Genomic DNA, 144,179 nt, shown 5'->3' with positions numbered 1-144,179 from the left:
AAGAATGTTACTTTCTGTCATATCCGACTTAATCACTTCAGCTTTCTGTTGACCATGTGTCTTCAACTATTAAAAATCATTGAACCTAATTAAGAAAGGCTTTCGAACACCAAGTCTAAAATCTATATAAGATATTTTTTTCTGTTACATTGATGAAATTGCCACATTTGGGGAGGAAATAGGCGCAATATGTCTCACCAAAGAAACACATCTTCATCTTATCTTAAATAGCATATGGTACTCACCAACAGATTGAGGAAATGTGATTTAAATCAAATTATCAGCAGGTGACGTAAAAACTTCTAAGGGTCATTCCCAAGGAGTTTTACTAAAGGTTGTTTCTGATCTAAGTAGCCAAAATTCTGACAGAATTCTTCATTTGTTAGCCCTTTATCCCATCCTAATTTTTAATTTTTTTCTTTAACAGTCCAGTTAATGGATTGTTAAAAACTGATACAAAAATTAACCAGTTGTTTAATTCACAAAGATTCAAACTAATCAGACTGATTTTTTTAACCAATTTTACTGACTCCACTGGAAGTCAGGTCATCATATAGATGGTTGAATCTGTGTTAAATACTGCTCTCTAATTAGTTTTCTGATAGTGATGAATTAGCTGAAACCAGCTGAAATAAGACATGACCTTTACGAGCTGAAAAAGCCTGTGGGTCTAAATAGGATGAAGTAATAATATAATGCCAGGTGCTGCTCACATCAAATAGGTAAGAAAAAATAAAATATCCAGAAAAAGCTATACTCACTTGCCAAAGCCAGACATGAATCTGAGGTCAGAGCTGACCCTACTTTAAATCTGGCACAATAGCAAAAAGAAGCATGGTTATAACGTGTATTAATAGAAGAAAAGCATGCTGGGAACATGAAGCCATTTCCATTAACAATTGCTAAGCAGGATCATACTCAGCTGGTAAGCACCAGGGTACACTCAAGCAAAATGGCTCATTCCAGCTGACTGTTGCACTGGCTGGGCATTTAAATTTTGCCATACATTCATGAGCAAAGTTGGTATAAGGGGATATAATGTTGATGTTGATTGAAGGGAAAGGATGATCACTGTGAAGCTAACTGAAGATATAGACTCTAGTCCTGCCCTTACCCCTAATCAGGAGCAACTTCTCTTGGTCCTCTAGTACAATGCAGAAGGGCTAAGCAGTATTGACTATCCTATCTCTAAAGCTTTCTAAAGAAACATGTCTCTGGATTTCTGAATCAATAGTTTCATATCTAAATAAAATAATGTGTCTGGCATCCGCATAAGAGCGTGCCTTAAAAAGCCTTGTTCCTGGGTAATTATTAAAATTTTGCATTACTGCTCTGTGTGTATGTATGTGTGTTGCATGCCTTCCCATAACTGTAAAAATACAAATGAATAAAATTAAAATGTGTCCTTCTCACTAAGCAAATCAAACCTGATGTGAAAACACAACTTTACTGTTTTATTTTAAAATATTATTTGTATTATGTTAATGAGGGGTGTGTGTGTGTGTGTGTGTGTGTGTGTGTGTTTGGAAGTAGGTAAAGTTGGTTATGCTAATGGAAAAGAGAAAAAGAAACTGCCTAGAGTTAAATTTACAGGCACACAAAAAATCCTCCCTTTGTTTTAGATTCTTTGCAGGGTCATTCTGCATACTCTATTGATGATCCCACACAATTAGAAGGGAGGACATGGAGTACTGATCAAAACACAGGTTAGATATGGTCAAAAACTTTGCCACAAATTTTGCATCATATGTTATTGTTAGAGTAGACTAGTTTAAACTGTGTAGATCTTGTTTTTTTTTAAAGGAGAGGAAAAATGCCTATGCAAGAGGCTCCTTTCCTTGGTACAGCTCACGTCCAAAGTAGCAGTGGCAAGTCTCCTGAGCCTTTCAAAATCCTGATTCAAAGATCTCTTGATTATTTTCCAGGTTAATGTCTCCAAGGCATGCAGATTAAAGCAGATATACCAGACTAATTGCCTTTTTATAAACATATACTTTAGTATACGAATCAGTGAGTGAAGTCAGTATAGAGAAAATTATACAGTATAAATTTGGCAAGCATGCTGACATATTTATCCATTATGTAACATATACATAAATACAAAAATGTGTATGGTGATGCAATGAGGAAAACCAAGTAGAAAGAAACATCAGCTCAGGTTAGTGAAAATGCAAATTTCCTTGAGGTTTTTTTTTTTTCTTTTTAGGATTAGAAGAGGTGACAGCAGGTATGGATAAGATATTTTCTGCTTAAGTACAAAGAAGAACTGAACATGGGGGATTTACTTAGCAAGAAAAGTCACATTATTGAGATTAGGCATCTCTTTCCCAAGATGCTTGTGGGAGATAATGGCTCACACACCTATAATTCAGCGTAGGCACTGGCTTTGTCTGGTAACATAAAAATGAATACAGAGACAGTTAACACCTTCATCTCTATGCCCATAATTATTTTAAGAACAACTATAGAATTTATCTTTTCTTTTACATTACTCTCATTTCTACACTTTTCTTTCAACTAGTAGACTCAGTATGCTAATACCTTCCAATATAGTCAATTATAATACAATTGAAAGATATAAAGTATTAAATATGTTGTATATTCCATGAATGAATAACTTACAATACTACTGTAACTGATAAGTACAATCGAGGCAGGGAAATATGAAAACATATTGTGAATTGGGCAGGAGAATTGCAAAATGCTTTTTCACTTTTATAGTTAAGAAATCTATGTTCTCTTAAAATGAATTTTAAAATAAAGTAGCAAATGATTTTAACATTTATTTTGATCACACTTTATGTATCTATTCATCCAAGGGAGAATGAGAGGAACAGACATTGAACATATTCACATAATCTTTAAATAAACCATGACTTCATCAGCAAAATTAGCATTTCCACTCAAAAGTAACTTATTGTAGTTTCTTCTTTGGCTTAGGATTTTAAAGATTTATGTTATTTTTATGATAAAGGCAGATATATAGAGAGGTGGAGAGACAGAGAGGAAGATCTTCTGTCCACAGATTCACTCCCAAAAAGGCCACAGTGGGGGCACAAGACACAAACTGACGCCCATATGGGATCCCGGCAGATGCAAGGCAAGGACTTCAGCTACTAGGCTACCACGTCGGGCCCTGTGTTAGGATTTTAGCCAGATTTAAAATTCCATATCTGATCTCTCCATGGGCAGGGACCTGTTATAAACATTTTGCCACTGACACCAGTATGTGGCACCTCACACTTGATCCAGTACAACACCTGTTCAAGGTGCTAGAGCACAGCCTGTGTGTCCATGTTGACACATTGAGTAGGTATTTCAAAGCCTGCCCCTTCAGAAAAACTCAATTTTCATTCCATTTACTTCAAAAATTCCACAGATTTCCCTGGCCCAGAAGGTGTTCCTGCTGAGTTCTTCAGATTCCCTGAATTTAAAAATTACTTGCTTTTGAAATCTATCAAATTATACCACACACTATTCAATGTGTTTACATATAATTATCATTCTGATTCTAACAATTACCATAGATTCTCTTTTTAGTGTTTCATTATGGTTATTAGGCTAATTCTACATTGCAGTGAGACACAAGAGTTAAACTACTTGCCTGAGACTACACAAACACCATGCATCAGATCAGAATTGAATTACATGTGTATAGAACGCAGAGATCACTGATGATAGTCTTATATATCCTCTTGATTACTTGTACATTATTTTGCAAAAGTAGATTATATTTTTCTGATTTTGACCACTAGCTTAAAACTGTCCAGATTATCAGAAATAATGTTTCATGCCATCAGTCAAAACTGATAATGTTTGTTTAACAAGACAGTGAGTATGTTGGGTACTAGGCTAGTTCAATCAGCGATGATAAGAAATAACACACGTGGATAAAAACAAATCCTTGAATGAGTGATTGATCATGTACATATCGTTTAGACCAAGACAACCTTTGTTGAAAATGATGTAGTGTGGGTATGAATAACTTCTAAGGACATTGAGAGAATATGATGACATAATTTTCAAATGTTCAAGGGTAAAATTTGTGCACATTTTAAAAAGTATTTAATAAATATGGTTATGTAATGAGGGCAATAGTGAAAATGCACAGCAATTGGAAGAGCATGTGCTTATCTCCATCAGAACAGACAGAACAAGCATTTAGAGTGAACACCAATCATGCATAACCTATCTGGCCCTCCTAGTGCACACTGGCTTGGAATTTGTCCTGGCTACCAATTACAAATTGGCTAAGACCCTAATAATACCTCCAATCCCTCAGCCTGCTTTGACAGCACTCTACTACCATCATCTTCTCCTTGGAATTATCGGATTCTGTAGCTCCACCATCTAGTGCATCAAGATTCATTCATGTATTGCTTATCAATAATCTACTCTGTTAGATGCACTGTATAATCCAATAGACAAAGACAGATGAAACACCAGTATTGCCATGGTTTGCACAATTTTACTGACTCTTCACCAAGGTTATCCCTAGTCTGTTGCAGTTCTATGAAATATTTCACCATGAAAAGATAAAGATAGCATGCCTAAGATCTCTGCACTTGAACTGAGTTCTCTCCAAGAACAGAACCTGGAATAAGGATTAAAGGTATAGTTATCTGTGCTTGACCACTAAGTGTTATAGACTACTTACATCCCCCCAACCCAAAACCTATGTTAAAGTCTAATTCTCAATATCAGGGTAATGAAAGTGGGTACTTTGTAGTGAAAGTAAGTCTTAACCTGTTTGACTCAAGTCACGGATACAAGGAAAAGGGGGCAGCCTGCAATATGCAATACACAAAATGGCCTTCATAGGAATCCAGCTGTGCTGATATCCTAGCTTTAGACTCCCACCTCTAGAACTGTGAAGAAAACATCCATAGAGTTTAAGTTACCGAGTCTCTGGTGTTTTGTTATAATATCCTGAACCAAGACAGTAGGCATCTCTGGTGGCCAGCCAGAGAACCAACAGCAATAATCTTACAATAAATGTCCTTTTCTTTTAGATATAGAAGGAAAACAAACTTCTTAATTGCTTGAAAATACAAAGAATGACTAAATCATGGCAGTTGTCTTGCATGCCTGAGGCATGTCGTCTTGTTGTGAACACCTTCAACCATAAAAAGGTGTAACTTGGTGAAGGTAGACAACCAACACTGCCTGCATTGTTTCATCAGTTATCACACGGGGTTGTTGGCCATGTGTATCAGCCGTTAGTTAAGGGTCAACCATTCCAAAACATGCTAGTGTTACTATTACTTTCTACTAAAATTAAAATTGATGAGGTGCAAGAAGAAACAGATGACACTGAAAATTTCTATTGTAGCCTTTCATTCTTATAAAAATAAATGACTCCATGTAATTACTGCAATAAATGCAACTATCATCAAATAACAAATATTGGAGAGCTGTTATTATTAAGACAGTAGGCTAGTAACTGAAAAAGAAGGGATACAAAAAGAATATACTTGCCTACATTTATATTTTACATTATTTAACATTAGCCCCCATTATAATATATAGTCTGCCCTGAAAGTCCACAGTCTGATTTGATGTGACAAATCACATGCAAGCTGGTATTCCATGAGTACATATGATAATTTATTATGCAACTAGCAATTTTTGCTTTTAAGCAACATAATTTGATTTGATTTAGTTTATAGAGCGATAAAAAAGAATTTGTCACTTGTTTTGTTTTTAACTCTGGCTCCACATAAGATCATCAAAATGAAGTGATGATGAAGCCAATTTCTGTTTTTAAGATCTATTACAACAAAGAAAGTAAAAAACTTGACAGCATATCACTAGTGTTTCTGAAGAAGTAGTCTCATGGGGGATAAATACAAGGTTTTGGGGTTTGAATGCAGTCAGTTTTAAAGCAGCACATGAGCAAGACAGGAGACAATTTTGGCATAATTTAGGATAGCAAGGCTTTACATGTGTGGGTTGTTTGAGGCAAGGGCTTTGAAATGAGTTATGCTATACAAGCTATTTGTCTTGATTTTAATTACTTCACAGTGCTTTCTCCCGAGAACAAGTATACCTTGGAGCAAATCATGGAGCAATATTTGTTCTCAGTAATGCCAAACACAGGCACAGGGAATTGCATTGGCTTGAGTTCCCACCGAATAGTGTAGATGAAGATTGAGTTATGTAGGGAATTCAACGGCATTCACACACGAAGACCATCTTTCATCTCTTGAGTTTCATAGCAGAAGGCTCAGAATCTCCACAAGGCGTCAATAATTGGTTGAGGGTTCAATATATGGCAACACCATGGTCAAGAAAAGCAGAGTCTTGATTTTTACATTCCACAAAAGTAACACAGAAAAGTAAAAAAAAAATAATTTCCCCATGAAAGAGAAATCAAGCAAACAGCAACAAGATGAATTACAATAAGCAAACTCCCCTTAGATTTCGTTTTCCTAATGAGTATTGAATATTGCAGCAATTTATTAATTGAAAATTTTAAATGCATATTAAAGTGCATTCTTATTTTTTCAATCCTTTTATTACCACTGAAGTAAAATCTTGCCAATTTTGTATATATATGACATTCTACCCAATCCTTCCTTTCTAAATTGACTATAGCTACCTGAATCTGCTCCTGCAATGAATTTTTCCCAAAATTCAACAGCATCAGAAATCCCTACATGATTTTTTTCTTCCACAGAGCCTTTTGTATACTTCCAGAGAAATAATATTCTTGAAGCATAGTTGTGAATCTTTTGTTTCCAGTGTTTCATGAGTCAGTCGTTCTCTGTTTCCTATCATAGAAGCGTCACATGATTTGGTCTCATACTCAAGGCCAGTTACAACTGCTACCAGTTGTAACCATATTACGGTTGTAGTACTTACAATAATTACCAGTTGTAATTCTTCCTGGCATTTTCTTTAACCAACCCTGTGGTAATATTCCAATGAAACTCTTCATGATTTCTTAGCTCCAAATTCCTTGAAAATATAATGTATGCCCAATTCAATTTGATAGTCCCCAAATAACAGAGTTCCTTAGGTTGTAATCAATTAAAAATTACTACAATTAAAAATGGCTGTCTTAAGTGTTATCTTGGAAAAGATCATGAGTTAAGTTCAGAATGACAGGAAATCGATTATATGATGGATTAACAATCTCTCTCATAGGCAACTTGCAGAGCACAATGTCAGCATTTGTCCATGGAATTGCCCACCAATTAGTCTATGTTCAGTAAATACATTTTGAATGAAATTTCCCAAGAATTTAGAATGGGAAAATCCCATTGATGGCCTCTCAGTCTCCTTTGGTTTCAGAAATGAGAACACCTTTGTTCACAAAACCTAAGAATGGTTAGTGCAAAATAAAAGCAATTCCATTAATGTGATTTAAATTTCTGTTATAAGAAATGCTTGTTACAAGAAGGTAAGGTGATGAATCAATAACTGAATTTGTTGTCTGGTTGGAAAAAATTCTTACAAAGATATCAAGACAAATATTTTTCTTTCCTATCAGTACAAAAGATGGCTCACCTGAGCAAACAACTCATTTCTCAAACTTGAGTTTATTAAAGTTCACTTCCAGACCCTCTAATGTCTAGTCTGTTGATGGAAAAGTGTTATGTCATTAATACTTTCATGATTAGGTTTAGTCACAAACAGACCTCAAGTCATGTGACCCAAGATCCACATAAGCCCAGAATCCAACTTACTTGAACACTTTCATGACACTTTTTTATGAAAGGAGGTAATTAAGGGGACCTGGTGAGGTATCTTAGCAGCTAATGTCCTCAACTTGAATGCAAGGGAATCCCATGAGGACATTGGTTCATACTGCAGCAGCTCCACTTCCCACCCAGCTCCCTGCTTGTGGCCTGGAAAAGCAGTTGCAAAACGTCCAAGGTCTTGGATCCTGAACTTGTGTGAGACACCTGAAAGTGGCTGTTGAATCCTTCAGCCATTTGGGGAATGAATCAGAGGACCGAAGATCTTCCTCTTTATCTCTCCTCCTCTCTGTGTATCTGACTTTCCAATAAAAATAAAATAAATCTTAAAAAAAGAAAAGAAGTAATTCTGGACTTACTCTAGCAGATAAGCTGGTTTGTTTGAAAACATATTCTGTTTTCTGGGTTTTTTTCTCATTTCTTTCTTCTATTTTTGTATATTTGACACTTGATAGATCAAGAATTATCACAAGGCAAAATAGAAACAAATGCATGAAATTGAGAAAGTTTCTGCAAAAGATGAGATCTTCACAATTTTAATTATTTCCTTCTACAAAGTTTGATTTACTTTGGTTCTTCAGTTATAGGTCTTGAAATTCATTGTTAGATCATTTTATTTTATGCTTTTCCAATTTCTTCATGTAGTACTACTTGCTTAAAAAAAAAAAAGTCTTACTTAGAACATTAGCACAGCTTTTTCCATATCCCATAGGACTTGATACATTGTGTTGTCACCTCCATCCATTTCCAGGAATTATTTTCCCTTTTGATTATTCATTGACCCACTGCTCATTCAGAAATATATTGTTCAATCTCCTTTTGTTTGCACATTTTCTAGAGATTCTCCAGCTTCATTCCATTCTGGTCAGAAAAGAACATAGTATAATTTTTTTTTTTTTAGGTTTGATTTTTTTTAATGCTCTGGCATCAGAACAATTCATTCTGATCTTCTCTAGTCATTTGAATTTTTTTACATTCTTTTTTTTATGATTATTTTTAAGTCATTAATTACATTGTATTATGTGGCACAGTTTCATAGGTACTTGGGTTCTCCCCACCCCTCCCCAAACCCTTCCACCTTGTTGCATAACCACAGTTCAAGTTCAGTTGAGATTCCCCCATTGTAAGCATATACCAAAGGATTAGATAAGAAAGCTATGGTTCATCTACTCCATGGAATACTACTCAGCTATTAAAAAAAACAAAATGCAGTTCTTTGTGACCAAATGGGCCAAACTGGAAACCATAATGCTAAGGGAAATGAACCAATCCCAAAAGGTTAAATACCACATGTTTGCCTTAATTTAAGATGATATGATGTTACGTATAACATGTTATGTTATGTATGTTATATGTTGTGTATAAACTAAAATTGAAGTATAGGTGAGGTGGTCACAGAAGGTGGCTGGGAACTTGCTTTTACTTTTACCATATTGGTTACTCATTACTATGTCAATTAATTCCATAATGATGTAAATTTTTGCTGATGGTATGTTGGAGCTTTTAATTGATCGGGATGATACTCGGCTGGCTCTGTCTTCAGACCAGAGAGGGTATACCTAAGTAGCCGTTGAACTTGACTGGACAATAAGATGCTGAACATAGTATAATTTTAATTTCTCTGGATTTCTTGAGACTTGCTTTATGGCTCATTGTATAATCTATCCTCAAGAAATTTCCATACACTAACATAAAGAATGTATCTTCTGCAACGGTGAGTTGGAAAACTCTACAGATGTCAATTAAGTTCATTTAATCTGTAGCAGATTAACAGTATCGTTTTTCTGTTGATTTTGCTTGGTCTAGAATATCTGTCCATTGAAGAAAAAGGGCTATTGAAGTTTCCCTTATTATTTTTTTTTTTCAATTTTCTTTTGTTTTTATTTTGATAATCTTACATAATTGATTAGGGCACAAAGAGTCAAAGGTTACAGGAAAGTGGGTAAGACCATTGTCTCCACACTAATATATATATATATATATATATATATATATATATATATATATATATATACACATACTTTTTTTTTTCTGTGTCTGGGGTCAGGGAAGAAACAACGGGAGAAGCCCCACCCAGCCTCCCATCCTTCCCAGGTCCCTGATATGAGGCATGCTCCGAGGGTCTTGCTCAAACAGTTTTGATAGTTCAACAGATCTGAACTGCTGCCAATCTCGCCATTCCAAGCACAATCAAATCTATTCAGAGTCCACTGGCTCACATAGTCTCTTCATGGTTGCGGTTCTGAGATCAGCAGCTCAGTTGGAGGGATCTCCAAAGAAACTTCGTCCGAGGTGATCCCAGACCTGATTCTTGTGTATGTTTGCCAGTACAGGGTCCGGTACCATCCGTCGCGCCAATCAACTTATGTACATGCTGGTCGTTGCAATTGTTGGGTCAGTTCTGTTTCCAGCCCTGTCTTCCATGCCCACTATTTTCTACTAGACCACTCCCACCCCTGGATTATGCACTCTCCAGGTGGTTCTAGAGTTTAACTTGACAGATTTAGCCCCTGGTGCCAGCCTCTGCCAGCTGATGCTGCAGCAAAGCCCAACCAACACTCACCCACTCTAATTTAAGCTTGCACCAGTATGAACAGTCAGCCCAGCCTGGCTTTTCCCTGATTTAACTCACATGAGGCCCACAGGTGTTGTAACCCTGCGTGGTCTGAAGTTTCCTTTATTATTATATTGGACTGGATGTCTCTGCAAGACCCATTAACATTAGTTTTAAATAGTCAAGTGCCTGGAACTAGGTGTATGTATGTTTAGACAGGATGTGAAGGATCTCTGCTTGAAAATGACAAGATTTTAAAGAAAGAAATAGAAGAAGACACAAAAATGTGAAAACCTTCATTAATTTGAAAATTAATATTATCAAAATGTCCATGTTACCCAACGCAATGTACAAATTTAATGCAACCCCAACCAAAATGCCAAAGATATTCTTCTCAGATGAAGAAAGCACAATGTCAAAATCATATGGAAATGCAAAGGATCCTGAATAGCTAAAAGCAAACTTAACGGGAAAAAAAAGCTAAAAGAATTATAACACTAGATTTTAAAAATATATTACTGAAAAATAGCAAAGGTAGATTGTAGGCCAATGTAACAGAAACCATGAAAAATTATTCATGTAAATAGAGCCAATCAATTTTTGATAAATGAGCCCATATCAGTCCCTAGAGAAAGGATAGTTTCTTCAGCACATGGTTTGGAAACAATTGCATCTTCATACACAGAAGTATGAAACACACCATATACTTTATTCCCTATTCAAAAATCAAGTCAGAATGGATCAAGGTTTACAGCCTTTGTCTATACTGCTGAAAAACACTATGGCTTTCTTAGTTACTACTTATAGGATTCTTTATTTGGGGGAGGGTTAAGCTAATGATTATGAACTAAAAAATGTCACTGTGGAAATTAAAAGAAAAATGAGGAAGTAAGACTGAAGGTCAGAGCATGTGTGTGAGGGAGGAAGGGGTGGGAACTATCATTAGGCTCCTAAAACCTTGTCGATGAAATACATGCAATTTGTTCACCTTACACAAACTTAAAAATTAATTTAAAAAACAAAATATGGGCTCGGCAGCGTGGCCTAGTGGCTAAGGTCCTCGCCTTGATCCCATATGGCCGCTGGTTCTAATCCCGGCAGCTCCACTTCCTCTCTATCTCTCCTCCTCTCAGTATATCTGACTTTGTAATGAAAATAAAATAAATCTTAAAAAAAAAAAAGACCCTAAATGTTCCTTAAAAAAAAATATATATATATATGATTTCTACCAATACTGACTTACTAGTAACATGCAAAACATAAATTTCAGCATTGCGTGACATTCATAACGATCTGTGAGGAAAATATAATATATGTGTAAAGTATTAATTGGATCTCTGTTAACTATTGTATGGTTGCAGTTAAAAATAACTTTTCTTTTACCATAAGAAGCTTTGGATTTTCATAATAAGTTAAGATAAGTTAATTCTCTCTCCATCCATCTTCCAGTTAGGCACACACTAAAGTAAAAGTGAAGAATAAAGATAGGGAATAAAGTGAGAGGGGGTTGTAGGTGACATCAAATAAACACCTTCTTTTTGAGAATTTGTCTAAGGCCAACACTCTGGGACCTGTTTGAACTTGGTTCTTAAAAGCAACTGTTGTGGGCCCGGCGGCGTGGCCTAGCAGCTAAAGTCCTTGCCTTGAAAGCCCCGGGACACCATATGGGCGCCGGTTCTAATCCCGGCAGATCCACTTCCCATCCAGCTCCCTGCTTGTGGCCTGGGAAAGCAGTCGAGGACGGCCCAATGCATTGGGACCCTGCACCCGCGTGGGAGACCTGGAAGAGGTTCCTGGAGGAGGTTCCAGGTTCCCGGCTTTGGATTGGCGCGCACCGGCCCGTTGCGGCTCACTTGGGGAGTGAAACATCGGATGGAAGATCTTCCTCTCTGTCTCTCCTCCTCTGTGTATATCTGGCTGTAATAAAATGAATAAATCTTTAAAAAAAAAAAGCAGCTGTTGTACTTTTTCCTCACTCTTTTTATGGTCCTGAAAGACGTCCCTGCACTCCCTCCCCATTACGGATTAACTTAGCGTATTGAGGGTATAGTAGGTTTTACAGTTTATCCATGTAGATCTTAAGTATTCTGACATTAATTGTTGGTTTATAGATTATATCACATTATCTTATTGCATTGGATACAGGTTGTTAGAGATTGCACTAATATTACAATATACAGGTACTACCTGCCAAGTTGTCATCTTGTCATCTCAGGTTAAGGCAAACATGTGGTATTTAACCTTTTGGGATTGGTTCATTTCTCTTACCATGATGGATTCCAGTTTGGCCCATTTGGTCACAAAGAACTGCATTTTGTTTTTTTAATAGCTGAGTAGTATTCCATAGAGTAGATGAACCATAGCTTTCTTATCCAGTCTTCTATTGATGGGCATTTTGGTTGCTTCCAGGTTTTTGCAATTGTAGATTGTGCTGCTATGAACATAGGTGTGCATGTTGGTTTCTTGTGTAGGAAAGTACAATATAGCCTATCAAGATCAAATCTGGTAATTCATAGACAACAGACTCAAAGCGGCACTAAACAATAGTAAAACTACTATACCAATGCATGAGGGGGGAATTGGGTGCAATCCTGACAAACTCTTAACAGGAGGTCATGTGCGTGGAGCAGGGGGGCACTCCAGAGTGGAGCAGGTGGTAAAGAGGAAGCTTGGATCCCAACCATGAAGACTCCCAGACCTTCACCACAAACTATTAATATGAGCAACAAGGACTATATCCCAACTGCCAAGGAGGCCACAGGGAATTGGATGCCCTCGGAGGCCGAGTACTCTGAGGTCACCCACCCCCAATCGGAGCTTCCGCAGGGGATAGAAGAAGTCCAAACACTACCGTGCAGAAACCAACGTCATCGGTAGGACAACCAGAAGCCCTGAGCGGTCCGCAGAAACAGAAGAACAATAGATATCCTTCAGGACCAGGGAGGAGAGCTTTCTCTGGTCCGAGCCTGGCTCCACCTCTGGACCCCCACTCTCCCTCGCAATGACCATCGGGATCACTCCGAAAACCCCTCATAGCAAACAAACAATCATACAAACTGAAAAAAAAAACTAAAATAAATAGGCAAACAACAGAAAGTAGAGCTTGGAATCTGACAGGAAAGAGCTGGCATGGATTGGCTCATGCCTCGCTGGGTGGGACACAAAGATTAGTCACTCCTCACCATGGTGTTGAGGATTTTCCTGCAGACCGCCCCCCCAAAAAATGTTCTGCATCTTAATTGTCGACAAATGTCTTGTTAGAGTTACAAGCCAGTCTAGATTATCCTAAAATCTGCCAAGAACAGCAAAATTATACTTCAGCACAACAAATGGCTAAATACTAAAATGAAATAGACACAAGACAGCTGAATGGTACCTTATAGCCATTTTAAGGTATATAGCAGCCAGTCCTGTATATAAACTAAAATTGAAATGTCAATGAGCTAATCATAGGTTGTGGTTAAGAACTTGCTTTTTTTTTTTTTTTAACATACTGGTTACTCAAAACCATGTCAATTCCATAATATTGAAAACTGCTGTTGATGTTATATTGGGACTCTTAATTGACTGTGATGATATTCTGCCAGCTCTAACAACAGACCAGAAATGGTCTCCCCAAGAAACTGTTCAACCCATCTGGACAATAAGTAGCTGGACTCTATACTTGGTATATGTTTGCAAGGAAAGAATCTTGATTGAATTTGAACTGTAATACTGCATCAAGGTGGAGGAATCCACCAGGGGGGAGGGGCGTGGGGAGGGGTGGGGGGATTCCCAGAGCCTATGAAACTGTCACATAATGCAAAATAATTAATAAAAAAGCAGCTGTTTCAGAAAAATTATTAGAAATAGTGAAAGAGTTCCAGGAACATTGTCATCTTTGACACACATTTTTTTTTTTTTTTTGCAAAAGCCAATGCCTTATGGAAGTTGCCCCAAGAAATCTCCCTAAAAAAGTAAAAAGAGACAAGAAAATATTTACACATCAAAGATAGTACCTTTCTTCTAAAGCAGCAAAATTTTAAACTCCCTTGGATGAGATTTTTATTGTGAAGCTTATTGATCACAGACTTATCTAAAAGCATATCCTATTTTATTTATTCAGCAGGAATTGTACCCATCAACATGCAGCACAACCTTTTTTTGCACCATTGTTGGATTTGGTGATTGGTGTGGGAAAAAAAACCAACTTTCTACCATTCACATATATAAACTATATAAGTTGCTAATGCTTCAAAATTCTCTAGGCTATGTGAATAACGGAGATTTCTGTATTATCCCTGATAAAGTTGAGTATACAGAAAGCAGTTCTAATCCTCTTTGTATACTCTGCCTCTGCCTATTGAAAAAGTGCAGGCAGTTGCTATTCAGCATGGAACAGAGCATCAAGCTTCCTTTTGAAAGCCAGAAGAGACTACATAGTCACATATTTTTAATCTATTTAAAATATAAAAATAACTTAGGGTGCGCACATGGAACAGTATTTAAGATACTTGTTTGGAAGTTTGCATTCCATATTACAGTACGGGGTGCCTGCCCCACCTCTACTCCCTGTTCCAGTTCTCTGCTAATGCATAGCCTGAGAAGCAACATATCATGGCTCAAGTGGTTGGTTCCAAATATTTTACAAAAAAAAAAAAAAATAGGACTGAGTTATCAGTCTCTGGTCCAAGCCCTAACTCTATCCCAGCTATTGTATGCATGTGGAGAATGAATCTACCATTCATTCTCTCTTTCTGTCTCTCTCTCTCTCTCTGATAAACACTGTACAAGAACTCTTTTTTATGATTTATTTTCTTTTACTGGAAAGGCGGATAAACAGAGAGGAGGAGAGACAGAGAGGAAGATCTTCCATCCGATGGTTCACTCCCCAAGTGAGCACATCAGCTGGAGCTGAGCCGATCCGAAGCCAGGAGCTAGGAGCTCTTCAGGGTCTCCCACGCGGGTGCAGGGTCCCAAGGCTTTGGACCATCCTCGACTGCTTTTCCAGGCCACAAGCAGGGAGCTGGATGGGAAGTGGAGCTGCCAGGATTAGAACCTGTGCCCATATGGGATCCCGGGGCATTCAAGGCGAGGACTTTAACCACTACACTATTGCGCCGGGTCCAAAAGAACTGGTTTTTAAAATAATGATAATAAAATAACTAAACTGACATAGATAAATTATTAATTGTTTAGCATAATTAGTTTGTTTTAAAGATAAATTCAGGCCAAATACAATTTCCATTTAGTTGCAATGTTGCTGTCCAAAGTGTCAGCATTTAGTAAAATCTTGATCACTAATTAAAAAAACCCAACCTTTTTTACACAATAAAGGACCTTGACAAATATAGTCCAAGCCAATTTTTTAATTGTACCTTAAGTGTTCTGTCATCCATAGCTAATGCATTTGCTTCAGTTCTCTGACTTGGATTAAATTATCCAGATGCATTTTTTTATAATTACAATCAGAATGTACATACATATGAAATGGAAAATGTAAGCAATTATTTAGAGTGTTCGTAACTAGAAGCAAATTTAACTAAAAACATACAAGAAACTAAAGCTAAAAAAAGTATTTTTAGGTGAGATATCTGTATCATCCCATTTCTCCACTTCACTTTTGCAAACAGTATCTTTTCACCATCAATTTCTTCTATATCTGATCCACTCCCCAAATGGTCACAAAGGGCCAATCTAATGTCAGAAGCCAAGAACCTCCCTCCGTCCCCAACCAGGGCCTCCCATTTGAGCACAGGGCTCCAAACATTTGCTCCATCTTCTACTGCAGGGAGCTGGATAGGAAATAGAGCATCAGGAATACAACCAGTGCCCGTATGGTACACAGTGTCTGTACGGAACACAGGTGCCACAGCCTAGCTTTCGATGTCATGGTGCTGGCCCTCCCATGAATTTCTTGAAGTTTTGGATTTGTAGAGCTGGTGGTAGATAATCTTGAAATCATAAGAAGGCACTATTATTTATAAATATAACAAGATTATCTGTGTCTTTAGAGGCCTAATCTCAGAGGTGTTTAGGTTTATGTGAAAGCATAACAAATATCCCTTAAATTACTTGTTGCAAGTATTCACAGAAAAAAAAAATATTGTATGGAGCTACTTTCTCTTCCCTATGCAGATGAATGGCACTCAAACTAAATCTTTTTGTCCCACCCATCAAATAACCTGTGTCTTATTCTTACACATGCCTGGGTTAACTCCTCTGCAATCTGCTTGATTCCTGATTTCTTATTATTTTTGTTTCAATCCAATGTTTGCAATACATTTCCCCTAGGACTTATTAGGAATAAAGTTTTGGGTTATATCTAAAACCTACTGAATTAATAATACCTTCCAAGTTTTTTTGTGTGTGTGAAGATGTAAACATTTGAGAACCTACAAGTAAGATCTCAGTTAGCTATATAATCTGTCTGCCCTCTGATTAAAAGGCAGTCAGATAAATTGGAATTCAGCAAGGGTATCCTTCTGTAATTTTAGAAGAGACATGACCTTATCATTCCTCATTCTCAGTTAGGTCTTATGAGTGTAGGAACATCTTCAGTGACTTTGGCCAACACAGGCAACGTCTAACATGAAATGCATAGCTGTCTCACAATGACAAGATTTTTAAACACAAGAGAGGGTAAGAACAGAGATGGCTTGTTAATTACACCAAATACACACCACAGAGGCAATAACACAGCTATCTTTGTGTGAATAATGTCTCATTTATGTGTGCATCCCTTATAGGGGAAATAAACCAATCATAGCAAATTCAATTCTTTCATGTGATTGAGGAATTCTCACTGTGCCTTTCATGGGCTCTGTGTAGGTGTCAGTGAAAAGCAGTTTGGGATTCTCCATGTGTGATGGGTCTGAAATTCTCCCTAGCATCATCTTCTGGTATCTTTAATATCATTTTGATGCTCAGAAGACTACTGGCTTTTTTATTTTATGAACATGGCAGATTGATCATTGATTTGTAAAAATAATTTCACAAAGAGGAATTGACTGTCCAAGTTCAATGATTATAGGAAACCAAACAATTCTTACTTTTTAAAAACCTACTTTCTGGCAATATTTTCTTCTTATTTTGTTAAAGGAAAAGTCATTCCATTTAAAAACCAGTTAAGCAGAGTCTATTCAGATCATATTGTGGGCAAGGTAGTGACCACTACAATGAGGTTTTGCAGTGAGAGTAAACAAAGTAGTATTAATGCCAAACACAAAACAGTAATGTTTATGGTCAACAAGTAGCGTAAAGGGAAGTGAATGGAAAATGACTAAGAGAGAACATCAGACTAAGAGGGAAGTTTTGTCTAGATCAACTCAAGCAAAATTCTTGCTGATGGCAGGTCAGGACCACTGGCTATTACCTAAGAGACAGTGGAAGCTTGATTGAACACAAGGGTGACCATCTCTCTAGGAAATTTAAACTAATTTCAAATCTCACTACAATTACTGTGACTATGGCTTCAATCCTTCTTGTCACACTTTCTAAATAATATTTTTCTGAGTTTTAACAAAATATATATTTATTAACTTGAAAAATAGAGTTACAGAGAAAGTAAGAATGAGAGTGTGTGTGTGTGTGTGTGTGTGTGTGAGAGAGAGAGAGAGAGAGAGAAAGAGAGAGAGAGAGCTCTTGTATTCGTTAGTTCACTCTCCTGATAGCCACAATGGCTGGCGCTGGGCCAAACTGAAGCCAAGAGTTTCATCCAGTTCTCTCATGTGTGGGGCATGAGTCCAAACATTTGGCCTATCTTTGCTGCTTTTCCCATGCCATTATTAGGGAGTTGACTCAGAAATGGAGCAGCCAGGACACAAACTGGCACCAGTAAAGCTACTATGCCATAGTGTTGCACCCCTAAAACATACATCTGCAGATAACAGAAGCTGCTCATAAACTTTTTCTGGCTCCCACATTGCCTACCCAGTGACACACAGATTCCTAAATGAGCCATGGAATAGTTGTTTGGTACAGAATCCTGCCCTCCTGCTCAGTTTCATGCTCCCTTTTGTATTCTCTCAGCATGAATTTCTGAAATAATTGACTTTGTAAAATCTCTCACACCCATTTTCTTCATCTGGAATACCCTAAACAATTTTAACTTCAGGTATTACTCATTTATTAAGTCTCAATTCAAGCATTGAATCCATAAATACATTGTTAGCATGTTAGAAAAATTATCTTTTTATACTTATATTGTACTTCATCATTCTATAATAACATATATGTTAGGTAATTACCAACACACAAGACTATAATCTCCCTAGAAGAAAATCTATTTCTGTTTTTCAATTTCAACTTTCTGGCAAAGAAAGCTCTATGTCTTTTACTAATAAACTTAGTAATATTAAGCATTGAAGAATTTATAAAATTTTCATACAGAATTTGTAGATTAAAGAATGGAGATTGAACTATTAAACATCCATCTGCCCCTCTGCATTCAACAAGTATATACCTATGTCTAGTGGAAACTAGAGTCTATGCAGCAAACGACTTACAAAATCCTTCAATGGGTCTCAAGTGGACTTCATATTGCTGTGTTTCTCAGAAGCATTAAAATGCTACCTGTCTATGAAATTAATTTTATTAGTAATAATCTGAGGTTCAAGAACAATTCTAACCCTTCCAGGGAATGAATCTCTGTTATTTCCAAGCTACGAGAACTCTCAATGAGTTCTTCTAATCTACAGATCACTGTGGAGTAAAGATGGAGCAAAGCAAAACCTGTGGCGTGTTATGCTAGAGTGTTCTAGTTCAAGACTTTCAGCGTTCTTAGGATCTATCCACTTCCAAACATGTGTAATGAAGTGAAGAGAAAAGATGTTTGATAATATTGGAAGAAAATGACAGTAGGAATTCTTCAGAAATCAAAGAGGGTTTTGCTATGCCAAATGCTGGGGAAACAAGGATTACTGGATAGTTAACAAGCTTAGTTTGATTGAACATGCTCTTTACTGGCCTCTGTAGGACAATGCCTTATAAATGTGTATGGGTTGAATCAATAATCTTTATTTTATAAGATAATTAAGAAATTTCAAGATTTAAATATATAAATATATATTTATATAATAAATACTATAATCTATTAGTTATGAAAGAAGGTTTAAGCTTCTTTTGAAATGCTCTTGTTAAGCATTCAGTTATTCTATTTTATGTGGGATTAAAAATTCCAGAAAAGCACACGTCTCAGAAACTTCCTTTTAATTGAGTGGGATGGCTGGCATTTCGGCAGTATAATTTTTACATTCTATGTTAGTTGTCTGACATAGTCTAGATGAAGTTTAACATTAAATAATGTTAAGCATGAGAATTTGGGAGATAATTTGCATTTATATATCATATGGTTTGTTACTCAATTAGAACTGAAGGGCTGAAATTTTCTTTTTTTCATATTTGATTGTTATTCATTCCAAAAGCATTTGTTCCGTTCCATTGCGACAAGCAGCTTACCTTCTACCTTTGTAAAATTACTGTTAATCATTCTCTAATGTCTGCATGATCCTATTTAAATGTTTCCCCTGTGGTTTTACAATTCCTTCTGTTCTGTGATCCAGCTGGAGGAATGCTGTGTAAACAAGCAAATGTAGAGAAACAAATGGGTCTTATCCTGGGAATAAGCATTATAAACCTCTTCAGCAACATGAGAATCAAGTAAATCCATAGGTGAGAAATCCAGGCCATTGGTCTTGAAATTTTCAGAAGTGATGCTACAAGCTCAATATAAGATAGGAAATGCTTTCATATCTGTGATTCATTCCCATGTTCTGCACCAAGCCTTGAGTTTTACTAAAAGACCAACTTGTTAAAATTTCACTATGGTGAAAGAGTGAGTGGAAACATGGAAGACACATAATTAGAAGAGGAGAGATGCACTATTCACTGAGAAGCAGATCCTCTCTGCTGACCCGTCTGGTCTGATCTCAGACAATGTCACAAGAAGTATTGTCCCCCAAAATTTGCAGGAAATACAGAAATACTTTATTATTTAGTTGGATGTATCTTAAATATCTGAATCTTCCATGCTATGTAAGTTGAATATATAGTTATTTAATTAGAGTTTATCATTATCACATGTGGCTATTTCATGCTTTATACCTAATATGCATATATCATATCAGATTGAGTATTTTAGATAAGTGTGACTGTGTCTCATTCATTTTTGTGAATTAATGCCACAACTTTTCTGTTTAATAAGCTAAATCATGATCAAATACACAGTGACCCAGTATGGATTCCAAGTTGGTATTAACCAAAAATACATTGGGAAAGAAGCAGAACAAGATTACTAGTTACAGGTGAATTTCATTTGATCCTTTTCTTTCTACTGCTTTCTGAGGTATTAAACAGGAAGGTGAAAAGCTAATAAAAATAAGAAGTGGAGTGGACACCAAAGTACTATTACTAAATACTAAAATATAACAGGTCTCTATCAGTTAGGATAGAAGAATCTTTTCCATCTCAATGAAGATTACCCTATGCTAGAACCCTAATTTCTCCTTTTTAGCTCTATCTTCCTATGGATCTTAATGATGTCACTCTGAGATTAAGTTTATATGTGGGTGCATAGCAAGAGAGATTATCACCCCATCACCTTTTCATTGTCTTCTGGGAAGGATGCTGTCACAGAAGGAAGTTAAATATCAAATATACCATGCTGTGTCCCTGTCAGCTTATCAGACTATCATCACAGGAAAAATTAATTCAAATATAAAATACACGCAATTGTTAATTTTTGCCTTTCCCATGTATTAAATACAGAAATACAGGAATTAGCATAGACTCAAAATCCCTTCATTTCCAATGTCTTCCTTAATTTGGATGATCTTTCTTAACCTACAGCACCACTTATATAAGCTCATGTTCTTATCTCTACTCTTCTATGATTTACACTTCATTATAAAAATCTAATGTCTTGGCTGTCAAAAAGAAACTGAGTGCAACAAGCTGGGAAGGAGTACTCTGACATCCCAGACAGCATCAGCCTGCGGGTGGAACACCCCAAGCAGATAATTAGAATTATAAATGCCACCTACCTTCATTCATAAATAGCAGAAATAATGATGGCCCAGCATGATGACTTGCAAATCATAGTAAAAAAAGTTGCCAAAGTAGAACTTAATTTAACAAGTTGATTTATGTTTGAAAATATCAAAATTCACCAGGAGTCATTTCCCTCCTGTACTGTAAATTAATACCACATTTATCATCTTGGAAAAAAAAAAGAAAGGAGTATTAATGACTTTCAGATAAAATGAAGTCGTTCAATTCTCCCCAGAAGGAGGTTCTACTGATTTTCTTAAAATTCTATTCATAATAATGCTAAGTTATTTTTGCTATTTGAATTTCAATGTGGTTTTTTGGGTCATTGTGAAAAGACGTATGGCATAAACACCCAGTTTTTAAGCAAATTATAAATTAAAGTCCATTAAATCATTTACACACATCTGTATTGTGTGAAAAGAACTAAAAATTAGATTTAAGATCTTCATAAACCATTTTTGCTGCATTAACTATTCATTAGTGAATCCATATTTTCTTCAAAGAATCATTAGATTCTTCTTTTACTCAGTGCCCTCCAATTCCCCTCCCTTCACCATAGCATCTAACACACTGCCTTCATATATTTATATGTCATACCTTTGTGTGTGTGTCTGAGTGTGAGAAGCTGTGAGGTTTCCATCTCCAGAGATCTTCAACAGTGAATAAAATCCCTGTTTTTTCTCAGATGTCATCTTCACCTCAGGAGCTTGTATCACATGACCGCTTACAGCATCATTTGATCTTTAACTCAGTGATCAGTGAGCCAGCTTGAGTTCACCGTGTAATCTTCAGTATGTAGCACTGTTGTCCAAGAATACTAAATGGTGCCCTTAGGCCCTGAAAAAATTAGTGTACAACCTTCAGAGTTCAAATAATCACCAAGGAGTGACTTACATGTGAGAAATAGATTCCATTCATATTTAGTTAATCCACATAGAGTAATAATAAAATGGATTTTTTTATTCTGTCTTCTACAGACAGAAAGAATAACTGTTAGGTATGCTACTTGTAGAAGATCTTTAATACTTTTGAAAACAGTGATAGCACTTCTCTCATTACTAAACTAAATAAACTCTACTTCTTAATCTGCATATATAAAAGCTGCTTTCTTCCTTTAGTCAGTTTCATTGTTCTGTCTCTATAGTTTGTTCATTCTTTTTCAATTTGGTGATCAGTGATATTAATCTAATGAAGCACTAAAATAGAGTTAAGAAATGCCTCTTTGCAACTATATCTTTAGATGGTGGCTTAATTTCATGAAAAGATTGGCACCAACTTCATTAATGGCAAATCCAGGTTTTGCAATGACTCATTGTAATCATGAATAAACATTTTAGATATTTAAAACAGCACCTAAAATTTCTCTGATATATAAACAGATTTTATCAACTAAAATCTATTTAAAGATAAGGTGGTATCGCTTCTCGGCCTTTTGGCTAAGATCAAGTGTAAAGATAAGGTGTTAACAAGTGTTTCACTTAACCACAAGAAAGTAGAGAGGTTCAAGGGCCAACACTGAGTGACTTAGTAGGTCAGAGGATAGAAAATTTGCATGCAGGTCTACCCAGTTCATAGACCAACTGCTGGTGCCCAATCCTATTGCTGAATCTCAATCCAGTACCTGATCTATGCATAGAAGAATGCTTAGTATAATACAGAACATGAAAGAAAATAAACTGCAAGCTCTCTTCCTTCATTTATTTGTTCTTTGCATGGTTGTAACTATTTGGTTGTTTTCACTATCACATTTTAATTAAATGTAACCAATGGAGATTCCTGGAAATAGCTACTAATACATTTAAAACTAATCAAAACCAGTGCTTTAAATGGAAGAAAAAGCTCTGCAATACACTTTCTTATTTAGTTGCCTGAAGTTTATTTTGTTGCAAAAGAATATTTTGAAATCCACACATTGATTATTTTTCTAAATACAAACTTCCAATAGCAGTTTGGAGATCTATTGCAAAAAAATAATCAAAACCTGTGTTTCTTTTTTGCTTTTCCATTTGTGCAAATATGACCTCACTGAACTTCAAAGTTGGTAAAAACTGAAGAAAGGTATTCAGTCAACAAACACAACCACAGATGACCCTGTTCCTCTCCATCTTTCACATTTCTCTGTACCTGCAACAGGACCATCAGTAAAAGAAACACATTATTGCTGATGTTGATACATCTACACTTTGATGTACCATCATTTGATGAAAGATGTAGGACTGGCATTTGCCCTACCCATTAAACCACTGGTTAAAATATCTGATTTATGTATCATTGTCAGGAAACTGTGCATGACTTAAGCTCTCTCTCTCTCTCATTACTTTCAAGATTTATCAGAACTTTACAGAGTGGGTAAAAGTATAATCCAACTACATACTATCTAATAAATCAATTCAAAAAACGTAAGCATGTTGAAACAATACATATTGTGCAAATCAAACTTTTTACTTTAATTTTATTTTTACTATTTTTTTTCAAAAAGTACAGAGGGAATTCTTTATACCTAGTTGCAACTAGAAAACCATTCAGATGGACACATTATCTGCAATCACTGGCAAGAGACAGCCTGGAAGAGAAGCCAACGCTAGCCAAATTCAGAAAGGTAGATGCTTTGCATGTAAAAGACAGCTTTCATTCTTTACGGAAATAGCCATAATTTTTTGAAAGATGGTTTTCCTCTTCAGATCTATGGTTGGCTTATGGTTCTACTCTTTTCAACATCTGTCAGCCTTTATCAATAATTGCCTGCCTAAGAATTTGGGCAATTAGCATTTGAAATGCTATAAAATTGTCCACACTGTGAAATTTACCTTCCAAGTTACAATATGACAGCTAAGTTGATAAGTGAAAGCCAAATAAAAATAGCCCTCAGTGAGATGCTGTCCCATTATGGTAATAAAATCCCTGGGACAAGTGACTGCCCCTTGGAGGATTTAAAGCCCTACCCAGAGGGCCACATTGGACAGCATATAGTGTACAGAGTGCCCAAAGGCCCCAAGCAAAACAGGGTATTGCATTATCTCTTTATTTGTCTTTTCCCTTCCTGCGATAAACCATGATAGAAAATAAAGGGTTCTTTTCTTTTTTTTTTTTTTTTTTTTGCTAATATTTACTTATTTGAAAGGCAGGTTTTCAAAGAGAACGAAAGGTAGAAAGAAGGCCTTCCATCCTTCAGTACACTCCCCAAATGGCTGCAACAGCTGAAGCTGATACAATTTGAAGCCAGGAGCCTCTTCTGGGATTCCTATGCAGGTGTAGGGTACCAAGAAATTGAGCCATCATCCACCGCTTTCTCAGGCCATAAGCAGAGAGCTGCATGGTAAGTGGAGCATCCAGGATACAAACTAGCATTCATCTGGGATGCTGGCTCCTCACGATGGAGGATTATCCCATTGAGCCACAGCACTGGCCCAATTCTTTTTTCAAAAAAACATAAATAGAAACAAATTAGATTTTCTAGCTTTGAACCAATTTTAGGACATCCTGCAGGATCTGGAACCAATCTGAGCTATCCTAATAGGAAAAATACAATGATTGGCCCACAGCTTAACTTGCAACCCTTTGTATAAAAACTGCCTCCAGAGCAACACAAGATCCTCCCACACCAGGAGGCAATGGTCAGCGTGAACTCACACATACCTTACTAGGTAGGACACAAAGATTAGTTACTCCTCACTAAGGTATTGAAGATTTCTCTGCACACCCCTCCTAAAACTGTTCTACACCTCAACTGTTGACATATGCTTTGTTAGAGTTATAAGGCAGTTTAGACTATTCTAAAATCCGCCAAGTTCAGAAAAATTATGCTTCAACACTATAAACTGCTAGATACTACAATGAAAATAGACATGAGACAGCTGAATAGTACCCTATAGCCATTTTAAGGGGTACAGCAGCCGGTTGTATACAAACTAAAATTGAAATGTCAATGAAGTAGTCACAGGATGTGGTTAAGAACTTGCATTTTTTTTTTAACATACTGGTTACTCAATACCATGTCAAATGATTCCATAATGTTGTAAATTGTTGTTGATGTTATATTGTGGCTTTTAATTGATTGGGATGATATTCTGCCAGCTCTGCCTTCAGACCAGAGATGGTCTCCCCAAGAAACTGTTGAATTTATCTGGACAATAAGATGCTGGACTCTATGCTTGGTATATACTTGCAACGAAAGAATCTTGACTGAATTTGAACTGTAATACTGCAAGAAGGTGGAGGAATCCACCATGGGGGAGGGTACAGAGAGTGGTTGAAGGAATCCCAGAGCCTATGAAATTGTGTCACATAATGCAATGTAATTAATAAAAAAAAAATCCTCCCACAGCTCAACAAGAGCCAGAAGAGCTCTCAACTTACCATTGCAATGGAAACAAGATACAACATATAAGCTTCCAATAGCTCTTCTTACTAGAAATACGGACTTAGATGTTTAATTTCCATGCAATCAGATTTTTTTTATCTCTAGTCAAATTGAACAAAGGAACATGAAGCAAGGAATAAGTAAATTTCCTTATATTTCTAACATCAGATTGTACTACAGCCTCGAGAGTGAGTGGGGACAAGTGGAGGAACATAGACTTAGATCATCTTTCCTAATCCTCCTAAGCGTCTCCCTCTTCAGTGTAATTCTGCTCAATAACCACTTCTTATGCATTTGGCATGATCAATATTCCACAACACCAGTCAATCAGGGGAAATCACAAACCAGTTGTCAGTCACACAAAGGTGACAACAATGATAGGCCCTCACTCATTAACTTATTTTTTGTCTTGTTTCTCAATGATTTTTCTTTCTTTCTTTTTTGCTTTCACATTCTTTCTTTTTCCAGATTCATCATCTTTACGAAAGACAAAGAGAAATGCAAGCAATGAATGATTTCCACTTGTCACTTCTCTACCACCTCCACTCACTGATGTAAGGTACCAGTGATCTCTTGGGGTAGCCAGCACACAGCAGTCACTTGCTCTGCAGAAACCAACAGCACAAAGAGGATTTTTCTCAAGGTTACTCCATGCACAAAGCAAACACCAGCATCTCAAGTCTTTAGTCGAGGCATTTCTAACATTGTAGTTACCTGTCACCAAAGATAATGCACTACTAGTGATTTCCATCGACTTCTCTATGAAAACATGATCGAATGAGCCTCTTCCCTGGGTTATTTCCATAGCTATAGTATTTATTATATTAATGTTCATCACTTGGATGTCATTTAATGAATGTCAGCAGGGAGGGTAAGGAAGAGAGTGAATGTTCACTGAAGGAAGCTGTCCCATTAATTCAAACGGATGGAGAAGGCAAGCATGCGCATTCCCATGGCCATATGGGGGCTGTTTCAGGGCACTGAAGCACTTCATTTTGTTTTAAAGAAATAAACTTCGATAAAAATTCATCTTTTTTTTACTTTGTTAGGAACTGAAATCATAAAGCATGCAAGCCTTCAGAACAAAATGCTTTCTTATTCTTCACTCCCCACGGTATCTGAGGGGTATAATGCCCTTAAAATGGCCCACTTCTTGAACTCTTTGCAATTTCAAATATTTCCTATCTCTTTTAATACCTCATTGCTTTTGCATCAATTATAGCCTGACCTAAAGCTGCACTGGAAGTAGAAGTGATATATAGTAGGATCCATTTAAATGAATTTCTGATGAAAGAATAAAACTGTTAAAAGAATAAATTTACTGCACACAAATTTATACAAATCCTGTATGTAGTGTGAAATCCCCTGAAATGAAAAACTGATGAAAGATTAAAATGTTAAATGAATTAAAATCCACCATACCAATGAAATATAATGATGATTTGACCTACTAAATGAATGGCCTAAATGAAGATATAAATTTGAAGTGCTCCAGTGTATGTCAGTTTTAAATGTGAGGTGAGCTAGTGTAACACAAAAAGATGGCTCTAGCTATTAAACGAACACATTCCTTGTGGAACCTACATTACACAGAAACATCTGTGTTGATTCTTTGTGTAATGAAAAAGGCAGAAGGCTTATCTCCCACACAAGGTAGCATATACATTAACTTCTCCCTTTTCTCTAATCCTTTCTCTCTTAATCTCTGAAGATCACATGAGTGCATCTGTTTGCATCTAGAACCTAAGTCATTGCAAAGAACTGGGCCCATCACATGGCAACAAAGCAGGAGCCCTTATCAAAAAACTGCCTGCATCTTGTTCTTGTAGAATATACAAAAGCTAATATTAAGATATAAATTTTCAGTAAGACATGAAAAGTTAGCCAAGCTATTCCTACTAAGAATTACGACTCTAGCAATTTAATTCTCCATCTAGTATTAAAAAAAAAAAACAAAAACTAAATTATAAAGTTCCTAAAAGTTGAAAAACATTTAAGAGCTAAGATCTTGCCAAGAAGAATTATAGAGTCCAACTCAATTTACAGCACAGGTGAAATATACCTGGCTGGCAACAGCTTAAACCTTGGCTACTTAAATATCATACTAATTAGGCACAGGAAAATTGCACGGAAAAACAAAAATGCAACTGCCCCATATCAAGCTTCATTCCGCAGTTCTCTAAGCTGTGTTCAGCTTATGGTATTATTATCATTTGCATCTGCAAGTTGAGATCAGAAAAGGCCATCACCCCCACTGGCACCTTTGGCAGTGCCCAAACGTCTGGGCACATGGCCAAATGCATGTGACCAGTAATTCAAATGGATGTACTACTCACCATCAAATGATATATATCTGTTGTAAGGGACAAGAGAGGATTGGTTTCTATGTCTACTAGATTTATCCAATCCTGAACATATTTCTTGGGAGGAAGAAAAAGTTTTTTCTGAGTAACTCCTCCAATGTTATTAATCCTAGGTATGCATGGGTAGGGAACTATGCCATGTTCCAGTAGTAACTGACCCAATGTAGTCTGTGGTGGTAGCTGGCATACAGTTTAAGTTCTTGAAGCTCCCAAATTATTTGGTGCAAATAGCTTTGCTTTTTGTTGAATAATGTTGTAATTCTCAGGGATACCAGTTACCACATCAGAATCCCTGCATAAAGACCTAAAACCGGGGGTTCTTTGTTATCTTTGCAATGCTTTGTCAACCCACAGCATTCAGTTACCCTTGACGAAGTTAGATGTAGACAAGACTTGGAGATTCAGCAGCCCCTGGGGTTGCCATATGTCATCTACCCTCAAATTTATTTATTTCTTCTGGAATATTTATTAAACACCTCATTGAGGTGTTGGGTGCTAGGAATGGAGTTCCTATCCTTAGGAGCCATACCATCCAGGAAAGATGCTGTTACTGAATCATTATTTATCATGCAACAACTATCGCCAGGGCCTGGAAGAGGCACAGAGGAAGAGTAGTAAGCCATATGCAGTTTAGTCCACACTTAGGTTAAAGGCAAAGAGGCAATTACAATTGAATCTGAGAAGTGTTCTGAGAAAGGTATACAGAGAATGAGAAGGAAAAGCATATCATTTATATTGAAACTTGAAGCATGAGTAAAAGTTTAAGAGGGTGCAAATACAAGTTAAGTGGCACCTTCAAACATCTTATGGAGCCATACATGCTAATGTGGATTTAAACATAAAGATCGTTATTCACAGAAAGCAATATAAATATGTGAAATATTTAGCTTTGCCTTGGGTTGCATGGTCAATAATTATCCATTGTGTTTATTCTTCTGATTTTTCTCGGTTTATAGCTACGAAATGGATCAGATGTAACCATGTTAAATGAAATCCTTATTGGCATTACTATCATCCCTAGTTTCATCTTAGGACTTAAAGACTTCTAACACAGAGAAAGAAAAAATGGCGATTTAACATCACCAAGCTACTATGGGGCAAATTGCTGAGAATAGAAAATACATATTTCTAACTTTTAAATTGAAACTGGAGCTAATCATGAACCACATTTTTTGTGAATTTGATTGAAAATGAGGTTTTATTTTCATTCAATTTAAGCTACAGCCTGAATAATAATTAGAATTAGAGAGCATGGTTAAAATAAAAATAATGAAATTATATCTGTGAAATAGACACGAAAATCAAAAAAGTTCAAAAAGTACTTTTGAATATTCAAAGACTTTCTTTTCTGCAAATTGCTCTTTTTCAATGTATTTTATAATATTTATTTATTTATTGCTATTTTATTTGAAAAACAAAACAAAACAAAACAAAAAAAGAGACAGTAGGGTGATATCTCAGTTGGATCTCTGACATCTATATAATAGACCTGGATTGAGTTTATCCTGGCCTTGCCCCAATTATTGTAGACGACTGAGGAGTCAACTACTAGCAACTGTCTTATCATTCTACCTCTCTGTCTCTGTGTGTTTACCATTCAAACCAAATGAAAGTAAATAAGACTTTGAACTTTTTAATTTTAATATCTATTTCACATATATAATTTCATTTTTTATTTTAACCATGCTCTCTAATTATAATTATTATTCAGACTGTAGATAAAAATTGAATGAAAATAAAATCTCATTTTCAATTAATTTCACCAAAAAGTGGTTCATCATTAGTTCCAGTTTCAAATTAAAAGTTAGAAATATGTATCTTCTATTCTCAGCCACATCAGTGGCTCAGATGGAATAGTGGACAACATACCCAAGTGTACATGAAAAATATGGTAGTACATTGGAGCCTGCACAGGACACCTGGTACCACAACAGAGGACAGAACAAATTTGATCAACTAGCCCAACCAGGTGTTGGCAGTGAAAATCTGAGCAAGTGAAGATGCTAAGGTGGACTGTGTCAGCCAGTGGATTCTGAAGACATTTCAATATGCTTTGAATGGTAAGATCAGAAGAAATTCATAACATTTGAGCCACTGAAATCACTTGAGCAGAGTCCTCAGAGCATGCCCCACATTTGGGACCTGGGATGGTTGGAGGGGTGGATGTGGCTACTCCCTTTGTCTCTTCCCTTCCCCCAGATACAGGAAGGAAAAAAGGAAAAAGAAAAAACAAAAAGTAAGAATTGCCTGATCAGAAATCTGAGTAGTCTTAAGTTACTGAGCTTGTGGTAATTTTCCAGAGCAGCATAGAAAACAATGAATTTCAATCACCTCTACTTTAAGATCCAGATTGTCTCAAAGGTGTGCAGGTTGCCTGGATCACAACAGATTAGCATCATCCAGGACTTTCGACCTGATTATTTACAGGTGCAGAAAGAGTGTTCATAAAACCTTTCTGAGATTTCTTTTGAGACTCTAGAAACATACAGTATTAAACACTCAATGAGATTTCAACCTTAATTTCTTTTTTAAAAATTTTAAAAGATTTATTTTTATTGGAAAGGCAGATATACAGAGAGGAGGAGAGACAGAGAGGAAGATCTTCTGTCCAAAGGCTGACTCCCCGAGCGGCCGCAATGGCTGAATCTGAGCCAATCTGAAGCGAGGAGCCAAGAGTTTCTTCTGGGTCTCCCATGTGGGCGTAGGATCCCAAAGCTTTGGGCCTTCCTCGTCTGCATTCCCAGGCCACAGGCAAGGGGCTGAATGGGAAGCAGGGCCACCAGGATTAGAACCGGAGTCCATATGGGATCTCAGCGTATTCGAGGCGAGGATTTCAGCCCCTACGCTATCATGCCGGGCCCAAGATTTCAACCTTAATTTCTAAAAGTTTCCAGAAAAAAAATCTTTAATTGAACCTTTGAAAACAACTCATCTTTGCTCCCCTAAGTCCAGAATATTAAGCTCCCTAAAAATATCTACATTATATTTTTATCTGCAAGATATTATTATTTTAATTAACTTACTTATTTGTTTTTATTTGAGGCTAAGAGCCAGACACAGAGATCTTTTACCCATTAATTCACTCCTTAGATGTCCTAACAGTTGCAAGAAGTCTGTATCAAATCCCAGAAACTGGACATCAATCCACATTTTCTACATGGGTGGTAGGACTCAACTACTTGAACCATCCACAGTTGCCTCCCATGATGTTCATTAGTAAGAAGTGGGAAACAGAAGCAGACCTAGCACCAAAATCACTCACTCCCAATGGCATATGGGCCTCCCCAGCAGCATCTAAATAGTTACCCCAAAGGCACATACCAGTATCTTATTAATTTGAGTGAATGTCATTCTTCTAGGATCCCCTCACACTTTTAAAGCTCCAAGATGTGACATCCTACTACCTGTAAGATAAGGCTTAGTAAGCATTAACTCCATATATAAACTCACCCTTAGTTCCATAGTTTAATAATACCTAACTAAACCTGTATTATTTTTAAAAATGACATTTCAGGAAAGACCTTGGTTGAAAAATTGATATATTCAATATTCATTTCAATATTCATTTCATTTTTATTTGATGATTGATATATTCATATTTGTTTCACTTCATTCAAAGTTAGTCTCCTTTTTATCTGAAGTTTCATCTTCCATGGTTCTAGTTATCCATGGTCAGCTGCAGTCTGAAAACATTAAATAGAAAATTCCAGAAAGAATATATAAAATTTAAATTTTGTCCCATTTTGAGCAGTATAATGAAATGTCTCACCATTCTCTTCAATCCTTTGTAAGATGTGATTAATCCATCTGGCCAACTTATAAGTCCACATTGCTTATACTACCTGCTCATTAGTCCCTCGTTCTCCTGGTTAACAGAGTGGAATCACATTCACATCCTTCTATTAATGTATATAGTTATAACTGCTGTTTTATGTGTTATTGTTATTATACTGTTCTTAATTTGTAAAACAGGGTTTATGATAAGCATGCATATATATGGAAAACCATGCAAAGTCTGATAATAATGTGAGGTTTCAGACAACCTATCAAGTTTGTCCAAGGATAAGAAAACAGTGCTATAAATTGAGAACAAGTATTTATTCAAACTTCTTTTGTAACAATATAACCATTAAAATTAAAGGCACTCACTAAAGCTTTCAAGTGCCAGAGTAATGAGAGCAAACTATTTTGAAATATTTAATTTCAATTTATGAAAGCAGAGTTTGCTAAACATTTGTGGGTTATCCTAGCTTCAGAAAAGATTGAACTTTGTTATTTTTAGGAGGCAGAAAAATAAAACAACCTACACAAATTACTGTAATAAAATTTCATCAGTTCATTCAGATCAATTAATACTTATTCTGCTCATCCTTCTGTCACCAGCTTTACGAAGCCATATATTTTTCAACTAAAAATATTTGTGGAAGCCCAAATTCATTCACTGGGGCAGACTGAGAGGAAACTGTTCCTATAAAATCCCACATCATAAGTATTCTAGGATTTATGAAACAGATCCTCTCTGTCACAATTATTCAGCTCAGCCATTTTAACAAACAAACAAAAAGCAGCCACAGGCAATATACAAATAAATGGTCAAGATTCTGTTTCAATAAAACATTATTTACAAAAACAAGCAGTGGTTATTTTGGGGAAGCAGGTCATAGTTTGATGACCCTTGCTGTAAGTAATGTAAGATCAGCTTTGATATGTCAACAGTTTGGAGTGCAGTTATTTTCCTTGAGGCCTGGAAATTCCTCCTTATCGCAGACACAAAGTTTTTACAGTGTCTTACAGTGCAGCCTGATTGCAAGCATTGGAGCAAAACAAACATTATCTAAGGAGGGACGAGAATTCATCTCTACAGCTAATTTATCAGTAGCAACTCCAGATGTGAATATTTAACAATACTTCTGATATGAGCTCACAAGGTTATAAATTATTTCCTTGACATGAGAAACAATAATAAAAACACCCCCCACAAAAAGTCCCTAAGACTAATGCTCAAGCCTATATTTTTTAAAAACTCATGGATGTTTACCTCATATATAATATGGATGAAGCCAGTTTTACAGAAAACAAGATCTTAAAATGTAACACCTAGTGATTATTGGTATATCTAGGCTGCAGCTCCTACTGGTCTGTATGAGGACCAAGCATGAAGTAGGTAGGATCGAGCTGGACTACAACACCCGTTGGTTCTTTGGCAGACAGGGCTGCAAACAGAACTGACCCAGCAATAGCAACGACCAGCATGTGCAAAGCTGATTGGCGTGACGGATGGTGCTGGACCCTGTACTAGCAAACTCACGCAAGAATTAGGTCTGGGATCATCTCAGATGAAGTTTCTTCAGGGATCCCTCCAACTGAACTGCTGATCTCAGAACTCCAACCATGAAGAGACTATGCCAGCCAGTGGATTTTGAATAGGTTACATCGCGATTGGAACGGGGAGATTGGCAGCAATTCAGAACTGCTGAGCTATCAAAACTGCTTGAGCAGGACCCTCGGAGAGCGCCTCTTGTTGGGGATCTGGGATGGGTGAGAGGCTGGGTGGGGCTTTTCCCTTCGTTTCTCCCCTGACCCCTGATACAGGAAAAAATATATATATATTAGTGTGGAAACAATGGTATTGCCCACTTTCAACCTGTAGCCCTTACCCTTTGTACCCCAATCAACTATGTAAGATTATCAAAAAATAAATGGAAACAAACAAAAAATACAAAAAAAAAAAAACACAGCAAATGTCACTTCCAGTAAGTCACGGTTCTAGTACAAACTTTTTTAAAATTACTGGGTCTGGTGCATTGGCTCAATGGCTAAATTCTCACTTTGAAAGAGCCAGGATTCCATATGGGGCACTGGCTCATGTCTAGCTGCTCCACTTCCCGTCTAGCTCACTGTGGCCTGGAAAACAACAGAGGATGGACCAAAGTCTTGGGATTCTGCACCTGAATAGGAGATCTGGAAAAAGATCCTGGCTGCTGGCTTTGGATCCGCTCAGCTCCTGCCATTGTGATCATTTGGGGAATGAACCAGTGGACAGAAGATCTTTCTGTCACTCCTACTCTCAGTAAAACTCTGATCTGTCTTCCCCCCCAAATAAATAAATTTTGAAAAAAAAAGTTGTGTAAGTCTAATGTGTATTTTCAATACAAAATAATTTTTAGAAGGAATGAGCTTATTATAAGTGGGATGTTTTACTTGTCTACTTCTAAGTTACTGAAACCTACTCTTAACTGTTTTATGTGCCCTGGCAGCAAGCAGAGGACTATCAGATCACAGATACAGGACTTTATCACTCCCATGACAGCAGACAGCTGCATAATCACAGTGCGTATCAATGTAAAGTAAACTGAGTTCAGAGAAAATTCACTTTTGTTACTAACAAGAAGACCTAACATTCCATCAGAAGGAAACTTTATTTCATTCTTTTTTAAAAAGATTTTTTTTTATCAGAAAGTCAGATTTACAGAGAGGAGAGACAGATAGAAAGATCTTCCACATCTGCTGTTCCACTCCTGAAGTGGCCAAACCACAACTAGGGAGCTGGAAAGAAAGTGGAGCAGCCAGGACATAAACTGGTACCCATATGGGATCCCAGCGAATGCTAGACAAGGACTTAAGCCACTAGGATAAAAAATAGGGCCCTGTTTCATCCTTAAAAGTAACTTGCTAGTGTTTCTGATGTGATGGTTCAGCGTCTAAATCCTCACCTTGCATACATGAGGATCCCATATGAGCACTTGTTCATGTCCCAGCTTCACCACTTCCTATCCAGCTCCCTTCTTGTGACCTGGGAAAGCAGTACAGGAAGATCTTTCTGTATCTCCTTCACATTAACATTAACGGAAAGCACAACTGCAAAAATTAATGGGCTGGCACATGGCTAAACAAAAGCTCTCTGGTGCACATATCTTTTAACAGATAAACAAAGCTTATGGACATACGCAATGCATCTCTCTCTCACACACAAATATATGTCATATTTCCTATTCTTTAAGTGTATTTGAAATGGAGAAAGAGAGAGAGAGAGATGTTTCATCTACTGGTTCACTCCAAAAATGCCTGAAACATTAAGGGCTGGGTCAGCATGAAACCAGGGCCCAGAACTACAGCGAAGTCTCCCATATTGGTGGCAGGGAATCAAGTCATCTTGAACCATAGACTGCAGCCTTCCATGATGCACTAGCAGGAAGCTGGATTGGAATCTGAGTAATTGGAACTCAGACAGGCATATGGATATGAGCATCTCTAGTGGTAGGTTAAACTTTTGTGCCAGAGCAACCACGTACACTATTCATTGGGGAAATATGGGCGCAAAAGTTAATAGAGTCAAAGAGAGAAAATACAGATGTGAGAATATATAGAAGCCAGCATGGTTGCTCAACAGTTAATTCTCTGCCTGTATCTTCTCAGTTCTGGCTATTGTGCCCATTTGGCAGATTTAATCAGTGAATAGAATGTCTTTCTTTCTGTCTTTCCTTCTCTGTTAACCTGCCTTTCATATAAAAATAAACAAATAAGTTTATTATAAATGTGTATATATATATATATATATATCTCAGCTTAAAGTTATGACTGTTACTTCAATATTCTGTATTACTCAAAAACGTAGTATTCAAAGAGTATCTACACAAATTGTCCTAGTTTGATTAATTTAATTCAATCCAAGACCCAGGAAATTTTCTTCAAGCTGACATGTTATAAAAGGTTGCTGTTAAAATTAAAATGCTATACTAAGTAACTCAGGTTCATAAATTCATTTTTATGACCTTAAATGTTAGGTCTAGTAATATTAGTTTTATTTGATCAATAAAGCTTATAAGTATCTTAAAATAACTAAATAGAACAAATTATATGCTTATATTTTACTTAACATTGATAGAGAAAGGCATAATTATTTTAAATTATCAATCTAGTATTACCTACCAAACATTAACTTTACCACATAAACTTGAATTCTTAAATCACTTTCAAGTTGACTTAAATAAAAATTATTTAAGCTACATGCATTCAAACTATCAAAGTTTGGCTTTATCTTTTTTCTGGGAATTTTTAAAAATATTTTTTCTGAGTATTTATTAGTGAATCAAATCAGAGTCCCTTAGATTTTACACTTTGCAATTTGATAATTTGATGTATTGAATATAGTCTAAAATAGGATGATATTTTATGCTCACAAAGAAGTAAAACCTCAAACTGCTGAAGAACTTCTAGCTTCAGATTTAAGATTTTTAGCCATGGGTCAACTGCAAGCAGAAAAAGACATACATTTCATCAGTCTGCAGATCTAAAGCTGGATACAAAAGTCTTAAACAATTTGATTATACACAAAACAGCAAACAAGAAAAATGACAAACCAGACTCTTCCTGGTCTGCAGCCACATAGACTGTATCTCTAACTCCTATTCAGAGAGATCACTAATATACCATAAATCCAAAATCCAAATTATCAGTGTGCCAACCACAAACCATGAATAAAAACAAAACACAGCATCTTTCCAAATGGAAAAGAACAACAGAAATAGAGACTAGGTAAACTTTTAGTTCTTTTGCCACTTACCATTTACTTCCACCGGGCAAAAGAGTTGCCTGGTCTAAGGTTAAGTCTAGCTATTCAAAGGTTAATTTTAAAAACTGAATATAGGGCCCGGCGGCATGGCCTAGCGGCTAAAATTCCTCGCCTTGAAAGCCCCGGGATCCCATATGGGCGCCGGTTCTAATCCTGGCAGCTCCACTTCCCATCCAGCTCCCTGCTTGTGGCCTGGGAAAGCAGTCGAGGACGGCCCAATGCATTGGGACCCTGCACCCACGTGGGAGACCCAGAAGAGGTTCCTGGTTCCCGGCTTCAGATTGGCGTGTACCAACCCGTTGCGGCTCACCTGGGGAGTGAAACATTGGATGGAAGATCTTCCTGTCTCTCCTCCTCTCTGTATATCCGGCTTTCCAATAATAAAATATTTTAAAAAACTGAATATAATCATAATGCATACAAATATAAGATGAATGTGGATTGGCTCATGCCTCGCTGGGTGGGACACAAAGATTAGTCACTCCTCACCATGGTGTTGGGGATTTCCCTGCACACCCCCCCCAAAAAAACAAACAAAAAATGTTCAGCACCTTAATTGTCGACAAATGTCTTGTTAGAGTTACAAGTCAGTCTAGATTACCCTAAAATCTGCCAAGATCAGCAAAATTATACTTCAACACAACAAATGGCTAAATACTAAAATGAAATAGACACGAGACAGCTGAATGATACCTTATAGCCATTTTAAGGTATATAGCAGTCGGTTCTGTATATAAAACTAAAACTGAAATGTCAACGGGCTAATCATAGGTTGTGGTTAAGAACTTGTTTTTTTTTTTTTTTTTTTTTTTGTAACACACTGGTTACTCACAACCATGTCAATTCCATAATGTTGCAAATTGCGGTTGATGTTATGTCGGGACTCTTGGTTGAATGGAATGATATTCTGCCAGCTCTAACAACAGACCAGAAATGGTCTCCCCAAGAGACTGTTCAACCCATCTGGACAATAAATAGCTGGACTTTATACTTGCTATATGTTTGCAAGGAAAGAATCTTGATTGAATTTGAACTGTAATACTGCATCAAGGTGGAGGAAGCCACCAGGGGGGAGGAGCGTGGGGGGGGGGATTCCCAGAGCCTATGAAACTGTCACATAATGCAAAATAATTAATAATAATAATAAAAAAACAAATTTAAGATGAATAAACAGAAAAGTTCTAATTTAAACCATCGGTGAATGATGGAACTTGTATTATGTGAAAGTAAATGCTTTACAGACTAATGAAAGAATCACAAACGGAAAAAGAAGGATGAGACCAACACGAAAGCAGCACTGGCCTGTGCTTTGAGAGCGAAGATATGGAGAGGCACACGGAGATTGTGTTTCCATAGGGCAGAATTTTTTTGGATGCCTAGAGATCTGAATCATTTGCATTATTTGTTGCCTACAGCAGAAAGTGTTGTAAAATAGTTCTAAGACTACACAAGGTTTGGAGAATCCATGAAATCAGAAGAAAATAAGTCTCGTGTGTTTGGATATAATCTGTTTGGTTCATTTAAAAATATTTATTGATTTTTTTACGTAAAGTTTACAAAAGTAACATTCATTTCTAGCTTTGTATTTTCAATGAAAAAAAAAACAAGTTAGGAACTTTAAGTAAAAACATACTTTCAAAGGAGTAGTCCGAATTAAAATAGAACTATTCGTTTTCTGAAAAAAGAGGCCTGCCTGAGTCTTGAATTCTATTTTTTCAGAAAACGAATAATTTTAATTCAGACTACTTCCTTTTCAGCGAAAATATAAAAGGCCTGTTTAAATAAAATTTATCTTGTATTCCTGTTAAAATACATGCACTTACGATATGTTTTGATCATAAGAAGACACCATTAAATTGTATTAACGAAAGCAACCTAAGAACTAATATATAAAATAAATAATAATAGGAGTTGGGATGAAGTTTTTCTGGCTGCTAACTGCTATAACAATGTCAACATTAGCAAAATAATATTTTTCTTTATTCAAAGAAAGTTGTCAAGCACTGAGCAGTTTCTTGAACGGCTTTTCTTCAAATGATGACAAGGAGATCTGAAAACATTTCATTACATGACTTGGCCCATCTACAGTCTTTTACTTCCAGTAAACAAATGCAGGATTCACGGGAGGCTTTAGGCACTAACCCTGGAGGTTTTTTTTCCAGTACTTGTATTCATACTGGGTTTATTTCCACTCAGAACATGTCAGCAAACTTAGCTACAAGAACCGCAAGAAATATATCAGTCCCATGTGAATCCAAAATGGCAACATGCTACTGAGCATCTTGCCTGTCATTTCCCCATGATCATCTGGATATAATTACTTGGCAGTTAAAAATAGTTTCTCATATACCATGATAATTGAATTGACTTCCTTTTCAAAATCATTTATCTCTATTCATTTATATCCATTGGAAATTGCCCAATTCCAAAGATCCAATGTGAACCATTACAAATAGAGCAGAAGTTTTATCATATTCAGAAAAGGACAAACACATCCAAATAAAGAAGATGAGCTGACGGAGTAACACCATGTCTTTCAATGATCCATACATCATCCACTGTTCATTTTAATATTTTGTATGTCATCAGAACTTTATCTGACAGCTCCATTTGTTCCCTTTTCCTACTTCTTTGGGTAAACAACACACATAAAAGTTTTATTTTAGAGCAGCACATTAATCTTCCCTTGGCACAGGTTGACATGTCCTCGTGCTTATCATTGCACCTCTCTTGCGCCATGACATCATCCCCTCATTTGCTAAGATAAATGTCACACACACACACACACACAACACACACACACACACAATCACACACACAATCACACGGGCCTCTGAATTTCTACCTCTACTTAATTCGCAACAGTTTGTAAATATAAGCAGGAAGAGCTCACTGTCATTATTGAAATTTGCTCACTTTTATGTTTTTGACAAGATTTACACTTAATATTGAGGGGGTTGCAGAGGGAGCTTTCCCAGCGGGTTAAATCACATGGTGTAGGAGAAGCCTGGTGTCTGGGCGTGTACCACACAATGAAGCCTCCTTTGCTCCTTGGAAAGCATGAACGGTTGTCTTCTCGAGCAATAAGCAATATTCTGCAAGTTTGCCTTAAAGAAAACAGATCATGAATATGTTAATTCACTTACAAATAACACATAATCTAGGTCCTATCTAGAAGGTCATGATGAAACACTGCACAGAACAATGTGTGCTTGGAAGCATCATCCAACCACTGTGTCTCACAACAGGCAAGGCACTTCCACTGAGTTCCTCTTCAAACTCCACCTGGAACCCCCACTCCCTTGCAGCAATCCTGAAAATTTCGTCTCTGCTCTAATTCTTAACCTTCCTGTTTTTTATCTTAGCTTGAAACCCCAGTTTGGAAGCTACAGGGGAAAGTAGCTGAGTGTATTACGATACAAGTTCAGTATAAAGAGGCAATGGAACCTGAAAAGAGAAAAAAAAGAGTTAAGTAAATGACAGAACGGAGCTTTGTTCAAAAAGGTACTGTAATTCTGAATTGTGAATCTGAATAAAAGCCATATGATATATTTACAATATTTCACTCACAGGAGATTGTAGGTGTAAAGACTTTAAGAGTCAAAAATTAGAAGGGGGACTACATGTTAACAATCAGTAGAATAAATAACCCATACTATACTGAAACAGTGAAATACTATACAGCAGAGCAATGTAGCAATCCCTAACACTGTGGAGAACTGCTGTGAAAATAAATATTGAGAGACATAGTCAAACAAGCAATTAATAATTTAACATATTAACACTTAGATAAACTTCTAAAGCACGCAGTGCAGTACTGTGTCGACATGCCTAGGTATACATGTGGATTGATGTAGTGGAAGCACATGCCAAGAGATACAAACACCACTGGCTCCCTCTAGAGGCAGGGAGGAAGTGAAACATGATCAGGCACGAGCAGGTTTATATTTCCATATGAATGTAAGTATTTTCAAAATAAAACAACAAATTGATGGCAGTTGCAATTCCTGCTTTTAATAACTGAAACACTTAACTAGGGACTAAAAAAGGAAGATAATAATTACAGCTGCACAAATTCCAAGTAAGTGCTTGTCATTTTAAAAGTATATCTACAAAACACATGAAATCTGTTCCCTTAATATTAATGGGTCTTACTGATAATATTTCTGGAGTCCTTAGGAAAATCTTTTTGTAAAAGAAAGAATGTGTTATTATAAAACAGGCAGTCAGGAGCAAAACAGAGACTCAGAATGTGGTATGTGATCTCTGTCCATGAAATCATCATGAATACCTTCCTGTTAGAACATGATCTCCATAAAAGTAGAATGATCTGCTGTACTCAATGCTGAGTCCCCAATCCCAGGCACGTGATAAGTAATAACCATTTTGAATGACTGGAGAGAAGGAAGAGGGGCATTCCAGGACAAGGGGTAGAGAGAACCACACAGGCATTCTGAGAAAGCAATATAATTTGCCCATTGATTCTTTTTGTTTGCTTGTTTGTTTAAGATTTATTCATTTTATTACAGCCAGATATACACAGAGGAGGAGAGACAGAGAGGAAGATCTTCCGTCCGTCCGATGTTTCACTCTCCAAGTGAGCCGCAACGGGCCGATGCGCACAGATCTGAAGCCGGGAACCTGGAACCTCTTCCGGGTCTCCCACGCGGGTGCAGGGTCCCAAAGCTTTGGGCCGTCCTCAACTGCTTTCCCAGGCCATAAGCAGGGAGCTGGATGGGAAGTGGAGCTGCCAGGATAAGAACCGGCGCCCATATGGGATCCCGGGGCTTTCAAGGCGAGGAATTTTAGCCGCTAGGCCACGCCGCCGGGCCCTGCCCATTGATTCTTAATACAAATAACTGTTTCCTTCAGAAGAAATACACAACTATAAGATGCTCATGGAAAGTGAAATTAACAAGATTCTCACTTTGGCACCCAACATTTTAAAACTATGTATAGTTGTCTTATGATGTATATTTTTAAGAAACTGTCTGAAACACTTATGCATGAATTTCAAGAAACTTTGCACCAAAATTATTTTATTTTTAAAAGACTTTTATTTATGTGCAAGAGTAATAAAGAAAGAGACTAAGAAATGGAGATAATTCATTCACTAGATTACTCCGCAAATGGCCACAACACCTGGGGCCAAAAAAGGCAGAAATGTAACATTTTTATAAAAACAAAAATGAACATGAATAACAATGGATTTATATTAATGCAGTCATTGATGTTACAAATACTTGAGTCAATAAACCTCAAATAAGATATACTTTATTGCTGCAGTTTTGGCTCCTAAAGCACAATATAAACAAAACGAAACATACTCTAAATGGCTCTCTGCATTCCAAAGAGAAAAAGACCACAGAGTAACTGGCTAGCTTCACCTTGCAGAGCAAAATGAAAGCTAGGGGAGCTCAAGAAATTTTAAGACTTTAGGGCCAACCACTGCAAATTCAATGAAAAACCAGTTTAGTGGTGGCAGCTCTCTGTTGATAGACTCTCTTTTCCATCTTTTCCAAGCTATCACTCTGATACAAAAAGCTCATAGAAAACACCTGACACTGGATGTGTTTCAGAAATAAGACATTAGATGCGAAGAAATTGGGCCTGACCATCAAAATGCCGCTCGGGCTACCTGTGTCCCACATCACAGTGCCAGGGTTGAGTCTTGGTTCCCCTTCTGATTCCAGTTTCTGAGTAACACATGGACTGAGAGGGAGCAGACAATGGCTGAAATGGCTGGTATCCCTGCCTCCAACTTAGGAGACCTGGACTGAGTTGTTATGTTCACCATTTTAGCCCGGTCCAGTCCCAGAAAATGCTGCCATTTGGGGAGCTAAAGAGTGGATGGAATATCTGACTCTAGCTAGCTCTTCTGTCTGCCTTTTCAATAAAATAAAAACGAGTAAATGAAAATTTTTTAAGAAACTTGATTTATATAGCATTTAGAACATTGTCCACTGTGTACTAAGATGATGATAAATAGTATCAGTATGCTGAAAGCAAGTCTATTCATAACACAAATACTAGTTATTCAATTTCAAAACTGTTTTTGATTGTACTCATTACAGCTAGCCACTTCATTACCATCTACCCTTTCACCCAGAAACTCAGTGAGCGCCTTTTGCATCAGAATGCAATAAGAACAAATAATCCAAAGTATGCATGATGGCGATTTCTGTCATAAAGATAAACAGGGCTTATGCATTTTGATTGACACCTAGTTCCTCAGTGTGTACTCTTTGGCCTCAGTTTGTAATACCCTCTCTGGCTCCATTCTATTTATATAATTTTCATCAAATGATAGGCCCCGCTCGAGGCAGAGGGTGAAGGAAAAAAAATGGAATATATGAAACTTACAACTCTGGATTGTAACCTCACATTACCAGTAAGGTGGGGGATTTTTTTCCAAGACTACAAAAAGTAATAAATATTCTCACATTAATCAGAACATCCAAGGACATGTGTCCCTGTCTAGATGACCTTGTGACTAAGTTTCTTAACTTGTATGACTACAATAGTAATATGCTTAAATAAAAATATCTTCGGGACTCTGTACAGTCCTAAGTTTTATGACTAAAGGACGGATGATGTACTTTTCAAAAAACCAAAAAGCTGCTTATAAATAGGACAGGGCAGATATTTCTCCCTTCTCAACACAGTTTCTTTTCCAATGTATGCTTTCACTCTCGAATTTCTTAAAGGGGATCCCTCTAGCAAACCTAATGATTCCTCCATTGTTTACCGTATAGAAAGAGTCATTTTTATTTCATGACCTCAAAGAGTATTTGAATAAATATGTAATATAGTGACATGAGTCCTGAGCCTAGAAGACCATGGCACAAGCTCTACTTACCATGTTAATCAGGCAGTGGAACTGTAGAAATGACATAGATGTTTTAGCATGAGATGCAGGCTTTGGTTTCACTCACTGCAGGAGGAAGCATACACACAGGTTAGACTGAGGAGATTTTGCTAAAAACATCATGGGGAGCTAGTCTAGATCTTGCACCCAATAATTTTTTAAAAGAGTTATTTGTTATTTTAAAAGAAAGAATCTTCCATCCTCTGGTTCATTCTCCAAATGACTCCAACATGAGAGCTGTGCCAGGTGGAAGCCAGAGGCCAAGAGCTTCTTCTGGGTTACCCTCCTACGTGAGTAACAGGGGCCCAACCACTTGAACCATCATCCATTACATTGCCTGGGCCATTATGAAGGTGGATCAAAAGTGAAGTAACTGGAAATACTAATAACAAATAGCAATAATAAAACATGCTAATGACATTTGGAGTACAACTTTAACATACAATCAGATCAAAATGATGCCACTGTGTTTGAAGAAAATGGAAAGCCTTAAAAACGTCCTACGGATGTCTGCCAATCCCATGCAAACCTCCAACAGAGTACCAACATTGAGTCTAGAAGTCCTCCACAACCCGTCCTCAAGGTGGACACCAGCATCACCTGGGAATGTTGTGACAATGCAGAATTTTCAGTCCTCTCCTAGGCTTGCTCACCAAGAATCTCACCTGGCAGAATTAGCCTCCCAGGTGGTGAACGTGCAACGTGAACAGAAAGTTGGTCTACAATACAATTTACAAACCAACATGCTACCCTAAACTGTTTCCCTTAATTAAAATATGTGGCCTAACTTTCCCAATGCCTACTCCACAATGTTTTTGAAGCCACAAATGTGAATGCATTTTGTAAAGTATACATTTTATAAACAAAAGTATACTTATTAGTTTCAAGCTCCTGAAAGTTTCAGTTACATTGATGTTTGTGTTCTAGCTAAAAAAAAATTGAATTCACATTAAAAGGAATTATGTATGCTAAAGCTATTTTCATATCCTTTATGCTCCATAGAAAAAGCTTTTGATTATAGAATATTGAATAAATAACTTCACATGAGTTATTTCTCTGATCTCCCCTTATCTAAGTTATTTACTCTGATAGAAGTAGTTGACTGGATACTGTTTTCATTCTCTAACAGATGAGCTGTATTTGATGAGTAAACCAGTGATCTGTCCAGTAATCATATTTAAATACCCATACAAATTAACACAGCTCACATCAAGCATCTCCAGTGATGAAATAAATCCATTTTTAAAGTTTATACACAGTAAATAAAATCACCCACAGAATAGTCAAAATGACAAACGCAGCCGTGGTCATTTAGTCTCCTAGTTAATATGTCTGCATCCAGCATTGTGCTCCTGTCACACACTAGAGAGACCTGAATTGTGATCCGGCTCCTTGGTTTTGTCCCTTACCCAGCCCCAAGCCCCAGCTTTTGCAGGCATTGAGGGAGTTGTGTCATACGAGCAGACACAGCTCTCTTTTTCTCTCTGTGTGTCTCCTATGTGTGCCAAAGAAGCTGGATTTTAAAATATAATTAACTTAAAAGAAATAATATCTCAAATATAAAAATCTGAGAAACATCAACATTAAAGAGTAAATCATGTGAAGGAAGCCCATGGAGGAGACAAAAAGCATGCCAACAGTGGGTAGACAACATAGGTTGGCAGGTAAGCAAACAGAATAGGGCCTCTGGTGAATGCCCATTAAATATTCAAAACAAAATAATTGTGATGCTGTATACATGACTAGGAAACTAGGAAGGCAACTGTAGTAACTTTGAGTAGCAGAGGAGTTTCTGAAAACAACTTGGAATATTTTTGAGCTCAGCTTCATCACTTGATGTACCATTCTCTCAGGGGAGGCATACAGGGGGGGCAGAAGTGTCCAAAATAAACAATGTGTTGTATCATAAAACAAAATAAAAATTTTTAAGTGTAAACAATTTTAAAACCAGTATGCAGAGATCTGAGCAGTCTGTTCCATGTAAGTATGGTTCAACCTGGACTTCCTTCAATAATACATCTTACTTGGAAGACAGTGATAAGACAGTTATTCAAGAGAATAACTGGTTATTGGGAAATGAGAATGTGTGATCATCACAAGTGGGAAACAAAGAAACTACGAGTCCCCAAGTGGCTGCAAGGGCCAGAACTGCGCCAATCCAAAGCCAGGAGCCCACAGCCTCTCCAAGGCTCTCAAGCGGGTGCTGGGTCCCAAGGCTTTGGACAGTCCTCGACTAACTTCCCAGGTTACAAGCAGGGAGCTGGATGGGAAGTGGGACTGCCGGGATTAGAACCGGTGCCCATATGGGTTCCCAGTGAGTGCAAGGTGAGAACGTTAGCTGTGAGGCTACCGCACCGGGCCCGATTTTTTGTTCTTAAGTTACATTACTTTTTAACGGTTTCATTGTGATTTGTAGGCATACTTCTAACAACATCATGAAGTTTAACAAGCAAGAAAAAAAAAAAGATCTCAGCTTAATTGCAAAATCTGTCAACAGCCATAAGGAATTACTGAATGGAAAAATGATCCATGTATGTGTAAGACTGACTTTTGACACATGTCCTGCAAGTTTCTTGAGCATACAATTCCTTAGATAACTTCAGGTACTGATGAGGCAAACTGCAGATAATTTACTAGGCTTAATCATTCTTGGTATGACATTTTTACCTTATACATTGTGCATGAATTATCCTGCATACCTTATCTTTTTCCAAACTTAATTTTGAAAAATCAACAATTTTCCTCTGTAAAATAAATCGAATCCATGGAAAGCACTTGCAGATTGCTTTTCCTCCAACCATGACTCTATTTGTTGGTATCCTCTAGGAATTAGCAGAGAAACTACTTACCTCTTCCATTTTATTATAGAACCCACCTTTCCATTTAATTAAATATGATGCATGCAGCAAGTGTACTCACACTGTAGGGCATACATCAACAAAGACAACGCAACATACAACTCTGAGAGGAATAAATAAAAATATAACTGAGTAACTCTTGAAATAATCTGAGAAGACTGGAAAGATCATGTCTGGAGGGCAAAATGATGGGAAGAGAAACAGAAAATGATGAGATCACAAGGTATGACGATGAAAACGACTGTACTTGAAGTCAGCAGACGAAGGGTCGTGTTCTATGACTTACCTTACAGTCTAATACAAAACAATGTGCCTGGACTCAAATTTCTTGGCTTCTAATTTATCGGGCAGCATCCATATTAAGCTTTCTAAAATATCAATCACATCACATCAATGACCTGACTACAATCCTTAATACAGTTCTTTTACACAACTGAAAAAGATATAGCCCCTCCTTCATGGCCTTCAACATTCCACTTGAACATATCTTCACACTTTCTTCTAGTTCACTGTTCCTGGTTTGCTCTACATCCCTTGAACTTGTGTCTCATGTGCAATTTAAATTAGTTGTTTGCCTGGAATACTCCATGCTAGTTCCTCCTGGGTTTCCTCTTTCCAATTATTTAGGTGTCAATCTTGCTTCCCCGCTCCCCCTAAGACTTGCTGCAGAGGGAGATGGAGACAGAACTTCCACTTTTGGTTCTCTGCCCAAATGGCAAGAGCCAACAGGTGGGCTGATCTGAAGCCAAGAGCCAGGAGTGTCTTCCAGGTCTCCCACATGGGTGCAGGAGCACGGGTCTTGGGGCCATCTTCTGCTGCTTCCCCAGGAGCATTGGCAGTGGAACATCAGGGACTTGAACCAGTGTCCCTATGGGGTTCTGACACTGCAGGCAGCAGTTTTACCCACTATTCCACAGTGCTGGCCCAGGAATGCTTTACTTGATCGCCTTCTGTATAAAATAAAATCCACGCCCCACATTCAATAATATTTATATAAGCTCAGTTTCATTATAAATAACTAAGCTTCATTATTAGTACAACATAGAAAGCATAGCATATAATATGTCGATATATTTTGCATTTTCCTCTTACAAATATCTCTTTTATCTTTATCATCATTGAAATCTAAAACTGTCTCACAATGTAGGCATCATAGGTATTTGAGAGGGAAGGAAAGAAAGAAGAGCATGCAAAGAAATTGAATTAATAAATGTTTTTGATAAAATGTTAAGAGTGGTAAATCATATTAGGAAAAAATCCAGGCATTATTTAAATACCACATCATCTGTAAACATATTTAAATGCCACATAACTGTTATGATTTAAAGGAACTCCAGGGATTACTGCTTTCATTTTCCTTATGTAGCAGTGAAACCTGAAAAAAGCGAGGATTGTTGTGCTTCAGTAGAGGAGAAAGTGTGGATGTCTGCTTTAATTTCCAGGCTTTATTGGGGTACAAATGAGGAATGAAGAAACATCGCAAATGTCAGCATTCACAGTCCCATGTGCTACCCCTCTAAATTACACCCTCCAGCTGGCTCATTGATTTTCAAGTGGGTAAGGGTAACAGTGCCAGATCACACCCAAACGGTATGAAACTGTGTAAGAACACAATAAAACTGTGATAAACAATACATTTTTTTCAGTGGCATATGGCTGATGCAGTCAGGCTAACCTCAGACACAACCTTTGGATTCTTTAAAAATCAGCGAGTAAACAGTGGTATTAGCATGCAAGACACAGGCTGCAAGCAGAAAGCAATTATTCCACAAGGAAAAGGAGGGTCAGATAAAGGAACAAGAAGAAATACATGGTCATTGGGGAAGAAGGAAAAATGGATTAATGAGTGGACATACATGACAATCTACAAAGGACAACAGAAAATGCATGAAAACATTCAACCGCGAGAGATGGCAGCAAGTACATGGATATCAAGGAAAGACATGGTGAATGTCAGGATAAAGAGGAACAAGGAAGAAATGAAAAAAGGAAGTGATAGTAACTGACTTTGTAGCATGGCGGGTAAAGCTGCCGCCTTTGACACTACTACCCCATATGGGTTTCAGTTCAAGTTTTGTTGCTCCACTTTCAGTTCAGATCCCTGCTAATGTCCATGGAAAAGCAGCAGAAGATGGCCAAAGTCTTTGATTTCCTGACATTCTTGTGAGAAAATTGAAGGAAGCTTCTGCCTTCTGGCTTAGACGTGGCTCAGTCTTGGTGATTGTGGCCATCTGGGGAGCAAGCCAATTGGTGAAAGATTCTCTCTCCTCTCTGTTTCTTTCTCTCAGCATCTCCCTCTCTGCAACGCTCTCAAGTAAAAAAAAAAATCTTTTCGAGAAATACAAATGAATGAATGAATGAAATCTTCCTTCCTTTCTTGACTACCTGGGCATAAAATAACTTTTTTTAAAAATAGGATGAAGACAAAAAAAATTGATGGTGCATCTTCAAAAGTGATTGGAAGTAAGCTGCTGAAACCACTGCCTCCATTATCAGTAGATAAAAGTCCCCAATTTACAATGTATCTTCAATACTCACTCATTCCTCACCATTTTCTTCAGGGATAGGGATACTTAAGAACAGTAATCACTGTCCAAATTATCGGCTATAAATCTTTCAAATGAAAAATCCAGGGGCTAGCCTATGCTTTAACCTCTTAGTATCACACTTACATGTGTATCTCAGTATAAATATGATTTCCCATGTATCAGTTGAAATAATATATACTAAGTATTTTCCCAGAATTAGCAGACTCTTGACTCTTCAATTCCAATGACTACTACTCACTTGACTTCATATGAATATATTGCTAATGGATAGGTAGTGGAACAGTTAATTACCTACATATTGAAATATGTGATACCAGCCAGATAGGTGAATGGGAAGTCCAGCAATTATTCCATAAAGGAAATATCCTTTTAACAATGTATGCAAACTGAGCATCTGGTGAGACTTCCAGATTCCTACTAGCATGCTGTTTACCTAATGAGCAGAGAGAACAGTTACATTGAAACAGGTAAGAAAAGTAATTGTACTATATGCATCAACCCCTACTTCAAGTTGACATAACTCAGTGCCAAGAGAGACAGACTCAGTATATTTCTTCTACTTCTGTGAGAAAGTGAAGAGTAGAGTTTGCCTTCAATATTCCAGGATTATGGAGAAATAGATTCTGACTTGCCTAAATTGAGCACTGGGGAAACTATAGTTTGAATGCTTGGGAGTCACAGAAAACAGGATGAAGGTACTTAATGACACAATCAAAAGAAAGTGCTGGAGACAGGACATGATTTCATTCTTTTTACGACTGAGTAGCATTCCATAGAGTGTGGATGCAAATGGAAACCATTATGGTTAGCAAAATAAGCCAGTCAAAAAAAAAAAAAAAAAAGACAAATACATGTTTCCTTGTTCCATCGTAACTAATGCACAGAGTACAAAAGATGTAATCTATTCATGAGATTGAGCCTTTTAAATTTGATTTTCATGTATATTGAGGAAGAGTGGGGTTTTTTTCCTACTTCCTATTCGTTGAATTCTTTACCTAGCAGAGTGTTGCTCCCTCCTCCCTTTTGTAATAATGATGTCCCTCTTCCCTTTTATAGTATAAACAAATGTACATGCTTTATTTGTGCCTGACATTTGGATGTTTTCTCTACATGAAATATTAGGAAGTTGGATATACCAGTCATGTTGAGAAACTTCATGTTACAACACAAGAAGTTAGTATTCGTCAATTAAAAGTATTGTAGTACAAAATGGAGACAAGGAGCAAAGCTTAATTTTACAGTTGATTGGAACTGTGAGAACTTTTCCTATCAAAGATGGAAGTAAAAGACATATTAATAAACTTGCAACAAGGTGATTCTAGCAAAGCTGTATTGAAATAATAAAGAAACTGTAGCTCCTACCCCTGATAGATGAGGTGGAAATCTCAAAAGAGATTGAGGGAGCAGTTTTTTATGGACGATAATATGGGTCCCTCATTTCTTCTACCCACCTCGCTTTTCTAGGAAACTGCAAGTGGGGATTTCTGGATGTGCAGTTCCTCTAAGCAAACCCTTCTACACAACACTGGTCATCATGATTCCTGTCTAATGGAGCAGCAAATTACTCCTTCATTCCAAGGAATAGAATATTGTACAGTCAGCTGCATCACACCCTCAAGTCATTGAATACCTTTTGATAAGCAACAGACAAGAACACCTTAGACAAAGAGAGAATTAGAGGCTTAGTCCTGCTTCCAGGGGTCAATTCTTCATTCCATTAAACGCACAGAAAACCAGCATTACAGCATAGTGTTCTAATTCCTCACCTGCAGCACCAGCATCTCATCTGGATGTCAGTTTGTATTCCAGTTGCTCTGCTTCCAATCCAGTTCCATGTTTACGTACTGGAAAGGCAGCAAATGCTGGCTCAAGTACCTGAGTCATAGCATCTAAGAGGGAGACCCAGAAGAGGCTGCTGGCCCCTGACTACAAATTAGCTCAGTTCCAGCCATTGGCTCACCTCTGTTTGCAATGCTGGCATCTCACATGGGCATCAGTTCGAGTCCTGGATGCTCCACTTTCCATCTTGCTCCCTGAAAATGTGCCTGGGAAGGCACCCAGATAGGAGACTGCAAAGAGGCTCTAGACTCTTGGCTTCAGCCTCGCTCAACCCTCGCTGCTACTGCCACTGGCAGAGTGAGCAAGTGGATGGAAGATCTTTGTCTCTCTCTCTCTTTATGTAATTCTTTCAAATAAAACTGAAAATCACTAACGAAAGAAATTTCATTTTCTTTTACATGCAAAGGCCATAATATCTACCTATCCTCCCTAACATTTCTCCCTGGGCAGTGGGATACAGACATGGATGATAGGCTGAGTACTGTGGCTCTTCAGGACATGCTATCAGGAATTACTTGGTGTCTTTTCTAAATTAGAGGATTCCTGGATGTGGCACAGTTTGGATGCCTTTGGGCAAAAACAAATGTAGCCATCCAGCGTGGTTCAGAACTGTCAGGAGTGGGTGCACAACTGACTTTCAGGAAGAAGCTCGTCTGGATAATCTCCCCAAGCTTTCTCCACATTGAGCTCCACCAGTCTTCTATAATCAGCCATCTCGGATATCCACAATCAATATTATAGTCAAGATAGAAAAGACTGTCATAAAAATATTATCTAAGACCTTAAGTTACTGAAAGGAAACCTATATAGAAGACACTCAACAGAATTGGACAATTTAAACAATGCATTTTAAAAAATGAAACATAAAGAAAAACTGCAATGATGGAAAAGACACTCAAAAATGATAAAAAAACACCAGAATTTAATTTTAAATACATATAATTTTAAATACATATAATTTTAAAATATAAGTCCTTCAGTGATAATAATTACTTTATCACAATTACATTAACATCTCCAATAGAGTAGCTGAAGGGAATTTAGTAAAAAAAACCTCAATGTGTGTTGTATAGAATAGACTCACTGTAGATTTAAAAATACACATGAATTAGGAGTTAAATAACAGATCTCACCATGATGGCTCATTTGGCTAAAACCTCACCTTGCAAGCCCTGGGATCCCATGTGGGCACTGCTTTGAGTCTTAGCTGTTCCACCTCCCATCCTCCTCCCTGTTTATGGCCTGGTATATCAGCACAGGATGGTCCAAAGCCTTGGGACCCTGGACCTACGTGACAGACCCAGAGGAGGCTCCTGGCTTCCAGCTTCGAATCAGCTTGGCTAGGGCTGTTGTGGCCATTTGGGTAGTGAACCAGCAGATGGAAGATCTTCTCTCCATCTTTCCTACTCTCTGTAAATCTGCCTTTGCAATAAAAATGAGCATGTATCTATAAAAAGATTATTTATTTACTTATTTCAAACACAGAATACCAGAAAGAAAATGGAGAGAGAAATTTTCCATCCACTGATTCACTCTCGAAATGGCCATCTGGGCTATGCAAGGCCAAAGCCAGAAGCCAGGTACAAGAATATACTGTCCAAAGGACTTACACCATTTTTTACTGCTTTCCCCAGGCCATTGTCAGGGATCTGGAACACAATGGAGCAATCAGGATTCAGACTGGTGCCCATAAAAACACCAGAGCTATCAGCAGGGGCTTAACCCACTCTGCCCTAGCACTAGCCCCCACATAATCTCTCAAGAGGTTAAGAATAAACAACTCTTTAACAAATTTAAGAAAGTTTAAATTGCATCAAGTATGTATTCCAGTCATAATAGAATGAAACCAGAATTTAATAGCTTACTATAATTTAGTAGGTAGAATATTGCTAAATTTACAGTTTATAAACATACACTCTTAAAAATTCAACAGATTAAAAAAGATTTAAAAAGAAATTTAAAATACTTTGACAAAAATGACAATGAAATTTTGTAGAAGCAATAAAAACAAGTCCTACGAGTGAAGTTTATAGTGATAAATGTCTCCATTAGAAAATAATAAAGAGATCCCGGCACAGTAGCCTGGTGGCTCAAGTCCTCATCTTGCTTGTACCAGGATCCAATGTGGATACCAGTTGATACCTGCAGCTCCACTTCCCATCCAGCTCCCTGCTTGTGGCCTGGGAAAACAGAAGAGGACGGCCCAGAGCCTCGGGATCCTGCACGTGTACAGGAGACCTGAGGGACCACTCCTGGCTGCTAGCTTCGGATTGATTCAGCTCCGGCTGATGAGGACATTAAAGGAATGAAACAGAGGAAAGATCTGTCTCTCCTTCTCTCTGCAAATCTGCCTTTGCAATAAAAATAAACAAGCTATAAAAATAATAATAACAGGGCCCGGCGACGTGGCTTAGCAGCGGCTAAAGTCCTTGTCTTGAATGCACCAGGGATCCCATAGGGGCACCGGTTCTAATCCCGGCAGCTCCACTTCCCATCCAGCTCCCTGCTTGTGGCCTGGGAAAGCAGTCAAGGACAGCCCAAAGATTTGGGACCCTGTACCCGCGTGGGAGACCTGGAGGAGGTTCCTGGTTCCTGGCTTTGGATCGGTGCAGCATTGGCTGTTGGGCTCACTTGGGGAGTGAATCATTGGATGGAAGATCTTCCTCTCTGTCTCTCCTCCTCTCTGTATATCCGTCTTTGTAATAAAAATAAATAAATCTTTAAAAAATAATAAGATATGAGACACCCTGACTTTGAACCTCAGGAACATAGCACAAGAGCAAACCAAGCTCGCACACAGTGGTAATGAGACTACAGTTAAGATTTGAGCAGAAATAAAATTCTGAAAAGAAAAACACAAAATCTCAATGACACAATTTTGGCACACTGGGAAACATACATAAATTAGAAAGTGTTTGGCAGACCAATAAAACAAAAAAGAGAAGTCTCAAATTTAAAACCAGAAATGAACCCAGGTATGTGATAACTGAAGCCATGCAATGCAAAAATATTATTTAAAAATCTTTGAAAAATTGTATGCTAACAAGCTGAATAACTGAGAAGAAATTTCTAGTTCTTAGAAACATAAAGTCTATAATTTGGATGGGGAACAAATAAAAACTGCAACAGTTTAGGAACTAGTCACTAGGCAGAACAAGAGCCAAAACTTACCAAAAAATAAAAGCCCAGAAGTAGATATTTTGATACTTTTATTAATAAATTCTGCCCAAACTAAAATAAGAATACCAATCTTTTTTTATTTCTTCCCCCCAAAAGTGAAGAGGACAGAATACTTTCAGTCATGATATTAGTTTTAGCACAATTCCAAAACCAATCACACACACACACACACACAAGCAAAAACTTGGCTCAGCATTTTGGTGCACTGGATTAAGCTACCATTTGTAAACACAGAATCGCATATCAGAACATTGGATCAAGTCTGCTTCCTAATAGCTTCGCACCAATGTGCCTAGACAAGCAGTACAAGATCTACCAAACACTTGGACCACTGACATACATGGGGAAGATCTATATGGACTCCGAAGCTGTACAGGTTTTAGGCCTGGCTCAACTCTGGTTATTGCCAGCATTTAGGAAAAGAATCAGCAGACTTAAGACCTCTCTCTGTCTTTCTCTCTTTCATTGCTTTTCACTAAACAAAACAAATCTTTTAAAAAGAAATTTACAGATCCGGCGCAGTGGTCTAGCGGCTAAAGACCTCGCCTCACATGCACCAGGATCCCATATGGGCGCCAGTTCTAATTTTGGCAGCCTGCTTCCCATCCAGCTCTCTGCTTCTGGCCTGGGAAAGCAGTCAAGGATGGCCCAAAGCCTTGGGACTGTGCACCTGCGTGGTAGACCTGGAAGAGGCTCCTGGCTCCTGGTTTCACATTGGCTCGACTTTGGTCATTGCAATCACTTGGGGAGTGATTAATCGCATGGAAGATCTTCCCCTCTGTCTCTCCTTCCCTCTTTATATAAATGACTTTGCAATAAAAATAAATAAAATTAAAAAAAGAAATTAAAATAGTAAACTATAGACCAATATTACTAATCAACACAGACACTGGACATTTTTTGAACATGTTAGCAAACTAAAAGCAGTGGTACATTAAAAGACTCATACACCATGAACAAGTTATATTTATCTCTGACATGCAAGGATGGCTCAACACACACACACAAAATCAATCAATTAACAAAATGACACATAAACAGAATAAAGGATAAAAATTACATGATTATTTCAATAGATACAGAAAAGATATCTGGAAAAATGTAACAAAATGTAACACTCTTTCATCATAAAATCATTTAGCAAACAAGAGGAAACTCTATTAACATATTAACGTACACAACAGTGTAAAATTGAAAGTTTTTCCAAGAACAGAACAAAGCAAGGAGCCCCACAGTCATTGATTCTAATTGCCCTATTACTAGAAGTATAAGTGAGAATAATTAGACAAGAAAAGAAATAAAAATAAAATCAGAACAGGAACAGTAAAAAGGGTTACTTTTTGAGGATAATGTGCTCTTACATGCAGAAAACACTAAATATTGCACACCAGAAAATCATAAATCAATTGGGCATAGCTGTAGCACATCAAATCAACATTCAAAAATAATTCAGTAGGGCCCAGCAACATGGCCTAGCGGCTAAAGTCCTCGCCTTGAAAGCCCGGGATCCCATATGGGCACCGGTTCTAATCCTGGCAGCTCCACTTCCCATCCAGCTCCCTGCTTGTGGCCTGGGAAAGCAGTCGAGGACGGCCCAAAGATTTGGGACCCTGCACCCGCGTGGGAGACCCAGAAGAATCTTCTGGCTCCTGGCTTTAGATCGGCCCGCACCAGCCATTGCAACCACTTGGGGAGTGAATCACTGGACGGAAGATCTTCCTCTCTGTCTCTCCTCTCTGTATATCTGACTTTGTAATAAAAATAAATAAATCATTAAAAAAATAATTCAGTATCTAAACTACAAATGGAAAGACACTCCAGTTCATTTACTACAAGAAAAAAATCATGAGAATACCCACACTATGCAACATGTCCTGCACATTCAGTTCAATCCTGTTCAAAATCCCAGTGGTTCTCTTCCATGGGAATAGGAAGTGAAATCATAGAAAACATATAGGGCAACAGGATTTTGTTGCTTACAGGTAAAAGAATCTTAAGAAAAACAAATCTGAAAATCTCATTACAATTTCAAAACTTAAAACATCAGTAATCAAAATAATATGATGCTGGCATAAAGGCAACCAAATAAGCACACAGAAAAACTGAATTAAAATCATGTATATGGGGCCGGGTTTGGTGGCCTAGCAGCTAAAGTCCTTGCCTTGAATGCTCCGGGATCCCATATAAGCACCGGTTCTAATCCAGGCGGCTCCACTTCCCATCCAGCTCCCTGCTTGTGGCCTGGGAAAACAGTCAAGGACGGCCCGGTGGGAGACCTGGAAGAAGTTCCTGGTTCCCAACTTCGGATTGGCGCAGCACAGGCCGTTATGCTCACTTGGGGAGTGAATCATCGGATGGAAGATCTTCCTCTCTGTCTCTCCTCCTTTGTATATCTGACTTTGTAATAAAAATAAATAAATCATTACAAAAATTATGTATATGGATCAATACTGTCAGATTATCTTTGACACTATGCCAGTAATTTGTTAGTCATAAATATTTCTTCTTTTGAGAATCGTCTATTTGGTCTTCACCCATGTTTTTTATTTTATTTTTTAAAAAATTATTTATTTATTTGTTTGGAAAGTCAGATACACAGAGACGAGGAGAGACACACAGGAAGATCTTCCGTCCGATGATTCACTCCCCAAGTGGCCACAATGGCCGAAACTAAGCAAATCCGAAGCCAGGAGCCAGGAGTTTTTTTTGCACCTCCCATGTGGGTGCAGGGTCCCAAGGTTTTAGGCCATCCATGACTGCTTTCCCAGGCCAGAAGCAGGAAGCTGAATGGGAAGCGGAGCCATCAGGATATGAACCTACATCCATGTGGTATCCCAGCATATTTAAAAAGAGGACTTTAGCCTTGGGGATGAATCATTGGATGGAAGATCTTCCTCTCTGTCTCTCCTCCTCTCTGTATATCTGACTTTGCAATAAAAATAAATAAATCTTTTAAAAATATCTTTGCTCATCTCAATTTCATGCCCTTTAATAAAGATAGAAAATTATAAGTGAAAACTCTCAATTTCCATGTGCAACATGAAATTTCAAAGTCATTCTATGCTAACGAGATAAAGGGTAATATGTGCTTAAAGCTAATATTCATGCTTTGTATCCCTGGAGGAACACTGTCTGCCCTTTATGACAGAGCCATCACAGTGTAAATCATAATATAATGATAATCAGAGATATTTTCATAGATAATGCTGCCCATTGCATTGCCCTGCACTGCCATAGCCTAAAGGAGTGCAGCCGAGAAATATACATATATATGGATAGATAGATAGATAGAGCGATCGATCCGTGGTAGATCACCATACTTAAACTGTCAGGTTGATGAAAACTGCAAGTAGCAGTTACATAAGTGAAAGAAGTTCTGGTGTTCTATTGCCCACCAAGGTGACTCTAGCTGAAGCTCATGCACGGTTCAAGGGACCCTCCAAAATCTAACAGGTTCCATAATAATATTAATGATAGTGTTTTCTAATTAAATATTGGTATAAACTATCAGAATATCACTTATCCCCAGTAAAATTCTTCTAATTAAAAAATGGATAATGTATATTATGCAAAAAGTGTGCATGAATTTAAAAACTGTTTTGTACAAAAACAAATATCATTGAATTTTTTCTTTGATGAACTGTATGAAGTACTTTCCTATTATTCTTTAAAAAAAAACCTGAGAAATGATATTGAATGTTTCCGTCATAAAGAAATGCTAAGTATTTTAAGAGACAGTTATGCTCACCCTGATTCTTAAATATGGAGAAATAGTTGTGTACTGTAGTTTGCTATGATTCTTAATACAATTAATAAAAGGAAGAGGCTGTGAAAGTCTTGAAGAATTCATGGTTAGCATAATGGAAATATGTATTCGTTTTTCCCCAGCGAAACAGGAGAAACATGCCATTCTGAACTTCAGAATTTCTTCAGTGAAGAAATATGCAGCATTTCTTGCTAAAGGATAATTAAGAAAAATGTACATGCTATGACCATATACTAAAATGCTAGCCAAAGAGGTTTTTTGTTAATATAGACGTTACCATGATGCTGGATATTCCAATACCTACATATCCAACACCTGCCTACTTTTAAGACCTTTAATTATCCACATAAAATTAATTCATACATTTTCTTTTTAAAAGTTATTAAGGCTTGGTAGTAAAACACATAATTAAGAACAGTTGCTTGATTAGACAATTTTGCCCAAATGACAAGGTTTTCAGTAGATTAAAAATGTTACTGCTGCAAGTATGATGCTAACATAGAATCTTGCAGTTCACAGGAAAATAGTGTCTAACTGCACAATAAGCGGAAGAGGTATTAAGCTTTATTCTGGGGCTACTCTGAACCTTAGTCCTAACATTATCAAATGCTCAATATACACAGCAATTTTCTTTCTATAAATATTCCTTTAGACAATCTCAAATTACTAGACAGCTTTCAACAATACAAGCATTGTCAGTATTATATGATATTCCCATTAATATAAATAATATTAATTAGCCCATTGTGTATTACAAACCTTTGCATTCTTCTTAAATCATTCAGTAAGGCTCATCACCTCGTTTGCAACAGATTGTCAAGCCTCCTCCCTTACAGAGAAAATAGCAGCCATTGTTCACCAATTCCACTTCCTATATCATCTGTTACCCAGCATTCACTCCTTCTCCTCTGTTTAAGGTATGTCCTTGTACATTTTTATCTGTACTCTTGATTTCATCTCCTTCCTTTCTTCCTCTCTTTCTATGTTTCTTTAGTAAATCTTTTTGGTATCAAGATAGTCTAAGACACCAGGTTTAAAATGAAGAACACTACTTTTGTCCTCATTGTCTATTTTATCCTGTATTCTAGAAAGTTTAGCTTACCTTCACCACTTTTTTCTTCCAACACATCCTTTCTCAGCATCTCCTCTCTTGCACCTTACAAATCTGTTTAACTATCCTCATATGTAAAACGCATCTATTTGTTCATTTTGCTAACCTGGAATGCCTGCAGTTTCTGCTCTGATAGCTGTAATTTCTAGAATCAAACTGGCTTGTATCTGCTTTCTCTATTCTTTTCAGTCCCCAGTGAACAAATTGCCTTTTAGTCTTTGAACTTCCATGAAGCACTGTTATCCTCAGGCTTTCAAACAGTCTTCTTTTGTTGAATTCTCAAAAATCCTAGGACAAAATATAGGATGTTCTCTTGACTCTACTTTTTTGGCTACTGTTGATTTTTTACTTGTATCTAAACACCTGAACAACTCAAAAGTTCCTTGTTGCCTTCTTTTCTTATTCTACACATTCTTCTAGAATCATCCCATCCACACTTACAGTTTCAACTACTACTTTGGGATAATGACATCAAAACTATGCAGATTCAGAACCTCCTGAACTCCTTACCCATACGTTCAAGTATCCAAAAGACAATTTCAGCTAAATTCCCACAAACACATGTTAGAACAATAGTGCATAATACCAACATGAAGTATAAAGAAAATTATTACCAACTGTTGCAATAGGAAAGCTTCCAAATCTTAGTAGCTTGATGGAACAGAAGGAATTTTCTTGTTCATGCAAGATCCATTTGGAAATACTGAGAGGTAGTATGGTGTAGGAGTTAAGATAGTTTTGGAGACAAATGCATGATGATTCTGCTTTTTTATTATGTGGCATCCAGTGTCACCCTGAAGGATGACCCACAGCTCTGATGGAAAGTTTTTCATGTTCCTGCTCCAAAAGTGCCATATTTTCATTCAATTCCAAATGATCAGATCTTAGTCACTTTGTTCCACTACATGCAAAGTGATTCAGAATCCATTGCTGAGTAACCATTCCACAATTTATACAGCAATGGGAAGGTAACATGAAGCTTTTGTACACAGCTCATAGTTTATTAGAATAGCTAACGTGAAGCCTTTTCATAGAACTTTGTTTCCAGTCAGCTGATCGAGGATTAAAAATCAAGAAAGTGGAGACTAACTGGTTTCTTCACTTTCTGAAATCACAATGCTGACATATAGGTATATATTTAATGTTTATAGAAACAAAATCAACTGTTGTAGAAAAGATAATGCTTAGAAAGCAGCTTATCTTCTTTCATTTTAATTTTCTCTCATTCAAATATCATATAAGTATCAAGGTGTTCTATATTTCTCTTTCATTTCTTTTCTTTTTTTAAAAAAAAACTTACAAAAATTTACTACAAATAAACATTCACTTTCATGCCTTGAGTTAGGACATTCAATAATTTTCTAACAATGTAGAAAACTATGTAGTATTGACATATATTGTGTCCTACATGTCTGCATGAAAGGATTCCATCTAACCTGACTCATCCTTGACAGAGCTCTGTTTTCTGTCATTGACTCAGTACCACCCTAAAGTCCTACCTCTGTTGCCAAGAGGAGCACAAAGAGGATTCTGGGAACACCCTTCCAAGGTAGTTATGGATTAGATTCTACACTGACAAAAAGTACACAATGTATGGAAAGTAGTCCTTTTCAAAGTGTAGTTCCAAAATTAAGGAGGGCATTATTCCTGAGATAGTTGGAGCAGGTGCTTGGCTGGTCATGAGATTCAAAATGCTCTCTGAGCAAGCTCCTGAGAATCAACTCACAGATGTTCTGTACTCTTGTAGCTTTAACCTTCCAATGAGCAGAAGCTTTTAATTCTCCAAAGTAACATTTCAAACTAGCAATATGAAAGGTGACAGATTTTCTTGAAGAAACTTTGACACATGTACCAGCCATTGTTCTATAATGCTCATCCATACTTGATTGCTCACACAATTGTTCTCCCTTTCTCTCTCTCTCTCTCTCTCTCTCTTTCTCTCTCTCTCTCTCTCTCTCTCTCTCTCTCTCACACACACACACACACACACACACACACACCCCAAAATCCTAGCCATCATCAAAATCTAATCCATTGCTTTGTTGCATGCTGCTTTGCCTCTGTGCCATGCCCTTTCCCTGACATTTCTACGTGGAAAAAAAAAAAACATGTCCTGCTCATCTTTAAGATTCAAATATCACCTTCTATTTGAAGCTTCTCTGATTCCCAGAATTATTGACACACTCTCCTTTGGGAGTCCACAGCAGTTTGCTCCCACCTCTCACAGGATGTTCATAACAGCATTTATATGCCCTCTCCTTGTAGATAGAAATCAGGATTAATTAAACTCTGGCTTCCATTACTTCTGCATTGTAAACATTCGATAATTTGGGTTAGACACATTATCCATTTAAAAACATAATATCATTATTGGAAATAATGGTGCTTATATCGGACTGAGAATTAGGAAAGTAACCTTGTAGGTTAGGAGTTCATCCCAGGAGCGCCTTTTTCCAGAATGGCATGAGCATGAAGGGACAGATAAACAAGGAAAGGAAAGGCACAGGGGTAATGCTATCTCTCCTGTCTTGATTGTCTCATTCTCCTGTCACTGACACATTAAATTATTCCATATACTAGCATCCTGGGTATGACTTTCATCCAAGTCCTACATTCTGATATCCTCCCACATTTTTCTTTCTACAGATCAGACACAGAAAAAAAGGGTTCCTCCATGTTGTCTATGGCACAGGAAGACTGACCTTCCTACAGGAGATGCCCCAGTTACCCTGACTAGTGGCACCACCTGCTGTTGCTGCAGCAGGCCTGGGCACAAGGATATGCTCCTGCCACATTTGTGAGCCAGCAGCAGCAAAGTCAGGAGAGGAGCCCCAGCTGTGATGTCAGTTCTCCCTCATTAACATGGGGTCAAAATGACTCTGCTATTTTAAACAGCTCCTCTTTAATTAAATCGATGTCAGCTTCAGAGCCTTATCCTATCTCCGGGACTTCCAGTCCATTATTTAAGACAAAGATAGAGGCAAAAATAAAAATGTAATTAGTCTTCCTGTTTGAGTTTTAACTTCAATAAGTAGATCCGCTTAGTTTAAATACTATTAAAGAAAAATCATTGTTAGGAGCCAGCATCCTGGTGTGGTGAGCTAAGCTATTGCCTGTGATGCAGGAGTCCCATGTAAGCACCATGCCAAGTTTACCTTCTCTGTTTCCAATCCAGCTCTCTGCTAATGTGGCTAGGAAAGCAATGGAGTTCACCCAAGTACCCTACTAGTTGGGTACCTGCTACCCATGTGGAAGATCATGACGGAGTCCCTGGTTCATGGTTTCAGCTGGGTCCAGCCACAACTGTATGGCCATTTGAAGACTGAATCACTGCATTCTCTTTCTAGCTGCCTCACTCTGATTCTCTCATTCTCCCACTCCACTTTTAAATGTTTTTAAAAGCTACTCATTAATCACATATTCAATTGATTCCTCAACAGACTGGACAGTGACATGGCTGTTGTCCTGGAGGCTACAGTAGGCTGGTAGAGAAAATAAATACGGGCACATGTACTACCAAATATAACTTAAGAAATAAGAGGTAGGAGAAAATTATGTAACAAAGTTAAAAGCTTGCAAAAGTCAAAAGGGGCATATGTGAGACATAATTTGAACTTTTAAAAAAATATTTACTTACCTAAAAGATAATTATAAGCAATGACAGAAAGAATGATGCACCCAAATGGTTCATAACCAAATGGCTGCAATGGTTGGGGCCAGGCCATTGACAAACCAAAAGCCAGGAAACTCACCCAGGCCTCCCTCATGGTGGCAGGGGCACAAGCACTTGGGCCATCTTTTGTTGCTTCCACAGGTGCATTAGTAGGAAGGTGGATCAGAGAAGGAGCAATCAAGACTCAAACCAGCACCAATATGGGGTGCCAATGCTAGAGATGGTAGTTCAACCTTCTGAGTCAACACCACCAAACATCTATGCCAAGATGAGGAATCATCTATGTCAAGATTCGGATAAAGGAAATACTAAGCTTAATTAAGGAAATATCTATTGCAAGAACATACCAGGGCCCAGCATGATGGATCAATGACTAAATCCTCTTCTTGCAAGAGCCATGATCCCACATGGATGCCAGATTGTGTGCCGACTGCTCCACTTCCCATTCAGCCCCATGTTTGTTGCCTAAGAAAGCAGTAGAGGATGGCTCAAAGCCTTGGAACCCTGAACTTGTATGATAGACCTAGAAGAAGTGTCTGGCTCCTGGCTTTGGATCAGCTCAGTTCGGCTCTGACCATTTGGGGAGTGAAGCAGCAGGAAGAATATCTTTCTCTGTGTCTTTCCTTCTCTTCATAGATCTGCCTTTTCAATAAAAATAAGTAAATCTTTCATTAAAGACAAAAAAAGAACAGCATTCTTGGCAAAAGGAATAGGGAGTAATTAGAGTGAACAGACAGCAGCAAGAGGGACACTGTGAGTTAGACTGAGAAATAAGAGATGAGCTGATAGAGCATGGGAACAGATCTGTCACACTCTGGAAACGAAAGTTAAGCCATCCAGGCAGGTCTGAATTATTAGGATGTCTTGATAAGGCATTGGTTACTCCTCTTGAGGAATTAAAATGGGCAATCTAGAATAAGTAAATTTGTTATGCTACTTCTTGGCTAAAAGAAATTCCTATGTTAAAACATCTTATTTATTTCCATCCAAAGGACTTTACATAAACTAAAGTTAAACAGGTGTGAGGGTTTCCCAAAATTGGGGGAAATTACTTCTTAGCCCAAAAGTACTGGATAGCATTTTAGTAATCTCTTTGCAAAATCCTTTTAAATGTCTAAAAACTCATTTATGTTTTCAGATACTTTTGACTAAACCTTATACATGGTTCCTTTTTTCACAAATGTTAATTTTTTTTTCTTATTCAAAAAATACCAGAAACCCAACAAGATTTTGACAGCAGCTCAGAGTGGGTTATAAACCAGATGGACCTATACTTGCAATCCATTCACAATACTTCCCGCTATTCTGTGCCTTAGTTTCCCCAAACTAGTTGCTATTAGAATTAAATGTATGTACTTTGCGTACTGCCTGGCCATCACATGTCCTTTAAACTGGTGTTTCTACCAACTTGGCACCAGTTATTATATTTCATAAACTGGCAAAGAGAACAATGGAGTGCTTCTTCATTGTAGACTATTGTTCAGGTTCACAACATATTGTCCCCTCCTTTCTCATTTGCTTTTTTTTCTCCATGACCCTTAGAAAATTGTTTTTAAGGTTTTGTTATTATTATTTGAAAGGCAGATAAAAATTTACAGAGAGAAAACGAAGTAGAAAGACCTTCCATCTGTTGGTTTACTCACCAAGTGGCCACAATGGCCAGAACCAAGCTGAGCAAAAGTCAGGAAACAGGAGCTTCTTTCTTCCAGGTCTCCCACAAAAGATCTGGGCCCCAAGTCTTTGGGCCATCCTCTACTGCTTTCCCAGGCCACAAGCATGGAGCTGTTTGGGAAACGGAGCAGCCAGGATGATGTGAACTGGTGTCCATATAGGATCCCGGCGCTTCCAAGGTGAGGATTTAGCCAGTGAGCCATCATGACAGGTCCAGAAATTTAAGTTATAAAAATTCCGTTGTAAGAAGTGCCCTCCTTTCTTCCTAAATATAACAACTTTCAAATTGGCATGGGCCTTATAATTATCTAGGAACTGCATCACATATCATATATGTCAGAAACATATCAACCCTAAATGCATGAGGCAGGACATTAAATATCTGCCCTGTATCTCTATTTCATTTCGTGAGTCCACTTACTGCTACACTTAAATTTGAAAGACATTTCCACACACGGAAACCCAAGCCCATTCATGAGCCAATCACTTGATCTCAGAGTATAATGCATGAATGCTGTTTCCACAACCCATGACAAAATTTGTAAATAGAATAAAGAAACTATGCAACAATATTCAACATGTTCTACCTTCTTTATCTTATGAAACAAGATCCTTTGTGATATCTGGCATTGTTTCAAGCTGCTAAGCTACACAGAAGCATCACTTGTGTATACACATGTATGCATGTGTGCATACAGAGTAATACAAGAGCACCCAGAGACACTAATGAAGAATCCACAAAAAAAATTAGGATCAGAGGCAAATCCAGGGCTTACAGACTGATAATTTCACCCTTTTGCTTTAAATTCATTGTCACCACTAGAGAAAAATGACCCATCCTGCATAGAACAGTCCTGTCTGCCTATTCTTCCAGAACTGTCCCCTGCTAACCAAGCCTGACACCAAACTGGTCTGCTCCCAGTATTGTCCCTGGATCTATTCTGTTACAAATGTTATGGACTGAGACTCGCAAGATGGCCGACATAGGAGGAAGACTGTGAGAGAGCTCACAGACAGAGAGGGCTAGAATGCGACAAAAGAGTAAGTGGAGCAGCATAGAACTACAGGGAGAAGAACGTGAAGTTCCCTGGACAGTGTGGAACCAAAAAAATCCACACAACTCGGAAGAGCAACCAGGGAAAAAACAAAAGAAAGAGCAGGGGAGACGACTTTCCGCTCCTGACCTGCTGAGTCACCTCTGAGTGCAGACACTGAAAGCCGCCGACCGATCCGGAGACCGACCCGCAGACGCAGTGGCCGTGAGGACCAGCGGTGATTGGGACCCGCTGGCATCTGCTCACCCTGGTCACCAGGACCCTGAATCACCGGGACCCGCCGGCATCCACCCACCCTGGTCGCCAAGCCCCGCCGGGACCTGCCCCAGCCGCAGCCTCCAGGTTCCAGCCGCCTGCACCCGCCGAGACCAGCAACAGACACAGCAGTCGCTGGGAGACACACCTGCGGCGAGAATTCCGACCAGAGGAAGAGGCAGACTGCAAGAACCTGAGGTTTGAGAGAGCTGGGTGGGGACAGTGGTGGGTTGGAGGCTTCGGGAGTTGGCCCCCCAGGGGCATGCACAAAGCCTGAACACAATTGGTGCTCCTCTCCCCGCCCCTCCCCCACCCCCAGACTCCTGCGTCTAGAGACACAGGGCGAGTGCCTTGAAATTGCCAAAACTGTGTCTGGGAGAAAGGCAAAAGGCACATTGGATATTCCCCCATGCCTTTGCGGTCTGGCACTCAGCTGGGCGGTGCTATACCACAGGAACCCAAGCACACCATCTGGGCTGGGCAGTCCCGTGCTAGCGCTGGGGCGGTCGGTCCCCTGCAAGCGCTGGGGTGGGCGGGCCTGCACAGGAGGCGCTTCCAGAGAACACCTGGAACACCCCACGCCCTATAGTCCAGTGCTCCGAGCCCTGTGATCCCGCGCACAGGGGGCGCGCACAGAGAGTGCCTTCACTCCCCCACGCCCTGTGGTAGCATACCTGTAGGGGACGAGCTGAGAGTGCGCTTTGAATCCACTGGGCCCTGGAAGTGGCGCCCTGAGGTCCAGTGTTCTGGAGACGCACCAAAAGTGCCTTGAAAATTCCCACACCCTGCTACTCCACGCCTGCAGACTCCGATCTCTAGAGGATAGTGCTTGGAGACCCCTCAGCACACTGGTGCCTAGGTCTCTCAAAAAAGAAACACTAACACAATGGGAAGAAATACCAGAAGGTAATGATCCAGATGAGAGTGCCAACACCCTACCAATACAGGATCGAAAGCCAATGTCTATTTCGGAGATGCGAGATGAAGACATAGAAGATCTACCAGACAAGGAATTCAAAAAAATAATGTTAAAATATGTCAGAGACAATGAGAAGAATTGGGAGGACTTCAAGGAATTCAAGAACCACATAGCCTCAGAAATACAACAAATGAAAAGTAAAATCCTTGACTTAGAGCACAAAATTGAGAGCCTAACCAACAGAACAAATACAGCAGAAGAGAGGATCTCTGAAACAGAAGACACACAAAACGAACATACCCAGTTCATGAAACAGCTGGAGACAAGTCTGAACAAAGCCAATAAGACCATACAAGAAATGAAAGACAACCTCAGAAAATCAAATATTAGGATTATTGGCCTTCCTGAAGGAGCGGAAAAAGAGTCAGGAATGCAAATGGTGCTCGACGAAATTATACAGGAAAACTTTCAAAACACTTGGAACATGAACCCAGCCCAAATCCAGGACGGTCAGAGGACTCCCAGCAGATATGACCCAAAGCGATCTTCACCCAGACATATGGTGCTCAAGTTCCACTCCAACGAAGACAAAGAAAGAATCCTAAGACAAGTACAAAGCAGAGAAAAGATCACATACCGGGGAAAACCAATCAGGATCACTGCTGACTTCTCTGAAGAGACTTTACAAGCAAGAAGAGAATGGACAAAGATCTTCCAAATCCTGAATCAGAACAACTGTCAACCAAGAATATTGTACCCAGCAAAGATCTCATTCGTATTTGAGAACGAAATCAAATACTTCCACAGCAAAGAGAAATTAGAAGAATATGCCAGCACAAAACCAGCTCTACAAAATCTCCTTAGAAATGCACTAAATCCAGAAAAAAAGGAGGTGAATCATAAGCAAAGATGGCAAACAGGAAGGTCTCCCCACTAAAGTCCACACAAGGAAGGGCAATAACACAGATATCAACACCCACAAAAACAAGTATGGCAGGGCAAAATCACAACCTCTCAATTTTAACTCTTAACACAAATGGCCTGAACTCACCAATCAAAAGGCATAGATTAACAGAATGGATTATCAAACAGCACCCAACTATCTGTTGCCTACAAGAGACACATCTAACCAGAAGAGATTCGAAGAAGCTGAAAGTGAAAGGTTGGAAACAAATATTTCATGCCAATGGATGAGAAAAAAAGGCTGGGGTAGCTGTCTTAATTTCAGATGATGTGGACTTCAATCTGACACACATCAAAAAGGACAGGGAAGGACATTATATATTGGTGAAGGGACTGATCCATCAGGAAGTAATTACCATTGTGAACATATATGCACCAAATTCAAACGCACCTAGCTACGTGAAGCAATTACTCACGGACTTAAGGGGAGACATAGATATGCACACAATAATAGTGGGTGATCTTAACACCCCACTAACAACTATAGACAGATCAACAAAACAAAAACTCAACAAAGAAACAACAGAGCTCATACAAACAATAGAACAACTGGACTTGGTTGACATCTATAGAATTTTTTACCCTAAGGCCACAGATTATACATTTTTTTCAGCAGTGCATGGCACCTTCTCCAGGATCGACCACATGATAGGACACAAAGCAAACCTAAATAACTTCAAAAAGATAGGAATCATACCATGTACCCTCTCAGACCACCACGGAATGAAGCTGGAAATCAGCAATTCAAAATGTCCCAGGAAATACAGAAACTCTTGGAGGCTGAACAATATGCTATTAAACGAACAATGGATCAGAGAAGAAATTAAAGATGAGATCAAAAAATTTATGGAAACCAATGAAAACTCTGACACAACATTCCAAAATTTGTGGGACACTGCCAAAGCAGTGCTATGGGGTAAACTCATCGCAATTGGAGCTCATGTCAAGGCCCAAGAGAGGCGCCAAATACAGGAACTAAACACACACCTCCAGGAATTGGAAAAACAACAGCAGAAGAGCCCCACACACAATAGGAAACAAGAAATCATCAAAACAAGGGAGGAAATCAACCAGATAGAAATAAAAAAAACCATACACAAAATCAATGAATCAAAAAGCTGGTTTTTTGAGAAGATAAACAAGATAGACACCCCACTGGCCCGACTGACAAGGAAAAAACAAGAGAAGGCAAGAATTACCAGCATCAAAGATGAAAAAGGCAACATAACAACAGACACCGCATCCATTAAGGCCATAATTAGAAATTACTACAAAGCACTGTACTCCAACAAATCAGAAGATCACCAAGAAATGGAAAAGTTCTTAGACTTCTACCACCTGCCAAAACTTAGCCCAGAGGCAACAAACGACCTGAACAAACCCATAACTGAAGTAGAGATTGAATCAGTGATTAAAGACCTCCCAACAAAGAAAAGCCCAGGCCCAGACGGCTTCACTCCAGAATTCTACAAAACATTCCGAACAGAACTGACCCCAATCCTCTACAAACTCTTCAAAACAATAGAAGAAGAGGCAACCCTTCCAAACTCATTCTATGAAGCCAACATTACCTTAATCCCAAAACCAGACAGAGAACTAACAGAGAAGGAAAACTACAGACCTATCTCTTTGATGAACATTGATGCTAAGATTCTCAACAAAATCCTAGCCAACAGAATTCAAAAACACATCAGACAGATCATTCATCCAGATCAAGTAGGATTCATCCCTGGAATGCAGGGATGGTTCAACATTCGAAAATCCATAAATGTGATACACCACATCCAAAAACTGAAAAACAAGAATCACATGATAGTATCAATAGATGCAGAAAAAGCTTTCGACAAAATCCAACACCACTTCCTACTAAAAACCCTAACCAAGGTAGGCATAGATGGAAAAATCCACAACATAATTAAAGCCATATATGAAAAACCCAACGCCAGCATCATACTGAATGAAGAAAAACTGGAACCCTTCCCACTGAGATCTGGAACAAGACAGGGATGTCCACTTTCTCCACTACTATTCAACATAGTCCTAGAGGTACTCGCTGAGGCCATAAGACAAGAAAAAGAAATCAGAGGAATCCAAATGGGAAACGAAGAAGTTAAACTCTCACTATATGCAGATGATATGATTCTTTATGTAGAAGAGCCAAGAGACTCAATACAGAGACTGCTAGAACTTGTACGAGAGTTTGGTAGAGTGGCAGGGTACAAAATTAATGAACAAAAATCAACAGCCATAGTGTATGCGAACAGCCCCAAGATGGAAAAAGACTTAACCAGCAAGATACCATTCAAAATAACAGAGAAAAGTATGAAATATCTGGGAATAAATCTAACCAAAAATGTAGGAGACTTATTTGAAGAAAACTACAAACTACTTAAAAAAGAAATTGAACAAGACCTCAAAAGATGGAGTAACATCCCATGCTCCTGGATAGGTAAAATCAATATCATTAAAATGTCTATACTGCCAAAAGCAATATATACATTCAACGCAATCCCAATCAAATTGCCCAAAACATTCTTCATGGAACTGGAAACAATGATCCAAAGGTTCATCTGGAAGCCCAAAAAACCACGGATAGCTAGAACCATCCTGAAGAACAGAAAGTTAGCAGGGGGAATCACAGTTCCGGACCTCTGGACATACTATAGGGCAGTGGTTATCAAAACAGCGTGGTACTGGCACAAAGATAGAGAGGAAGATCAATGGAGCAGAATAGAAACACCAGAAGGAAACCCACACAGATACAGCCAAATAATCTTTGACAAAAAGACAAATGACAATCCAGGCAAATGGGAAGGTCTGTTCAATAAATGCTGTTGGGACAACTGGTTGATAGCCTGCAGAAACAAAAAAATAGATCCACATCTCTCACCATACACTAAGATCAGATCTAAATGGATAACAGATCTAAACCTACATCCAGAAACCTTCAAACTTTTGGAAGAAAATGTTGGAAACACACTGGAACACTTAGGGGTAGGCCCTCACTTCCTAAAAAAGACTCCAAATGCAGTAGAAATCGAGACCAAAATAAACAATTGGGACCTCATCAAACTAAGAAGCTTCTGTACAGCTAGAGAAACAATCAACAAAGTAAAAAGGCAACCCACAGAATGGGAGAAGATCTTCGCACACGACATAGGCGATAGAGGGCTGATCTCCAGAATATACAAAGAGCTACAAAACAACCAAAATGTCAAAACAAACAAGCCACTCAAGAAATGGGCACGGGAAATGGGCAAACACTTCACAAAGGAACAAACCCAAATGGCAAATAAACATATGAAAAAATGCTCAAGTTCCCTGGCAATAAGGGAAATCCAAATTAAAACATCAATGAGGTACCACCTAACACCAGTAAGACTGGCCCACATGAATAAAAGCACCAACAACACTTGTTGGCGAGGTTGCGGGGAAAAGGGAACCCTACACCACTGCTGGTGGGGCTGCAGGCTGGTACAGCCTCTATGGAAATCAGTATGGAGAATATTCAAACAACTCAAATTCAACATACCGTATGATCCAGCAATAGCACTCCTAGGAATATATCCAGAACGCTTGTTTTATGAGAAACCAACATGTACTCCTATGCTCATAGCAGCACAATCAGTAATTGCAAAAACATGGAAGCAACCAAAATGCCCATCAACAGAGGATTGGATAAGAAAGCTATGGTTCATCTACTCCATGGAATACTACTCAGCTATTAAAAAAAACAAAATGCAGTTCTTTGTGGCCAAATGGGCCAAACTGGAAACCATAATGCTAAGGGAAATGAGCCAATCCCAAAAGGTTAAATACCACATGTTTGCCTTAATTTAAGATGATATGATGTTATGTATAACATGTTATGTTATGTATGTTATATGTTGTGTATAAACTAAAATTGAAATGTCAATGAGGTGGTCACAGAAGGTGGTTAAGAACTCGCATTTACTTTTACCATATTGGTTACTCATTACTATGTCAATTAATTCCATAATGATGTAAATTTGTGCTGATGGTATGTTGGAGCTTTCAATTGACTGGGATGATGCTCTGCTGGCTCTGTCTTCAGACCAGAGAGGGTATACCTGAGAAGCCGTTGGACTTGACTGGACAATAAGATGCTGGACTCTATGTTTGGTATACGCTTGCAATGGGGGAATCTCAACTGAACTTGAGCTGTGGTTATGCAACAAGGTGGAGGAATCCACCATGGTGGGAGGGTTTGGGGAGGGGTGGGGAGAACCCAAGTATCTATGTAATTGTGTCACATAATACAATGTAATTACTGAAGTTAAATAATAAATATATAAAAAAAAAAACAAATGTTATGGATTTACAATATTTCACTTAATGAAAAGTCAAATTATGTTTTTAACACTTAAATTGTTATAAAGATCTCAACATGCAAATCCCATTTACCCTCAGCCCTGGATTTCGGTGACCCTTCCTTCTGACCAAGCACGTCGGGTGTCAGGGAGTGGGGGACCTCCTTGAGACTCAGATTTCCTGGATTTCAAAAGACTCTGAACAGACTCTTGAGGGTCTATGTTGACTAAAGCAGATTTAAGAATTAAAAAGGCACTACTATGTCATTGGAAAAAAAGCATCCTAACCTTTTTTCCCAATGATAATGTCATTTTTCCCTATGTGTTTGATCAGAATTTTTTCCTTTCCCCACTGAGACATCCACTGGTTCTTACACTCCTCTTTCTTCAAAACCCATTCCTAGTGCACTTTGCATGTAGCCTTGCCACATTCTTCACTCCAGCAAATTGGACAGAGAATAGTTTCAAAATATTTCCATTACTAGATTGCAGCCCCCACCTTGGCTAATATTGAATATATGAACCATTTCATCATTTACCTTCTTTATGTTTAGTGATCATACCATTGATAGGAATATTGTTATGTGAAAGAAATAATTGTTATCTGCAAGAATCAATATCCTAATTTGCGGTACAATTTCCCTCCTTCACTATGAAATATTTTCTGGCAATTCCTCTACCATAAAAAGGAGAGAGCACACATTTTAGAATAGAAATAATCCTTTCTAATGTGGTAGACAATTACACCACTAGAAAAAGTCTATGGTATGTCATGGGGAACAATTTAACAAACATCTCCTTAGAATACCTATCTCACAGGATGAACAATGATATTTAAATAATATTTTTAAAATACTGTGAAGTATTTGCCTTTCTTTTACTGATCCATGTTTAACTCTCATTTTATAAAATTTAGATTAATCAAGGAATAAAAGATTAGAGACCAATTACAGTATGGCATAACACAAAAAAGGAAATGTCCTTTAATTAGTTTTCTTGCCACATCTCCATTATTTACTCAGTTCAATATGATAAATTTAAAATGCGAGGGCCCGGCGATGTGGCCTAGCGGCTAAAAAGTCCTTGTCTTGAATGCCCCGGAGTCCCATATGGGCGCCGGTTCTAATCCCAGCAGCTCCACTTCCCATCCAGCTCCCTGCTTGTGGCCTGGGAAAATAGTCAAGGACGGTTCAGTGCTTTGGGACCCTGCACCCGCGAGGGAGACCCGGAAGAGGTGCCTGGTTCCTGGCTTTTGATTGGCATAGCACTGGCCGTTGCAGCTCACTTGGGGAGTGAATCATCGGATGGAAGATCTTCCTCTCTGTCTCTCCTCCTCTCTGTATGTCTGACTTTGTAATAAAAATAAATATAAACCTTAAAAAAAATAAAATCAAATGCGAGAGAGGAAAAATGGCAGAATACAGTGAGCACACATTAAAATAAAGAATTAGCAGAGAAGCAGAGAGAGCACAATCCTGGATGATAGGAATGGGGGAATTGCTGCAGCTACCAGATACTTCAGGGGCAATCAGGGCAGACAGGTGGGAAGGGAAGACTGCTGGGATGAATCAAGACATAGAACCGCAGATCCCACTGTTGCTTTTTTTTTTTAATCTGATCACATGCCAAAACCGAGCAATGAAACCCTTGCAAATGGGTGTGGAAGCAGGGTGAAGTTTACAAGCCATTAGGCATCACTTTTATAGTGTGGTAGCAATGTCCCTGGGGGATAAAGGCAGGCTGCATGTGTATTAAGCTCGGGTGAACCCAAATCTGGCTCTGAAGGGTCTCCTGTTACTAAAGTACTATAGTACTGTAATAATGTGGAGAAAAAGGGAGTGGGGAATGGGGAAGGAGGAAGGAGAGATGGAGGGGGGAATCCTTACACCTACAAAACTGTAGCATGGAAATAATAATCACAATAAAAATAAAATTATGAAATAACTGCAGCAACACATTTACTATAGGCTTTCCCAAGAAAGTGAAGAAGCAAATTGTGCCTCTTCTGTAAGTTGATAAAATAGCCTAAAATAGTGATTTCCAAATTGTGGATCTTCAATCGACTAACAGTCTTAACAAGCCCTTGCAAATAATACAAATATCGAGGCTCCATTTTATGGGTACTGAGCAATAAAATCATGAAATCAGCCCAGTAATGGGCTGTAACAAGCTCTCCATGTGATTCTGATGCATCCTAAACCATGCTTAGCAAATAAAATAAGCCAGTACCAAAAGGCCAAATACTGTTTTCTCCAACCTAATAATGTGGTGCCTAATACAGAATGCAAAGCAATATTTAGGGATGAAATGGATATCCTTACCTCTGTTCATACTGGAGATAGTTGTAGATGCCAAATTCAAGGCCAACCTCAAAATTATAGACTTGTTAACACAATACCCATGAGAAGACGGCAACAAGAGTCCATATATTGTACACCCAATTGCTTCTATTTATAAGCACTGTAACAACCTAACATTTTACTCATTTGTTTTGCATTTCATATACTGAAAATTTTCTGCAACATCAGTTCACAGTAGAATGTACCAACAGGCAATATCATAAATTAATGTGGTCTAGCTATAGACTTAAGCCTGATTTCCAAGGGTAAATCAGGACAGAATAATAGAAGAGAAAATAAACATTTTGTCTGAAATAATAAAAGTTCGGACAGGTGCATCAATCAAAATCAAAATGTCACCATTGTAATGCTACGACATGATCCAAAGTAAAATAAAACATTATTTAAATATGCTAGGGAGGTGTCAGCCAAAGATGTGTTTAATAAGCAAATTCTGGGCCCTATAATCCCTGTTCCCAGGTACTCCCAAGAGTACATTAGATTAGATGGCAAAGGGACTTTGATGATCTAATTAAGGTTACTAATAAGCTGACTTTTAAATAGGGAGATTATCCAGGTGAAACTAATCTAATTACGTAGGCCCTTAAAATTGGAGCTCTTCCTCTGGCTAATAGGAGAAGTTGGACATTCAAGGCACTGGAAAAATTTGATTGCTTATTGTTGGCTTGAATATTCAATGGCCTTGTGTCAAGGAAATCTGGATTTCAATCCCATAACTGTATGAATCTGAATCCATAAAACAATCATTGAGGTTGGTAGCAGATTTTTCTCCAGAAGCTCCAAGTAAGAGGTTATTTAGCTGACAGATATTCTAATTACCCCAATTTGAATATTACACAATATATATGTGAAAAAATGCACAGTACCCCATGAATCAGTATAGTTATGTGTTAACAAGAAGTAAACAAAATTGTAAAAGATAGCAGGTAGCTTACATGGTACACTGATTTTTAACCTCTGATAAAACTGTTGAACTGAAAGGGACCAACTGACACTTTATGCAAGAATTCTGAAAAATTGGTTGTTAAAATTACTAAAAAATAACAAATGGGTTTTGTTTTATGTAGCTAAATTTGTGAGAATTTGCTACAGCACCAAAAGCAAATGCTTGAGTAAAAACTTAAAAACAGTTATACTCAATCCACTGTGCAATGAACCTGCTGCTCTTGACAGCAAAAGCACCAATTGACAATTTAGCATTCAGAACATGAGGTGTTCACTACAACTTTCATAATGTCTAGACATTTTCTTTGGTTTTCTAAAAGAAGGTACTCCTTCAGTATATTTGTCTTGAGGGCACACTCCCTTCCTTCTTGGCCAGACAGCAGTATCTAACATTTATATATCAATCTTTGGAAACCAGGAAAAAGGCCCTTGTCTCTTTTCTTTGCTCGTTTGGTTCACAGACTCTATGTAAAAAAAACATAGTTCACACAGTTCACACAAGAGCCATGAGATAGCTCCATTACAGTATCTTGACAGACTTAAATGTGTGACATATTTTCAGACCTCAGCACTTACAGGAAAATGGAGTCTTTCAAGTGTGGGTTCAGTTCAGTAATTTGACTTTATAGAGATGATATTTAATTCCTTCTACATAAGGGAATCTGAGAAGGCTCCTCAAAAGTTCATGATCACTATCCACATCAGAGTCCTCAAGCCCTAGGAGAATTTAATGCAAACAGGGAAACTAGAAGTCAAGGTGACAGGTGGTGTATTAGTTGGCTAGAGAAGTTGTAACATACCAGAGACTGGATGGCCAAAACGGAAATCTGTTTCTCAGAGTTCTGAACCATAGAAGTCCAAGATCAAATTGTCAGCAAGATGGGTTTCATCTGGAAGTCTTTGCCTTCGCTTGCTTTTCTCTGGGTACACCTCAGTCCCAATCTCTTTTATGAGGACACTGATCATACTGGAATAGCAGACACTCCCAAGAACCTAATTTAACCTTAATTTACTCTTTAAAGATTTTATTTCGACATATGGTTACATTCTAACTTACAGAGGCTAAGAATTCATAACAAACTTAAGGAGAAAATTCTCACATTCCTGCAGGATTCAATTGCTTTGGGCATGTTGTCTCACCTATTCATGACTGCCAGCAGCCCTCCCAGACAAGACACCAGAAACTTTTTCACTGTTATCAAGGAGCCCTTAAAATAATCATTGATATTTGCTCATTAATTTTTTTTAAAGGCAGAGAGAATGAGAGACAAACAGAGGGATAGACACACCAGAAAGCTTCCACCCACTGGTTCACATTCCAAATGCCTCCAGGGATGGGCCCAGCCAAAGGTGAGAGTAAAGACTCAATTTAAGCATCCCACATGGATGGACAAGAAACCCAACTGCCTCAGTCAAAACTTGCTGCCTCCTAGAGTGCACATCAACATGAAGCTAGAAGCAGAAGCAGAGCCAGAAGATTCTGACATGGGATGCAGACATCCCAACTGGTGTCTTAACTACTGGACAAAATGCCACACCCCCAATCCTTGACATGTATTAAGTCAAAATGTACTGTGTTTTATATACATCCTAAAGATACACATCCTGTACTGTGTGTTTTATACGCATCACAAGGAACAAAGAGTAAACCTTTAAACTAAATATCATGATTACCCCCAAGGTTAGAGAAAAGGAAACAAAAGCTTAAAGCGATTCAGTATTTTGTCAAAAGTCACGCAACTGGTATTTAGTAAAACCAACTCTACCACCATGCATCCCAACTATCTCTGTCATTCATGGTGATTGTCATCAGAATATCACAGGCAAAGCTTTAGGGAATGAAGAAAAGCATTAGCACCAAACATGACTCCCATATATAATAAAAAAACATATTGACAGGGATCAGCAGGGATAGCAAGCTAAGCCTCTGCCTGCAATGCTGGGATTTCAGATGAGCACCAGTTCAAGTTCCAGCCTCTCCATTTCCCACCCAGCTCCCTGCTAAAGTGTCTTGGAAGGCAACCGAGCAAGGCTCAAGTGTGTGGACCCCTGCACCTAAGTGGAAATCCAGAAGAAATCCCAGGCCCAGCCATGGTTATTATTGCCATTTGTGGAGTGAACCAGCAGATGAAAAATTTTCTACCTTTCCTCTACCCTTTGCAATTTTCCCTTTCATATAAGTAAAAAGTAAATCTTTCTAAAAAATAATAAAATGTGATTAAAATCTGCAAGCAGTATTACAGTTCAAATTCAATCAAGATTCTTTCCTTGCAAACGTATACCAAGCATAGAGTCCAGCTACTTATTGTCCAGATGGGTTGAACAGTTTCTTGGGGAGACCATTTCTGGTAATACTGCATCAAGGTGGAGGAATCCACCAGGGGGGAGGGGCGTGAGGAGGGGTGGGGGGATTCCCAGAGCCTATGAAACTGTCACATAATGCAAAATAATTAATAAAAAATCTGCAAGCAAAAGGAAAATGTATATTAGCATGAAGTAACTCGCTATACTTTATTGCTATGGAACATAAACTGTGGCCATCAAATCACCATTATGAAGTTTGGGTGCTTTTGTGAATGAAGCACTTCCTGTGCTTTTAACAGTGTGATACTTCTGTATATTTCATACTAAATGATAAGACTCTAAATAAAGCATCAAATCTGCATACAAAATGAAATTAGTAACAGAATATAACTTTCAAATAAATTACAAAGTACTAGGAAACCCAAATCAAAATCACTATGTCTACAAATAGGCTATGACTACCTACTATCAAGACAATGCTACAAAGTCAGATGCGTTATCAGAGAAAAACATATGAGAGAATTTCAAAAAGTTCATGGAAAAGGAGTAAAATTTTTCTTTTGGTGCAATTTTGAAATCTTTAACATGCATTTTATTAACCTTTAGTAGATCCTTCATATGCATAGATTTCAAATTTTTGGCATCAAAATTAGTTTAATTTTCAATTCTGCTGTCCAAAAATGTTTTCAAGTTCCATTATATGAGCATCAGGAACTGCTTTGGAGAGAGAAAATATATTTCACCTTATCCTGAAAGCACACTAACCAATTCTGTCTGGGAACCAAAAAAAAAAAAAAAAGCTACAATACTTCTTACTGGAAAAAAAAAGTCAGTATTTCAACAACACTGCAAATCCCTGATGACCTATTTCAAGTAAACTATTACCAGATCCTAGCAGCATTTTTACTTACTCGACAGGCAGAGGAGAGCAGCTGTTCTCTGCTCTTCTGAGTCTTGAGTTGAAATAACCCACTAGGCAAATTCAGGACCAAGAACAAAACTCCAAGAGCCCCAAAGTCTCAAGGAAGTGTCTGCTTTTATCCTCATCCCAAACTACTGTGTGACACGGCACCCTCTGCTGGTTAAAACACTGGGGCCACAAAGGTATAAAAAAAAAAGATTTCTGATAATGATGTGCTGCAAAAACTTAGCATCAACAGATCTGCATTAAAAAATAATAATGGTAGGGCCTGACATGGTGGTGCAGCAGCTCAGTCCTTGCCTTGCAAGTGCTGGGATCCCATATGGGCACCAGTTCGTGTCCTGGTTGCTCCATTCCCATCCAGCTGGGAAAGCAGTAGAGGAAGGTCCAAAACTTTGGCACCCTGCACCCACGTAAAAGACCCAGAAGAAGTTCTTGGCCCCTGGATCCCAGCTTTGGATCAGTTCAGCTCCAGCCACTGCAGGACTTGGTGATTGAATTGGAGGATGGAGGATCTTTCTTTTTGTCTCTCCTTCCATCTGTAAATCAAATTTTCCAATAAAAATAAAATAAATCCTTAATAAAAATGATAATAAGCCAAAGGAATTTCTGGATGAAGATCCAGATCTGCACAAAGAAATTAAGAGAACAAAATAAGATAAATAGGCAATTCTTTTAAAAAGTTTTTGTTCATTTTTAAATTTCTTAGATGGTAGCTAGTTCTTAGCTTTTCCCCATGTCACAGAGACAGAATGTAAAGATGTGCCAGCCACTTCCTTAATATCTTATGGTAAATGTCCAAGCAAGCAAATTCACCCATGTTGAGCACCTGGATGCCAGAGCTGCTTCTAACTCTAGCAAAGAGATTGTTATTACACATGATTCCTTCATTAGATAAACTATGTGATCTACTTGTTCCAATATGATTGCACACACAAAAACTTCAGTGGCACAGTCTAAGAATGAAAATCTTGACAATAAAAACAGAATCTATTCTCCAGAAATAAGATGCCAACATAAAATGGGAGGATGCTGATGTTGACTACACTATAGAGTACAGTTAAGGTACATTTGAAGGACAGAGAGCAACTATCCATAACACTTCAACTGCAAGCGTATTTTTCTGATGCTCCCAACCTCATTCTAACACCTTCATAGTTGTCAGCAACACTTTCTGCCACCAGCTACTCTGTCGCTCTGAGACGTCAGCCTGGATAACTCAGGCATCATGAAGAAAGCAGAATCCACATAATCACTGACTCCGGGAGATTGCGAAGAACTTGTCTGGGAAACTGACCTGGCAGAGCGAAGCCACTCAGAATATGCTCCTGCAAATGTTGGTTCTGCTAAGCTTGAGAGCAAGATCAGCTCAGAATTGAATAGGGAATTCTCTGACAAATGGCCTCCTGTGTGCCCACTCCTGGCACATCTGCAGAAAGTTTCCAAATATGATAACATCAGTGAGGTGTAAGCAAGTATCAAATGGCCCCTAACTCTATCCTGTGCTAAACAAAGAACCAATTTGTCTCCTGTGACTTTAACAGTGATGCCTACTACTATTCTATCTTTGACACGTAGCTTAATTTGTCAAGCTCATCTCTTGCTATGATGATGAATTTGATGATAATAGCAGTAATGTGAACTAGCTTATGGCCTACATACTACTAGGATTCAAGAAGGAAAATTAAAAATAACTACTTTAGAAAGTCCTCAATAAATGACTAGTCTTGAAAACATGATAAAAATGTATAAAAAAATTTGATAACAAAGATAACAATAGCTATAGATATCTATTGAAATTGATACAATGTTCCCATTTAGTGTTTTAATGTACAGGCTTTTTTTAAAGTCTCAAATATCTGTAAAGTAAAGGATATTTACTATCCACTGTATAATGAATATTTTCCTATTAATCACATGTACATTTCATTACACTGAAACTTCTAGTCAGTCTACTAAGTACCATTGTAATTATTCTTATCTAACACTTGACAGAAATAACACTAAGACACTGTGCACCTTGTTAAACAATAAGTGACATACTTGGAAATTGTCACGAGCATCTGAGCCCTAAGTCACTTAATCCTGTCACCTCCGAGAAGTCTGCTTGGTCCCTGTGGTGGTGTGGAAGACAGAAAGGTGTGAAGAGTATTGTTCCATTGCAGGCAGGGCCGCAAGGAATTTCTCACTGGGCCCGGTGGATGTCGCTACAGCCACCTGAATGCAGCTCCACCTCCCTTTGCATGGACACCGGACAACCCCACTGAGAATTCTGTAATCTATTTATGCATTGTCTGCTACTGTGGAGTTGGTGTTTACTACCAATGTGAGCTTGGAAGTTGATGTTGCTGATACCATTTTAGCAAAAGGGCCTTTTATTATTGCTGTCTCAGCTGCCCCCATTAACCATATGCTAATTGAGGGCATTAAGTCCCCCACTGATCCTATAGCAGGGACCTATGCTTATGGTTCTCCAGCCCCCATTGACCATATGCTAACCAAGGATGTTAAGTCCCCAGGTGTAGTGGGAACCTATTCTTCCCTCTGTTCTTGACCTTTAGTTCCCTCCTTCTGTGAAGCATTCCCTTCCTTAACTGATTCAAGACCAAGTTGTAGAATGAGAACTGTAGCAGGAATGTGTTACTGATTGATATGTGCCATCTATTGAGAACTTCCTGACCACAGGATTAGGACAGTGGATATCCTGCCTGAAGGAAACATGCTGGCAAAATATCCTTAGGAATGCCCGCTTGACCAGGTGTGGAAAGTCTACGTCAGCCTTTGTGATGGCTTCTGTATAAATAACGCAAACAGATTTCTTGCATTGTCCGTTATGATCCTGGAATTGTAGTTGTCTGTTTCGTTCCTCTTTTCACCTCATCCACGCACCCTTCTCGAGTTCTGAACTCAGCTGGAGCTGGACTCTGGCAGAAATTAAAGCTTTTGATTTTTATCATTTCTCTAAAATTGTTCAGATGCTGTGTTTACTCCCATTCTGTACTTCATCCATTTGTGCAGGTACACATTCAGTCAAGAGATGTTGAAACAAAGTATATATGCTGAGTGTCATGTTGTGCCCTAGAGAAATGCCATGCTTGTTATTCTCCAAAACACTGCACACTTTCTAGGCTTCCAAAGTTTATTTTCATTTCATGTCTTTTTCCTGAGACATTGCCCCTCATCCACCATCTTCTCAAGGCCCTTCTACATGACCTATTTCCAAAGATGCTTCCGTTGGAGACAAAATTCTCCCTGGAATGCAGGCAACCCTAATTGTACCTACTATCAATTTGCAATTCAACATAAGTCTACTTTCTTTATCATTTTTGTTTTTATGAGATTACGTAGTGAAGCCCTGAGAGAAGGCTGTCCTAAAGACCAACTTCAGAATTCCAACAGTTTATACTAATGACAACATAACATATCTTGGTTTATTCAAGTGGATCTTTTTGCTATCAACTAAAAAAGCCAGTTGAAAAATATCTTTAAAGCATTAAAGGAAATAATAAGAATGTTAAGAAATTATTGGGCTAAAATCAAAGTCAAAACACAGTCCCAAAGAGGTAACCAGGATAAGGATACTCATTTGGCTTTGAACTCAATTAATTTTGATGATCTCGTAGGATAAAGTACAAGGCTGAGTTTAATTAAAGTAATTGGTGGTCAAAAAAGCACTCCAACATCAGTCAAGGATATTGAGAAACTGTACCATCCAGATAAAGTGGAATAAAAATAAAAGCTTTTATACCCAGGAAATAACAAATAAGGCCACTCAGTGACAGAGGAGGTTCTCAGATACGGCAAATCTGAAGTCGCAAGCCAACCCAACCTATTGGGTGCTTACTGTTCAAAAACACATGACATGCTGACACACAAAACCAAACAAGCAGAACTAAAAGTGAGAAATTAGTTTCAAGCTTTATAAGTTAGTATAAACAAATACAAATATTCTCTGGAAAATACAGCTTCACCTTGATATGTGAACTCTTCATTAACAGAATTTCAAAGGCAATGAGCAAAACATAAATTAATTATACACACACCGTTGGGAACATAAATCTATGGGGAAAAATGCAGCAATGAATATGCAACAATATTTATATAAATGTAATAAGCATTTGTGTTTAAATGACTATGTTAAAAAATAAACAAGTTTTAAAATATCTTTAGAAGTCATGCATTTGGTCTAATGTTTTAGATGCTACTTGAGATACCCTGATCACACAATGGAGTACCTGAGTTCGAGTTTCAGCTCTGACTCCCAAATCCAGCTTCCTATAAACATGTAGCAGTCCAAGAAGCTGCAATCCTGTTAGTCATGTGGGAGGCCTAGATTAAGTACTCAGCTCATGGCACCAGGTTGGCCAAGGCCCAGCAACTGCAGGCAGTTTTTGGAATGAACCAATTGATGAAAGTTCTGTCTTTTGAAATCACTCGCTCACTCTCAATTAACAATAATTTTCTCTAAGTATATATATATGTATGTGTATCTATATTATACATAGATATATGCAAGATACAGAAAACTGAACAAAGGTTTCCAAAATACACCAAAGGAAAAAAAAAAAGACACCAAATACCTCTTCTAAAATTAACAACAATATAACCAATATAATTAAATTTCAATGGATAATACTAACTACAGGCTCTAGTGAATGAAATTTTTGGGACACATGAGAAACGAATGATTAAAGGTATATAAAATTCACAATAGAGGTTGGACAATGCTTCACAGAAAACAGGAAGCCTCTTGTTGATTTTATATGCTGTAACACTTGGATGTTCATTCATTCTATTGTTTCTAAATGCTTTCAAGTTTTTTAAAAAAAGTATTAAGTTGGAAAGAGCTAAGATTTTTATGTAAAAAATGGGGGAGCAGTAATAACAAAGAAGAAATTCACACAAAATACATGTCAGCATTTTTTCCATCCCACATAAGGTCACGATGACCTTAGTGACATTAAAAAAAAAACACTGAAGATGAAAATATGTAGCTGGCAACATCAGGAAGACAGATGGAAGGCCTAGCCTATCTCCCTTCCAGAGAAACAGTGATGTCATCCATCCCAGAGTCCAATAAAGAGTTTATGGAATTTCAGAGAAGAAAAAATAAAACTAAGTAGAAATGCAAAGAGGGAAAAAAACACTCTCACTTTGCCCACATAACCTTTCCTCTTAAGGAAACTAATTCCTGTTGCCTACAACTTCTCCCATGGAGGAAAGTTCAAATTAAGTCCCCAGGGTCTCCACACTTAGGGATGCTACCCACCAAAAGCACTGGGGGAACTGGAGCAATCAGGTCACTTGAAGGCAGGTGGAAACAGGAAGAAGGGATGCCACATCACAGAAACTGGAAACTTGATCTAAATAATCTGGACAGATCATTCTAACAAACTGCAGGACTCCACAAAGCCTGCACATGTGCTCCACTGGACAATGAAACTGTCAGCTCCCTCCAATCCATGCCTTCAGCACATTCTGCCCCCCAGGCTAATGTTTCACATCCCCACAAATGGTACTTCAGTGCAACATTCTGTGGACTCCAGATCACCATAGTGTGTGTGAATATTAATAGGGAGCTCAAACGGTGGGTTAGAAAAGATGCATGCCTTGGGCTATTCTCTTCTGCTTTCCCAGGCCACAAGCAGGCATATGGATGGGAAGTGGAGCAACTGGGATTTCAGGGATTAGAACCAGCACCTATATGGGATCCTGGCACACATAAAGTGAGGATGTTAGCCACTAGACTATCGTCCCAGGCCAATAGTGACAGATTTCTAAAACTTAAAGGTAGAAATGAGCATCCAAACCCATGAAGCCAAAGTACTCTATTTTTTAATGTATTTTTTCCTAATGAAATTTCTTCTGAGACATATTATTATCAAATTGTCAAAACAGAGAGAGAGGGGGAGAATATCAAGAGCAACAAGAATAAAACAACTGTCACATAAAATGAAACAAAGATTATTATAAAAATTACCGGTAAGTTTCCCAGCAGAATTCACGTAAGCCAGGATATAGTCGGAGGATACCATGACCATATGGTAACCAGAAACACTGCACTTGACAGAAAAGCCATTGGTGGTCAATGATTACTTGAATTATAAATGCTCTAAATTCGCTAACAAGAAGATGATGTCAATGAAATTTTGGAAAACAAATGCAACTATACACCATTTACAAGAGAGTAAGAATATGCATGGGCTTTTTAAAAACAAAGGTCAAATGAGTCGAAGAAAAATCAAATGAGAAATAATATTTTTGGTAAGTGAAAATAAAAGACACAGCAACAAAACCTACAGAATATAGAAAAATTAGTTCTGAGAGTTTATTTTGATAAATATCTACAATAGGAAAAAAATAATTTACACCTGAAGAAATTAGGAAAAGAACGAACTGAACCCAAACTTAACAAAGAGAAGAAAATACTAAATGCTAGAATACAAATAAGTGACACAGAGAATAAAAAAAGTAATTCACAAAACTGCTGTGGCTTGAATATCCCCTACAAAACTCATGTTGAAATGTAATCATTCTTGTATTAATACTAAACTAAGACCTTTAAAGGGTTATCGGGTCGTGAGGGCACTGATTTTATGTTTGGATCAGGTCTTTATCACAGGAGGGGATTAGCTATACAAAGGTGCTTGTCCCCCTTTCCCTCTCTCACATTCGGGCTTTTTTTTTTCTGTGTCCTACATCTACCATGCAATGATAAGCCAGAAGCCCCTAACCAGATATACTTCATTGACTTACCAATCTTAATCCAAATCTACTAAGATTGTTTCTAATTTTTGACCCAAGATATTCTTCCAGAGCCACGGAAACTAGATGAAGATAAAGCTGGTGCTCATGAAAGCCAGGGTGGATGTAGGAAGGGCTAGACTAGGTTTTGGCACCTGCTGAACCACATGAGATCTGTGTCTGAAGGTAAACCAGGCATGGCTGTGCTTTAGCACCCAACAGTAAGAGCCAAATTGAGTGTGGGCAAAATGGGCAAAGTTGCTGTTTCTGCCAGAACAGGAGGTGGGCCAAGTAAGGCTGGGTCAAAGACTCAACAGTGTTTACAAGATATGTCACTGGGAAATGAACTGATAAGAGAAGCTTGGGGTACTCCTCTGTTGTATGCAGTCCCTGCAGGTGAGTGCAGGAGCAGTCTAGACCAGGTCAGGTCATAGTACCTGCTAGCATGCACGTGGGTCAGGTCTGGGGTTGGGCCAGACTGGGCCAGGTCATAACACCCACTGGCAGATGTGAGAATCAGGACAAGATGCAGGACATGCTAGGCTGGGCTGCAATACCAGCCAGTTCAAATCACTGGCTGGTTTGGGAGCTGGCTGAGCTGGGCTAACCTCAAGCTGGAACTGGAGGCAAGCCAGGCTAGGCCAGGCTACAGCATGTGCCAGCAAATGCCAGGCCATGCCAGAGGAGGCCACAACACCCATCAACGCATGGAAGACTCGGGGGCGGGAGGGCAATCCTTGTAGTGGGCCAGTGAGGACTCCTCTGCTGGCCTACTGCTCCTGCAGGTGAGTGTGAGAACTAGGTCCGGTGTCAGACAAGGCTGTAGTACCCACTGGCCTGCATATTAACAGGGTTCGGAGAGAAACACAGCCAATATCACATTGCATAGGGAAAAGGTGAAAGTATTTCCACTAAGATCCAGAATCAGATAGGATGCCCATTTTCACCACTGGCATTTAATGTAGTCCTGGGAACTTTAGCCAGAGCCATTAGGAAAAGAAAAAATCAAAAGGATACAAATTGAAAGAAATAAGCAAACAAATTATCTCTGCAGATGACAACATTCCCCATTGAGGGGAGCCAAAATGGTATAAGATACTACTTACAAAAGAATTTGATAAAGTGCCAAATATAAAAATTGTCACACAAAGATCAATAACATTTACATACTCAAACAATTGTGTGGCTCAAAAAGCAGTAAGATGAGTACCATTCACATTTAAAAAGTTTTAAATCTTGGAATAAATTTAATCAAGAGTGTGAGAAAATGTGAGTAAATGAAAAAGTTTTGCAGGATTCTCCCATTTGTAGCTTGGTAGGATTAATATCATCAAAATGTTTCTATGATTTTAGAGACTTCTTGTAGCTAGGAAAAAAATGTTGCTATCATTCATATGGGAGCACAAGAAACTCCAAACAACTAAAGCAATCTTAAACAAGCACATGACAGAAAAATAAGCTGTAGGCACCATGATACCAGATATTGATGCATTACAGGGAAGTTGTAATCAAAATATCTGGTATTGGTACCCAAAAAAGACATAAACATCAATGGAACAGTAAAGAAATTCCAGAAATCAACTGACAAGCAACTAATTTATTTATTTAAAAAATGGAACTGAACCAATCCAGGGAAGGACAGTCTCTTCAACAAATGAACAAATGGTGCAAGGAAAAAGTAAATCTATGTGTGCAGAAGTAATGAAACAAAGCTTTACTTATATCTTGTTAAAAAAAAACTCACAATTTACTAAGATCTATCAAATTACCAAAAGAAAACATTGGGGAAACAAACTTGGAAAAAACTGCAGAAGTACAGGCAATTAAAGAAAAAATGAACAAATGGACATATACCATGCTAAGAATCTTCTGCACTGCAAAGGAAATGGTTAATAAAAAGAAGAGGCAGTCAATGAAACTGGAAAAAAAATTGCAAAGTTTATGATAGAGAACTAAATGCAGGAAATATAAAGATCTCAAGAAACTCAGCAACAAAACAAACGCTTAAGAAGTGGGAAAAGAACATGAAAATGAAATTTTCAAAGGATGACATACAGACACATGAAAAAAATGCTCAAATCACTAGCCAAAAGGAAAATAGATACAAAAATAACAATGAGATTTCCCCTTATCCCAGTTAAAATGACTATCATTTAAAAAAAATCAAAAAACAGTCAATTCTCGCAAAAAAATGTAGAGAAAAAGGTGCCCTAACCCATAGATGGCAGGATTCTAAGCTAGAAAACGCATTATTGAGGACATAGTATAGATATTCCTGAGATCTGAAAATAGATCCCCACCCCACTCCTGGGAACTTACCTAATCCAAATGGAATCAGTTTCTGAGAGAGTTATTGGTATACCCACGGTTGTTGCAACTGAATTCTAAATAGCCAAGAATGAAACCAATATAGATGCTCATCAGCAAATGACTAAATAAAGAAAATATGGTATGTATGCACTATGGAATACTACTCAGCCATAAAAAGAAGAAAAGCATCTCATTTGTAAGAGTAATGCACTTGCAAACAATTAGGCTTAATGAAATAAACTAGTCCCCAAAAGAAATCCATCATGCTGTCACTAATCTTTGGTAACTAACACACAGATTACAAAACAAAACAAAACAAAAAGGAAATGTATATGAATGAAACCAACATTTTGAGGTGTGATCACTGATTATAGCCTTTTCATTTTTCTACTTTCTAGTTGCTGAATTGCTTACCTAATGGAGTGTTAAACCTGTGATTGCGAAGAAACTGAAAATATGTCATTGTAAATATTTTGGTAACATAAAGAGGGAAGGAAGAGGGTAGCTGCGGAATGAAGCAGAAAGGAGGACAGTATGGAAGCATCACTATGCTTCTAAATCTGTATTGTAAAGTGCATGAAATGTATTCAGCTTATATCAAAATTTTGTTTAAAAAAATTCTGTCAGGGGGTGGGAGTTTGGGGAAGAATCCCAGTCTATACAATATTGTACCACATAATTTAAAAATTCAAAATTATATATACATATAAAGAAAGATTAAAGAAAGTTCCTCAGCAATATTATGACATAATACACAAATATGGCAGGAAAAATAAAGGTTGGTGAATCTGATTAAAATAAGAGCAAATAATCAAGGTGGAGGAATCCACCAGGGGGAGGGGAGGGAGAGGGGTGGGGGGATTCCCAGAGCCTATGAAACTGTCACATAATGCAAAATAATTAATAAAAAAAAAAGTGCAGGTGCACAAGCTAAAAAAAAAAGAGCAAATAAAATATATTGATCTCTTTTGTAATCACATTAAGAAGGGTAGGCTAGGGCCTGGCACAGTAGCATAGTGACTAAAGTCCTTGCCTTACACACACCAGTTCTAATCCTGACAGCCCTGCTTCCCATTCAGCTCCCTTTTTGTGGCCTGGGAAAGCAATCAAGGACAGTCCAAAGCCTTGGGACCCTCCACCTGCATGGGAGACCTGGAAGAGGATCCAGGCTCCTGGCTTCAGATCGGCGCAACTCTGACCATTGCAGTCACTTGGGGAGTGAATCATCAGACAGAAGATCTTCCTTTCTGTCTCCCCTTCTCTCTGCATATCTGACTTTGCAATAAAAAATTAGCAAATCTTCAAAAAAAATGTGGGGTAGGCTATTATCTAAAGCAGAAGTTTGGAAACTTTTTATTTACACAATGATAGTAAATATATTTGGCTTCCTCGACTATAAAGACTTTTTTTTTAATCAAATTTTCAACTATGCCCTTGTAGCACAAAAGCTGCCATAAACTATACATAAATGACTAAGCACAGGCAATTTTGGCCCAAGGAATTTAGTTTTATGAGATCTGAACTATATATGGAAATATTATCAATATATTTAAAAGAATGAATTAGGAAATTACACCAATAAGTTTCTAACATTACATATATAATGGTAAATATTACTTAAAGATGTTTTTATTAAGATGTATATTATAGAGCTCAGGAAGGTACTCAAAGTTAATTATTAGTGTGACAATAGTAAGCTTAAAGTTAAGTTCAAATGGAGTTGTGATAACATTTAATCAGAGTAGAGAAAATTGAAGGAAAAATATAGGTGCAATAAGTAGAAAACAAAGAATTAGGCATATTTTAATCAAACCATAGAAACTGCTACACTAATGGTAAGTTGCCTAAATACACGAATTAAAATACAGAAGATTACAAAACTGAACAATAATCAAAACCATACATATTCTATGTATATAAAATCCACTTTTCCTATTACATCCAAAAGTTAAATCATACTGGTAGTGGAAACACATACAAAATCAAAGGAAATGAGGGAGCAATGTGGTGCAATGGTTTAAGACATTTTGAGCAGATCTGTATTGCTGAACTGCAGCACCAGTTAGATTTAGCAACGGTACTATGAGTCCTGTAAAACACCCTGCTAAGGCAGGAGGTGGTATTTCAAGGGCTTATTCTCTCACTCGTATGGGAGAACAAGATGAGGATTCAGTTTCCTAGCTCTAGCCTTGTCCCGTCCGAGCTTTGGGGGCATTTAGAGTGAACCAAAAGACAGAAGATTTTCTCATATTCTCTCTTTTCCCCCACTCCTTTCTCTCTCTCTTAAAATCTGCAAATTACTGCAAAAACAAGTAGTAGGTAACTCTCTAATGATCCACAGCCATTTTACTTGAACCACTTTTAAAATAAATTATTTGTGTGGGCATTGTAATACAATGGCTCATCTCTTAGAATTCCTTTATTCTATATTGAAATAGGGTGCAAGTCCTCCACTTTTAACCCTGTTTGCTGCCTTAAAAAAAAAGGTACCTTTAGAGGTAGCAAATGATGGTTCAAATATTGGGGTCCCTGTCACCCACACAATCTGAACTGAGTTCTGTGTTTCTCACCGCAGCCTGACCCAGTCCTGATGGTTAAAGGCATTTGGATAATTAACCAGCAGATAGAAGTACTGTCTTTCTGTCATCCTGTAAAAAAATCCACAAAAAATAATAAAATCTATTGACTTAAAAAATTATTAAATCCTAAAGCCAAACTAATTTGTTTTTATTCCTGTGGGATTTAAATCTGTGTTGAGAAATTCACAGATAATATCCACTTGGCCTCAGTCCTAGGTCCTTCCTAGACTGGCTCTGGATTTTTTCAGTCGCTTTTTTTTTCTTTTAGCTGCTAACAATTTCTCTAATTATTGGCACTGGTATCAAAGATTTTTGACAGGAACGTATTTGAAATTCCAAGTTCTACATACCCGCATCTCCCCAAATGTACAGCATAGTCACTACACCAAACCTGCCACAGACTAGTGTTTTTTTTCCCCCCTTTTTGGATGGCACAGTCAGCCTGGGATTCTCAATGAAATGTGAATGCCTGTGTGACAGTGTGCAAACATGTCAAAGAACGGCTTTCATATGTATCCTAACCACCAAAAGGCATTGACAAATGGCACAGGTTTCTATTTCCTGATGACTTAACTACAAATACTGAGAGAATCAGAATCTTGTGGAGCAACTAATTTAAACTGTCTCAGAGTAGATTCTGAAGTACCTCTTTGCCAACTTTCCAAACTCTGTAAACACATACACACAGCCCACTGGGACATTGATGAGGATCAACTGCCTATTTCATTTTGTGCCTCCCTCCCACCCCCTGCCTATAAACAGGCATTAAAAAGACATTTCTCTTTGGAAGGAAAAATAGAGAAGTTGGTGATTCAAATGATGATGATCCTGCACTGTGGTTATTGCTGTCAGGTTTCAGACTGAAGGGAATACGTTGGTTTCCAGAGCCACTAAAAGCAATACTTGGGAAAGTCTAAACCCAGAAAAAAAAAATGATCCCCAGAAAGAACTCAGTGTGTTCATCCATGCCCCAGACCTGTCTCTTCATTGTTTTTTTTTTTTTTGATCATTTGCTTACCCAAGATTAGACATTACTTAACTATGTTCAAATTTGTTAGAGAACTTCCAATTTAGTCTGAGTTTCTTTAAGACCCAATAATAACCCCATGGATTTACATCAGGATGTACTCTCACTGGGAATGAATCTGGCTGATATCTTAGTTTTATTAATTGATTTGGCAAAGATGTTTCCATCCTTGGGCTCACTCACCAAATAACCATAATGGCCAAAACCAATCCAGGTTAAGTCCACAGCCATCTCATACTTTGGCAAGAAGCTGGAAATAGGAATTGGAGCTGCATATCAAACCTGAGCCCTTTGATTTGGGACACAGGCATCTCACCTGCTAAGTTAAACATGCGTCCCTCATTCATTTTCATTATATTCCTGAAAAGAATAAGGATGTTCTTCATACGCTATTTGAAACAGTAATTTCTGGCATACAATAAACATACTGCTTCTTATTTCAGCATCCACAATTTCTGAAGAAAAAAAAAAAACTGGGACATACCAGGGGAGACATCTAAACCCCTGACATCTGTTGCTTGGTTTTTGATTAGTAATCTTTGTGCTGGCTTGTAATCTAAAAGCCTAAGAGGATTTAAAAGAATGTTAAAATAGTGGGTAAATGTTCACTAGACTTAATGTTATTATTTTGGAAGGTCAAATAAAAGGTAGCAACAGCAATCATCTTGCCTGAAAACACTCAAGTGCAACAATCAGTGTCCAAGAAAGTGTTCTCAACACTGGGAGGGAGGTCCACTGTGGGGTTGTTAGTAAAGATTCTAAGTTACTGAGTCTGTGAAAATCCAGACAGCGACTGAGTTGAACTATAAATTTGTGCCCTGAATGAAAATTTAAAATATAAGACTATTGTAAAATCAACATACTTGAAATGAAAGTGAACTATTCTAAGCCTTTTGAATAAGGATACTAGCAACAAATTCGTAAAGACAGAGTCAAATAGTACAAGATAGAGTGTAACACGATGGAATCAGGAAGAGATCATAGTGAGTGTTATTTAATATGTCTGCACTCATTAAATTTTAATTGGGGATGATGAAAAATTCTGGAGATACTTACACAACAATAGTGGTGATACTTACTCAACAATGTGAATATTAAAGTTACTGAATTAACTATTTTAAAATGATTAGTAATGTATAATACAAGGTTCTAAACGCAGATAATTCACATTAGTTCAGCCACTGTGTTCCATGTGCATTCTTAACAGTATCCTCTAATTATGAATCTTTGTGTCATTTTTTCGTTTTAAAAGGTTTTATGAGATTTATTCTACACATGCAATTCGAAGAAGACAATCCCACTTCCCTCACTTCCATGGCGGTTCCCCCTCACCCCACTCCCTGTATCCCTTCTTCCCTTCTCTCTCTTCAACCGTATTTGCACTGATATCATTTTAATCCACTCTCTATTCACAGGCTGAATTCTCCATTAATCATTATACTCAGGAAGTAAATGTAGGAAGAGCACATTTCCACTGGAATATAAACAGAAGCTAAAAATGACAATCATATCCCAAAGTGACCATGTAACTTCATTGCTACACTCTGTGTGTGTCCTCTGATAGCTGCCACAAATCAGAGCAAACGAATGATATTCCACCATTTAAAAAAGTGAGATCCTGGTTTTTGCAACAAAATGCAAACTGAAAAATATGCTTAGCAAAATTAGCCAGTTCTAAAGAGATGAATACCATGTTTTTTATAATGCTATTCTACCTACAACAAAAAGTTATTGCCGGCTACCCTGAAATAAGTAGTGTATGTAGTATTTGACAAATTTGACTGTGTGATAGGACTGCCAAGATTGAATTTTTGCTTCACCAGTTCTCAGCTATTGCACAAATTTTCCAGCTCCTCAGCATCTCTCTTTTTTGTTTATTAAATGATACTGAAAATAGTAATTACTTCTTGGGATCTGAGACTGAAATGTGTGCATATCTGTGTGTGCATGTAAATGTATGTAAACAAATGTGAGCAGAATAATTCCCGGCATGCAGCAAACATTCAGGAAATGTCTTCTGCATGTTTTAAAAACAGTATAGCAAAAATGTAAGCTTTACTAATATGCAAAACATTCATTTATATACTGCTAAAGTAGGAATGATTCTTTTGAATAATGTATAAAAACGTTATCCAGAAGAAAATAGTAAATAATTTCAAAATATTTAACAAAACTATTACAGTTGTATATATTTAAAATATTATTTTTTCATTGTGCAAAAATTCAACTCAGCACTAACATCTATAAAAGCGTGTCCTCTAAACTGTAGGCCATGTAGGATACCAGCCTTTGCTACTTTTCATTAGAAGGATAAAGGGCAACAATTTTAATTGGTATTTATTTATGTTTAAAATTTAATGAAGATATGATTAATTTTCTCTTAGCTATATATAGAAATGGAATATTAAATTTTAAATGCATCAAGCCATCTCATTTTCTAGAAGCACTCATATATCAAATGGAATTTATCACAGGAAATATTTATTTAAAAATGTGAATGGGTGTGAATTATGAATACCTGGAGTATCTATTACCTAGTAAAACCATCATTAATCACAAAGAAGGAAACGCTTTCATACTACCGAATCACTACAGAGTCCTTGCCTGATGATGGTGTGATGTACAATTTCAAACTTTACAGTAGTGCATACGAAGTATGCAGGAGAAATTGGACTTGGAGTGAAAATTCTGATGTTTTCCTTGGCTAACAACAAGCAGTGTAAAACTCTCCAGCGATGCCAGGCAGCATCCCAAGCTGAGACAGCCAGCTCAGTGACCACAAAGGTAAATGCCACATACACTGCCTAAAGCCTCCTGCATTGTTAAGCTAGGAAGGTCAGTGGGTAGGGGGATTAAATGTATTTTCAACTCATGGTATGTTCAATTTACAAGGGTTTTCAGACTTACTCCTATCATTCAGTCAAGAATCACCTGCCTTGCTTTTTCTGTAAATACTGAAGAGATCAGCTTTCCTGTTAATTGACACTAACTATTTACTATCTATACCAAGATTTTCTCCAACTGTTGACAAACCAATCACAAGGGTACACAGCAGGAGATGGAACCATTTCTTCTAGTAATTTTCTAGGCAATTTCTCCTACATATCTTGGCAGGAAGCCTGTAACAGTTTTAACAGAATTGTGCACAATATGTGCAACATAGCCAAAACTCATTAAGTGCCTTTGTCTCATGTATCTTGTGAAACATAATATTGCACCCCTGATGAGCACTGCTTCCAAATGTTATGTTAACATCAAGATCACCAGAAACCATTAATTTACTAGTCAAATTACATCTCTCAGCAGCATTTAGACAATATCCTTGGGAATGATCTGCCTATCACCAAGTATAAATGAAATTTTAATGAATGTTTTCCAGGTACTCCTGACAGAGGTTAAGAAAAAAATTCTAGGATATCCTTAATGGTTGATTCGTTATAGGATGACACTCAAATTGAAACCTAATACCTTCTATATATTTTTCCAGGTGTAAATATGGCTCTGAAAGCCCTTTGTCTTCATTAAAAGACCAATTTCTTTCAGAAAATTAACGTGCATGACTCTTCAGCTTTTATCTCCACCTTTTTCTTGTCTACTTACACATGTTTATTGCTAGGCCCAGATTTTATTTGGCTTACAGTGCCAACATTCTATATGGTATTTTTGTATGTTGCAGGCTAATCTTAGAATACCTTTCTTATCTCAGACACAGCTTACTAACAGTCATCTTCTCTTCACTGCTCTTGAAAATGTAGCCCATCACTGAATTAGCTTTGGTTGGTCACAGTGTAAGGTGACTGCCTCCTAAAATTCCTCATTAAACATTCTTATACAGTCTGACATATCACAAATACAGTTACCACTATCCTTTTACACAAATACACTGTAAAAATCATGGTTGCTTTTTTATCTAGGAATGAAAACCATAAGCTTTAAGAGTCTCTCTGATTTGGCACAGAATCCAGGTCACCACCAATACCAAGGTGTATCTAAATTAGTATGGACATAGTTATCTGCAAAATGTAATGAATAGCCTACCTGATAAAATGCAACACAAAAAGAGGTGTACTCCTCAGCGTCAATGATTTCTTTAATTATCTAATGTAGCTATTTCTGTGTTTACCTGAGACACATTCTTGACTGGCAAGTGAGAAAGCCTTTATCGTTCAGTGACAAAAATCAAATAAACTACATGACAACCTGAGCAATTAAGGCAAAAATTGATTTCTGAAGTGACAAAAAAAATCAACTGAAAATAGATCAATTTAGTCATTAGTGGAGGACAAGGCCATCACTTGTAGGTCAAAATTCAACTGCATTTGATCTAATAGTCGAAAAGTCATTTTTCTTTGCCATGTGCTAAGTTTTAGATTTACCTTGGCATCCTTTACTAATTTTTAAATTTTTAAGACAATGACAGTGATAATATCATACTTATTGTCTATGAGGACAAGTCTCATTTAGAAAATAGTGATAGCCTATAAAATTTTACAGGTATTGGTTACAACAGACATATTTACAAGTGTAAATATCCTTTTATCTTGAGTAATGCCACAAAATGAATACTCCTTGATTTCCTGATTATCAGCATTAAAGGAGAAAGCAAAAATGATTCATTCAAGCAAATGATCTCATAATTCAACAGAAGTATAATAGGTCATGTTTTACAATTTGTTTGAGATCTGAACCTGACAGTACTATAGGATTAACCTTATCAGATTTTGTGACTTTTTACTCAAAGGTCAGAAACAAATATTGACTTAGAACTATTTCTCAAAAATAAGGTGGGAATTTTGTAGCAACCACAATTTTCATTATTTAAAATAAAAGGAGGATTTTTTTTAAAAGGTGATGCATATGCTTGCTTTAAAAACTGATAATGTTAGGCAAAACAACCAACAGAAAGATCTAGAGAAAATACATCCCTGTATGAAGACTATGGCAATTAAAGATTTATTATTATGCCGAATTCTGGTTCTAGTGCCTTCTAACTGGGTGATTAGTGGAAGTTTCTTACTTTCTCTTGCCTCTTCTCAATTGATAGAGATTTCAATAATATTTCCTTAAGACATAAAAGAAAGACAAGTAATAGTGGTGCTGTTAAGCTTTCATGGCATTAGCGTTGTTCCTAAAGGCCTCAGAAAATTAACCTCTGTTCTTTCATTTGAGCTTTTTGTGTCTTACAAGACTAAATTTTCCTCCACCCCATAACTATAATTGAATGAGAGGTGTTCCAGAGAAGCTTTCCGCTAAAAAGGAGCATCAGAAAAGTTCTCATATGATAAGTCATCCAAACGGAACAATGATCTTGAGCTGAAAGTCAAAGCTATAAAAAAAAATTTCAAAATATTAAAGAGTATCTTACTATTCTGAAGCATAATTGCAAAAGACAAGGATGACAATCATGGCCTGAAATGAGTACCAATTAAAGGTCACAAAAGGCTACAGGTACTCCATTATAATTACTAATTCAAGTAAATAGGAACGTCAGGGATTTGTATGCAAATAGTTCAAAGAGAACATATTGCAAATATATTCCTATAGCTATGTTACCCACTCTAATGCTGTATGTCTAACAATCAAAAGACCTCAACTCTTTAAACTACAGGACTACCATTTGCTTTGCAAAAGAATTGCTAATAAAGGAAAGGGGAGATCTCAGAAGTTATCTTTCCTGGTCAGCTCATTGACTTCCAGCACATAATTGTACACACAGAATCTCAACCACCTGCACCGCAGTGCTTTAAGCAGTCCAGACGTGGGATGCAACATGGTCAACAAAGAATGTCTTGGCAAACAAATACAGTTTGAGCAAGAAACTATTTCAAAACCATTTTCGCTGTGTCTTAATGGTTCAAGCACTTTGCCCAAATATCCCTGCAATGTACCTTCTCACTGGAATGAACTGGCCAACAAATTTTGAAAAGGTTCTATCATTTACTGAACTCATTCCTGTCATTTTCTAAGGGAAAAGTTTGTCTGTTTCTCTTTAAAGATCTTTAACAATAAATATGCACAAGGTAGTTTTTACTGTAATTGGCTACTAATTATGTAAGCTTAACACTAGGTACCAGAAAACATAGGAGTGACACATAAAACTTCTAATAATAATTTTCAAGTTTTAGTTCTTTTCTGAGGGTTTGTTGCAATCAGGACATTTAAGTTAACTATACAGTCCCCACCAGCACAGCTTATCATATAGCTTTTTAGGAAAAATCAAGTGCTACAAGTCTCATTGGATTGAAAACATTTTCACTAAGAAGGATGAGTTTCGGGCCCAGCGCAGTGGCCTGGAGGCTAAAGTCCTCACCTTGAATGAGCCAGAATCCCATAGGGGCACTGGTTCTAATCCCGGTGGCCCTATTTCCTATCCGGCTCAAAGCTTGTGGCCTGGGAAATCAGTTGAGGACAGCCCGAGGCCTTGTGACCCTGCACCTGTGTGAGAGACCTGGAAGAGCTCCAGGCTCCTGGCTTTGGATCAGCGCAGCTCCAGCCGTGGTGGTCACTTGGGGAGTGAATCATTGGACGGGGGAATCTTTCTGTCTCTCCTCCTCTCGCGATATATCTGACTTTTCAATAAAAATAAATAAATCTTTAAAAAAAGTAAGAAGGATGAGTTCTGTGTTTGATGAATTTTTTTCTTAGTCCTCAGAACAACTTCTGTACTGATTATTTCTAATGCTATAAATTCTATTTTGAATTTTTTTCTGATAATACATGTTGAAAACATCACAAAACAAGAAAAATAATGTCTATTCCCATAACACATTATTTAATAGCATTTTCTTCGAAAGAAAGCTCATTTTTTTCTGGAACATTGATTTTTGAAAAGACATTTTATATGTACAAAGGTATCTTACAAATGAATTGTTGGGCCCGGCGACGTGGCCTAGCGGCTGAAGTCCTCGCCTTGAACCCGCCCCGGGATCCCATATGGGCACCGGTTCTAATCCCAGCAGCTCCACTTCCCATCCAGCTCCCTGCTTGTGGCCTGGGAAAGCAGTCGAGGACGGCCCAAAGATTTGGGACCCTGCACCCACATGGGAGACCTGGAAGAGGTTCCTGGTTCCTGGCTCTGGATCGGCGCGCACCAGCCCATAGCGGCTCACTTGGGGAGTGAATCATCGGACGGAAGATCTTCCTCTCTGTCTCTCCTCCTCTGTGTATATCTGACTTTGTAATAAAATAAATAAATCTTAAAAAAAAAAAACAAATGAATTTACAGGATTTCTGCAACAATACTAATGTTGCTATATGAAGAACACTGTTTCAGATTTTTACTGAAATGTAATCCTAGCTTAAAGAAAATCTGTATAGAAGATGTACAATCAGGATCGCTATAGCCAAATGGAAAAGTGACCACATTTGAAAGAAACTACTTTTAAACAATTTTGTGAGTAACTTACAGGGAACTGATGTTGGCAGCTTAGTTCAACTATAAAACTTTCCCTTCCCTCCTCTATTTAACTATATATATATATATATATAGACTTGCCCCTGAATAAACATAGCAGAAACATGTAAACAAATTACAGATGCTCCTCAACTAAGAGCACAGCAACATTCTCAACAAATCCATCATGAAGCAGAAAAACAGGTTGTAATAGGAAAATACAATAAGCACCTGTAGCTTACCAAAGCCCATAATAGTACTCTGAAGAATGGATCGCTTTCCCTCCTGATGGCTGAGTGGAAGCTATGGGTTACTGCCACTGCCCAACAGCACGAGTGTGGGGCCCTGCAGCTGTATGGCCTACAAGCACATCAATACTGAACACTGGAAATAGTTTGTACTGAATTCTAAATTTATAACATAAAAGTGATAGGTAAACAAAATAAAAGTTGGGCCACTGTACGTTAGGAACTCTAACATATGAACATCTGGTGTTTGTAATTTTAATGATTTCCTCAGTGAGTAGGGTTTACTTCACTTTCCCTGTTGATAAGAAAAATCACTGTAAGTGAAAGATTAATAACATAACTTTAAAATCACATATATGACAGATTAAGTTTATGCTATACAAGTTCAGATTTTATTGCCTTTTTAATGGTTTGTTAATCACATTGTCACTTAAGAAAAATGCCCATATTATTTAAGTCCAAATTTTACTGCTATATTATTTCTATTATGTATTTTGGAAATGGAAATCTTTTGACCTTAAGATAACTAAGTAATAAAATAAAGGAGTAAAAGAATGGAAAAGCTATGCATATGAGTCTTTATTTCAAACTATTAAAATGAAAGTCTATGCGGCAGGCATTGTGACACAGGAGGTTGAGCTAGGATGTTGGCACCCCATATGAGATGTTTCACTTCCAATACAGCTCCCTGGTAATGTGACTGGGAAGGCAACAGAAGATGCCCAAGTGCTTGGGCTGCTGCCACCCACTTGGGAGGCCAGAAGCAAGCTCTTGGTTCCTAGCATCAAGCCCTGGCAGTCATGGCCATATGAGAAATGAGCCAGTAAATGGGAGATCTCTCGATTTCTCTCTTGTGCTTGCTCTCACTCTTTGGTCTCTTTCCCCATAGCTATGTTTTAAAAAAAAAGAAGAAGAAGAAGAAAGAAAGAACCAAAAAGTGATGACTTCTGTTCACAACTAAAGAGAAAGAATGTGGATCAGTCTTTGTACTGAATGTATAAAGAAAAAGAGACCATCAAACAATACGGATAAGCTGTGGTTGGTCAATATAACAGGACACTTAGTGCTGTACTGATTTGTCCGTAATTCATTTTTAGAGCGACATAAATATCTATGCCCAACAGTGTGATAATCTATACCTAGTAATCAAATCAGAATAATTAGAATTGCAAAAGGTTAACCCAAATGGTACTACCATTGTCTTCATTATGAAATTACTTGGCTACTCAACTTATTTCCCAAAACAGTTCTTACTCTTCCAGGAACACATGGCTAAAACATTATACATAAGGGAAACAAAAAAAGATAATGTTAACATTGAAATGCTATTGGAATTTCAAAGGTGAACTGTAATATTTTTCCTATATCCCTAGTAACATAAACATAGAAACATATTGTTAAAAACTATATAAAGAAACAATGCAAAAAAAATTCCACAAAAAAATGGTAGAAGTAAAATTTGTGGAAATCTTTTATACAATAAATTCTTCAGCATGTTAACAGAAGATGTTTTTGCGGCATTCCTACACAATTTCAATAGTTTACCAGTTATCTAACAATCATTTACTAAAGTTATTAAGGACAGAAATCATGCTCATTCCTTTGAAAATATTCAGTTTAAACGCAGAAAAATATAAAATATTTTTTCTCAAATATTACTGATTAAATATCAAATCAAATAAAATTTCTGAGAAGTATCCACTTCTGAAATGTTATATATTCAAAATATAAAATTGCCACATCCAAACCTATGTATATGCTCTAGCCAAGTCAGTTCTCAAACAAGTCAAATCTATGTCTGCCTATAAATCCACCCCACTGCAATGACTAAACCATCAGAGGCAGGCCACTTCCTTGGGGCACTGCCATTCCTTTCACTGCAACGACTAAGCCATCAGAGGCAGGCCACTTCCTTGGGGCACTGCCACGCCTTTCACTGCAATGACTAAGCCATCAGAGGCAGGCCACTTCCTTGGGGCACTGCCACGCCTTTGTGTTCTACTACTGGGTAATGTCAATTTCTTTTTAGATCACAGCCCAGATTTCACCAAGTTAGTTTCCATTATTATATCTTACATGCTATTCTTTCGAAGTGTGTTTACAGGAAAAGAATGAAGTATGAAGGAGAAGTATCAAACTCCTAACAGCAATATATTTTTATCTTCTATAAATTCATGGTCAAAGAATGGTCTTGAATAAAAGATCTAATTAGCCAAAGCTCAAAATATATTCCTTTCATGTTTTAGATTTGGTTACCAAGAATCTCACTTCAGGAACAACTTCTCCCTGTCTATAAATCCTTTTTCTTTCCTCTAACAAGTTCCTTAACTAAAGTAAAAAGATAATTTGCATCATTTTTTAAACACACTAAAATAACTAGTAAGTTCAACCAATCAGCATAAGGGTTAAGTCAAGCTTTTATTAATCACATTCAATACAGTTACCTAAATGTAGCTTTAGAATCCTATGTATTAAGAATTTTAGTGTGCTGCTGTGACTTTTAGAGAACTGTGAATTTCTGAACTAAAAGGCCCTACGAATACTTGAACAGTGTTGATACTGTCAGCAAATACTTATCCAGCTGACTTCAGTATGAGAAGCCAAAAGTACATCTTGCTTCATCTCATAAATAAAATCATGGTTCGACTGAAAGTTTCGTACTTTGATCAGGGACAATTCGATAAGAAAGCATAATTTATCCATTACTTTACCTTACAAGCTGATGAACTGAAGTTCTTTTTCATACATGGACAGGATAGGAAAGGAAGTACTGAATTAATTTTCAGAATGTTAGGCCCCAAAATCTATTTTGGTAGAAGAGTTCTTTGAGATGCCTTTTGGTAAGGGGTTCAGATTATTAAGCCATAGTGCAACAGTCTATGGGAAAGAAAGTCTATGTGCAAATGCAACAAAACAAAACCCTTCGGGTTACAGGAAGGTTTTAAAGCTTTAAGGCTAAGATAAAAACAATCAAGTATCTGTCATATATTATGAAAACATAACTTTAGGAACAGCTATTTCTGGTTTTGGTTTTGTAATTTTAAATTTTAATCAAAAGCTATTGCTCAGTCATCTCTTTCCTTCTATTGCATAGATAATTCTCACATGATGTAACAAGATGGAGGCTTTACGGCAGCTGCTCAAAATAACAAGTCTCTAAAAAGCAATTGCTTCAGCTGTATCAAGTCTCCCCATGTAGCCATGTTCAGACACATGAGCCAAATGTGTGTCATGTGTCTTCCTCCTCTCACAAAAATGGAAAAGTAAAAACATTAAAGGTAAAAGACAGTAAAAGCAAAACCAAACCTTCAGGACCACTTAAATATTTCAGCATAAATTGTGGGATAACACAAAATTAGTATTCTTAGAAAATGATCATCTCTGACAACAGATATTGTTAAACTTCTGGCTTATTTCCAATTTATAAACTATGTTTATTTAATGTCTTAAATTTAGAAAATAAATGAGATTTAACAAAATGTAAGGCATCAACAATACAATCTATTTGCTGTTCCAGTAAGAAATGATTCTATTGTGACGTAATCCAGGAAGTTAGCAAGAACTTACAAATGAACAAATGATTGTCAACTTCATTTTCACACAACAGATTTAAAAATTAAACTTGGCTTTCCCAAGATAAAATGAAACAAGTATTTTGCTTCCTAATATTCTATAAAGACGACAAATGTAGAATCAAACCAAAGGTACTATAATGTCAAGAATTTCAAATAGATGTCAGATACAAACAATGAACCTCAATCCAAATGAATATTATATGCAGGTATATTTATTGAGTTTTTAAATGTTGGCTCAGGATTCTGGTATTTCACTCACCAAGTTGTTTAAAGCTTCCAAATTGCTTAATCTACCCTTAATGTAATATGTATAAATGACAGTAAATGCATGAAAAAAAAAAAACAAAAAACTAAAAAGCATTCACGCTCTTCAACCCAATGACTCAGTTCCTGAGAATTTGCCCTATGAAAGACATAAAAGTATCAAAGTACACATATGCCTAGAAACGATCAATATGCTACTGTTGTAAGAAAAAAATTTCTCCGTATTTTCTAAATTAAGCTAGCTCCACTAAAGTGAGAAAAATTACACATATTTTGCAATATGAAATAAGCTAATGTTTGAAGTTTATTTCCACTTTTACTTAGGAGTGGAATTTGGAGTTCTCTCCCACTTTTTCTATTAACTATACACTCTCCACTTACCAAGAATCCTAACATTTTCATCCACGTCACTGTTAGCTAGTTATTTTGGTTGGTTTCAACAAGAGACAAAACAAGCTGAGCCTTCTTTCTTATCATCTCCTGTTGCTTTACTTCTTCCCTGCACTTCCTTATCCTTCTTTCCACCAAAATAAATAAATAATAAATCACATATAGTTTGCACATTTGCTGCATTCTTTAGTCAGAAATTTGCAATTCTTTTTCCAAAATTACCATCTAACCCTCTCTGTCTCCTGCACTACCTTGTAGTTCATACTGAAATCACCTCTCTGTTCATCTCACTGCTTCTAGCTCCTCCCCAGCCCGATCAATGCACTACTGACTGATCACGTACTATTTCAAATATCCACAAATCTGGTAATGTGAGATTCTATTTAAAATCATCCACTCCTTCAAAGTTGAGAGCAGCTCAGATAATTTGTTTAGTGTGCTCAAAGCTATTTGCTAAACAACTTCAGTTCTCACTGTTGATTTGCATGATGCTGTGCTCCCACAGTCTCTGAACTCCTTGCACCCCACCTCCATCCTGGACCTGCCCGGAGCCCTGCCTGTAATATCTTCCTCTCCACTGACTCTTCCACACCCTCTTTAGAGTCTGCTTACTGCTTACTTCAATTTACATGTCCATCTTTCTATATATTATCACCTCTCCTAGTCAACCAACATGCCACATTCATTTTCACAATCTCAACTGTCACAGCATCTGACTCAGTATTCACTTGTAACTATTTCTTGGATTAATGAATAACTGGATAAAAAATCTGCAACAGTGTAAAATATGCATACACTTGGGCAATGCCTGTCAGCACGTGTAAGAAAATAGAAACACTTTATTAAAAGGGTTAAAAACTTTTTTTGATTTTACTCAATTTTTGATTAAAACATGCATTTAGAAAGATCCTTAAAATGTATGGAAAATGCCTGCTATTACAAATCTCATTCTTAGGACCCAGCACAGTGGCCTAGTAGCTAGAGTCCTTTCCTTGCATGCACCAAGATCCCATATGGAGCCAGTTCTAATGCCAGCAGCCCTGCTTCCTATCCAGCTCCCTGCTCATGGCCTGGGATAGCAGTCGAGAACTGCCCGAGGCCATGGGACCCTGCACTCACATGGGAGACCCAGAAGAGCTCCTGGCTCCTGGTTTCCGATTGGCTCAGCTCCTGCTGTTGTGGCCAGAACTCCTAAGCTTTCACACATCTGTTTCACAGAAAATGGCAATAAGGAAGCAGGATGCTATGGGATGCGGGAGGCTTGGGCACTCTAATTTTAAGAGTTTACCAAAAAGAGCCATGCAAATTCTGCAATGTGATTTCAACAGCAAAAAATTTAATAGTTGATGGATAAAAAACAATCGCAAATTAAAGAAATTCTACCCCATTTGTATTTAATAAAAGTAATTACAACATTAATCACATGTTCCACCCCACAGCTATTTTAAATAGCACACTTCACTGCAAAGCACCAGGAAGGTAAAAGGCACAGATTGGAAGGGCAGGAAAAGTGAGGAGGGGATTGTCACTGTGTTTGTCTTGAACTTACCTCGACAAATCACACTGAATCTGTTAAATACTAATTTAAAATTATGAACGTAATCTACCACAAACTAAAGATAAGCAAACTGCTCTGTTACAGAATAGGCTAGAAAAAAAAAAAAGTGATGATCTGGGCAGCCTGCTCTGGTCTGTGGTCCTGGGCATGGCGAGTCCCTGTGGTGGTGCCTCAAGGGGCTCGAAATTCTCTGAACATTGTCCACCCACCTCTCTTTCCCTTTTGTCTCCCCTCCCACTTCTATTAAGGGCTGGGTTCAGAACCTGCGTGCTCCCACCGGGTACCCTGATTGGGGCGTCTGCGACTCTAGACTGTAACTCCACCTGGGCATGTTACTGGGTCCTGGGGCGTCTTTTCTTTTGGCAGTCTGGTCTCGGGTCGCCGCATGGCCTGTCCCTGCACCTCCTTCACTCCCGTGGTAGCCTCCTCGTTGGTGTTGGCGTTGGCATAATCTCTCCAGTTTCCGAGTGTGGGCTGCGGGGGTCGTGGTGCTCTCCTGCAGCCTCCCCAGGACCCAGGCCAGCGGGCCCGGGGCGCACAGCCCTCCTGGCTGGAGTCGTCCACACCCTCCGAGCCCCGGGGCGGGTGGTAGTGGCTCACATGATCCACTCGGATCGTTCTTCCTTTGATTTTGATCCCATTAAAGTTGTCTACGGCCAGCACCGTGCTCCTCTGGTCTTCATAGCAGAGGAAACCGAAGCCCTTGGACTTCCCCGTCCTCTTGTCTCGCACAAGATGGATGGTAACGATCTCCCCATACTGGGAGAACACACAGAGGATGTCGCCCTCCGTCAGTGCATACGGAAGCCCGCCCAGAAAGACCCAGGCGCTGCCCTGATACATGGAATGCCACGACGTGGTACCAGCTTCAGATTCACTCAGCTGTCTAACCAGCTTGACCTTCGTTAAGGAATTCATCTCGGCCGGGTGACACAAGGGCTTCTGTGGTTGCTGCGTCACTTCCCGTAGAGGAGCATGCGGCTTCCGCTTCCGGTGGTGGCACTCGGGGGAAGTCCTCGATCCGCGCAATGCTGTCTGTGTTGGGCGTTTTCTCTCAGTAAATATCCACCGCTTAGTGGTGGTGCTTTCACCGTTCACAGTTCCACTACTGCCCAACAGAATGAAAGCGCTATAACCCAGCTTCAAAATAAAATGGCCTGGTTGAAACCAAAGATTTCTAAAATACTTGATCTCAAAAGTTGTAAATACTATTTCAGCATTTCTTGCTGTAAAACAACCTTTTGATGTTCTACAATGTGCTAGTTTCCCTTTGCCCCAATAACAAAGAGTAAATACTTGGTAAATTACAAGTCAGGATAACCTGGACACACTTACTTAAAGCCTCAGCTTTAAAGAACTAAGGGGTGTAGAAACAGAAATTTATCATGAGGCATTGTCTCACCAAGTATGGAAAGCTAACCAATACCCAAGTTGGGCAATCAGAAACGTGGAAACAGCACAGTTAACGTGTACTCCTACTATGGGTCCACAGGAGAGTCAATGATATAAATTAAACTTTGTATTTAAGAAAATTAAAAAGGCTACGGTTAGAACCAATGCTTTAACTGACGTCTAAAGGTGGAACAGAGAGCAGTTTTCCAGTTCAACGTGGTCAGACAGAAAGGGTTCCCTTTGGAAGAACAGCTGGAACATTGGAAGAACAGCTTTTTGTGTCCTGGTCAGGCTCTCAGCTGATTGAACAAGGATGGCTTCTGAAAGGCTCTCTAGAATTTTCTGAAGTCCCTGAGTTGTCCCGAGATCCTTTCATCAACATATGGTGCTTTAATGAAGCTATTTAAAACTACTTTCTTCTAATTTTTCAGAATTTGATTTACTTTCACTTCATCTCCAAGATAGAAGGAGGAAGCGATCTGTCTGCTGACTTGCTCCCCAAATGCCTGAAATAGCCAGGACGGTGCCAGCCGAAGCCAGGAGCCTGGCGCTGCTTCCCAGGGAAGCCACAGGATGACAGGGACCAAGGTACCTTGCTGCCACCTGCTGCTTCCCTGGTGCACGTCAGCAGGAAGCCAGATGGGAAGCAGATGAGCCAGGATGCAAAGAGAGCACGCCAGTAGCAGTGCCTTAACTTGTACCAAACTCCCACCCCTTTGCTAATTTTAATGCTAAATGTTACAGGGTGCTAGCGAGATCACACCAGACATGTCTAAGGTTTATTAAGGAGTCTTTATTAATGTAGCTTGGTGATAACAGAACATACCAAAATAGTAGATCACAAGTCAATATGTCAATCCAACCAATCACAATCTAACCAAACATAATCCAAAGGGGAACAAATGGTCATTACCCTGAAGTCCATCCGTTAAGATAAAGACCTATGTCCCAGCCTTTCCAACAATATAAGTTATCCTAAGAGACATGCAATGAATAACCTGGACACACAAAGCTGCAGACATTCACCTTTCCTTGGCTTCTCTGCCCACATTCCACTACTGCTAGGCCTCACCTCTCCTGGAACTCCTGATACACAAACCAGAAACAACATTATTATATTCATTGTCCCATCTAAGCAGTACACAGGGACCATGCTCAGGGGATTACCTGTCCTGGGTCAGCGAAGAGTCGAGGTGCCAGAGTAACGGAAACACCTGACCAGAAAGAGAGAGAGTGAGCCCCCTTCACGGGCCTTTTAAAGGGGCTTGTGAGGGGAGTGGTTACACAACAATGCAATACTCTCTCCTCTCATTTGATAGGTGAGTCACAGGTGGGCAGGAGCGAATACCTAAGTGTTGTGAGTTAAGGAGTTAATTGGCACTCATTGGGATGGGCAGGAACAGGAACTGGGCTTGCAGCTAAAAAGACTAATTGAACTCATCTGCATCCAACATCCCGGCCGCATTAGAACATGGGTTGAAGAGTATACAAGGAGAGGTGAAGGAGCGATCACGGGCTGCACTCCATAACATTCCCCACTTCTCTTCTAACACCTGAGTCAAATCATTGACTCAGTCATGTATAACATTAAATGCTTACCACTACATAGTTAAATAACATGTTAGAAAATTGCATGTATAGATACATGCATACATACATATCATCTTGGCAAAAGTTCCAACACTTGATGCGACAAAAGATAAGCTTTTAAAATATGTATTAATAATGATCCCTACCTACTAGTACTGGTAGGTTTTAGGGTTTAAACTTATAAATTGGAGCCTGGTGTGATAGCTTAGTGGCTAAATCCTCACATTGCATGTCCTGGCTGCGTTACATTCAATCCAACTGCCTGCTTGTAGCCTGAGAAAGCAGTAGAGGATGGTCCAAAGCCTTGGCACCCTGTACCCCGTGGGAGACCCAGAAGAATCTTCTGGCTCCTGGCCTCAGATCGGCGCAGCACCAGCCATTGCAGCCACTTGGGGAGTGAACTAGCAGGTAAAAGATCTTTTTCTCTGTGTCTCCTTTTTTCTGTATATATGCCATTCAAATATAACTAAATACATCTTTTTAAAATATGAGTTGGGAACTATTGAGCACACCACAAAGAAAACAAGTGCATCAATGCGTACTAAATTTTTAGGATGCCCACGTAGTATTGTCATTGATTTATAAAAGTTTATAAATTTATTCCATTTTTCCTGACTTCTAACTTGTAAAAGTTATTTTGTATTCTTCCTACTCCTTTTCTTTAACATGGCTACCATAACCTGATTTTCACACAGATTATTTGATGTCTAAAACCCACAAAACAGAACACAATATTTTATAATGGCAAATAACATGGATTCTTCAATTAGACTGACTGATTCTAAAGTCTGTTTATCATAGTTATAGTTAAATTTTTCTATTTCTCTATTCCTACAACTATAAAATAGAAATAAATGTATATCTGTTTGGGGGTTGGGGCTGTGGTACAGTAGCTCAAACCACCACCTGCAATACCTGCATCCTATATAAGCTGGCATCCCATGTGAGATTAGGTTCCAAGTTCTTCCAGCTACACTTACAGCCCCACTTCTTGCTAATCTACCTGGGAATACAGTGGAAAATACCCTGAGAGCTTTCACCATTGTCACCCCCAGGGATGTCCTCAGTGGAGTTCAGGCTCATTTTGGACCTTGGCTAGCTTGGGTCCAATTTGGAGCGTGTATCAAACAGTGGAAAGTTCTCTTTCTACCCTTCTCTATGTGGCTGCAATTCTTCCTTCCAAATAAATAACAAATTTCTAAAAATGAAAGATAGTGTGATAAGAAAAAGAAAAAGAAGTGTGATAAGAGAAAATGACTTGATATCATAAAGTGCTTTGTTCAGAACAAGTATCTTCTTTTTTTAATTTTTTAATTTTTTAATTTATTTAGCTATTGTTATTATCATTTTATGATATAATCCCACAGACCTTGGGATTTCCTCTACTTTCACCCCAGATCCCCTCACCCTAAGTTCCCCTATATTATTACTATATTATAGTTCTTCATAAACAATTATATGTCCATCATTGTGGGCATGGACAATGGCAGAGAGTCCAGCATCCATTGTCAAGGTACAGTTAACTGTTTCATTGGTAGTCCATCTTTAATCTGGAAGTAGAGATGCCCTCTACATTGTATTCTCACATCTGGACATGAGAGCCTCCATTACACAGTTACCATACATCCCCTTAAATGAAAAGCCATGATACTAAATTAACAACAGGAAGAAAAACAGAAATTTTACAATGCCGTGAAGTTCTCAAGAGGTTTTTGATAGTTCAACAGTCCTGAATTGCTGTCAATCCCAGCACTCCAATCACAATGAAATCTCTTCAGAATCTGCTGGCTGACCATCTACCTTAGAGTCTCTGTCTGCCCAGATATTCACTGCCACAACTTGGATGGAGTAGTTGATCAATTTGTTCTGTCCTCCATCCTTTGCCATGGTACCAGGAGTCCTCTGGAGGTTCCAATGTACTACCATATCCTCCATGTGCACCTGGATATGCTGTCCACCGCTCTGTCTGATCCACTGAGGAGGCCCAGCTCTGACAGTGCTCGCTATTATTGCAGCATTTGGGTCATATACAGAAGCCACTTAGCACGAAGTTTGGCTTTCTAGATGATTTCAAGGCAAACTGCGACTGCCTCCTTTTGGGAGGTGTTTGGAGCAGACTTCTGAGACTGATTACCTGGGAGCTGCTCTGCTTCTTAATGTTCCCAGTAGGAGAGAGTACCTAACTTCCATTTCCTCACCTATGAAATAGAGATAATAATGATACCCACGCTAAGGCGTATATTGTCATAATTAAATGAGTTAATCTATGTAAAGCATTCAATACATACTGAGTTAATATTACTATCATTATTACTGTTAGATACATTAACCCGGTGGCCCTCCTTGACACTGACCAGAGAACTCAGTGACATACCACTGTGGCTGATGAAGTTCATGGCCAGACCACTGCTGTGCCCTGGCTCTTGAATTTTCAGGTACTAGAATATATTCAGGAAAGAAGACCTTGGCTATGTGAGTGGCTTTGTGGATGCATTAATTTTGCTTTTTAGCTTGTTTCAAGTCTATTTTTTGTATTACACAATTCATGCTTGAAAAACATGGATCATTGTCATTTAAAGTACAAGTATTAAAAAGCATACAGCCTCCTTTAAAGTCATTCATACCACGTACCATGCAATTAAACATTTCTAGACAACTCTTTTAGCTTTTCTCTATTATCGGGGTCTCCCATCCTGTGGATGAAATCACCCGACAGACACTCCAGGCTCTGTTTCAAGAGCCACTTTACTTCCAACCAGTCTTTCTTCGTTGTTGTCGTCTGTTCTGTCCGTCCATCCGTCCGTCCTCTGTAGTTCTCTCTCTTCTGTAGTTCTCTCTCTTCTAAAGCTCTCTCCCTAGCTTGCCTAAAGCGGGCTGCTTATATATTCTTTTTCTCTGTGGGTCCACTGGGTGCTACCTAATTGGCCAGGCCCTGGAGAGGAGGCAAATTTGCCTCACCTGTTGGTAAGACTAGCTCTCCTCTCTCCACTTTGCAGAGCAGCTGCCGATCCTGGGTTATTGGCCACAGCTGCCACCGCGGGGCTTTCTTCAGCAACCCGCTCCCCACACTCTATGGCTAATAAAATAATACGCCAAAGAAATTCTATTGGTAGGTATACCATATATAATACATTTAATTTCTTGGACCCCTATTGGGGAATGGGATCTAATTTTCTTACAATTAGAAGAAAACAACTTTTCCCTCATTTAGAAAAAAATCAATTGAATTTGTAGACATTTGGTAACAATTTCATGACCACATAATTCAACATTTCTATATATATTGTGTAAAGAAAGCCACAGTTGGGCCCAGGACGACAGCTCAGTTGCTAAATCTTTGCATTGCAAGCACCGGTATCTCATATGGACTTGGGTTCATGTTCTGGATGCTCCAGTTCCCATCCAGCTCCCTGACTGTAGCCTGAGAAAGCTGTAGAGGGTAGCCCAAAGTCATGGTACCCTGCACTCATGTGGGAGACGTAGAAGAATCTCATGGCTTTTTGGCTTTGGATCAACTAAGCTCTAGCTGTTGCAACCAGTTAAGGAGTAACCCAGCAGATAAAAGATCTTTGTCTCTCCTTCTCTCTGCAAATCTGTTTTTTTTTAATAAAAATCAATAAGTCTTGGGCCTAGTGTGGTAGCCTAATGGCTAAAGTTCTCACCTTGCATGTGCCAGTTCATATCCCATCTGCTCCACTTCCTTTCTAGCTCCCTGCTTGTGGTCTGAGAAAGCAGTCGAGAATGGCTCAAAGCCTTGGGATCCTGTACCCACATAGGAGGCCTCGAAGAAGCTCCTGCCTCCTGGCTTCAGATCAGCTCAGCTCTGGCCATTGTGGCCACATGGGGAGTGAAATCTTTAAAAACAAATAAATAAACCTTTTTAAAATAAACAATTGCTTATAGAATATGCAAAACATGCCATTACCTTATTTGCATTTCAAACTAAGCAAACCGTATTGCCTGTGTTATAAATGAAACAAAAAAAATTAACCGTACCTCTGATTTTTGTTCAAAAAAATAAAATCATTTTAGAATCTACAGGTCTATCATCAAGGAAGTCCCACACATAAAGAAAGCAACATTTTTCATAGTCATGCTAATTACTGCACAGAATCCATAACCTTTGGAGCACAAAGCTTAATTCAAACAGAAATAACAGATGGTGTTTCAGGAAAACAAGCATTTATATTGATTTTTTTTTTCCTTTCATGTGATGTTAGAGAAAACTACATTGGAAGTTCACTGACATGTAATTATATGTTGTCTTTTATTTTAATTCTGGATATGCCATTCCAATAAACAGTATAATTAAATTAAAATTATCTCAGAAAAGAGACATATTACACTAGCTAAATATCATGTCGGAAAATTACATATATATATGTGTATATATATATATATATATATACTCACCTACATATATATTAGCAAAATTTTCACCATTTGGTAAGGCAACAGATAAGCTTTTCAAATATGTATTGTATTTCAGAACATGTGTTTTCATATGTTAAGGGGTTTTTTTATTGCTTACCACATTTGGAGTATTAGAACTAAAAAAAAATGAAATATCGGATAGCATTAGGTAAGTGGTATTATCGTATGTCAGTGTATGTCTCTGTACTTTTGTTTCGGAGAAAGAGGAGGAGGAAAGAAGAAAAAAACGTAAAGTCCAGTAAATCTACAGAAATGATGGAGAGACTCTCAGGCAGAATCACAGAGAGCGTCTCCCAAGGAAGGGACTTTACGTGTTGTACATAAAACTGAATTCTTACTCAATATGACAACTCTGTCTGCTGAGTTTGGAAAAGCCTGCTGACTCGGGTTTGTGGCCTTCAGTTCCTTCCCCCACATGGTTAAGTAGACAATTTTTCAATAGAAAGCCACCCATGTAGGTGTTGTTACCTGGGAAGATAAGATGCAGTCCCACTCCGGACATAAATCTCAGCTCAATTGCAAGCACCACAATGCAGACTTTGTCTCTGCCTTTATACCTGTTTGTTTCCTTGTCTCCCTACTTCTGTGACTATATTAATACCCCATTAAATGAACAGAACACATTCCAACACTTCCAATGATTACCAAAAATCATGAAAAGTGCTGAGTGCCATACATTGAGAAGTTTTAAAAAAACTTTATGAAAAATAAACATTACATAAAATTATGAACATTTCAAATTTTATACAAAAATAACCTTATCCTTTCATTCCATTTCCCAAAATGTTGAGGTTCATTTTATAGTGTATTTTATCCTATATATGCATATCCATGACAGAGTTTAGATAGGCAAAATAAGTGATTGCAACAATAATACAAGGTAGAACACTAAGGTCAACCTGCTATATACAAGTTGTGTGGATGGTGCTTCTGTCAAAACATCTTGTATTATATTCACTTTTCTTCTGATCATGACTATAATACAACACCTATGTGACTAGATGAAGTTCATCATATGATATGATTGCAATGTAACATTAGATTACTTTCAATATTACTTGAATTCCAACACTTCGATACCATGGCATCCACAGATAGCATAGGCATCTGGACAAAGGAATGAGTCATGTCCCAAGCAAAATGGAGTAGAATGGCATGAGTTGCTGTGACACTACTCAGAATGGTGTGCAATTACATACCCACAAAGTACTTCTGAAATTTTTGATTTGATATTTTTGGACATGGGTAACCATAGATAACTAAAGCTATGGAAAGTGAAAGAATGAGTAAGAGAAGGCTTCTCTACCCACTTAACATAACCAACAGATTTGGACATCAACTCATTAGTGTCTGAATTAAATAAGCCAACTCATGAATACTTGGAGAAAAATCAAATTGTATAATATGCCAAACTATAGATAGATAGATAGATAGATAGATAGATAACAGGTGTATGAGTATAAAATGTCCTACACTATACATTGTTTTTAGTAACTACTGCTCATTTTAATGTGCACATGAGCCTGCATCATTTCAATTTAAATTGTTGATTTTTTAAAGATTTATTTCCATTTGAAAGGCAGATTTACAGAGAGATTTTATATCTACTGATCCACTACCCACATGGCCACAATGCCTAAAGTTGAGCTAATTCAAAGCCAGGAGCCAGAAGCCAAAAGCTTCTTCTGGGTCTCCCACATGGGTGCAGAGGAACAAAGACTTGAGTCATTCTCTCCTGCTTTGCAAGTACAAAGCTGGGAGCTGGACTGGAAATTGAGCACTGGGACTAGAACTGGTACATATGAGATTCTGGCACTGCAGGTGGAGTATTAACATGTTGAGCCACTGCACTGATAAAAATAGTTCATTTTAACCATCAATACCTTTAGGCATAAGCTATCTGAAGGACTCTCATTGATTTTGATTTGCATAAAAGTTAGAGAATGTGTAATTTAATTTCCTGCATTGCAAATTCAGACTAAATTGATCAATGACAGGTGTTCCTTAAGCCTCAATCCTTAAACCTGGTGATTTACTGTCTTCATTCACATATTGTCTGGATTTTTCCCTTGGCCAGATTCTCCCCCATTTTGTACTTAATCAGTTCTTGCTGAAAATACCTGGCAATCTCTTATCTTCTGTCTGTCCACAAGAGAGTTGATAACATTTTTTGCTTACTAGATAGAGTCCAAAACCCTCTTGAATTAAATGATCTTCATGCCATTCACTGCAATGATATCTGGATATTTCAGTATGTAGCTTAAGGCCTAACAAAGGTGTCCTAAGATCTTTCCTTTACTTTGACTATATTCTCATGATACTACAGTTAGATCACAATTAGGGTTCTGCATTTTGGGGTTTAAACCACTGTCTGCAAAGCCAGAATCCCATATTGGAATGTCAGCTCAAGGCCCAGCTGCTTCACTTACAATTTAGCTCCCTGCTAACGTACCTGAAAAGGCAGCAGAAGATGACCCAAGTGATTGGGCCCCTGCCAACCATGTGAGATACCTGGATAGAGTTCTGGGCCCCCTGCCATCAACCTGAAACAACCAGGGACAGTTGTAGCCATTTGGACGGAAGTTGTCTCTGTCTCCCTATCTCTTTGTATCCTTCAAATACATGAATAAATAAGTCTTTAAAAATCCTACAGATAAGTAAAGAATACTTCACTCTTCATCTCAGCATATATAGAACCAGAATTTGACTCTTACAATTAAACTGAAGATAAAATTGTCATTAAATCCTGAGCTATACTTGGCAGTGAAAATAATATTTTTATAAATTGAACCACATCTTGAAAGCCATTGGTTCACTTGTTCCATATCCTTTCTGATTTATGTTTTCGGTTTGGCCTCCCCTTAAATTATTGAAGCGCTTTAATTTCTTTTCATTATTAGAGTCTCTCATTTTCTTTTCCTACTTTCAATGCTCTGCATATATTACACACCTGTATTTGTCTTTGATAATGGAAAAAAAGACTCATCACTTTCAGTGTTCTCTCAAATATCTTCATTATCTTGGGAATATCTTCACCAAAATATATTAAAATGTCACTAGAGAAAGATAATTGCATACGGATGTATGAATATTGCTGGGCTAGTTCTCTAGCTCTACTTCTATCCCATTAGTCAGCACGCACCTTCTGGCTGAATACCTGTATGTCATGTCCAGCCAAACAAAAACCAATAAAATAAGATAAAACATCAACAAATATACTTTTAAAATATGGATGATAATAAAGCATTACTTTTCTGATTGTGTAAGCATTTCACCAGATATTTATTAATGTTTGTCTTTTCCTTAATCAATTTTTGCAGGAGAGTCAAACAAATGCAATTTATTCCTTCACTTCACCAGTATTTGCTGTGTGCTTCTTACAGACCAGGAGTTATAAAGGCATCAGGATAGCAGAGTGGACAAAATCACTAAATCCCTCGCTTTCATAAACTTTGCATTCTAGCAGAAAGCCAGCGATGCATAAATATACAGTATGTCAAATTAATGGTAGGGCCTACAGAGGGGAAAAAGAAGGCAAACTGAGAGCTTAATGAGTAAAACTGCTTCATTTTTGGGATATGTGAATAGAAACTCAAGAGAAAACCAAGAAGTCATTTACATGAAGACAGGAGAAAGGGTATCCTGTTTGGAAATATACATATTTAATTAAATATTCATGAACTCGTATTAACCAATCAGGACTAGCCTTGGAGAAGACTATAATCAAATAATTAGTCAGAATTGTAAGTTGTGTAAAACACTGTATACAATTTCATTTTAGAGATTTTGCAAAATTTCTCTTGATTTCTTCCCAATTGTATGAAAGCTCTACTTGACTATAAATCAAAGTTCAGTGCTTTAGCTTGGTTTTATATTTTTTAATGCTGGGTAAATCAGTGCAGTTATATTTTATCTGGTACTTACTTGGTTACTTGCAAAGAAAATTTTCTGCAAGTTTTCAGATGGTAGCAATACGAGGAACAGAAGGAGCACGGCCATATGTCCTCCTTGTTTAAGAGCTTAGATTTCAAGTGACACTTGTATACTTTAAGTAGAGACTGCAGCTTTTCCTAGCAGTGTGAATGTTTTCTATAACAAGATTCTGTGATCTTTGAAAGTGAATGCAAATCCCAATCCTCACAGGCAGTCTCTAAAGGCAATCTGATAAATGCATTTAGATGTTTGAACATAAACAGCAAATGCCAGAGGAAAGGAGTACTTATCAAATGGAGCAGAATACAAATGGAGTGCAGGCTGTTTTGTTCTCAGAGAACAATATGCCTCCATTACCCTATTTCTTTTTTTTTTTTCAAGTTTGAACCTCTTAAATGATTCAATTTATGCTTGGCATCTGTACAATAAACATTATGCCCTTTCCTCTTTGACTATAGGAACAGCAGGAATGTGAAGGGGAGGAAAAAAGCAAAGATTTCCAGACATTCACGGATACTCAAATTACAGGATACCAAAATTCAAACAAATTGAGAGAATGAATGAGAGAGAGTACCATCATTGCCTGGTTTTATATTTTAACCTTAAATAGAGTTCTATTTCAATATTGATTGTTCTCTAAAAATGACTTATTTGTATAAACAGTTCCCTAATATTTTTCCCTAAGTCTAAGAAATATTCATTATGAGAAACAGGAAAGGGCCACTTAAAATAATGTGAACAGTTTGACATTTCGTTTTTGTATTTTGCCTTTATTCTCAGCACCTTACGTAGTCACCCTGTCACTCGGTCATTTATTTTGTCAGTATTTGCAAGTATAAAGCAGTCAAAAGAAAAGGATCACTTTTATGGCTGCAACAAAGTTCAGAAAAAATTTCCAAAAGCCAAATGGATTATTAAAGTCTTTGAGCAGAAAGCATGCAAAATAAGTTCACATACAGTTATTTGAGGAAAAAAAAACTGTTTTGTTGCATTTGATGCCCATATATTTTAGAAAATCACCTTCATTCCTTCTTTACTGCTCACAGAGACATACAGGCTAAGTAATTGGTATAACATATATTACCTATATTCTGATTTTGCTACCTCATCTGTTTAATCAACATTTATGCTTGGTTGACTTTTCTTAATTAAAAAAGGAAGATTAACTTAGCCATTAATTTATGATCTAAAAGTATAAGCTCCCACCTTGCCAAACAAACATCTAGTGCTTGCAAATGATTGTGTGATTCCACTTGACTAATTTTTAGCGACAACATGGCTTAGTGACCTTACAAGGGACAACACAGTGCCAATTTATTTTTGAGACCTATCAGTAATGTTTACTGGGAAAAAGGTAGAATACACTATCGCATCTGTACTGTGATTAAAATGATGTTAAATGGAAGGATTGGATTGAATAGAAGCAAGCAGACAACAGGAGTTCGTTAACTGCTGTTATGAGAAGTTGGGTTCAACAAGACTTGGCTCAACTGAAATACATAGAAGACACCAAACAGTGTGCCAAACTCTTTCATCTTTATCTCATTATATCCCATGAATCCTCTAAGAAGGCTGCTGTGATCCCCATTTCACATAAAGAAAAAGAAAGCCAGTCTCAGTAAAGAGACTCAAGAACATACGGCTTTGTGAGGAACTGAAATGTAAGCCAAGATTTCTTTCATATATATCCTACAAGCAAGTGCTGTTTAAAACTAAATAAAAATATAGGCATGGATGTTGTGTCACAGAAAGTCAAGCTGCCACTCGAGATGCACACATCCCATAGTGAGGTGCATGGTATCCAGTACCCTCTCTGGTTCTGATAAAGTTTCCAAGCAGTGTGCCAATTCTCAGGTAATTTGCTGAGAATACAGCAGATACTAGCCCAAGTGCATGGCCTCTTGACATGGAAGAACATGACCATCCATTGAGAGCATTTGAGTAGTAAATTGGGAGATAGAAGATGAATTTCTCTCTCTCTCTTTCTCCCTTCCTCCCTCCCTCCCTCCCTCTCTCTCTTTCTCTCTCCTCTTCAAATGCAATTTTCAATGCCAAACTTTTTAGTCCTACTTCAACAACCCAACTGAATAAATGTATAATAAATGCGATATTTACTACTCTTAGCAGTGAAGGCGGATAACAGCAGTGATGGAGAAATACAGAATGTATGATTTTGAAGAGCCACTTTTAAATTCTTTCTATCTTGCTAAAGGTAGAAATTCCCATAAGAATTCAGCTATCATGAATCCCCCCACAGGAGAATTTTACAGCAGGAAAAGATGGAAAGGAAAGATGCCCATGTGCAAAAACAATACTGCCACACATATTCTTAACTCCTGTCTGTTCCCCCACCAATCTATCTGTCATTCCAAAGAAAACCATGCACTCTTCCCACAGATGGCTCTTCCCTTCTCTCTGTTCCCCTTTGGAGTTCAGTATCCAAGCCCCTCATGTTAGTCATTTAGTGAGCCACATGTTCTATGTGCTTCCCCTATGAGAATAAACAAACTTTGTTTTTCATTTATGCTGCTAATGTGCCTCTTGTCAATTTAAAATGCTGCAGATGAGATGAGTTTTTCCTCTATCAATGAAGAAGTTGGAATTTCCTATTCCTCTGAAGGCTCTGGATGTGATCTCAAGACCTCTGACGAGGCCAGCAGAGATGAGCATCCTTACTGGCCAGACGAGCATCCTTACTGGCCAGAAGAGCATCATTACTGGCCAGGCTCTCTACTCTCTGCTTGCTCTCCAGCTGAGTTAGGGCAGAAAAAGCGGTCCCTTGCCTTTTTTTTCTTTCCAAGATTGGATTAGCACTAGAAAACACTAACAGAAAAATCATTCCCGTGACACTGCAACTCTCATTAAAAATACTCTTGTAATAAAGCCCTTTCTTTCCCAGAAATCACCATTGTGTCTTATTTGTCTGGTTTTATACTGGAAGTTTGACTTGAATTTGGTCATAAGGTTCTATCCTGATTTTCTGCCTGACAGGGTTTGCAGTTTGTAAGGTCTATGCATGCAACTTGTGTTTGAAGGGCAGAAATCTGAACAGTCTGGATGCTCCATTTCGGCTAGCATCCTACCAGTCCTTGCCAGCTTTCAGACACTTGCACTCCTTCTTTGTGTTTAGCAATCTTCAGAATCATGGCATGGGAGTTTCATCTCTTGCATCACTTTGGGGATGCCTCTTTAGTCCCAAAAAGGCCAATAGGAATTGAGTCACAGTTTGGAACAGAAGCAGCTTTGGAGATTTTAAATCATCCATGACCAGATGACAGACCCTTTGATTTAGAAAGCTTAGAGATACTTCACCCTAAAAAACAACTTTATTGTATTTGTGAAAATGTTGAATTGAGAAAAACACAAAAGCATGCTGAATAGATTAAAAGTCTCTTCACAAAGAAATTTAACAGAAGTTAATTTTACAATAAAAATTACAAACCACACCTAACATCAATGCTCCCACCACCAATTCTTCCCCAGCCATGCAGCCTGCCAGATGGTTCCCTGATAACATTCTTTCTCACCAAGGTAACAAATGGCCAGGCCCTCTTCCAGTGTCTCATGGAAGTAAATAGAAGTTGAACTCTTAGGAGCCTGAAGTTCAGGCTGTGACGGAAGATATCCTGGAAGCTTTCCTTCTGAAGGGTTATTGGGATCAATAGAACTAAATACAAGTATCCTCTAGAAAGTTCATAGAAGATTCATATTGGGACTGACTGTGAGTGAGGTGAGCTGCCACCTGCAAGGCCAGCATTTCATATCAGAGTGCCAGTTCAAGTACTGGCTTTTGCAGTTCCAATCCAGCTCCCTGTTCATGTACCTGAGGAAGCAGCACAAGATGGCCCAAATATCTAGGGCCATGCTACCCTTTTGCGGAGTGGAAAGGAGAAGCAACTTGAATGAATCTCCAGTCCCCTGACATTGTCCCAGACCAGCTCTAGATCTTACACTAACATGCAGAATGATCCAGAGGATACAAGCTCTATCTTTCTCTTTGTATCACATTTTGTCTTTCAAATAAATAAATAAATCTTTTAAAAATGCATGCTATGGGGCCCGGCGGTGTGGCCTAGTGGATAAAGTCCTTGCCTTGAACGCACTGGGATCCCATATGAGCGCCGATTCTAGTCCTGCAGCTCCACTTCCCATCCAGCTCCCTGCTTGTGGCCTGGGAAAGCAGTTGAGGACAGCCCAGTGCTTTGGGATCCTGCACCCATGTGGGAGACCTGAAGGAAGTTCCTGGCTCCTGGCTTCTGATCAGCACAGCACTGGCTGTTGCGGCTCACTTGGGGAGTGAATCATTGGACGGAAGATGTTCTTCTCTATCTCTCCTCCTCTCTGTATATTTGATTTTGTAATAAAAATAAATAAATCTTTTAAAAAATGCATGCTATGTAAAAACTATGCATGGATTTTCAAAGTTTTGTCAGAAAACAATTTGCCTTTCACTTTCATTTTCCATGAACTTCTAACATTCCCACATTTCATAAGGAGGGAATGCATACATAAATGTAGTTGGCTAGGTGAGACCATGTAAACACGAAGGCTGCCACCCAGTTTTCTGAAAGACTTAGCAAAAACATACGACAAAAATGAAAAGAAGTCAATAACCTTAACTTCACAAACTGAGTCTCTGCAAAACCAAAACTATGATTCTAGGAGTTAACCACAGGCCACCCAACCTTTCTTCCATTCTAAATCAATACAAGTAAGTGAAACTGCATGGAAAAATAGGTCTGTGGGGGAAATACATTGTAAAGTATTTAAGGAATGTAGGTGGCATTTTTGTTCAAGCAAAAAGGAGAGTAACCATGTCTTAAAATAGATACTTACAGGTTTTGTTTAAATGCCCTTACAGAACGAAAAAGAGGAAATGACAGAATGTGAATGGAGAACCTGTTCAAGAGTGAGAAATAGACGGGTAGATCTACAGATACGTAGATACACTGACAAATATAAACAAAGAAGATTGAGATAATTTATACGGTTAATATGGCTAAGGAAAATTATATTTATCATAAGGTTTTTAAATCTGCCTCAGTGTCAATCATAAATTGATGCAAAACTAGAGTTTGGTTTTCTTTATCTATAAAAGGACAGAGTAAGAGATTTTAAGAGGCTTTGCACTATCTTTTCAGTGATTCATCTAGGAAACAAACATTCTATGTCTTATAATTCCCTGTGCTTTGTCACCAGAACAGTAGGTTGAGCCACAGTCTTCGATGCCAGCCTCTCATATTAGAGTACCAACTTGAGTCCTGGAAGATGCACTTCCCAGTTCCCTCTCTGTGCAGCTGGCAGGCAGCTGAAAATGACCCACGTACTTGTATTCTTTATTACTATCAATGTGGGAGACCTGGATGGAGTTGTTGGCTCCTGGCTTCACACTGACCATTTGGGCAGTGAATCAATAAACTTTCCTTCTCTCTGTCACTCCCTCTGCCTGTGTCACTCTGACTTTCAAATACATAAAATAAATCTTTAAAAATAATAATTTCCCATACCTTACGTTGTCTTTATTACATCCCAAGTATTATATGAGAATCAAATCTTCTCAATGTTAAAAAAGGAACTTAGGTTCCTTATTTTGATAATTACATCATTCCCTAGTTATAACTTCAGTTGAGTAAATAAGTGATCCCTTGCTATCTGTGATCTTATTTTGTCAACTGCTTTAAACCTTGTGACATTTTTTACAATGTTCCCCAAATCAAACTCCAAGTGAAGTCTTCTTGGCTTAAAACAAACTTAGGATATTTCTGAATGGCACCCCCCCAAAAAAATTGCAAAATATTTATTCTTACCTTAATAAAAGGGCAATGTTAAATTAATGAGGTTTAAGTAATGTGTCAAATTGCATGAGAAGCACTGTCAAATAAAAATACATGCTCAACCTTGTTTAGGTAATTAATTATAAGTTATTAGTACAACTGTGTCAGAAGTTATATAAACTTCACAGATATTGGATGACATCCTTACTATCCAATTCAAGTCCTGGAATAAAATTATCAGTTACATTTCCAGGTATTATCCATAAATGTTCTACATTACAGAGGCAAAGAAATATCTTTGTCAATCACATTAGAATGAATTTGCACCAGATCCTTAACCACAAGGATTTAAACTCTTCTGTTATTCACAAACAGATATTGTTCTACTGTGATGACTTCCTGGAAGCTCCCCAAAGTTAAATACATATTCTAGCAGAAGGCACTATCTCAGAAGCATGGTGAAGACTAAGGCAGGTGCTATAGGGTTCAGGCTTCTGATGGCACTACTTAACTCATTAAGTGATTAAGCAACTTAAATTACTGTGACTCAGGAACTGTGGCTCAACAGGCTAATCCCCCACCCTGTGCACTGGAATTCCATATAGCTGCTGGTTCCTGCCTGGCTACTCCACTTCCAATCCTACTTTCTGCTTATGGACTGGGAAAGCAGTGGTGACAGATGGTTCAAATCCTTGGGCTCCTGCACCCACATGGGAGACCCGGAAGAAGTTCCCGACTTCAGGCTTCAGTTCAATTCTGGCCATATAGCCTTTGGGGAGTGAACCAGCAGATAGAAGATCTTCCCTATCTCTCCTCCTCTCTGTAAGTTTTCCTGCCAAACAAAAATAAATCTTTTTAAAAATCTATTAAAAAGATCATCGTGCTAAACTAAGCAATGATTTTTAGCACTACTGGAGATGCTGATAGGTTCATAAAACCACAAACCCAAGATCAAGTAGAACAAAAATTAATTACGTGAGGCTGAATGAACTGATAAAGAATTATTATGACTTCCGACGACTCTTGCCCAGAATAGTGCTGGTTCATCACATGCTGTTTCTGGCTATAAGGAACGTCTTCCATTTTTCTCTTCAGTTATATAGAAATCATAATTTAGCATATTATACCTTTTGTAAGAAAATAGCCAAGCAGTTTATATTGTTTTCTCTACTTGGTTACTCCAAAATTTGGAAAGTCTTACTCAGCGTTCTTTCTTTCATGGCAATAGAGTCTCTCGCATACATCCAACGAGCATCCATTAACCTTACTGCAAGATTCCTTAGTTACTTTTGTGTATTTTATAACAATCTACCTAAAGCTGAATAATTTATAAAGAGCATAGATTTATTGCCTTCCAGATCAGAAAGTTCAGATTTCCAAGAAGAATGAACCAGTATCTAGTGAGGGCTTTTTTGCCGTATTATCTCCTAGCAGAAAACATAGTGTGAAGAGAGAACCATGTGGTAGGGATTGGAGAGGGGCTCAAACTCAGACCCACAAAACTGAAATTAATCTACTCATCAGGGAAATTCTCCTGTGCCCCTGCTATCCCACAGCAACAACCTGAGGATCAATCTTCTAACACGTCAACTTTGAGAGGCACACTCTAGCCACAAGACAAGATATCCTTAAAAACAGGGTTTTATCATCCAGCTCCCTGCTTGTGGCCTGGGAAAGCAGTGGAGGACGGCCCAAAGCCTTGGGACCCTGCACCCATGTGGGAGACCCGGAAGAGGTTCTTGGTTCCCGGCATCGGATCGGCATGCACCAGCCCGTTGCGGCTCACTTGGGGAGTGAAACATCGGATGGAAGATCTTCCTCTCTGTCTCTCCTCCTCTCTGTATATCTGGCTTTCCAATAATAATAAAATCTTTTAAAAAAAAAACACAGGGTTTTTTTTTACCAAGGCTTTTATTTGGAATACCATATTTGAGAATAATATGCATAAAATCAGTTATAATCAGACACTGTAAAAGAGCTAAGGCTGAATTTCTAGAGCCAATGCTTCTAACACCCTCTTAGAAAACTGCCTTGATATTTCATTTACAGTGTTCTTAGCATTACACATTAGAAACAAAGGCCACTTCCTGGTAGACTCTGAAATCTGAGGACATTTAACTAATATTGAAATGAGAGAAATTTACCCAAATCAATGTGACTGCAAGTGAATCCTGCAAGTGAATTCCTGGCTTAGCTTCCTAGCTTCAGAAGGCTTCTAAAAGTCTACTCACAGATTCCTTATAAAAGTTCCAGCACACCCGACCAGCACACCTCCCACTGGTTTAGGTGAGGGATGAGAGTGTGATGGGCAGAGCTGGGGAGAGCTGTGATACTCATTGGTTCCAATGGAGGTCGGGGCTCAGAACAGAACCAACCCAGGGGTTAAAACCACCAGCTGATCGGAGTGATGGACGGTGGCAGGCACTGTGCTTACTAGTAGTACATGTAGGAACCTGGACTGGGAATGCCTCAAAGTTTTTTTAGAGGATTCCCCTGAACAAAATGGAGGAATCAAAGCATTAACCAAGAAAAGATGGAAAATGGAGTAGATCAATCAACCACCTCAGCTATATGCTTCCAGTGGAAAACTGGACAAGGGGAAACTCTAAGATGGACTATGTCAATCAGTGTACTCTGCACCAGCTTCATCATGCCTGGACTGTTGCTGATGATATGTTGGAGCTTCTAATTGATCGAGGTGATGCTCTGCTGGCTCTGCCTTCAAACCTGAGAGGGCCTCCCTAAGAGGCCGTTGAACTTGAACTGGACAAGTGGGATGCTGGACTCTGTATGGTGTGAGCTTTTAATTAGGGAATCTCAACGGAACTTGAGCTGTGGTTATGCATCAAGGTGAAGGAATTCACCATGGGGGAAGGGTTTGGGGTGAAGGGGGGGAATCCCAGTACCTATGAAATTGTGTCATGTAATACAATGTAATTCATGAATAAATGAATATTAAAAATAAATAAATAAATAAATAAATAAATAAAAAGTTCCAGCACAGGACACAAAATCGAACAAAAAACTCTTGCATCATTGCATTTATGCTAATGATCCCATCATAAGTCATGTCTTATTTTGTTTTTTTGTTTCCCTGATTTTTTGTTTTTGTTTTTATTGGAAAGTCAGATGTACAAAGAGGAGGAGAGACAGAGAGGAAGATCTTCTGTCCAATGATTCATTGTCCAAGTGGCCAAAACGGCCAGAGCTGAGTCAATCCGAAGCCAGGAGCCAGGAGCTTCTTCCAGATGTCCCATGTGGGTGCACGGTCCCAAAGCTTTAGGCCATCCTTGACTGCTTTCCCAGGCCACAAGCAGGGTGCTGGGAGGGAAGCGGGGTCACTGGATTAGAACTGGAATGTGCTAAGTGAGAGGTACAGCTGCTAAGCTACCACCCCGGGTCCCATAGGCTCAGATTCTGTGAAAACTGGGCTACTATCCTCTACATATTATCTGTAATACAAATTTTCATTTTCTCTAACTTGTTATTGGTATTGCCAACAGCTATCCTTCTGTTTCCACAGATACATCCCTTTTAAAATAACTCATGGTTCACACCATGAAAAGACCCAACTTTGATGGAAACCCTACCTCAGCCTGCATTGCCACCTCCTAAAACGAAACAAAACTGTTTAAATAGACTGATCCCAACTAAGGACTGGAAGATAGGCTTAGTAGAATATGGAGCAATCCAATGTCTAAGTTCTTTATTTGTGAAACTTCTACCACAATTTCAGCTGGAGGAAAATGATAACATCCAGAATATACCATTATGAAAAATTGTTATGAATTCCTCTTCAAACCAAACCAAACCCTAATGTAAAAGTGGACCAAGCCTCTTGTCTATGTCCCTTAACCTAAAGTGTCTTTGTCTGTCCTTTATCAGAAGGAATTCAGTAACTTATGGGAGTGATCTAACAGGCTTTATGAGATTGCAATCACCAGACCCAAAAAGCCATTTGTATTTCCAATAGATAAGAACCTTGAAGGCCAGTGTTGTCCCCAGGGTGATTTGGGTAGCGGAATTTCAACTCTGGGAAGAACATAAATGTCACCTTCACATAACCCCCAGACCAACTGGAGCCCACCTTGCCATCATAAATTCCCTAAAGTACACAGCATGATTGGCCAACCAAAGAAAGGTCAAGAGCTCCACTGACCAAACAGGGAGGTGGACACAAGCCAATCACGACCTCAGTCCCAGGTCAATCTATAAGAAACTTCATCCCTAACTTCTCAGGAACCCAGGAATTAAGTGATAGCTTCTGTACTTTGCAACGAAGTCCTACTTTCTTCTACCACCCCATTTCACTGATTGGCTTTTTGAGCATCAGGTTAGCTTGTGGTTCTACAACAATTACTCCAACCAGTTTGGAATGTTACTTGGCAATATGTTTTTCTGTGTAGTAGAAAAACTAAACCTCCATAAATCCTCATTCTTGGGAAGACTCTTAGCCATGAAGAAAATTTTTTAAAGTCTCTTGAGTCTTCATAAAAAAAAAAAATCATTAAAAACTTCCCTTTCTCCCCCTGCCTTCCTCCCTCAAAAAAATATGTTTTCCTAAAACTCTTTTGTCACCCCTTTTTCCCTTTTTAATATGAGATTATATGAGCTCTAACTTTTGTGATTAACCATTTGCTACTATGACATCGTAGATTATTTTTCTCTCATTGTTCTGTCTTCGTCAGATTACTTTGTGATGCCCAACCACTGGAGCTAAAGAAAGGAAGGAACATTATTCTTCCCCAATAGTGGCTAAGCATTTCGTTCTGTAAAAGAAATGAGGCCAGGAGACTTAAAGATAGCAAATATATTAAGTTACCTGCTGAGGACCAAGAGGTCAAACAGCCAGAGGACAAATACAGGAATGGCAAAGGTCAGTAGAAACAGAAGTTTCTTTAGTTACTATTAAAGCAAGCCTATAGCCTAAAAATTACACAAATAAATAAGGCATAAACCATTGAAAAGGAAGAGTTGGAATGAGAAGAAGTTCATATAATCCAAACATTATTTGTGGAATACAATTTTCATCTAATGTCTATATTTAAAACCTTTCACAGAAGTAGACTCAAAAAAAAATCCTAATTCCCTTCTCATATAAACTCGAGCATTTTAGTGTATGTTTAAAGAAAATCTGATATGAAAATGACCACGATCTTTGGAGAAAATTTATGATACTGGAAAGTGAAACTTGCCCTTCATCTTTATGGTTCATGTATCACTCATCGTGGATGTCTGTGCTTTTTGAAAAACACTGTGCCAGTGTGAACCAACTTTCTAGTATTAGTCTGATATAACTGACAACTCAGGCTTCCAAATCTACAGAGTCTAAATCCCCAAAACAGTTGGAATAGTTGTGACTGAAGGCTACAACACAGGATCACTGCCCATCACCCATTATGACCATCCCATCCTCACACACACACACACAAATCACAATTGGTTTGTCTCCCCTGAGTCAAAAGACGAACCACCTTGTTTACAGGCCAAGCAGCAGCCCTGAAGGCAATTTTCTCTAAAAGTTATTCCCGTGTTTTTCTCTGAGCCTTACTGTTAAGCCCTCTCTTTGTGACAAGCAGCTTCCCTTCAAATCAATTTGATGGTGCAGAGGAAGCCATTTGGTACAGCGGTAAAGATACCTTTAGATGCCTGTATCACATAAAAAGCCCTGGGTTCACGTACCAGTTTCTCTTCTGGTTTTAGCCCTCTTCTACCCTGGACCTTTGGATGTGTCAGTGAGGACTCTAATTCTTGAGCTTGCGCCACCACAAGGGAGACTCGGAGTTGATTTCTGAGTTCCTGACTTTGGCCTGGCCCAACCCTAACTATTATAGGCATTAGGGACATGAACAAGCATAGGAAAGGACTCTCATTTCTTATTCTCTCTCTCTCTCTCCCTCTTTCTCTCCTCTGAGCTCTTTCTTCCACTTCTCCATCTCTGTATCACATTTCCTTTGAAAATAAATGAATACAGGGCCCGGCAGCGTGGCCTAGCGGCTAAAGTCCTCGCCTTGAAAGCCCCGGGATCCCATATGGGCGCCAGTTCTAATCCCGGCAGCTCCACTTCCCATCCAGCTCCCTGCTTGTGGCCTGGGAAAGCAGTCGAGGACGGCCCAAAGATTTGGGACCCTGCACCCAAATGGGAGACCTAGAGTAGGTTCCAGGTTCCTGGCTCTGGATCAGCGCGCATCGGCCCGTTGCAGCTCACTTGGGGAGTGAATCATCGGACGGAAGATCTTCCTCTCTACCTCTCCTCCTCTGTGTATATCTGACTTTGTAATAAAATAAATAAATCTTTAAAAAAAAGAAAATAAATGAATACAATTATAATTTTTTCCTGAAAATTTGATCTTTGTTTCCAAATAAGTGTCCTAAAATTATATATACCTTATTATAACTGCAACATAGTTAACCTTCAACATATATTTCTTAATCTTTGGGGTATATGCAGAAGTTCAAATGTTTTTCATTATTCTCTCCATTTATCCTGCCTCACTGTTTTATGAAACTTGCTCCATCAATGATCCTGCATTTCCATTATATTTTCAATCAATTGTTCTGTACTACCTTTTCTCCTCAGGCCATTAAGCATGCTTCATGTTTATTCCTGTTTTATCTTTTATAACTGTCTTATTTTGACCCCTCTGATCATAGCATTCTAGAAAACGTGTAGTTACAGTACTCTTCTTTGTAACAACTATCAGATGACTCAATGAAATCTGGTTTCTCTATTATAGCAGTGAAAATATGCCAACCAAGACCACCACAAAGTACTTCATTGCTAATTTTAGGAAGTTAAGATCCTCAAAATTCCTATAACTTTATTCTTTTTATTTTTGAAATACTTCCCTTTATGAAACTCACTTAGCCTAATTTTACAAAATACTCCAGTTGTCTTGTTCTTCCGATATTCCATTCCCAACCTGCTCTTCTAGCTCTGCTCAGCCCTGGCACCCGATAGATATTGATGCTCTTCATGGTTCTCTCCATAACGCCTTCTTTTCTCAGTCTGCATACTTTTTCTTGAGTGATCTTCATCCTTTTTCCAGATTGCACTCTACAACACTCTAATTATTCTCCAAGCTTTTATAAAATAGTTATACCTATTTGCTCACAGGTGCTATACTAAAACTTCAAACCAATCATTTCAAAATGGGAGGTTTCTCCAAACAGTCCCCTTCTTTAGAAATGTAAACTTTATCCATTACAAAAAAAAAATAATAACTCCCCAGTCATGGATTTTAATTCATGAGTGTACCTTGAGTATGTTTCAACCTCCAATCCTCAGCACTTGAGCAACTATGGTGACCCACAATTCATTTTCTTGGTTATTAACTTCATCCTACTTCCTACCAATGGCTCTTCACTATCAACAGAATGAAATCTAAAATCTTTTGCCTAGAAAATCTCTCATACTTCTGATCTATTGCCATTGCTATGCTACTCATAATTACTTAACATTCTTTGAAAATCAGCCGATACAGTCACTGATTTTTTTTTAAGTTACAACATATTAGACAGCAAAGATAAACAAAAGTTTACCAACATGACAGAAACTATGTGTTTGAGGTATATTTTTAGAAGTTTTCAGTCTTCCTTTGCATGGTAAAAGGAGTGGAGATTTTTAGGGTAAAGCTATGAAGAGAAAATTATTCAGTAAAATGATTCTACGCTGCAATGTTGAGACAGCGAGTATTAGGAAGTCCTGTGCTTATATAAACTGAATGTTTGAGGTTAGTTTTATTCTCCTTGTTTTTCATACTCCCCTGTAACTACACATACTGCCATTAATTGAAATATTTCTTCACCGAGATAATGCTATCTAACTAAGCCATCTCAAACATCACCTATCACTTTAACTCATTCTCACCATCTCTAAGAGTGAATCATGCTCTTTTCTCAGAGCCATGACTTGTGCGCATTTCTTACTTGCTGCTCCTGTAGTTATTTCAAGGTAGACATTATGAGATTTTTGTCTTTGCATCTTCCTTTCCTGCTCAAAACAAAGAACTCCTTTTCTAGTAGCATCTGTCGGATTCGGTAACATATCAAACACTTGATACACATTGTCCCTAATTTTTGCACTAAGCCATAAGTATCATTTATTGTGCCCATAAAGGATAAATGAAAATTTGGAGAAGACCTGTTTGCCTAATTCAAACAAGCTGGTAAGTAATGATGCTGAAAGTCAAACTTAGGTGTCCATCTGCTCCAAAGCTTGTATCTCTATAAATAAGACATTAGGCTGCTTCAAAAAGTACATGGACAGGGAAATTAAACACATAAACAGAAATTTAAATGCATGGATACAACTGGCTTCCAAAAATGTTTGTGAAAATACAACATAGGGGCCCGGCGGCGTGGCCTAGCGGCCAAAGTCCTTGCCTTGAAAGCCCCGGGATCCCATATGGGCGCCGCTTCTAATCCCGGCAGCTCCACTGCCCATCCAGCTCCCTGCTTGTGGCCTGAGAAAGCAGTTGAGGATGCCCAAAGCCCTGGGACCCTGCACCCGCATGGGAGACCTAAAGGAAGTTCCTGGTTCCTGGCTTCGGATTGGCACAGCACCGGCTGTTGCGGCTCACTTGGGGAGTGAATCATCGGACGGAAGATCTTCCTCTCTGTCTCTCCTCTCTGTATATCTCACTTTGTAATAAAAATAAGTAAATCTTTAAAAAAAAAAAACAACATAGACTACAAAGATTTTTGCACCAAAATAAACCTATATTTAATTTCATTTTTCACAAGTTTTTTGAGGTTCTCATGTACCAACAATAAAGGAGGGATTGTTGAACTGGTAAAACATTTATACAACGTCCACATTGGTCGTTGCCTCTCTTGTACGAATAAAGCCAAATCCGCAAAAGTGCACTAAATCTCGCTGCATGTATCCTAATCATCTGGATTGAACTGTTTGTATCTTCAATGTATCTATCCAGAAAATGTTGTGGTTCTGTGAATAAGAGAGTCCAGAGCTAGCACGGTGGTACAGCAGGCTAACCCTCTGCCCTCTGGTGCAGGCATCCTGTATGGATGCTGAGTCCTTCCCAGCTGCTCCACTTTCAATCCAGATCCGTGCTTATGGCCTGGGAAAGCAGCAGAGCCTGGTCTAGGTCACTGCGACACCCATGTTTTACACCCGAAACAGTTTCTGGTCGCCGGCCTCAGATATGCTCGGTTCTGACTGTTATGCCAATTTAGAGTGAGCCAACAGATGTCTCTCCTATTCTGCTCTCTTTCTCTGTCTTTCAAATAAAATGACCATGTAAATCACAAATAAGTAAATGAGAGATTCCATACTGTAAGAATTAATGTTGCAGCATATATAGTAATTACATAATGGGCTGCCAAGCTCAAAAAATTATTCGCAGATTAAGAAGTCTTCATCTAAATAAACTGTGATGAGTCTTTTCATTAAGTAGAATTTTTAAAAAGAATTTTACTTGTTTTAGATAGTATACATAATGCCCTAAACTATAATTCTTTCCTATGATTTCAGAATATTCAGTCTTCACAATCATATGATTATATATTTTTTGGCTATAATCCAATGCAATTTGTGGCAATTTGTTACAATTATAATAGGAAACAAACAAAGTATTTCATCATAAAAAGTGTTACCACAATATTGCTGTTTGCCGATAGTGGCAAGGATTTTTCCTGTTACTCAGGCACTGAGTAAAGCTAACAGAGACCACCATTTAAAATATCCCTAATCACAGCAGCAAGACAAAAAGGATATGTGGAGATCTCCCACCTGTTCTTCTATACTTCAGTCTAGAAAGTAACACACACAAACAAATCCAGAAAGTCATATGACACTGCCCACAGGTAAGTGAGTTGGAGAGAAGAGGTGTGGTTAGCGACCCCTGCTGTCTGCCTCGGCCTCAGGAGGATGTGTGGTTATAAATCTTGTCACTAGAGGCCAGCACTGAGCCAGGTCTCCACCTGTACAGCTGGCATTCCACAAGGGCACCAATGTGTGGCTTCTGATCCAGCTCCCTGCTAAGGTGCTTCGGAAAAGAGCAGTGAATGGCTCAAGGCTGCCATTCTTTCAGCTGTGAAAACTGAAAGAAGCTCCTGGCTTCCAGGATCAAACTGGCTCATCCAGCAGATGCGAAGATCTGTCTCTCCATCTCTCCGGGCCTCACTGTAACTTGCCCTTTCAGATAAAAAATACGTAAATATTTTAAAAAGGATTGTCAGTAAATATAAAGAGCAATGTTTCCCCCTGACCTGGTCTAGATTCTTCTTTCAAAGTTTGGGGTTTTCTGTTCTAGACCAAAGTGTGTTGGGATGCTGTGCTCCCAGTATGATCAGAGCATGAACTCTTAGTTACAGAAAACTAACAGTATCTGGAATTCCTCATATTTAGATATAATGTCAATCACCTTTATTAATTTTTTTTTACAAACATCCAGCTATTGCAAAGTCATGTGAAGTAAAAAAAATTAAGACATTCATTTTGGGGGCCAATTCAGCGGTTTAGTAGGCTATTCCTTTCTCTACATGCATCGCTGGCGTTCCATATGGGTGCTGGTTTAAGTCCTGGATGTTCTGCCTCTCACCCAGCTCCCTACCTATAACCTGCAAAAGTAGCAGAGAATGACTCAAGTCCTTGGGGCCCCTGCACCCACATGGAAGACCCTGAGAAAGTTCCTGGTTCTTGGTTTTAGACTGACTCAGCTGTGGCTGTTGTGGGCATTTGGGGAGTGAACCAGCAGATGAAAGAGCCTCTCTCTCTCTCATCTCTCTGTAAATCGGCCTCTCAGATAAAAATTAATAAATCTTTAAGAATGTGTTTTCCGGGCCCGGCAGCGTGGCCTAGCGGCTAAAGTCCTCGCCTTGAAAGCCCCGTGATCCCATTTGGGCGCCAGTTCTAATCCTGGCAGCTCCACTTCCCATCCAGCTCCCTGCTTGTGGCCTGGGAAAGCAGTCGAGGACGGCCCAAAGATTTGGGACCCTGCACCCCGGCGTGGGAGACCCGGAAGAGGTTCCTGGTTCCCGGCTTCGGATTGGCGCGCATTGGCCATTGCGGCTCACTTGGGGAGTGAATCATCGGACGGAAGATCTTCCTCTCCACCTCTCCTCCTCTCTGTATATCTGACTTTGTAATAAAATAAATAAATCTTTAAAAAAAAAAAGAATGTATTTTCCAATATTGTATGAAACCGCAGTTACATGTTACATCAAATGATATCCACTCTTAGCAGCTCTTATTTGTTCTTTCTGCCTCATTTGAATCACACTGGAACAGTGAAAGACACAGGCCAGCTTTTTCCTTATGGTAGAAAATGACTCACAGACAGCATGAAACCTGAACACAGCACCCAACACCACGCTGGACACGACCTGCATTAGAAATTTTAGAGAATACTTCGGCGAGATTGACAGCATCTTAGAACTATTGAAATCAACTGGAAACCCTCGGAGCATTCGCCACATCAGGACCCAGGGTTGATATCTTCTTCCAGACTTTAGAATGGGAATGGGAACTCTAGTTCCAAATTATGCATAAGCCAGAAGTAAAATTGTTGGCCATCTTCTCAATCCGTATCAACTAATACAAAAAAAAAAAAAGTGGTAAACAATGCTTCTCCCTTGGTCTCCCCCCTCCTCCTAGATACAGGAATAAGAAATGGAAAGCTTGGAAACAATGATCACACCCCTTTTCCCTGAGCCTCGATCTTTCCCCTCCTGATCAACTAAAGCATCATCTAAAATAAAGGAAAAAATGTAAAGAATGCTTAATTAACTTATTCATAATTTGTGTAATTGTTTTCCTGTGTATTGTAAATATTTTCATTGGACTATAACATTGCACTACAAGTAACGAAATACAGTGGTAAGTAAAAGTTACATTTAAAGAAATACGTGAAAGAGAGACGACACTAAAACAATAACAATTTGTCAATTCTTTTTTTTAAAACATTTGTTTTGGGCGCAGCACAGTAGCCTGGTGGCTAAAATCTTCAGCTTGCATGAGCAGGGATCCATATGGCCACTGGTTCTAATCCTGGTAGCTCAGCTCCAGCTGTTGTGGCTGCTTGGGGAGTGAATCATCAGAGAGATTTTTCTCTCTGTCTCTCCTCCTCTCTGCATCTGACTTTCCAATAAGAATATAATAATAATTTTTAAAAAAAGAGCTCAGCCGATCCTAAGCGGGGAGCCAGGAGTTTCTTCCATGTCTGACAGGCAGGTGCAGGGTCCCAAGGCTTTGGGCCACCCTCAACAGCTTTCCGAGGCCCACAGTCAGGGAGCTGTATGGGGGAGCGGGGTCGCCAGGATACAAATCAATGCCCATGTGGCATCCTGGAACATGCAAGGCCAGGAACTTAGTCACTAAGCTACCGTGCCAGGTCCCACATTTTCCTTCTAAGAGTAAGGATACCTAAACTCAACACTCAACTAAAATAAATGAATAAATTCACACATACATAGAGCTCATTTTTATTTATTATGAAAGGCCTCTGGGTCTTTACATCTTTTCTCCATAACTTATGACTAGAAGCAATCATTATTTTGGCTATGCAAAATACATGTCTTTGAATAATTAGGCATATTTTTAAATTTTTTTTCCCGTAAGTTCTTAAAACATTGTCACATATATAAACACACACCTGCACACAAGTACAATAGCCTACACTGATAAAAACAATCAGTTTCCTCAGAGATTTATTGAAGTCTAGTAAGGACACTATAGCATTAGCATTAGCAAACTACTATATCAGAGTATTAAAGAATGTGAAAACAAGAAATCACATTAGACGTCAAACCAGTCAAAAGAGAAACCAGTCGGCAACTGCGCACCTGTCAAACTAAATAGCCTGCTATGAGAAAGCTAGGGTCCAATGAAAAATGCATAGCTTAGATTCAAATGCTTGAATCATAATTGAGAGCGACTTTCCTAACCCACACAATTGTTACAATTACATAGATTCCAGAATGACCTGAACTATACTTTCAAAGTTTAGGATTTTATTTCCATTCCAAGTTTTCAAGGAGTCACAAACTGACATTGTATAGTTGTTACATATGAATGAAAATCTGAATTGCAACTTGAATTCATTTGGAAACCAGGCCAGTTTTAGAGGACACTTAAACTTCACAGGGTTAACCCTGTCAAAGCACCAAAAGCTACTACAAATTCAGCAAACTGAAGGAAGTTTGACAAGAGACTAACCCCATACAAATGACAAATTCTATGATACAAAACATAGGTTGGCTTTGACAAATCTTTAATCTTAGATATAACGATAATCGAAATAATTTCAGGAAGCATTGTTTACCACATTTTTTTTTTGTATTAGTTGATACGGATTGAGAAGATGGCCAACAATTACTTCTGGCTTATGCATAATTTGGAACTAGAGTTCCCATTCCCATTCTAAAATCTGGAAGATTATAGAGATAGAGGCCTCCATCTTCTGATCTATAATATGAGAAATCTGGAACAAAAGATATTTAACCAATCAACTACTGCTGCACATCAGTCACTCCAAACTGAATGTCTGAAAACAACACCATACCCTTATTTTCTTTCTTGTGACGGTGTAGCTGAACAGTCTGTTTGTGCTTGCCCTATCTCAGCTGGTGTCCCTCACACACCTGCTGTCAGGTGGCTGGTTAGCAGGAGTGAACTAATGTTGATGGCATCACTGGGAAGGCTCAGCTTGCCTTCACTGAACTCCTCTTACTTTCCTGCTGCAAGCACCTCCTGCTGTGTTCACAGGGCAGTGGCAGGATTCCACCAAAGGACACAAAGCTGCCTTCTGCATCCTGGCCTTCTGCTTGCAGGAGTTCTGCTATAACATTATTGAGCCAGCTTAGGAGCAGGATGACAACAGCAGATCACTTTCAAAATGCTTGGGCTAGAGGCATGGAAAATTAGCTCCAACAAGGTCTCTTTGGAGCACATGGCGCTACTTCACAAAGACCATGGAAAATGTGTAATTATCTTTTAATTTCATTTTTTCCGGAATTCTTTGAAGTACTCCCTAATTGCATTAGTGTAGGGATGTGCTTGCTTTTCTTAAGAGGATTTCAGTACAAAATATTGAAAACTACACTTAAAAATATTGAGAATGAAGAGAGAAAATAGGGGAGAGACTATGCGCAACCATTTTCCCACTTAGGCACTGCATACTACATAGGAATTGCCTTTACTTGAAAAAGATTAAATGTCTTTATCTCCTTTTTCACTTTTAAATTCATATTAATAAAAAATTTCATGTACTTCACAGATACAGTTCTAAGACAATCACTCTTCTGTCCACAAAATCCCTCTTTTTCCTTTCTTTAAACGTTTTTGTTTAATTTTTGCCATAACCATCCATTGATTCACTTTGTAATCAGTCCTAATTCACCATTAACAACGTTTAACAAATAAAACGTAAATCTTTTCATCAAAATTTAATGCCATGCAACCAACTGATATACCTTTCATTTGTTTCATTCTAATACTTTTTTATGATTTATATATTTGTTTCAAAAAGAGTATTAGAGAGAGGGGAGAATTAAGAAGAAAGAAAGCGAGAGAGAGAGAGAGAGAGAGAGACCTTCCACCTGCTGATTCACTTCCCCAATGCCCACAATCTGGGCCAGGCTGAAGTTAAACATCAGGAACTCCATCCAAGCCTCTTACATGAGTGATAGGGGCCTACATATTTGAGTAGTTGTCTTCTGCCTTCTCAGATCCATAGTCAGAAAGCCAGATCAGAAGCAGAGGAGCCAAAACTCTAGTTGGCACTGCAAACCATGGCTTAGCCCACTATGGCACAAAACCTCTCCCCTCACCAGCATTTACCTGTCAAAGTTTGTCAAAACAAAATTAAAATTGTGCAAGGAAGTGTCCAGGGGTAACAGCATTCCTTGACCAGGATTGTACACATTAACTACATTAACTTCCACTCCTCATACCCTACGGGGGAAAAAGATCAAATGAAAAGAGACATCATATATTTTTTTAAAGATTTATTTATTTTTATTAGAAAGGCAGATATACAGAGAGGAGGAGAGACAGAGGAAGATCTTCCATCGATGGTTCACTCCCCAAGCGGCCTCAACGGCTAGAGCTGAGCCAATCCGAAGCCAGGAATCAGGAGCTTCTTCAGGGTCTCCCATTGCGGGTGCACAGTCCCAAATCTTTGGGCCGTCCTCGACTGCTTTCCCAGGCCACAGGCAGGGAGCTGGATGGGAAGCGGGGCTGCCGGGATTAGAACCAGAGCCGATATGGGATCCTGGCGCGTGCGAGGACCTTAACCACTACACTATCGTGCCGGGCCCGGGACACCATGGTTTAAAAAAGAATATTAGGGGTTTTATTTTTGCACATCTCTTTTAATGAGCATCACAGGTCTACTAACTTTATAACAGCAAAGGGCTATTTTCCTTGGTGGAGGCGGATTGGAGGCGGCGGTGAGGATGGGCAGGGGGAGGCTGTACTGGGACAGACGGAGTAGAAATTTGGATCTTGTGGATGCACTGAAACGGCATCCCTAGGATGGCAACACGGTGAAGCAACTCTTCACAGAAGAAAGTTTGTTTCGACTAAAGCACACTGGATGAAAGACTCCTTCCCTTAGTGACCTCCTCTTTGTAGGATCAGAGGGACAACCTAGTACATCTCAACCTCAAATTATGCCCATAGATAGCCTTAAAATTCAAGGTTATAAGTCATAATCTTGGCCTGTGGTTAAATCATTCAGTAATAAACAAAAATGCATTTCTTCCCCATTTTGAAAGATAACCCTGAAAGCTAAGGTTTGGGAGAGGACAAAGCTGTGCAGTGTGCAGGCATACATAACTCAGTTAGGGTTGTGTAACCTGCCATGACACCTCAGCTCCGGCCCTCTGCCTTCTGTTAATTTCAAGTAGATCTCACAAATTTGAATAAACACACTTTACACATTGCTCTTCACATCGCAATTCTGGTAATATTCTGATCTATAATACTCATTCTGCAATAACGTGGTAGTTGGATGCGACTGAATTCACTAACGTGTGAAATGATAACTGACTTGCTTGAGACAGTATCCATCACCCACTCTGCCAAAACAAGGAATCTGGTAGTTTGGCCACCTAAGCATTTATTTATTTAGCCTACCTTGGAAGGTCAAGGTACAGTGGGCTTTACATATTCAAAACTTGAAGATTCATCTTAAACAAACTGTGTTTGTCTTTGATGCTTTCTCTAACAAAATGCCATAATCTGGTTAGTTTTTAAATAGTGGAAACTGTGGCTAGCATCATGGTATAGTAGGTTAAGCCTCTGCCTACAGTGCTGGCATCTATGTTGGTGTGATTAGAGTGCCAATCCCAGTGGCTCTGCTTCCCATCCTGCTCCCTGCTTGTAGCCTGGCAAAGCAGTAGAGGGCGGCCCAAAGCCTGAGGACCCTGCACCCACATGGGAGACCCGGAAGAGGCTCTTGAGTCTCGAGCTCGGATCAGCTCAGCTCCAGGCATTGCAGCCACTTGGGGAGTGAGTTATCAGATAGAAGTCCTTCCTGTCTGTCTCTCCTCCTCTCTGTATATCTGACTTTTCAATAAAAATAAATAAATCTTTTTTTTAAAAAAAAAAGATCTATTTCCTGCTGTCTCTACCAGGACCTAATTCTTACTGGACAAATTATCTAAGGTCAATTTCAATTTCTATTGTGATTTCATTGGATAACCCAAAATGTCACCATTTACCTCCTAATTCACCATTCTGGTGAATTGTTGTGCCCTACCAGTTGTTATTGAGCTAACATAAAATGGACTCGAAAGGGAATTTCGAAAAAGGGTCAAATTCAGTGCTTGTAAGAATGGGAGGGAAGATAATTAGGAGCTGTATCCCCAAATGGATGGAAATGTGCTTACCAGATCTGGAATCCACTCACAACCCCTAAATTTCTCAGAACTCACAGCATGCAATTGAAACATCACAGCATGGGCCTGGCATGATGGCCTAGTGACTAAATCTTTCCCTTGCATGCCTCAGGATCCCATATGGACACTGGTGCGTGTCTTGGCTGCTCCACTTTCCATCCCAGCTCCCTGCTTGTGGCCTGGGAAAGCAGTAGAGGATGGCGCAAAGCTTTGGGACCCTGCACCCACGTGCGAGACCCAGAAGAAGCTCCTGGCTCCTGGCTTCGGATCAGCTCAGCTTTGGCTGCTTGGGCCACTTGGAGAATGAACCAGCCAAGATCTTTCTCTCTGCCCTTCTTTCTGTAAATCCGCCATTCAATTAAATAAATAAATAAATAAACAAGTCTTTAAACCTCACAGTGCATGGGCATCCATGATCTTCCCTGATGCTATTCATTCTGTGATTGCAGAAAGCCGTTTCCAAATGTAGATTGAGTGGCCCACGGAGTTTTTGTCACTCCCTTTTAAATCAGCAATCCCAAATATGCTCCGTTACTCTTACTTCAGTTCAGTCCGGTCGGGAGGCCATCCTTCAACTCCTACCTGAGGTTTCAAAGGCAGAATCCAAACTGGGTAGGGGGGCAATAGAAGCAAATCCTGACACAGGAAGTAGGAAGAAGGAAGTGGGAGAGAGTAACGTGTTTCTCTTGACTAACAGAAGCAAGGTAAATCCAATTACCCTGTTGGCTCCTTTTCTTTTCTTTTTTTGTTTTGCTTTGTTTTTATAAAACTAAAGAATAATATATATTTTCAGTTTAATTCCTAATTTAAGGGGGGAAAAGAAATCATTTAAGAGAAGCCCCCTGCTGGCCACTCTTAATTTCTACCTTATTGGCTCCTTCACACTTTTTTTTTAAAAAAACTTATCTAACCTACATTTAAGCCATAATTTAATGGACTATCACAAATTGCAATGTATTACAATTCTCTTGGAGCAAATCAGCAAATCAGTTTATTTCACAAATATAAGTTACTAAAGGCAATTATATAGCATCTCTGCTTTTGGTAAGAAGAAAAAACAATCTGTTTGGGATATATGTTATTTTAAAGTTACATTTTAAATTATAGCATGAGTAGATTTATGCTTTATTTTTCCTTGATCTGAGCCTCCAAAATTTGATTATTACAAGCCCACAGAAGTCTATAAACGTGAAGGAATAGAGTTTTATTCAGGATTGTTAATGACTGTTTTTGTTCTGTTCCAGAAAATTAATAATACTATGCACGGCAACTCTCAAGGCCATGTTTGTTTCATGCTGTAACTTGAACCTATGATGAAATCATTCCATAGACTGACTCTTTAGGAAATAGAACTCCTTAGGCCACCCTGACCTAAGCCCTTCAGGACTGTAAATAATGATTGAACATTTCCCTTTCTACAAAACTAAAAGGTCCTCCACAATCACCTTAAGCTGTACCCAATGCTAAAACATCCACCTAAGCCTTTCTAAGGCAAAAGCTACAGCAGGCACTGCCATCATTTACATTCAGTAACATTTTCAAAAGAAAGCAGGATTGATGAAACAGGAGTGTTCTCATGGAGAGCGTGTGCCATGTGCTGGTGACAGCAGAACAAACCACCTATGACGACCTCGCTGTGCCCCAGGATCTGCTGAGAGAAACCCGGCTGCCTAGCAGTGCGGGAGATTGACAGTTTGGTATTGACTTGGCCGTGGCGCCGGCTCTCCTTCATAACTGACCCTTTCTCAGTGCTGCCACAGACCCTTAGAGGCGTGGTCTTGGAGCAGTAAGGGTTCCTGGGACAGCCTTTGGGAGTGTCCGCTGAGATGTGCTCTCTGCAGTTTATAATTTGCTGTAAACAGGGCGCTGCTCCTAATCAAACCTGTATGATCACGCCCTGGGGGGGGGGGGGGTGGGAAGAAAAGTGCATATTTAGCCAACTGACATGTTGTCTGCAAGGCCAGGAATGAGTGTGCTATGCGTAACTCTGTTCATGAGTCATCATTAAGGACATTACCTTTCTACCTTGACCCTTCAGAGTTAGTGGTGTGAGCATACAGATTGCCGGCATACCCTCAGGTATTCCTGAGACAGAGTCCAGTCAACAATTTTATGACGATGTTTCTGGACTAGGCTTTGACCAATACCTTCAAGGCAGTCATGAGACAGTCAGGGGGTTGGACATGTCTCACTTGACAAAGTTTCCACACTGATAACAAGAGGGTAAGCAACTGTGTCATCCAGGAGGCTCCGAAGTCCAGTGTCCACGGAGAGGTCAACTCCAGCAGTTCACTAATATCTACGAGTTTCTTGGCACCTGAAGCCCAGTAGGGGGCAGCTTCCCAAAGCCAAACTTAAAATGACTAAAGCCAGCACAACTGAAAGGCAGATGAAAGAGCAAGGTTGTCCACGTGGTCCTTGGAAAAACTGCTGCACCTGCAACTCACAACTACAGAAAGAGCCAGCTCACGGAGAGCACATAGGCAATGTGGAGGTCAACTTAGAACATACATTACATCAGGGACAATTCGTTTGGACCTCCAGGTTAGTTGGAGAGTGATGATTTCGTTGTTATTTTTGCTGTTTGTGTGCCACTATTTTTGAAAATAACAGTGCTTTTTTGTCCTGACCTCATGCTGATTTCTCAAAGTGTCCCACAGTCATTGCCTCCTGCGGGAGGCAATATTGAACCTGACAACAGGGCTCTTTCCCTCTCCCTGGTTGGGTGTGGTTTTTCCCTGCGCAAGAACACTAAGGCCTCCAGGACTTCATTGTCCTTGAAAGGGAAAATGCTTGCTTGCACAGAGCTGCACCAACTTAGGCGAGAAGCCTCTGAGTAGCGCTGGGTTGCATCTGTAACTGCTTCTGTTTCTTTCCCTTAGGAAAGAGATTTATTGAAGAGAAAATAAGACCTCATTTTTTCTTTTTTCACGGGTTGAGCTCTTCAGCTATGCTGAAACCAAAAAACCTCACACTCATGCAAAATTCCAATCTGTTTAAATGTTCTTGTGCACTGGGTTTTCCCAGATTTTCCTGGGAACTCTGCTAAACACCTCAAGGGAGTCCTCACTACCCTTCACCTGTTGAGGTTCCTTCAAATACCTCAAAGATTTGTGCTGGTTCAACTATCCCAGAGTTAGAATTTCTAAGTTCCCAATGACCAGCTAGAAGTCTTGAAAGCTCCTTGAACCAAACTTCTAAGCATCTTTGGCAAAGCAGCATCAATCTTGGGAACACTCGGAAGCCTGACCCACTCTGCCAGAATTGCCAGTCATTCCTTCATCCATCTTCTACTGTCTGCCGAGGGTCTCTGCCCTGAGCGGGGTGGGGGCACCTCCTCTAGCTTAATAACATTAAAAAAAATAAATAAAAAGAAATACATCTTTGTAAATCCCTGTTCTAAAGGTAATTTGAAAGTCTTGAAAACTCTTAATGCATTGACATCTTTTTCTTTTGTTTCTTTATTACAATTTCACAACGTTCTGGTTGCTTTGCTGGGGAGTCCCAGGTCTTCAAAGTGCAAGAATTGTTTCCACATGAGCTCCAGGGGAAGCACAGGAAACCAGCAGCACACAGATCAGAATTGTGGAAGGAGACCAAAGTGAAGTGGAAGCGTTGGTGCCTGAGACAGCAGAAAACTGCACCGCTGCTTACCAGCCAAAGGCCCCTTTTATAGCTTCAGAAGTAATTTTTCTGACTTTGGAACTATTTTAACATAATAATAAAGCTTGGAGTTACCATAAAAGAAGTCTTACTGTGTTAATTTACTTACAATTTTTCACATAAACTTTTCATAAATGGATAAAGTCAACAACAAATTTTAGGCTCCCAGCACCTGATTTCTACCTGACCCAGCTCTGGCCATTGTGGTTATCTGGGGAATGAACCAGAGGATGGAATATTCTTTTTCTTTCTCTGTGTGTGTGTGTGTGGCTCTCTCTCCCTCTGTAATTCCACTTTTCAAATAAACAACTAAATATATTTAAGATATGTTTTTCCATTTGGGAAAAGTTTATCATAACAATGACAAAAACTACGTCAGGATATAAACTCCACTTGGGATATGAAGGTTTCCAAGAATCATTCACTATTCTAAAACAACAACAACAACAACAACAACAAAGCTTGTCTGTATTTTGTATCAAGATAGCGCTTTCCCTAAAAGTTAAAATAGTCCAGGGTCTAACATAAAATACAATAAAACAGTCTATAAATATGAATTTTAAGTATTAAAAGAATACACAATTAACTACTATTAAAACTCTGTACTTTCTAAAGTTCCTTATGTTTGTTAGAAAACCAAGTGATACAATATTAAAATAATGAGATCCATTTCTGTTCACGTAATAGGTCTTTATGTATGTATATACTAACATCTATGTACCGTGATGTACTGTGGTAATTGTTACAGCTTAACATATACACCAAAATTAGGTAGTTATACTTGTATTTCCATTTATAATATCCTAAAACATGACAAAGTCAACAGAATAAAATTCTAAGCTTATTTATAACACATCACTAAACACTTATAACCCAGATAATGTCTCAACTATTTTTCTACAAAAGCTTCACTAAGTTAACATCTTCATTTCAGTCACACTATCACCTGGACACAGATACAGCAGCATGCTTTTTTTTTTTTTTGCCACTCAAAAAGCAAGTCAGAATGCAAATGATAACCTTTATCTTCTCTATTTAAAAAAATAATAAACAAATGGAAAAGTCAAATGCTGTAAGTAATTTTTTAAATTATTTAAATATATTTTATGGCATTATGATGTAATAGCAAATGCTGACCAGTGTGGAAATTACTACATTGATACTAAAGAAAGCGCAGTCTTAAATTAATTTAAAAACAATTTCAATATTGATAAATAGAACTTTTATCATATCAATAGGAGGAAAACTATGAGAAATATCCAAAAATATAACTGGAGAAATTGCCATGGCAAAGTAAGGCTTGTAATTTTGAATAATTCAATATCTTTACCTAATGAAATTTACAGCAAACAAGAAACAGGAATCTTGCTTAGTAGGATGAAGCATATTTATCTTACATCAATAGCCAGAATTATACTTAACTATGGTCAAATGTTAAATGTTAAAATGGTTTAGATAGTAAAATTAAAATAAGAAACAATATAATTATTTCTGGTTACAGATTTTGGTATTGTCAGTTTTTACCAACTTAGCAAACCAAGAAAGGATAAATAAAATTTGGAGAAGAAAGATAATTTAATATTTTATACAAATGATAAATAACTGTGTTTTGGGAAGCCCTAAGCGATCTAAATTGAAAACACTGAGAATAATGCAAGAGCTGAATAGTTGCCTGATTATCATAAAAGTGAATAAAGCATCAATAAATTTTGTGTATACTAGTGTTCACCATTTATAAACAATATTGAAACAGTCCATTTGTAATATGAAAGTTAAAAAGACACAGTACCAAAAACAAATACGGAAATTAGCACATACAGGAACCACATGAAGATAATTATGAAATTTTAAAGAAACTATACAGAAATAGAAGCATAACATATTTTAATGTGGGTTACCACAACTTGGCATGCTATGGTTTTCTCAAGCTATTTCATAAATTAAATACAGCTCCAGTTTTGAAAACATGGATCAGTTGCTTAATCTGACAAATTTTTCAAGTTTTTCAGGCTGAAAACCTTCAAAATGGGGCGGTACTTTGAAAAATTGGCAGAAAATGAAGGTAAATGATGTGTTTACTTTGGTGCCAAAATCTGTGCTTTATTTTTTCATACTATCAATTTTTCATGAACTTTTGTATTTTTAGTAGGAAAAGTAATAGAGAGAGAACATTGTTTATGATACAGCGTAGATTTACAAGATAAAGCAATTAAAACAGAATGCTGGAAAACACAGCTGAATAAATGAGACAGGAAATCAAGATTAGTAATAGACTCAAATATTTATAACG

At 38.3% G+C, this 144,179-nt stretch overlaps 1 protein-coding gene and 1 long non-coding RNA gene across 2 annotated transcripts; both read right to left on the bottom strand.

The window, feature by feature from the left end:
* Nucleotides 1-39,560: 39,560 nt before the first annotated feature.
* Nucleotides 39,561-104,680, bottom strand: LOC131479813 (uncharacterized). The gene is made up of 3 exons (XR_009245109.1): nt 104,561-104,680; nt 43,440-43,514; nt 39,561-39,687 (listed from the first exon to the last, which is right to left on the bottom strand). It is a non-coding gene; the product is annotated as an uncharacterized LOC131479813 (long non-coding RNA).
* Nucleotide 104,681: 1 nt separating this feature from the next.
* On the bottom strand, nt 104,682-105,166 carry LOC101535292 (RNA-binding motif protein, X-linked 2-like; the record flags this gene model as incomplete). Its single annotated transcript, XM_036494918.2, has 1 exon — nt 104,682-105,166. A coding segment is annotated over exon 1 (474 nt), but the record flags the coding sequence as incomplete, so codon positions are not given.
* Nucleotides 105,167-144,179: the final 39,013 nt, after the last annotated feature.

Source organism: Ochotona princeps, chromosome 3 (assembly GCF_030435755.1).
Source record: "Ochotona princeps isolate mOchPri1 chromosome 3, mOchPri1.hap1, whole genome shotgun sequence".
Taxonomy (NCBI): domain Eukaryota; kingdom Metazoa; phylum Chordata; class Mammalia; order Lagomorpha; family Ochotonidae; genus Ochotona; species Ochotona princeps.
The sequence above is the reverse complement of the archived record's forward strand: the minus strand, read 5'-3'. Positions and strand labels throughout refer to the sequence as shown.